The 144179-nt window shown below is 37.1% G+C and overlaps 1 protein-coding gene and 2 long non-coding RNA genes across 7 annotated transcripts; 1 reads left to right on the forward strand and 2 right to left on the reverse strand.

The window, feature by feature from the left end:
- Positions 1-32287: 32287 nt before the first annotated feature.
- On the reverse strand, positions 32288-39009 carry LOC147503908 (uncharacterized). Of its 5 annotated transcripts, XR_015192868.1 has the most exons (7): positions 38379-39009; positions 35287-35439; positions 34751-34845; positions 34160-34217; positions 33914-33980; positions 32946-33054; positions 32288-32665 (listed from the first exon to the last, which is right to left on the reverse strand). It is a non-coding gene; the product is annotated as an uncharacterized LOC147503908 (long non-coding RNA). The 5 variants fall into 5 exon arrangements; XR_015192869.1 differs by lacking the exon at positions 34751-34845 and having other exon boundaries at positions 38379-39008; XR_015192866.1 differs by lacking the exon at positions 33914-33980 and having other exon boundaries at positions 34751-34852; positions 38379-39007.
- Positions 39010-65057: 26048 nt separating this feature from the next.
- Positions 65058-66443, reverse strand: LOC147503909 (uncharacterized). The gene is made up of 2 exons (XR_015220295.1): positions 65675-66443; positions 65058-65416 (listed from the first exon to the last, which is right to left on the reverse strand). It is a non-coding gene; the product is annotated as an uncharacterized LOC147503909 (long non-coding RNA).
- Positions 66444-142552: 76109 nt separating this feature from the next.
- Positions 142553-143041, forward strand: LOC147503910 (uncharacterized). Its single transcript, XM_086605006.1, has one exon. It carries the CDS (start codon positions 142553-142555, stop codon positions 143039-143041), a length of 489 nt encoding a protein of 162 aa, XP_086461132.1.
- Positions 143042-144179: the final 1138 nt, after the last annotated feature.

Consider the following 144179-nt stretch of genomic DNA (forward strand, 5'->3'; position numbering starts at 1 on the left):
TAGGCCAAGTTACCAGTTTTGAGGCAGAGTGCATTGCCATTGTATTGGTAGTCGAGAAAGCTGTAGTTTTAACCCCTTAATAACATTACATATAGACCAATTATGTTTATAATAAATAAGAATTAGTACTGTTTACGTACTTTTATGTATTTAAGGTCTTGGAATCAATTATGTGAAGAAATATGTCACTTTTGCAAGAGAAATGAGCAAAGGTTGGTTGCTAAGAGGTACTATGGTTAAAGCCCAAGTTTTAAGGAGAAAAAACCTTTTTAAAGCCCAATAAAAGCTGAAAAGTCAAAGTCAATGCGGGCAGAAATAGAGTATAAAAGTCAATAGAACTTTCGTAGGCCGTATCTTTGGACGTAGACCTCGGAATTGGGCCTATTATATATCAAAACGACCGGCTCGGAAATAGATTTCTAATGGTTTAGGCCTTGATCCAATCAGAATATTAATATTAGACAAAAATGCTGTTGTAGTAATTTCCAACAGAGAAACCCTTTTTAGACGTAAGTAATTAAGTTTTGGGCTTGATTTAGTGGCCCAAAACATAGCTCCAAAGCCCATGCACGAAATTGTAAACCTAGCCCTCCCCTATATAAAGAGAACTAAGGTAAAACTTTAACTCTCTCACCCATTAGTTAATTAGTCTATTGTCTCTTAGTTCTTCTCTTTAGTAAACCTAGTTTATGTTATTTAACCTAGCCACCATTAATAAAATTCAAGTTCATTATATTTTTTAATTATGTTGTCTTATTCTTATTATGTTTTCCATGATAGTTTAATGAATCATAGCTAAACCTCCATTAGAGAGGTTTGATTGAAGCTTTCATGAAGACTTGATGTGTTAGTATAGAATAATTGCTTTTAAGAGTTTCAATCTAGAGGGTAGTTCATTCACCATGAGAATGGGTTTAAACTTCCTCTCATGCTAATTATTAGTTGGTTAGAGATGTCATGAATAATTAGGGATAAAAAGACCTAACTTTATGTTGAACTTTGTATGAAAACATAAAAATTAGGGTCGTAATAAAAATCTATACTAGCATGTTAGGGATAAATCAAAGTGGATATCAAATCTCCGTAATCCCTTCTTCTCATTCACATTTTCGTATTAAATTGCAATAGTATAATTTAGAATATAAACAAGATTAGTTTTCCCATATTAGTATAATTAAAAACATTGCTCCCATTGATATTGTTGAATTGTTTAAGTTAGTGAAATTATTACGTTCTAAGCAATTAGGAGTGGAATGAATCTTTACTCAAGTTATTGCATGATAATCGAGAGTAGAACTTTGATCTAAACCTAGAATAATATAGTTTTCTTATTCCTAGCATAAATCACTATTCGTTAGGATATAGAAACGTGTATTTTAGTATTATAAAATGGCGTCGCTGCCATTTTAATTGTGTTTAGAATAGTTTCCCTTCGTGTTTTTAATTTTACCAATATCCAACTCCACCCACCCGATTGTTTGTGTTCTCACTGTGTTTATTTTTTTCAGAAAAACAGAAAATTGCTCCTGGAAGTCTACTGGAAATTTTTCAGAATTGTACTCGGAGTGCGCCCGCACCCTATTTACTCTGTTTCAGAGCACGCCCTTTCTTTCTAGTATTCTAATTTCGAGTTTTAATTCTAAATTGTAGGCCCAGCCCATTAAGAAACTGTGCGAAGGCCTGTTTCTAAATAAAATCACAGAGTGTGATCGCGCCTTATGGCCTTATATTTGAGCGCGCCCACCCCCTACTGAAGAAAGCCCGATTCACAGGTTAGTTACAGACTCTCTTTCCATTCAAGTTATTTTTTATTCAGTGTTCCAAACCTCTTCTGTACACTGAGATTGCGTATAAAAGACGCTATTCATACGCATAGCAAGGAGGCATTCAGGTACTCCTTCTTTCACCCCTTGTCTATTCTATCAGAGGAGTTTTAATTCTAGTATATCAGGGTTGTTTGATTGTGGTTAGAGTTTCTTTCATATTCGACTTAGCCTTGCATGAGATTAAGGTCTGGTAAGAGAAAACCATCTAACGTTATCTATCGTAAACGTCAACGCACATGCCTATCTAGAATATCACACACTATATCTACATCAATGGCTAAAGAAGCAGAGACTCCTCTCTCTGATTTTTACAAAGCCCTAAATGATAGCCTTAAGTCTTGCATTGTTTTTGCAGACCCAGTGGGGGATTTTCGAATTCCCCCAAATATTTTTAATTTGTTACCCGTTTTTCATGGTTTAGACCACGAAAAGCCTTATCAGCATATGTGTAGGATAGAACAACTTCTCAATACATTCCATCATCCTAGCGTAGGGTCTAATCAAATTAAACTGAGGGTGCTTCCTTTCACCTTAGCCGATAAGGTGGCGTCTTGGTTAACTGCCCAAACGCTTAATTCTGTGGACTCATGGGCCAAACTCGTTCAATTGTTTATGGAATTGTTTTACCCACCGCTGAAGATAGATGAAATGATTCAAAAGATTCATTTCTTCCGCCAGAACCCTTATGAATCTTTTTCAGAAGCCTGGAACCGGTATACTGATCTTCTTATAGAGTGTCCACATCATAACCTTGCGAAAGACACGCTTGTTCATGCCTTATTCAAAGGGCTTTCACATCATCATAAGGAGGTTCTTAATATAATGAATGAGGGTAGTTTCCTTAGTAAAGGAGCCTCAGAGGCTTATAGGTTTCTAGAAGATCAATCTAAACGTAATAATAACTGAAGAGGGGGTAACGACATCCCCCGCTCCGCTAATTTTTCTTCCACAGCCAAGGCTGCCAGTATGTTTGAGGTTAAATCTGATCTCGAGCTTAGAACTCTAATAGAATCTCTCACAAAAAAGGTAGAAGCCATTTCTGTTCAACATAAGCTTACTCCTGTCATGAACGTTAACTCTATTCCATGTAATTTCTGTTTGAGTCTTGAGCATCCTGACTCCTATTGGCCTCTCGTCTATGAACAACCATCTGCACAGCCAGATAATGTTTGCTCCATAAATAGCCAACCTAACACACCTTGGAGACAACACCCCAACTTCGGTTGGAGAAATAATAAACAGTTACACCTCCGGCCAGCAAACAATTACAACCAGGCTCCACCAAGACAAGGACAAGGACCAGGTAATTATAATAATTATAATAATAATAGAGGTATTGTCTCGATTAATAACAACTATCACAACAAACCCATTAATAACCAACGTGAGATAGTTCCTGTCACACTACCTGTGGCCACTACACCTTCACAACCGGATTGTTTTGATGCTTACATGCAAGCTCAACAATAGATTCTATAATCCATTCTATAATCCATACAACCATTAACCCAAGATAAAGCCCAACCAAAAGGTGTGTTTCCAGGTCAAGCTATACCTAATCCTAAAATGGCAAACACAGCCTTTGAAGTAACCGGTAATACTAGTAACACAAATTTAAACGTAGGTGAGTTAAATGCCATCACCACTCTCCGTTTTGGCAGAGTGGTTGATAACACCGTAACTATGCCCATTGATACACCACTAGTGGTCATTGAAAATGAAAATTTACTAGATACCAAAATAGAAACTAAAGATCCTACCCCTGTAGAGATACCACTTAAACCACAACCCAAAAAAAAAACAGCCAAGGTTAAAATTCCTATTGAGAGAAACCACCGTTTCTCCAGAGACTAGCCTTGTTAAATAAGGATACAAATTTTGATGAGATTAGGGAAGTTTTTAAAAATCTATCGATAAACCTACCTTTTCTTGAAGCTATTAAAAAATTACCCCAACATGCTAAGTTTCTAAAAGAGTTGTGCACTACTAGGCGGAAAACAAACATGCCAAAAGATGCCTTTTTAACTGAACAATTTCCCACTCTATCTGAACATAATGGAATCGTTAAGTACAAGGACCATGGTCGTCCAACTGTACAATGAACCTTAGGGGATACCCACACGGCAACTACTCTATTAGACTTGGGGGTGAGTGTTAACTTACTCCCTTATTATCTATATAAACAAATAGGTTTACAAGAGATGCAACCAACTATAATTACTTTGCAATTGGCTGACCGTTCTATTAAGTATCATAAGGGTGTTGTACCAAACGTGCTGGTTAAAGTTCAAGATTTTTACTATCCAGCCGACTTCGTTATCCTCAACACAGAAGTCGCTAACGACTCTGTTCCTATCATCTTAGGGCGTCCTTTCTTGGCAACCGCCAACGTGCTCATTAACTGCCACGACGGTTCAATGTCCATGTCCTTTGGACACTTTTCTGTTGAGGTGAATGTTTTTAAAATGATGCAATAGTTACCTGATACGACTATCGATGGAGAAATTAGCATGATCGAGAGCTTAGCTCAAGATTATTTAAACAACATGTTTCCTGATAATCAGATGCACCAATTCCTTTCCTTTGGAAATTTCGACTTTGACGATGACTCCCTAGACGTAGATGAAATCGAGGAAGATTTCCTTCGACTCTTTTGCAACTCTTTTTTGCCACCTTGCGAGTCCCCCCTTATCCACATCCATTCACCCACGTCACATCCTAATGTCACTCATTCACCTTCCATCAATGTTCCCCGCCCTCCACCCTTTCAAAGGAACCTTGAGTTTGCACTTGACCCTCTTACTTCTCCTGTGCTTCATGATTTTCAAAACCCTCTTAGTAAAAAAATACTACCCAAGGAGAAGCCACCCGACCCTTTCATTTTTAGATGTGTGATTATATCAACCCACGCCACCAATGAGTTTTGTGCTAAACCCACATTCTCATTTTTTCCATTTCTTTCTTCTAAAACTTATCCATATCCCACATATCTTCCACAACCATCCATTTTTTCACGATCATTTACTTGGCCACCCTTTCGTTGGAGAAAAAGAAGAAATTGCATGCTAGGTTAGGTTCTAGATCTATCTGTATTCATTCTCATTCTGCTACGCCACGTCATAGGAAATTTTGGTGCCTAATTCTATTTGGGTTTGCCATTCGTGTTAATTATTTATGGATAGACCCACAACTCTTTAGATTGTTGATATATGGTAAACTACAAGTTAATACATGTTTTAGATAAAGTCTCGAGTATCTGACTATAAAAGACTCATTTTATTCTTCGGTGTACTCCACTATAATCTTCTGTTATGGGAGTGCACCATTAAGGTAATCGGACCCTCTCTTTTGAGTGTGTGGCTGTAAGTACCAGATCCTAAGTCCAAACCCAACGTAATTCACGTTTTCCACTCTTGCAGGTTTTCTTGTTTTTGAGTCGTGTTTCTCTATGGAGTGAATTACGTCCTTATTGCTTTATTTTTTTTTCCGTTATATTAAACCTTATTCATAAAAAGTAAAAAAATATTTAAATCTGATAAACATTAGTCTAGTAAGTCTCGGGAATCTGACTTTAAAAGACCCACATTTTAAAACAAATTTTCTAAATCATGTTTTCAAAAACTTGTTTGGGGGTGGGGTGTTTGGTCTTTCCATTCTTGATCACTCAACTTACTATTCTTATTCCTTCCTCCTCTCGTGGCTAGTTCCTTTGTAGTATTATTTTTAAGAATATTTTCCTATTTTAGTAGAATTTTTATTCCTAGTTGTGTAGTTAAGTAGTTAATCTTGAATTATATAAGTTGGTTGTTGTTTGAATTTCAAGTTGGTTTTATTTTTTGTCCAAGCATGCTATCTATTTTTCATGAATCTCACCTTTCCGACTTGTTTGGGGGTGACATTATTTGTTTAGCATTGTATTTTATCATATCCACATGTTTTTGAATTAATATTGCAATGTTTAAGGAATATAGTTTATATATGAGCATGCTGGTAATGTGGTGTAGCTAGAATTAGCTACTGTTGTTTGGTGCAACTTCAAAGGTTAAAGGCATTGAGATTGCTATTTGATAGGCTGTTTAAAACCATATAGAATTACTGCTGTGAGCCTGCTCTCAGCAGTTTCTATTTTGGTTTTAGCAACCCTTTTCTTATTCCATCTCTTTCATTATCAATTTGGGAACCTTGGGGACCCTTGTTTAAGAAACTAGTCCTCTATAAATACATGGCACGCCATATACTTCCCACTGCACCTCTCATATTCATACCACAGGTCTTGCTCCAAGCACGCACACCCTTATTTTGCACTAATACAGAGCGCGCCCGCGCCCAAATTCTAGTATCGCAGATTTTCCTTTTGTGAGAAGATAGCGCGCCCGCCCTCTGACATAAGCCATTCTGAGCGAGCCCTTGCCCGTACTTCAACATACCTCCAGTTCTTTTTTTTTTCTGGGGTTTTCTGCAGTCACTTCCAGGAGTTGATTCGTGTGTTTGTTAGCTATGAAATCTCCTCAAATCATACTAGAGCAGTCCTTTAAAGAATTGCTATAGAGTGACACCTATGGGTATTGGTTCTGTAACTTGATTATACAGTCATGATGACAGCCTCTAATGGTAAGTGTTGATGAAACTTATTCTCCTGCACTTACTGCTTATTTCTATGATAATTGTAGGTTATTTTATCAACCAGATGGGGAACAAGTGTTCTCTATCACCATTGATGATGTAATAATAGATTTAAGCAAGTTTTTGTTGGCCTTTGCTATTGGACTTTCTATGACTGCTGCCCAAAACTCATGGGGCTATATGGCTGATAATATGTATATCTACAACTATGAGTATTTGCATGAGACCTATAGGGTGGGGATTTTTTGTATAGAGGACCAAGGGCAATATAACGTAGCCCTTAGTAGCTTATCCCTTAACATGGGTATTATTATGTTCTTTATCATGTTGAATATCTTAGGGGAATGACATTTTTCTTTTGCGAATAATGCCACTTGTGACGTCTTCCTTGCTTTAGCTGACGGACGTATGCTCTATGATCTTCCCCAGACCTTAGTGTCTAGTTTAGCACAAGCACATAGTATGAATCATAACTACCTTCTTATGTCTATTTTGGTTTGCCGCATAATGCTATTTTTCTTTCCTGAGTTTTGTACCCGTTTAACGGATTGGATTGGGGTTGACATTGTGAGACCCATCAATTGCATTATATGCTCTTTCTGTGCGATGATTTGGTCGGGGTGGAGGCTACAACCTAATTGGGTTGCACCTTACACCCCATCCGACCAAGTGGCACTTAACAGGTTAGCAAAGGTAGATGATAAATGGTGTGAGGCCTGACAAATTATCATGGCTTGGCAAGACGCAAAGGAACCTCACTTCTTTATAAAAGGGGAGGACAACGCTTAGTGCTGGATATGAGGTAAGATTTACTTTCTGTTCGTGTCTGCTTATGTCCCAAGCAATGTAATTTTTGTTATTCCCATAACGAGTGGAACTCATATAGAGTTGCGTCTGTTTTTCTTTATCTATATTAGTATTTTCTAAATTTGTTTTGCAGGTGTTCTAAAATTTTCACGCATTTCCATGGTATTTTATATCCTTCTTATTTCTATACTTTGAGGACAAAGAATGTTTTTGTTTGGGGGTGGCATAGAAACACGCGTAATTTAAGGCACCTATTAGGATATATATATATATATATATATATATATATATATATATATATTATATGTATAATATGCACTTGTTTTCTAGTAAAAATATTAAAAATATATAAATATAAAGTATTTATACTATGTACTTAGGAATATTGGTATTGTTTCTTTTTCTGTAATGATAGTAGTCTACAAGTTTCGCGTTAGCTCTTAAATTAGAATAATTTTTAGAAACTTAGGTTAATATGTAGGTAATATTCCTTGCATCTTTCCATAAATATATTGCATGAGCATCTATGTTTGTATTGACAGTAAGTTTCTGAAATCTAGGCTAAAGTACTTATTCTACAAATTCTGTGAGAATATAGCCTAAAAGCCTTATATGAGTGAAATATCTGAGTAATGACACAAGGGAGAAGTAAATTTCGAATAGATAAATCACACGTCCACTTGCATGATCACTATACCATATCCTAAGCGAGAATTTAGGCCCTTTTTGGATCGATATAACCAGAAATTCAAACCTATATGAAATTATTTTCCGCTAGTCGCCCCTTTGAGCCTTTCTTTAGCCTTTTCATAAACTATAAATTCTTTACCCTTTTACAAAAACAAAATAAGTCTACCAATTTTTGAATGAGTCTGAGAATAGAGATGAAATGAAGAAAAGAAAGGAGAAAGACTTGTAGAAAACCAAGAATTTGTTAGTTTCTTCAAATAAGAAAAGAAAAGAAAAGAAAAAATATATAAAAGAAAAAGTTAGAACTCAAAAAAAAAAAAAAAAATAGAATCGAAAGAATCAAAAGCCAAAAGAAAAAAAAAAAAAAAATGGCTAAGGATGGAAACAAAGTGTAGAAGCAAAATAAGAACAAGGTTTTCTCTAGTTATATATTTTGAAGATCTTATTATCTCTGATTTGTCCTTTTGAATATCCATTTCCTTCCTTCTTAAAACCATCACCTAATCCCCGTAACGACTAATAAATACCTCTAGCTCAATTAGGAATAGGTTAGTGTGATAGTAAGTGGCAGATGTGTTTGATTGACTTCGCCTTCCTTGTACGTCATTGGGATTGTGAGGAAAAGTGTGCCCACTGCACACTAGAGTGAACGAAACTTGAGTGGAAAAATCAAAGTGTTTTTGTCTTGACATATTTGTGAGGATCTACTTAAGGGCGCTATTCCAAAGTTTCATAAATGGACATGTTATTGCATTTCATTGCATAGTTCATTATATATATGTTTATCCGTTAATGATTGATTATTATGCACGTATTAGCTTAGGTTTCGAATTGATTATTTTGTATTTATTGCTAGTGAGATGTATATATAGATATCTGAGAATAAATAAGGAAACAATAATTTTATTTCTTAGTCGTTGTAGTATAAATGAAGTTTGTGAGTATCTTCTCTATAAAACTCTCACGAGGCTATAACTCGTTAAAATTTTAAAGCAAACCATAACAGGTGATATTAGGCAACTTTTGTGTCAGCTCTTTATTGAACCTAATCCAGTCAGACTATGGCTTCAGTTATGTGAGTTGGGGGATTTACTATGCAAGACATGGAATGTCCTAATCTGGGCGAATAGCTCGGTGATATAGGCGACCCTTAGTAACACATAACTGATCCTCAAACCGCCCTTAGAAGAATGGAGATTGTGTACTTCTAAGGGTTGGTCTATGTGGAATCCATTGCCCATTTTGAAAAATCACTTAACTATTGATGTATCGAGAATCATCTATTATAAGCGCGGTGAAAATAACAATTTTATTAAAGAAAGAAAGAAACATTTGTTTTTGGCTTTTTGGTTTTTATGTTCCTAATTACTATGACAGAAAAATACAAACTATAAAATTACGAAGAAAAATCACTATGACGAAAGTGATCCTCTCAATAGAAGATGCTTGAAATTAAGTGATTCTAATTGCGAACCATCCCATGGTTTGGCCTCCCTGGATCTTCCATCTCTTGTTTTGCAAGTAGGCAAATCTGGTGAAGAGGACTAGCTTTATTTCTAGATAATCTAGCCTCTCCTCTCCTACTCTCTAGTTAGCCCTAGTCAAATCCATTCCAACCAGAGAGAAAGACGAAGCTTAAAACAATTAGAAATCACCCATAGAAGGAAAAGAATTTCGAAATCAAGGGCTCCATTTGCTAACCATCCCACAGTATGACATGCCTACGGAAAATGAGACATGCTAAACAACCATGAGAGGCAACCGTAAGACACCTTCACTCAATCCCCATCGCCCTCTGCTTTGTTTCACATCTCTTCTTTATAGAGGAAAGACTGCTCAGCGTCAAAGGTGAAGATTGGAAGAAAAATGCTTATGTAAAACAGAAAATGTAAAAACATAAAGCAGGTAAATGAAAATAATAACAGGAATTGTAAATGACAAGAATTGGAAAGCTATTCTAAAAAGAAGTGTAAAATAAAGAAAAGAAAAATTGTATACTTGCTCCATACGGGTATACTACTTAAATGACGAGTAAAAGTGTAAACATGGAATGCGCAAGATATACTGTTGACTCAAGGCTCCAGCACTTACAACCACACCCTCCAAGTGGAGAGGTCCGGTTACCTTAAGGATGCACTCCCAAGGAATGCATCGAGAAAACACGATGTGTCTTTTATAGTCAAGACTATATGTGGTTCATTTAAAGTCAGATTCCCCAAGACTATATGCATATGATGGATGATATGTTATTAGCTATATACTAATAATCTAAACAGTTAGGGATATTTATAGAAAAACATGTAAAAGCATACACCCCCAAACAGAATGAAATGATGCATTTCGATTGTAAGATGCAGACTGATAAGAGAAAGTTTATGCAACCCATCATGAAACTTATACAATAACCCATCATATTTGAATTGTCCAAAAGAGTGTGAGGTTGGTAGTGGATGTTCTTCAGGAAGCTAAGATGATGTGGAATAGGACATACTACGCTTTTGAACCACTTGAATGATGGGTTCATCATCGCATGCCTTCAAGAACTCCAAGAACTCTTCATCTAGCTTGTGTGAATCTAAAAAATCGGGGTCAATGTCGGCATCTTTAAGAAAATCATCGATTTTGTCCATTGTTAAGTCTACAACGACCAAGCTAGATTGGGATCCACATAACACCATAGATTTTGTCTCCTCTTTTTCTGGCACTTCAATCAAAGTGGGGTTCTCATCAACTGGAATGATAGGCTCATGAGTATGTATGTTGGGCAAAGTCTCTTTATTGGGAAGGTTGAAAAAATTATGAAAGATCTCAAAGGCAATTGGCTTAAGTGCAAATTTGAGGTTTCTTTAAAATGGTTTCATGGTGCAATCCTCAGAAATTGGTGGATTTTTTATTAATGGAGTTTGGATTTCAAGAGGTGTTAAATTGGGATGGTGATGGTTGGGTGTTGGTTCTTCACATGATCTCGAGGACTCAGAGAATTCTTCATCTAGTTTTGGCGTTTCCACAAGATTGTGGTTCATATCTGCAATAGTAAGGATGTCATAAATTTGTTCCATCGATAAGTCTTTAACGGCCAAACTAAATTGAAATCCACTTTCCACCATAGATTTTACTTCCTCTTTTCCAAGCACTTCATTTTCTTTGTCCTCTCTGCCTAGATCTTTAGAAATTTTATCAATGCCATTTTCCAAATGTGTCGAGTCCAATACATGCTCTTGAGTTTCTTCTGCCAGAGTTTTCTCATTTATGGGTGGTGATGTATTAAGGCATGTGAGAAAAACTATGACTTCGGGCATATAATCATCGTCATAAGATTTGGAATTCTCCCGATAGTCAGGTGGTGATTTATGAGAATTTGATTGTTCAGAAGTTTCAGGATGGGCTTTAGCAATTGGCATTGTTTTAGTAACACCTTGTTTCTCTTGTTGGATGGGTTCTGGACTGGGTGGAAGGATATTAGTCTCAGATGTGGACTATTTTGAATTAGATTGGAGAAAACATAAGGTAGTTGCTATTTGTTGAGTTAGTATTGTTTGCTTGGCCATTTCTTGGTAGAGTTGGTCTGTGATGGACAGTGGAGTGGAATATGAATTTGATATGGATGGTAATGTGAATGGTAATGGGTCTTGGGTGAAACCACACTCTGACTGACCATATAGATATATGAATGGTGGGTGCCTATTTGTGGTGGAACTCCATGAATTGTTGGCATGACTAGAAAACTCTTGAGTGTATGGGGTACTAGGGAAGTTTGAAAATTGAGGTTTGTAATCATAAGGATTTCCCATTGTAGACTCGAATTCGGAATATGATGGACAATGGGATAACCAGTGATAAGGACTACCATAAAAAGAACAAGGTTTTGGGTTTGCATTGTAATTCCATGATAGTTGTGATGCATGTTGATAAGACATGAATGCTTAATCAATGATGATGCACAAACAGTAGAAATTCATTTTTTTGGATTTTTGAAAACTTTGCTTTGGTGTATAAATTATTATGCCCTGTTCAAAGGAACAATTGGGCACGAGACTAGGATTGCTCTACTACTCGTCTCAAAAGAGTAGCAGTCACTTCACCAAGTGGTGTGCTACCAAGAATCTCAATCACGATGAATCTGGGGGAGGGGAATGAGGAAGGTAGTTGGTCCATCGGAATCTGGTAACTGATTACTCTAAATTCTCATGGCTAAATTTTTGTCCTTTTATGGAGGGGCGTGACTACTTTGGGCTCTAGTTGATTGATTTTAATTCATTTTTTTGGTCTAGGGCTTTCAAGAATCAAGCAACATCCAATTTACCTACATTGGGTAATGACTTCCCAATGGTTGTTATGGCTCAGGTTCAGCCTTATTCGCTAATGTAAATTGCAGTGCGGAAAGTAAATTTCAAACAATCACATAAGCATGCTTGAACACATAAGTATCTTCTTACTTGGGCTTCGAAGAGGTTTAGAATTTACCTCTCAAGCTGTGCTTACACTCTGCTTGAGGAGAAGACGACGTCGGTTAGCGCTTGATCTGGGAATCAGGCCCAACATTTCGAACCTTACCCTGTTTTAAGTTACAAATAAAGGCCCACTTAAAAAGCCCACAAGTTTGGTTTTTAACAATTTATACAACTTTTCCTTCAAGGGCTCAAACTTAAAGCTAAACTAAGATTATACTAATATAATTAACTAATTTTAAATTAATTTCCTAGATTAACTAGAGTCAATTGGACTTAGAGTGTTGATTACCAAGTTGATTCAAAGTGTGTGAGCTATGATCCACAACTTGCCTCACACACTTGAACTTTCCAAGGCAATTAAAACTCTAATATCTTGATAAGTATTAGACTTAAGCCAAGTTTAACTCCTGTTCATCAAAAGAAATCAATCAAAAACCAAGTTTTTTTTTTTTTTTTTTTTTTTTTTTTTTTTTTTTTTTTTTTTTTTTTTCCGTTTTTCTTTTTATCACTAACTATTACAAACAAGTTCCACTATTTTCTCCTACTCTATTACAAAATCCGTGCTAGGAGTACAACTGTGTGGGACCTCAAAAAAATTGCACACTTGTGTTGAGGTGACCTAGTGGTCGCGCTCACGCTGCCCATGCGGTCGCTCGCCAACGCCGGTGGATGGCTATTGTCTTTTGCCTATTGGATTAGCTCATCTCCACCTTTGTTGTCCCACAACCAGATTTGCAAAAAAAAGTATCTCAGTATAGAAAAACAATAAAAATAAAATTACGAAAAATAAAAAATAAAATTGAAATGGAGAGGTGAAACACTCTCTTCTTTGATTCTCAACCAATCACTCTCACTTCTTCAATCCATGACGGCGGTGCCATTTGAAGCTTTAATATTGTAGTGTGCATACTTCAAAAGAGTTTAGAAGTTGAGGTTAATCCTAAATTGTTTAAAGTTTGAGTGAGGGAGATAGAAGAAGAAAGGTAGACTCTTGAATATTAGAATGGTTATAAGCTAATTAACTTGAAAGCTTTGATTATGGATTAAAATGACTTGAAAACATGAAAGGAAGATTGGTTAAAACATTGAAATGAAACAAGTTAAGCAAACAAGAACAAGATGAAGATTGAAACAAAGAACAAGTAACAAGTTGATTGAAATAAAGGAAATAAAATAACAAGGTGATTGAAATAAAGGAAATGAAATAACAAGAAATTAAAAACATAAATTGAAAAACAAGAAAAGAAAATAAACAAACCAAATAGTTTGGATCCTAAGACAATGGATGAGTTCTCTCTTCTTTTCTTTTTGTTTATATACCCCTACTTTTGCCATTTATAGATTTGCCCTCATCCATTCTAAACTAGACACCTCACCCCTTTCACTTTTGGTTTTGCTTTATGGGTGCCTTCTTGACCAAGATAGATTTAGGGATAAGTATTCATAATTTGAGATAAGGGCATCCATCTTTGGTCTTCTGATTTCAGTCCTTTGACTATTAACTTTGACCGGTTGACTTTGACTTTTCAACACTTTTCCACAGCAGCTACTGATCTTCATAATTAAGGGTCCTTTTGGTGTTAAGATGCAGCTTTTTATGATAAGTGGTCTGAAATACTCCTTAACCTGAAAAAGGTAGTAAAAGCTATGAGTTGTCTTTTCGTTAAGCATAAGAGGGACTATAATGCAGCAATACACGGGTAATAAAACGCACATTTGGGAGCTGATCACTTATCACTGAGGAAGTCCCTTCCTCTTGGTCTCGTTCTAACCATAAAAATTTATTCTCTGATAAGCTCCCAAATGTGTGTTTTATTACCCTTACATTACTACATTTCGGCCCTTCTTACACATAATGAAAAGATAACTTATAGCTTTTATTTCCTTTTTCAGGTTACAAAGCATTTCAGACCACTTATCATAAAAGATGTATCTTAGCGCCAAAAGGAGCGTTATTAATGCTTATTATGAAGACTTAAAGTTGCTATGAAAAAGTCAAAGTCAAAGGTCAAAGGTCAAGGATTCAACACTAGAGAACTGAAAGTCATATCTTTAACTCAGAAGACTAGAGATGGATGACCTTGATACAAAAGAAGACTTGCTCAAAACCTAGCTTGATCAAGAAGATATGAAAAAGCGAAAGAAAAAGCAAAAAGAAAAAGCATAAAGCAACATGGTGAGGTCTCTTGATTGTTGAGTGAGAGGGCAAATCAGTCTTTTGTAAAAATAGGGGTATTAGAACGTAAAAGTATGAGGAAAGAATGCACCTAGACTTATTCTAGTGTCATGTATGTTGGAGTAGAGTAAGATTTATCTTTCAAGACAATTATATTCAAGTTTTGTTTTTACTTTTTGTTCTTCAATTCAATCTTTTTTTGTTTTCATGTTTATGTTTCAATCTTCAATCAAAGTTGTTTATTTTCATGTTTATGTTCTAATCTTCACTCAAAGTTTTCTTTTCATCAATCAAGTTGTTTCATTTAAGTTTGTTCATTCAATACAAAGTTTGAGTCATTAAAAACAAGTCCTAAAGCTAAGAATATTACATTTTCTCCTTCACAACTCCCATCAATCCATCTTCCAAACAATCTATGGTGAACCCCATCAATCTTTGATTTACTTACTGACAAACCGTAAAACAATAGTTTTACCTACTCTTAACTAGTTATGCTATGAATAAGTAAAACTAAAGCTATTTACTAATATAATCAAAGTTATCAACTCTCGATTATCAAGCAATATGTAGAGTAGAGAATTCGTTCCACTCTTGGTTCCTTAGACGTAAGTTTCACTAGTTTAATCTATTCTAACAAAACTGATGAGAGTAATGGATTGTAATTATACTAAAATGGCAATTGAATACTAAGATGTGAATATGGAAAATGAATTAGGGGAATTTGATTCCATTTAGATGAATTCCTAATATGCTAGTGTAGATTATTGCAATCCTAACCAATAAAGATTAAGTAATTGATCCCTAATTATTCATGACAATCTCTACCAACTAATAATTAGCATGTGAGGAAGTTCAACCAATTCTCATGGTGAATCAACTAACCTACTAGAGTGAAACTCTTAAATGCAATAATTCTAACTAACACATCAACTCTTCATTAAAGCTTCATCAAAACCCTCTAATTGAGGTTTAGCTTGAAGTCATTAGACTATCATTAATATAGAAATAAGAATAAGACATAATAAATAACAATAACTTAGATTTTATTAATCTAATGGAAGAGAGTTTAAGAATAGAAACTATATTAAAAACTAAATATTGAATAATCAACTAGCTTAAAACTAATGAAAGAGTTATATGAATTAAATCCTAGGTTTAAATCTAAGTACATGAATTAATAACTAAGTTCCTAGGTTAGTGTAAGAGTTTGGCCTTAGAAATCATTATATAGGAGAGGGCTAGGTTTACAATTTCATGCATGGGCTTTGGAGCCATGCTTTAGGCCATCAAATAAAGCCCAAAACCTAATTACATATGTCTAAAAAGGGATTCTCTACTAGAAATTACTGCAATAACCTTTTAATCCATGTTTGCTCTTCTGATTAGGTCAAGGCCTAGACCATTAGAAAGTTCTTTCCGAGCTGGTCGTTTTGACATATAATAGACCCAATTCTGAGGTCTGAGTCCAAAGATACGGCCTGCGGAAGTTCTGTTGACTTTTATGTTCTATTCTGCCCGCGTTGACTTTGACTTTTCAGCTTTGAAAATGCTTTTTCTCCTTGAATCTTGGCCTTTAATCATAAAACCCTTTCTCCTTTATCTCACAAAAGTGACATATTTCTTCACATATTTGACTCAAATACCTGAAATATATAAAAACACGTAAATAGTACTAACTCTTATTTATTATACACATAATTGGTTTAAATGTAATATTATTAAGGGGTTAAAACTACAGTTTTGGATTCTTATCACTTACCAATATACAACTACTTCAAATGGCGCCACCGCTATGGATTGAAAGAACATAGATTCTTGGTTGAGCTCTAAAAAGGGAAACACCATTCTATCACTTTCATTTTTTGGTCTTTAAATTTTTCGTCAATTTATTTCATTATTTTTCAATACTGATCTATTTTATTTCAAATCCAGGTTCGAGATTCAACTACTGGAGAGGAGCTAAAGCTACTACAGGAAGCTGACGCTACTTCGCCGAAACTGGTGGGGTGACCACCTGTCCGCTAGCGCTCGACCGCCTAGGCACCTCCAAGCACTCCACTGCCGTTTTTTCATAGTTCAATCCAATTTGTTTTGTTGTTGTAACTACAGATCTAGATTTTGTAATATAATAGTATAAATTAGTAGACTTTGTTGTAATAGAAAATTAAAAAATAAAAGCGAAAAATATTAGTTTAAGGTAGTTATCTAGATTAGCATGAGTTGAGCACTTGGTTGAAGTTTTGCAATTTACCAAGGATTAGAGTTTTCATTGCCTTGGGAAGCTCAAGTGTACGAGGCGAGTCGTGAACCATACGCTCGCACACTTTGAATCAACTTGGTAATCAACACTCTAATTACGATAAACTCTAGTTAATCTAGTAGTCTTAGTATTACTATTATTTTACTCTTATGTTTTGGGCCCTTGAGGGCAAAGTTGTTTAATTATTAAAAACCCGGATTATGGGCTTTTTTCTTAAGTAGACCGATTTTGTAACCTAAATCAGGGAACACTAAAACGGTTAGGTCTGATTCTTAGATCACGTGCCAACCAATGTCGCCTTCTCCTCAAGTAACGTGTAAGCACGGTTTGAGAGGTAATTTCTAAACGTCCTCGTAGCCCATGTAAGAGGATGCCTTGTGTGTTCAAGCATGCTTATGTGATTGTTTGAATTTTAATTTCCGCACTGCAATTTCAATTCACGCATAAGGCTGAACCCGATCCACATAACAACTATTGGGAAGTCATTCCCCAATGTAGATAAATCAAACATTGCTTGATTCTGGAAGCACTAGACCAAACAATCAAATTAAAATCAATCAACTAGAGCTTAAAGTAGTTACGCTCCTCCAGAAAAAAACAAAAATATAGCCATGAAGATTTAGAGTAATCAGTTACCAGATTCTGGTGGACCAACTATCTTCTTCACTCCCTTTCCCCAGATTCATCGTGAGTGAGATTCTTGGTAGCACACCACTTGGTGAAGTGATTGCTTACTCTTCTGAGCCGTGTAGTAGATCCATCCTAGTTTCGCGCTCAATTGTTCGTTTGAACAGGGCATAGTAATTTATAGACCAAGCAATTTTTTTCAAATATCCAAAAAAATGAATTTCTACCATTTGTGCATCATCATTAATTGAGCATTTATGTCTTATCAATATGCATCACAACCGTCATGGAATTACAATGCAAACCCAGAAACTTGTTCTTTTTGCGGTAGTCTTTATCACTAGTTATCTCATTGTCCATCATATACCGAATTCGAGTCTACTACGGGAAATCCTTACGAACTTCAATTTTCAATTCATGGAGTGTTCTAATCATGTCGACAATTCATGGAGTTCCACCTGGTTAGTCAGAGTACGGTTTCACCCAAAACCCATTACCATTCATCTCACCATCCATATCAAACTCATATCCCACTCCACCATCTATCACAGACCAACTTTACCAGGAAATGCCCAAGAAAAAAATACTAACTCAGCAAATAGCAACTACCTTATGTTTTCTCTAATCAGATTCAAATGATGCCACATCTGAGACTAATAATCTTCCCACCAGTCCAGAACCCAACCTGAAATAAGAAACAAGGTGTTACTATAACAAAGCCAATTGCTAAAGCCCATCCTGTTACTCATGACCAATCAAATCCCCATTAACCTCTACCTAACTATAGTGAGAATTCCAGCTATTATGACGATTACTATATGCCCGAAGTCACAATTTCTCTCACATGCCTTAATGCATCATCACCCATAAATGAGAAAATTATGGTAGAAGAAACTCAAGAGCATGTATTGGACTCAACCCATTTAGACAATGACATTGAGAAAATTTATGAAGATCTAGGCAGAGCGGACAAAGAAAATGAAGTGTTTGGAAAAGATAATTGGATTTTAATTTAGTTTGGCCGTTAAAGACTTATTGATGGAATAAATTTGTGACATCCTTACTATTGCAGATATGAACCACAATCTTGTGGAAACGCCGCCAAAACTAGATGAAGAATTCTCTGAATCCTCGAGATCATGTGAAGAACCACCACCCAACCATCACCATCCCAAATTAACACACCTTGAAATCCGACCTCCATTCATAAAAAATCCACCAATTTATGAGGACGGCACCACTAAACCATTTCTAAGAAACCTCAAATTTGCACTTAAGCCGATTTCCTTTGAGATCATTCATAATTTTCTCAACCATCCCAGTAACGAGACTTTGCCCAATATACAAATGCAAGAGTCCATCAATTCAGTAGTTGGGAAACCTGATATATGTCCTATTCCACATCATTTGAGCCTCATGATGGACATCTACTACCAACCTCTCACTCTTTTGGACAATTCAACCATGACGGGTTATTGTAGAAATTCTATGATAGGTTACATAAGCCTTCTCATATCAAGTATTCTCTTATCATTCTGCATCTTACATTCCAAATGCATCATTTCATTTTGTTTAGGGGTAAATGCTTTAATATGTTTTTCTATAAATATCTCCAACTGTTTAGATTATTAGTATATAGTTAACAGCATATCATCCATCTGATGCATAGTCGTGGGGAATCTGATTTAAAACGACCCCGCACATATAGTATAGAATATCTAACTATAAAAGATTCATATTATGTTTTCCCGAAGCATTCCATGGGAGTGCATCCTTAAGATAACCGGACCCTCCTATTGGAGTATGTGGTTGTAAGTGTCGAAACTTTTGTCCACGTATATATTGCAATTTCGTTATAAAACATTTTTTACTCGTCGTTTGAGTAAGTGTGATCCTATGGAGCGAGTATACAATTTTCTTTTTCTTTCTTTTTCAAAATAGTTGTTTTTTTCCATTCTCATTATGAAAGATTCTAGATACATCAATAGTTATGTGATTTTTCCAAAAAAAAATGGGCAATGAATTCCACCTAGACCAACCCTTAGAAGTACGCAATCTCCATTATTCTAAGGGCGGTTTGAGGATCAGTTATGTGTTACTAAGGGTTGCCCATATCACCATACACTTTTTGTCCCAGCTTAAACCACATAGATACCAATTGTCCCTTGCTCAACAACATATCATCACTTCAACCAGAAGAAGTCTGTGCTTTAAATATACCAAAGGTACCATGGAGGCAACACCCAAATTTCACATGGAGTAATAATCCACAAACACAAACCACCTCCAAGATTCACTAACCATGTCAAACTACCAAATACATTCAGACAAGGATAATGTACTTATAACAATCAGAACATGACATTGGTTCTATCCCAGTTTAACCAGAACTACCAGTGAACACTTGGTTGAAGTTCTAAACTTACCAAGAGATTAGAGTTTTCATTGCCTTGGGAAGTTCAAGTGTGCTAGGCGAGTCATGAATCATATGCTCGCACACTTTGAATCAACTTGTTAATCAACACTCTAACTAAGTTTAGCTCTAGTTAATATATTTAAACTAGTTAATTTAATAGATTAGTTTTAGTATTAGTTTACTTTTATGTTTTGGGCCCTTGAAGGCAAAGTTGTTTAATTATCAAAAACCCGGATTGTAGGCTTTTTAAGTGGACCTTATTTGTAACCTAAAACAGGGAATGCTCGAACGGTTGGACCTGATTCTCAGATCAAGCGCCAACCAACGTCGCCTTCTCCTCAAGCAGCGTGTAAGCACAGCTTGAGAGGTAAATTATAAACCTCCTCGAAGCCCATGTAAGAGGATACCTTGTGTGTTCAATCCACTACAAGAAACAGGGTCTTTAGTGACAAAAGTTTTAGCAACGATAGTATATAGTAGCCAATGGTCACTTTTGGCGACGTTTTTAATCGTTGCCCATACTATTATAACTTGCTTTTGAAAAATATTTTTTCCGACGTTTTTAGCGTGGCAAAAAGTTGTAATCATTATTTGTAGAACAAACATAGAATTTTGGCGATGAAGTGAGCGACGTAAATTAATTTTTCTATTTAGCTACGTTTTTAGCGTTGGTGATTGTTTTTTTATACTGACGTTTTTTCGAACCATTGCTACTAATGGGATTTCAACCACATCATAATATACATCGCTAATCCACTTTATAATTCAGTTTATATTAGGGACAAAATAATCATCATAAAATATCTAATTAGTTTAGTGACAAAATTTTCTTATTTATGGCGCTATATTTTTCGGTCGAGCCCGCTATATTTTTAGCTATTGTCGTCCCCATTGTTTTAAGAAAACACAAAGAAAAAATTAAATAGGAAACTATAAGTCTCCAAAATAGAAAAGAACCAAATTTAAAACCTGTCTTTCCTCCCCTTCTCCCACACTTCATCTTTCTCAATACTGAATCGCGACAACCAATCGAATCAATACACTAACCTTTGGCTTGAGGTGGCTAAAGGTGAGGCTATTTCAATCCCAACTACCAGAACCCCTACCTTAATATTGGTTATCTGATAAAGCATTGCTTCACAGGTTCTTACATAAAGATAGGAGCTCTCAGATCAGTCTTGCGCTAACAAAAGGTGAAGCACTGAAATTAAGGTACGCCCTCTCTATCTATCTCTCCCTCTCTCTGAAATTAAACAAAGGTGAAGCCTTGTGTGAAATTTTAAGCTTGATTTCTATTTCTATTGTGTGGATAAATCTTAAGACTCCCCCAAAAGTGGAAACCTTGTGTTGGTCGGATCTATTTTTTATTTGTTAAGTAATTTAGTTGATTTATTCTTGAACTTGTGGAGTTTCATGTTCGTTTTATGTTAGGTTGTTAGATATGACTAGTTTGGCTTTTTCTTTATGTTTGACATTATCACTTATTCACTTAAAACTAATGCATATCTTTGTATGGTTGTATTGGTTAATAATGTTTGTTATTACATTAGTTTATGATTGCATAAGTTTGTTAACCGTTTTATGGTTGAAAAAGTTTATACTAATGTAGAAGAAAACCCCTTTATTAGGAACATCGTCCACCACAAGAAAAAGGAAAAATATGGTGGGACGTCTCAGGACGTGGCCAATGATACAAACAGAGTTATTTCCATAATGATACAAGTGAATATCCAGTAGCTACTACTGTGGATGCTGTGAGTGATGTTGAATAGATCCCATTGGATAGAGCCAGTGGTCCTGTTAAGGTTGATGCAATGGCCATTGGAGGAGATCAACAGGATCTTGACTTGGGTAATACGGAATCAAGTTCCTTGAGTTTGAAGTATATTGATGCAACAGGAGTTGCTTCTTCGGCGGAGGTTCTTTAAGGAAACACCTCAATTGCTAAATGTAGTAAATAGTCGATTTTAAAGGAATTTTTAGCAGACGAATGTTTGACATATGAGGGTGAGATACATGAAATGGCTGAGACATCTTGCATTATTCCTTCTGTTGGTTCAAATTCAATTACAAAAGTTGTACAATAGGGGAGACCTTTCACCCATACCTTGCCAAACCCCACACAGAAGCAAGTCAGTAGAGTGAAGTCTTTGAATACGGCCCCTGCAGCTTTGGGAGCATAAGGAGTGCTTCGAAATTGGTTGGAGGGAAACATCTCGCTAATGGTAAGCAAAAGCCATTGTTCTCTCGTGGGTTTATTGACAAGGGCTCCAGATGTAGATCACCAAATAAGAATGGTACCCTGGTAAAATCTGGTGAAGATGGTGTGTCTTGCAGGGTGAGCACTGACTGCAATGGATTTACTAAACCTGTTGTTTCTCATAACATTAATGTGGTCCATGAACTTGACGAAAATTTTGGTATTAACTTTAAACCTAATTCTATTAGATTTATGGAGAATCACTATACCATAAAGGCCATTTTGTAACAGGGCAAAATTTTCATTTGTAACGAAAATATCTGTTACTACCTTTCTAAACGGACATAACTGTTACGTTCTTTAGTATCCGATAGTATATTTCAATTTATTTTTCCAATTATTATCAAAATATTATTTTAATGTTTGGTAACAATTACATCCATTAGGGAACATATAAAAAAACATTTAACACAAACACCAAAAGGGTATATATGGAACTAACAGAAAAGATTATAACTAAATAAACAGGTTATCCCCGATGATCTCCCATGACTCGTCTCTCTCAAGTCTTCAAGCCTCCATCAAACATCCCATGACTTGTTAGTTTTATTAATTGTGTGTTCAAAATCAAATACAATAAGTAAAATGGCCGATTCAGCATCACATTTAGAGAAGATGGGTAGAGAGCTCAAATGCCCAATCTGGCAATAACCACTCCTCTGTCAATCCCTCGCCGATGAAGATGGAAAATAACTAGGTATATACGCTTTCTTTCTCTCACTCTCTTATCTGTTTTGTCTCTCCTTCTACCCAAACCCTAACTGGCGAATATATTAATTTTTTTTTGTTTTATTTGTGCATTGTTCAAATTAGGCTTATTTTGTTCCTCTTGCTGATGAATTAGGGGAAATTAATCTGTGTTGGAACTATAAGATTGGACTCAAAATTCACGCTCCCAATTGGGATACTTCATTTGTTTGGCTAATTGAAAGAATTTGGTATCAATTAAATAATTTCAGTGCTAAGATTCAATTTTCCTTACAAACTGCTTGTGTATCTGTTTGATTTTGTTTGTTGTGGTTTCACTTTGTTTTTCAAATCAACCGCTACATAAGAACCTCTATGATTTTTATCCATTGCTTGGGTTCTCTCCCTATAATTTTCTCTCTCTTCCGTAGACAAACACAGGCATGTTAGAATTATATGGATGTAGATGAAGCCCAACAGCCACATAAACACATGAATAAGTTACACAAGGTTGTTGTTTGTGTTTGGCAATGGCCCTTTGGTACTGCCAATGTTGTCTCTTGCCTCACTGAATTTTTCCACCCCTACTGCTACCGCCGCTGCTGCTGCTGGACATTAGAATGAGAGCTGTGAAATATTAGACATTCTTATTTGAAGTGGAAATGTGATTTTGGCTTATATATTCGTGGTCTCTAGAGTCTATGCTTTCCTTAGTGCCTTGCTAAGGAGGTATATAACTTCATACTGCAGACTCCTCTGGCCTTGTACCTTTGTGCCTTCATATTAATGAAATTCTTGTTTTGTACATAGTTCAGTTCCTAGATTTATCTCAATGAATACTAGCTAGTAGAGGTCTAATGGATAAATTATTTGGATACAATTTAAACTTAACATAATTGTTAATAGTTCACCGGATTTTAATTTTGACGTGATGAAACTATTATATTTTTTGTTTCCATTTTTTTTTTGTGGTCTAATAGATAATATCTTTGTATGAAGATAATCTTACGTCAAAATGGATCGGTTTGGTATTAGTTTTTGTGAAAAAATGGCAGTTTGGAATTGCAAGAGGCACTAGAGAAATCTAAATGCTATTTATTATCATTTTGTTTTTTGTGAAGATGGCTCATTTGCAAGCTACTTGAGGGATGTTTAGAAATGTTTTTGTTTAAGTTAATACTTTTCTTAAGATGAGTTCAGAAATAAAAATTATGAAAGGGGATGATGCAACTCTCTTTTGTTTCTAATGGAGTGAATTAACTCACTTTTCTTTATTGAAAATTTGTTAGTTAAGATAATTGATGTTCTGGTTGTGTGTTTATTTGTTGAATAGAGAGCGGGCGGGGGAGGGGGGGGGGGGGTGGTGAATAATTGTACAAATGGTGCACAATCGGCAACGATATTAGTGATCAAAATAGTCTTTTGCGACACATGTTGTGTGGGAATATGATCACAACTAACCAATAGCTACGATCAAAAAGTCACTTATAACACTAATTTTTTTTTTAATTCGTTTTATCTTTTTCGACGTTAGAAACGTCACTAAAAACACACAAAATTCAAATATTTTAGATCTTTAATGATGATAACAACGTCGTTTATATAACCAATGTTTCAAATTACTGATATCTCTAGTGACAATAAAAACGTCGCTAATAAGATCTTTATTTTTTTTATTTTTTGGACTTATAGCGATGATTAAAATATCGCTAATAATGCTAAAATTTTCAAAATTTTCAAACTTTTATTAACATTAAAAACATTGCTAGTAATGCTTTATTACCGGTGATTTTTAAAATGTCGCTAAAATTTCATCTTTTGCGACGTTACTGCATTAAGAATACCAAAATGAGTTAGCGACGAAATTAGAGAAATAGCGACAGTAATAAATGTCGGTAAATATCTGCTATTTGGTGATGTTAAAATAGCGTGGCTGCATATCATTGCCGACTATAGCATTAGCAACGTTGACTCGACACTCTAAAAAGCGTCACCAAGTTGTATTAGCAACGTTTCTGCGATTTTCAGCGACAATTTTTTTTGTCGCCAAAGACCCTATTTCTTGTAGTGATATATCTTGGATATTCTTAGTAAAATATTTTTTACTTGTCCTTTGAGTAAGTGTGAACCTATGGAGCGAGTATATAATTATTATTTTCTTTATTTTATACTTCTTTTTAAAAAAACAGTTGTTTTCTCTGTTCTATTAATGCAAGATTCTCAATAGTCATGTGATTTTTCAAAACGGGCAATGGATTCTACACAGACCAACCCCTAGAATAACGCAATCTAGGGGTAGTTTGAGATCAGTTTTGCTTACTAAGGATCGCCTATATCACCAAGCTATTCACCTGGGTTAGGACATTCTATGTCTTGCGTAGTAAATCCCCCAACTCGCGTAGCTGAAGCTCTGTCTGTCTAGATTGGGTTCACCCTAGAACCGACACGAAAGTTGCCTGAGATTTCCTGTTATAGTTAGTTTTATAGAAAAAGTATTAGCGACTAGAATCACAGCTTTTGAGTACGAGTATCTTAAAACATCTCTCCATAGTTTTCAAAACTATAGGATATAAAAATGAAAATTATATGCCCCGAAGTAACCAAAATGATATCGGAATCACGTATAATTTTATCTTCTTGTCAATACCTCTATATGGTAAGAGATATATTCGCTTGAGGAAAAAAAAAGAGAGGCGCCTCTAAACGAGAATTAAACAAATAGAGTAACCCAAAATAATATTATTCTCTGTTTAATTCTATCTTTTGCCTCGACCTCTCTATTTGTTTCGAGAATCTGACGTTAAAAGACTCAAATTTCTACAAATTTTCAAAAAAAAAATCCCTTTCTTCTAAATATCTTTTCCCTTATTCTCAAAATCTTTCTCATTCCCAACCTCACTTTCAAAAAGTGTCAAAAATGTCTTCTGTTACGAACAAAAACCATCCACCTAGCAAGACTAGATGGATAAGTTTAAATGATTGTATGCAAGAACTTTCTAGAGAACTGCAGCTGAAGATATAGACACACATACAAAAAATAATTCCTAGTTTAAGTAAGAGTTCATATGCACGTAAGAGATGAGCTATGAGAGAAGGCTGGTGCTCGAACAGTCAAACACCAACTTGCCCCGGTTGATAAATTTAAAATACGCTTCTACTCCTACTTATAGCTAATTATGCTAGGAAGAAGTAAACGATAATTTAGATTCTTTTATTTCAAATTTCTATTATCAATTATCATGCAATAAAACTAGAGTAAGAATTCGTTCCACTCCTAGTTGCTTAGAAAATAACTAATTCACTTAATGATTAACAAATAATACGAGAGTAATTATTCTAAATATAACTAATATGGTGAAAACTATGATTTAATGTATTCTAAATTGAATTATGACAGTTAAATAATAAGATGTGAATATGAAGAAGGAATTAGGGAGATTTGAAATCAGCTTCGATTAATCCCTAACATGCTAGTATAGATTTGTTGCAACCCTAATTTTTATGTTTTCACACAAGGTTCAATATAAAGGTTATGTATTTTTATCCCTAATTATTCATGGCATCTCTAACCAACTAATAATTAGCATGAGAGGAAGTTGAAACCCATTCTCATGGTGAATGAACTACCCTCTTGACTTGAAGCTCTTAAATATAACTATTTTATACTAACACATCAAGTCTTCATCAAAGCTTCAATCAAACCCCTCTAATGGAGGTTTAGTTATGGATCATTAGACTATCATTGAATAAATAGTAAGAAGAAGAAGACATAATTAAAATACTACTTGATTAAAAATAACTTAAATTGTATTAATGGTGGCTAGGCTAATATAACATAAACTAGGTTTAGACTAAAGAGAAGAGGTAATTAAGAGCTAAGATATAAAAGAGAGTTAATATTAAACCCTAATTAAACTAAACTAAGTGGGAGAGAGAGAGAGAGTTAGAGTTTTTCCTTAGTCCTCTTTATATAGGAGAGGTCTAGGTTTACAATTTTGTACATGGGCTTCAGAGCTATGTCTTGGGCCACTAAATTAAGCCCAAAACCTAATTACTTAAGTCCAAAAAGGGTTTCTCTGCTGGAAATTACTGCAACAGTCTTTTTATCCACATTTACTCCTCTGATTGGATCAAAGCCTAGACCATTAGAGAGCTATTTCTGAGCCAGTCATTTTGACATATAAAAGGCCCAATTCCAAGGTCTGAGTCCAAAGATACGACTTACAGAAGTTCTATTGAATTTTATGCTCTATTTATGCCCGCGTTACCTTTGACTTTTCAACTTTGATTGGGCTTTAAAAAGCCTTTTTCTCCTTGAAACTTGGGCGTTAACCATATAATTTCTTAGAAACCAACTTTTGCTCTTTTCTCTTGCAAAAGTGACATATTTCTTCACATAGTTTACTCAAAGACCTTAAATAACAAAAGTACATAAACAATATTAACTCTTATTTATGATAGACATAATTGTTCTAAATATAATATTATTAAGGGGTTAAAACTACAGTTGTGGGCTCTTATCACCGGTCTTTAATCTCATAGTGAAAATTCAGTTTTCAAGGTTTTCATGTGCCAGCCACCTATGCACCGAGCACAGCTAAAGAGAGTAATCCAACCATCTGGTTGGGATTGACTCAAGTTTTGAAAAACTTCAAAGTCTTGGGAATCTGACTTAAAATGACCCACCTTTTTAAAATTTTAGTCAAACGTATTCAAAACCCAAAAAAATTAATTAAAATTTTTTCCTTCTTTTGCATGTTTGTATATATTTCTTTACAGTTCCTTTTCATTTCTTTTCCTTGTCTTTTTTTTATCCACCATTGGATGTGATTTTACCCTATATCTTTGCGTAGCATTTTCGATGCTGATTGTTTTGGTACCTCACGGGTCAAGATCAGACGAGTAACAAAGCACGGATCGGCTCTTGAAGTTGGCAAGACACTGAGGACAAGATCAGAATTACCTGATTTCATTTAGGCTTGGGCCAAAAATTCATTTCACTGAAAAGGCACGTGCAAGGCACGCGCTATCAAACTTATTTACCCCAGGCCCAACCGTCCATCTTCTTCCTCAAACATTCCAAACCCTAGCCGCCCTAAGTTAACTTGCGACCGCCCGTTCACCTATACACACCACCATTCCAATTTTTTACAACCTGCTCCATATTCAACCACCCTTCCAGCTAAAAACCCTAATTTAATCTATCTCTACTTCAAATAGCGCGAGTTCGAAAAATTGTGCCAGAGCAAAATTTTCAAAACCTCTTCAATTCCGATCTATTTGAAGTGCACTTCAAGGTTGAGATTAGAAGAAAAGGATGGGAACCATTGGTTTTGTTAGAAGGTGCGAGTTATTCTCCCTCTCTTATTCATTTTATAACCATATGCTTAGAGGGGAGGATGACTGCATCACGGTTGTCAAGGATGGTCGCACGCTTGAGCTCACTAAGGAGGTGGTGAGTGGGGTTCTGGGGATTCCTCTGAAGGCTTATGATCAGATAAAACAGTCCCCAGACAACAAGACCATCAATGTGATGATGGCAGAAATGCTTCTCAAGGGGTGAAAAACCCCAAGTCACACTACACATTTCAGAGTTCGCTGCGAAGGAATCAGTTGGCAGTATCTCAATGGACTACTTCGCTGAAGGTGCCACTCGACAGTTCACTCAGCCCATGGATGGAATTCACTTTATCCATGGAGGGCAGAGGATTCTACACCAGCACATCCACTAGCTCAAACAAATACAGGGAGTCATTATAGCAGCACATCATACCCTCATAGAGGAGCAGCAGACTTTCCAGCAGGAGCAGCGCCGTTTCCAGCACAGTGTCAGGAGAACACTGTAGAGCATTAGAGATGTGCTCCTGCATAGTGATAGACACGCTAGGACCCAACAACATCAAGGAAAAGGATCTTCTCAACGTCGTGACGAGTTACGCATGTATTCTGACTAGGCAACTCCCTAGTGTCCATATAGATAGTTTATAGTTATGTTTTATCTATAGTTTGATGTTTATTTTCTTTCCGCATTTATGTATAATTATAACTAGTAGTATAATTTTAATATCGTTTGCTTGTTTTAGTTGTTTTTCTTGTGGAATTTGGTATATGAGTAGAAAGTAATACAAATACATCATGCCAAAAAATTTCATTTTTCTTTACTGCATTTCATATGTTTTCAAAAATACAAAAACCCAAAAAAAATCATAGTAGAATAATTATCCTTAGTACAATAAACCATGTATTTCTCATTCTATATCGAACAATCCACGCCCAAACGTATTTGGGGGAGGCATATTTTCATCAAGAAGAACAAAATAAAGGTGTATCGCCATTTTTTCTCATGTTTCTATGGTAATCTCTTTCCTTATCTATTCATACTTTGAGAATAAAGCATAGTTCTATTTGGGGGGTGGTATAGTAACATTTTGCAAAAACTAGACATTTTTCTATAGTTGATATAATCGTATATTTCTTTCTTTCCAAAAAAAGTTTCGAAAAAACCAAAAATATTTTTTTTCTTAGTATTAAAAAGTATTGTTACCTTTTCTAGGATGAATAAAAAGTTTTGAAGTCTCATTATAGCAATAGAGTAAGGAGTTGTTTTTTGAACTTAGACTAATATACGTACAATAGTTTTTGCATCTTTTCATGAATGACATGCATAAGCATTTTGTTGTATATAGCAGTGAGTTTCCGAGACCAAGGTTAGAACAATAATTAAGTTCTATATCCTGTGAGAGTCTAGCCAAAAGCCTCATCTGAATGATTATTGAGTAATGACACAAAGGATGTCTGGATAGAAAGACCACACATCTACTTGCTTGATCACCAAGCCATATCCTAGGAGAAAATTTAGGCCCTTTTTGGATCAATACAACCAAATAAACGTTAAAAACCCAAAAAAATAGTTTTCCTCTAGGTACCCCTTTTGAGCCTTCACCATTTTCTAAAAAGCCTTTTTATTCTTCGCTTTAAATTTCTGACCCGATGCAACACCCAATAAAAAGGTTACCCAGTTGACGAGTTGAGAATTGGATGGATATCAGAAAAAGAGAATAGTAGACCTTGTACAAAAACATATCCGTTAGTTACTTCGAAAAGAAAAGAAAAGAAATACCCATAAAAAACCAAAACTAAAAAAAAAAATCAAAGGAGTTAAAAATTGAATCTCCCAAAAGTTCAAAATAAAAAAGGAGAAGATATCATTAACAAAAGCAAAGTTAGAACTCCAAAAATTCAAAATCATATGAAGTCACAAAGCCAAAGGGCTAATGAATCACAATTCGGAAGCAAAGAACAAAATGAGGTTCTTCTCTAGTTACAATTATCTTGAAGACCTAATTGCTCAACTTATCAGATGATTGTTTTTCCATTCCTTTTGCTTTCTAAACCATCACCCTAGCCCCGTAACTCATAATAAAATACCTCTAGCTCAATTAGGAATAGGATGGTGTGATAGTAAGTGGCAAGCATGATTAATCGACCCCGGTTTCTTTCGGCATCATTTGAGTATGTGAGGAATATAAGTGTCTGCTGCACTTGAGAGAACGAAACTCGAGTGAATCTATCAGAGAGTTGTGATTGCAAAACACCACTGTGAGAACTGATAAGAGCCCAAAACTGTAGTTTTAACCCCTTAATAACATTACATATAGACCAATTATTTTTATAATAAATAAGAGTTAGTACTGTTTACGTACTTTTGTGTATTTCAGGTCTTGAAATCAATTATGTGAAGAAATATGTCACTTTTGTAAGAGAAAGGAGCAAAGGTTGGTTGCTAAGAAGTTATATGGTTAAAGCCCAAGTTTCAAGGAGAAAAAACATTTTTAAAGCCCAGTCAAAGCTGAAAAGTCAAAGTCAATGCGGGAAGAAATAGCTCATAAAAGTCTCATAAAAGTTAATAGAACTTCCACAGGCTGTATCTTTGGACCCAGACCTCAGAATTGGGCCTATTATATGTCAAATCGACTGTATCGGAAAGAGCTTTCTAATGGCGCAAACCTTGATCCAATCAGAGGAGAAAAAGTGGATGAAAAGGCTGTTGCAGTAATTTCTAGTAGAGAATCCCTTTTTGGACTTAAGTAATTAGGTTTTGGGCTTGATTTAGTGGCCCAAAACATAGCTCCAAAGCCCATGCATGAAATTGTAAACCTAGCCCTCTCCTATATAAAGAGGACTAAGGTAAAACTCTAACTTTAACCCTTATTAGTTTAATTTTAATTAGCCCTCCTCTCCTACCTCTTGTCTCTTAGTTTTTTTCTTTAGTAAACCTAGTTTATATCTTCTTCTTTCTATTATTTATTCTATGATAGTCCCATGATTCATAGCTAAACCTCCATTAGAGGGGTTTAATTGAAGCTTTGATGAAGACTTGTTGTGTTAGTATATAATCATTATATTTAAGAGTTTCAATTCTAGAGGGTAGTTCATTCACCATGAGAAAGTGCCTAAACTTCCTCTCATGCTAATTATTAGTTGGTTAGAGATGACATGAATAATTAGGGATAAAAAGACCAAACCTTTATGTTGAACCTTGTGTGAAAACATAAAGATTAAGGTTGCAATAAAACTATTCTAGCATGTTAGGGATTAATCAAGGCGGATATCAAATCTCCCTAATTCCTTCTTTATATTTACATCTTAGTATTAAATTGTCATAGTAGTTTAATTTAGAATATCATTAATATTAGTTCTCACCATATTGGTTCTATTAGAATTACTAGCCATGCAGCCCGACCTGTGGTCGGGCCTGCTATTCTTAAACCCATTATGTGTAGGCATGTTAATTTTTAGGCTTTTAATTTTGGTTGATGTGCTTAAGCCCATTTGTATAATATATATATAGTTCCTAGCGTTAGCTTTTGCCGAAATAGTAACATTATGAAGTTACAAATATAATTAACTGAAGATTATAAGTTTGATTCCTTTCAAATTAATCCCAAACTTGTTAACATAACAATGGAGAAAAATGAATGTTATTGAAGAACAATTTTAAGAGTAAGAAAGTTCTCACATGTTATTTAACAATGTTAGCAAACCATTGTATTCAAAGTTTCTCAGTGAACGGAAATTACATAAGTTATAACTTTTAAGACGTCGACATCACTAAGAACTTAACATGGTCTTATATTGATCAATGATCTTTTATTTTCTTATTATTTATTCATAGCTAGCCAAAGGACCTCACCTAATGATTGTGTGATGCAATCCCATCCATGAAACAAAAGATAAGGTAAGGGGTGTGATATTTGCAACTTGGTGAAAGAGGAGATATTTGTTGTTGAAGAGTAGTTGCAAACTTCTAACTTGCCTTGAAAAGAACATAAAGTTAAAAGAAGACTAAAAAGCTTGAAGAAGTAAAGAGAAGATGATCATTGGAAACACAAAAATGAACTGTCATTTCCATTGAACATATCAGTAGATAAGTAGATACACGAAAATATCAATAGACACAAAAATACGACAAAATTATGCACGTTCAACTTTATATTTCTCTTTCACATTTCACATAGAGAGCAATACATTTACATAACTAAATGATCTCATTAATAGTCCTAAACTCTCACATACTCCAAAAACTCGTTCAAGTGTGTTACTTTTTTTTTTTTTTTTTGCTTTTTCATACAAAAAAACTATCTGCATAGTCTAATCACTCTCTATGGTATACCACATAATATAATTGTTTTATGCGGTGATCCTTCATTGTTTGGTACTTGTACAATCATAAATAGTTGGAATTCGTTGTGCACCATGAACATATCTGTTGTGCACCTTGAAAGTGGCCATGTGATTAACCACTGATCTTTGCATCCCTAGGGTTTGTTCTACCACTCGCCCTGCAATGCCAAAAGAAGGTCAATATACCACACCAATTCAAAAGTCTATACAAAAAATCTAAGCTATGTGCTTATATATATAACAAACATGCATTTTGTGTACATGTCGGTTTTGTATTTGTGCCAAATTATGTTGTCACCAATATGTCTAGCGTAAACCTTGAATGAAATATCTAATATATCGCAAAATGCAAATAAATATATTTAGTGGTAGTTCTAACTGCATATATTATATAGATTACAACCATAATATTTGTTAAGCAGGGTACGTTGGACTCACTTTACTTGTCGTTCACTCGTAATGGTCTTGTTTCAAATCACCGTACAACTTTTCTAGAGCCTCTAAGTGAGTGTCTTTGGTTCTTCAATTTTTTAAGCTTCTATTTCTACTGAAATTATTGATAAAAACAATATTAGAAATTTTAAATGCAAGAATAAACAGATTATCACATTTGTCACTGTTATATATACTGACCGTATCATAAGAACAAAGTGCCTGATCAAAACTAATGGAACCATTCTATAAGACAACTCCTCAAATAGTCAAATTCACAATTAAAACCATCTTATCACATAAAAAAAATAGCCATTAATATGACTAAAGAATAGGAAAAAAAAATCAAACTTTCATAGAAAGCAAAAATCTATATTATTAATTATTAGGAGGGACAACCAAAAGCTACCGCAACGTCTAAGAGCTCCTAAAAATGCTAAGCATTCAACTGCCCGTTACTGACTTGCAAACATCTTACATAGTAAATTGAAGACATATAATATAATACTATTTTGATGAGGAATAGAAGTTACATTAACAAATGAAAATAGAATTCCATACGCATTTCAATTTAAGATTTTGAGGTCTAATGTAATTTTATTTAAATAAAAAGTAAAACTAAGATTCTTCCTGCCATTCCATAAGTTTATAATGCGTGCGAAACATAACATTTTCATGACAATAACCGACAAAGGTATGGAAGTATTTCAAACAACAGCAATTAACATCAACTATGATATGTATAATAGAAAATTCAATTTAATCTTTGGTTTAAATGATTAATATAGAGTCTAAGCTACGGAAATACCCATCAAAGAACCATTTCTACAGTTTTGGAATATAGAACCATGGCGGTCTCAAATAGAGCTTCAACAAAGAACACTATCGATATTTAAATTATGGAAGACATAAATTAGGTAGGCGAGAAACTTATAATAACTACTCAATTTGTGGTTTAAGGAAATAGAATGTACAATGTCAAAATGGGTAAATAAGGTATCACACTTGTAGACACGTTTCCCTCCCATCCTTGAGCAAAACCTGATTGTGTGCAACAGAAAACTGTTGATGAAAATTCGGTAGAAAAACTACACCTGTACTGTAGCCAAGGTTCGCTTATTATTAGAAAATCAAAATTTCATTTGGAAGAGGTTAAGAAATAAATTTATAAAAATCAGAAAACAAAATAATTTAATATTGGATGAAATATTGATAGTTACCTCTCAAGCTGCATGTCATACAATCACTGCTTCCAAACTTTATTACTTGGATATACCACTGTTAACAAAAAAATAAAAATCAAAAATCAAAGATGGCATAACATATATGAAGCTTGCATAAAATTCCCTTTCCAACTCTTTAAATTTGCTTCAATTCCAGAGTTGCATAGTAGCAGCAATTGTATTAGAAGAAGTGAAAAGTAATGAATGCAAGATGTTTTATGGCATAGAAATGCCTAGGAGCATGTATAGTCTAAACTGTAATAAAGTGCCCCAAGGCTAAAATTTATTGATCTTAAACAGGTGAATACCAAAAGTTAGAAAAGGTAAGTACATGATAATTAGTGATCCTATATTTTTTAGCCATTTGGTTTTCATGATGCAAGGTATATCTCCTTATCTTGCTACCCAATGTTTGCACTGTTGCCGTGGAGAAATGATCCAGGGTATCTCAAGGCAGGTGCAAATAAATACCTACAATAAGTCTATGGTCTGTTCCGGAAGAGCTTGAGAAGTTAAATCCTAAGAAATTTTGTCATCCACTCTGTTGTCTCCTATTCCATCTCTTAATTATAATATTGTTATAAACACCTTAATATACATATGTTTAGCACTTTGAGAGCACTATTGCTCGGTAACATTGCCCATTGAACTTCCACCTCATGTCTTGAATTCCCTCCAGTGTCCTAATTTCTCCATCAAAAAATAAGAATGATAACACAAAACAAACGTTTTTAGAAAGAATATATTAGAAACAAAAGGAGAATTTAAACATACTTCATCATCAATTTAAAAAACAATTAAATGACAAAAAAAAAAGGTCAAAAAGTATGCTCTTTCTAGCCCAAATTCAATACATCTCAATAAGCATTTCTTCAAATAGAAAAAGGACACCAAAACAGAGTCAGGTCATTACCAGAAGCAAAACAAAGATGAACCTCACAATAACATGCATGTTTTTGAAATAGATACAAAAAATAAATAACTAAAAATCATAAATAACTAACCAAGAGAAGAGAAAAAAAAAAAATGATAACACAATAATTCAAATAACAAATATTGACCTTGCCTCTTTTCATCACATACCTTAATTCGATTTATATCTTGAGCATTTTTTCATCACATACCTTAATTTGATTTAGATCTTGAGCCTTTTTCCTGCGTTTGGTTGTATATATGGTCCCCAAGACCCCAATAAATAATTCTCGCTAACCGCGTCTTGGGGATGAGATAGTCACTTATCATTGATCGATGTAAAAAACGTTGCAGGGGCTTGAAGGCTGTATTGAAAAGAAACGATAGAGTTAGATGGAACTTTCAACTTTTTGAGAAGAAGAAGTCTACAATAATAACAATGAAGTTGCTGCTTCGAACAATTCTGATTAAATAAATAACCAATTAAAGCTATAAACAAAAGATATAAGTACAAAGCTGCTGAAATGTATATCTGCATCCATTGTGCCATATTGTTCTATTTCTTTCATTGAAGCTTGAAGATCGATTGGCTTTGCATTAGACAGGAGCCAATTTTGCATGCATATGAGGGCTTCAACCATGTTAGGTCGCAAGGAACTGTGAAATGGATAAAGTATACGACCTGTTGTGCTAAAAGCAAACTTTGATGCAACCGAAGTCACAGGAATGGCCAGTACATGCCGCGCCAGGAGAGAGAGGAATGGATACTCGGTGGCATTATTCTTCCACCAACCCAAGATTCAAAAGTTTTATGTCCACTTTCTTCTTCAAGAGGATATGTCAAATACTTCTCAACCTCTGACACACTCCCCAACCTTTGCTGCTTCTGGATATACCTTCTCCATTCAGTAGCAAAGTCGTTGACCTCATCATCAAAGACAATTTCTTCACTCTCATTCTGTGATGCCATACTTGAGTTATTCCCAGCATACCACTCATGCAAACACTGTAATCTAGTCTTCACTTTCCTTACAATCGGATCGATCTTCGAGGCTTCATATAAATCCATCAAACTAAACCTCACATATTCCAACTTGAACCTAGGATCGAGAACAACCGCAACTAACAATAACGGGTTGATCTTATTTTCGAGGCTCCAATGCATGTCAAACTTTTCAACCATCCTCAAACCCATTTCACATAAATAGATTTCCTCAGAGTCGCATAATTGTTTCAAACTACTCCTCACTATGATAAGCTCATAAAACAAAATATCGGAAGTGACATAGTTAGACCCAAATATGTTGTTTATTGATTCTAAATAATCTTGGAGAAACTAAACAAACATTCTAATTATGTCCCAATCACTCTTTTCCAGAGGGTCACTATAAGACTTTTTGCTTGGATTACTTTCTTTACTACTATCGAATGGCTTTTAAGTAGATATTAAACATTGCTCACCCACCAGGGGTCCTATCACCTTAAGGACTGTAATCAAATCACCATGGACCTTAGATATCTATTTCACACAGCTAATCCGCTTCAATGCTTTCACTATGGATCATACACAATTTCAAGGCCTTTATAGATTTATATGCAGTTTACACACAACTCACCTGCATTAAACCCCACTCCAAAAGGTCTAGAAAACCTCTATCATTAGCTCTTTAATACATAGTTAATAGTGTGCATTAGTCTTATTCAATAACTGTCTGTAATAAGCTAACATGGACCTATATCATGCTTCAACAATAGGGTATACAATTTATGAATCATCATGTGAAAAACAAATTAAAGCCTTTATCAAGTATCTTAGGTGATGCAACCCTTTGTTTCCCTTTGTAGCCCGAATGACTCAGGGTGTATTGGACTGTACAGGAAAATTTTGTGGATATATCTCACTTTTCAGTGAGGAATGTATATGAGATTGGAATTTCCTTTTGCACTTACTTCAACCTGTGTGAATTCTCCCATGAAATCTCACCCACAAATGTTCTTGAGGGTAGAAATATCTATTAGATGGGTCTTCTATCTAGAGAAGTCATGATAGTTTCCTTCTGCAATCAGTGACCCTCGGTTTGTCTTTGTCAATAAAGTTTCTCTTTGTATTATCTCCATTTTTGTCGCCAAATACAACAGCACACTTAGAGTGCTCTATCCGTCAGGCTAAACTTGTGTCCTAATATTTTGTGGTGTTACAGGAGCTGAATGGTGTAGTGTTCTGGACCCTTGCTTGTGCAGTTGTCATTGACAACAGTAATTTTCACACCTTCTTGCATACCTTCCGTCAGGCTACAGGATGGCAAAACGAACTTGTTCTTTCTATAGTTCATGAACCCATTCTGGAGCCTAACCTGTTTGTTTCAACAGTTATAGTTTGTGGGTAAGATGTCATTATCTTATGAGAATGTTGATTAATAAGAATAGTGTAACTTTTGATTATGTTTTAGTAGAGATTCCAGGAAAGATACCTAGTATAAGTATATAACACATGCAACTGAATTATGTAAATGCGTGCGCCTGAACTTATATATACCCAAACAACTAAACTCTCAATTGTAGTATCGTATTTTCAAGTCAAATAAACCACAAAGTTGTTATTCAATAACATATGGTCTTTATAAAGGTCTGTTACGGTTTAAATATTTATAATCCAATAACTTGCAAGCCGAAGTCATTTCGACTGGTTGTTTCCATAGTTGTGAGTTACTTCTGTTCTGATGTTTCTTCCCTCTGATGGTTAGCGGTCTAAGAGAAAAGGTTTCGCAGACAAATAGGATTTTATCTGGTTTGGCCCAACGCTTTCCTTTTGTTCTCTCTCTTTTTGGGAGAGACTGTCCAGAATCTAAAGAGCCTCTACCAGATCATTTAATAGATACTTGGATAAACTGCAGTCGCCATCAGGTCACAAGTATGTTCAAAGTCCTGCTTTCAGGTTTTCTGTTTAATTCCTCCCCCCCTTTTTTTCCAGATTACCTAATGTTTTGGTCACATTTGATACTATATTTTCATTGTAGGTATACTGAACACAAAAGAACCAAGTTTGAGATTTCAAGTGCTAGTGACAATTTACTTCCTGATGATTATAATCAAATTTCTCAAGGTATATACTATAATATAGTCAATGTTGCATCTGTATTATTAGGTTGTGTTTGTGGCATCCCCGTGCTCTATTCACAGAGAGACAAAATATAAGTAAACCCTAATTAAGAATGTTGGGCAATACAAATTCTTAAAAACAACAACAACAGCGACAACAACATTATCAATTGTGACGACATAATAATTATTGAATTATGTATACCTTCCTAGAAGAGCAGTAGATAAAGGTTGGCATGGTCTTCGTCTCTTGCGTAGAAAACAGTGGTGAACAAAACTTATGCAACCGGTTACAGGGACTAAACTTCTGCAACGCCTTTCATCCACCGTCAAACAACCAACGAGAGTGAATAATGGTCAAGCAGTTATTATATAAGGAAATAAGCAACCGAGTAAAAACTTTAACATGAACCACGTAGCGTGAAAAGTCTAAACCGCATGAATAAGCTTAATCCATTGATTGCCCCACACTCAAATACAAATACAACACCGAAAACTGTAGTCCTTTGGCAAGCATGAATCAAGCCCAACACCCAAGGCCATCACAATTTAAGGACAACAGACGCAATCATCATCAATTCAGTGAGGATGAAGAGAGAAGATGTACTTTTGCATTCATCCTTTTTATTGTGTTTATTGGGTTTTGTATTTCTAACGGCGAATAGGAAAATCATGAGTGTGTTTACTTTTTCATTTTAGACACAATTGAAAAGACCAAAATGTTCTTTTATAAATTACTATACACACCAATAATATGGTTAACTTGGTAATCAACTAACTAATTATTTGTTAAGTGAGGACTTTTTTGAAAATTTTGATGACGTGGCTCACTATGAGCATCCTGGGAGAATGGATATTAATGTAGGTAGGATTACTCTCATCATATTGTTGAATTGTTTAAATTAGTGAAATTGTTACGTTCTAAGCAACTAGGAGTGGAACAAATTCTTACTCAAGTTATTGCATAATAATCGAGAGTAGAACTTTGATATAAACCTAGAATAACATCATTTTACTTATTCCTAGCATAATTAGTTAAGAGTAGGTAAAAGTCTTATTTTAAGCTTATCAAGAACCCACCTTAAGGACGCTCTCCAAAATTCTAAAAAATGACTCTGCTTTTGCATTTCATTGCTCATGTTTTGCACATTTATCTTTATATGATTAAATTACTGTACATATGTTATTCTAAGTTCAAAGGAGCTTGTCCTTATTCCCCGCTAATGAGATGTATAGACTTCTGAGAATAAATAAGGAAACAAGACCATTTGTACTAGATAGAAGAAGTTTGTGAGTATCTTCACTGGAAAACTCTCACGAGGCTTAAAGCTCGCCCACTAGGGAATTCCTAGTGGTTTAAGGCATTGTTGTATATGGTCAATGCAATCACACTCCTTGAAACGAGATTAGTATAATTAATAAATCACTCATTTGTGATCTTAGTTTTTTTTCTCTCGTCCTTGCTTGAGGACAAGCAAGATGCTATTTGGGGGTGGTGATCAGCTCCCAAATGTGCATTTTATTACCCTTATATTACTGCATTACAACCCTTCTTACGCATAATGAAAAGACAACTCATAGTTTTTATTGCCTTTTTTAGGTTACAGAGCAATTCATACCATTTATCATAAAAGCTACGTCTTAGCACCAAAAAGAGTCTTATTTACGCTTATTATGAAAACTCGAAGCTGCTATAAAAAAGTCAAAATTAAAGGTCAAAGGTCAATGTCAAAGGTCAAAGGTCAAAGGTCAAGGACTCATAACCAAAGAGCTGAAAGTTAAGTCCTTAATTAAGAAGACCAGAGATAGATGTCCTTAACACAAAAGATGGTTTTCTCTAAAACCTATCTTGATCAAGAAGAAATAAAAAAGAAAGAGGAAAAAGGTAAAAAGCATAAAACAAATGGTGAGGTGTCTCAAATGTAATGGGAGAGGGCAAATCAGTATTTTGTAAAAGTAAGGTTATAAGAACTAAAAGTTAGGGAGAGAGAATGCACCTAGACTTATTCTAGTGTCATGTAGGATTTAATTTCTAGTCTTTTTTTCATTCAAGTCAATTACTTTTTGTTCTTCATTTTCAATCTTGTTATTTACCTTTTGTTATTCAATCAATCAATCATTCTTCTTTGTTGTTCTTTCTTGCAATCAATCTTTCCATTTCTTTCAATGTTTGTGTTTCCAATCTTTCATTCAACAAGTCTTTCCAATGTTCTTCATATAACTAGTTAACTAAACAAGTCCTAATAGAAGTCTACTTTCATTCCTTCTAAAACTCCCAATCATTCTAACTCCAAACAATTTATGGTGATCCACATTCAAAACAACTTTGAAATACTAACCACTAGTACAACTTCAATACGTGCGACATGTTCACTCGCCAAGTGAATATGGAGCACTCCATGGGCGAATTTCAAAACGAGATGTGTGCTAGGCAAAATGAATTCCAGCGCATGATCATGGCAAACCAGCACCAGTTTCAGGGTCAGGTGCTGCAATTTCAGGGTCAAGTGCTGCAATCTTTAGAGGATCTCCAAGATCAGGCAACCAGTTTGGGATCTCGTCGTGCTCATCATTGTCGTAACCCGGGCTTATCTTCCGCTAGCCCTGAAGATTCATAGTAGCAATTTTAGTACTTCTAGTTTAATAATGACTTCTGTCATTTGTTTTCCTTAAGTAATTGCATTTTATTTTTCTATTAATGTATGTCGTGTGTCTATTAATTTCTCAAAAATTTGTATCTTAAGACGAATGAAATGATAAATTATTGACGTTATAAGATTATTGTCTTCATTATATATATATATATATATATATATATATATATATCGGTTTGGCTATACTGCCACTCTAATCTCACACTTCTCCTCAGCCGTCCGATCTCGCCTCAAGATCTGATGATCTAATTCACTGATAAAACCGATATTTCAAAATTTCGTGTTATTTCAAAATTAAAAAAAAAACGAAAATCACCAAAAACGCGAAATTTTGTTCTTTCTCTCTCTCTCTCTCGACTTCTTCTTCTCCAAACCGTACCAAGCTTCTGGATTAAGGTATTTTTTCCACTTTTAATTCGTTTGATTTGTTGTTTAATTAGCTTGGATTCGTTTGAAATAAACCTAGTAAACTTTATTCTTGGATGTTGTTTACATTGTTGTTTAAAACGCGAAATTGGCTTCTCTCTCTCTCTTATAGTTTGTTTATATTGTAACGTCTCTTGGATTTGATTTGCCTTGATAACTACAAGTTTCTGTATTTGAAGAAAACATTAGACAATCGCCTGTATGAACTTTATTCAAATTGGGTAACCTTTATTCAAATTGGGTACATTTAATAATTTTGCAAATTTCCTTGAAGGGTTTGAATGGTATTTAATTAGCTTTAATGGTATTTTCGTTGCCGTATTCTTCATGCCGTATTCTTCATGCTTTAATGGTATTTAATTAGCTTTAATGGTATTTTTGTTGAAGTTTGAATGGTATTTAATTAGCTTGAACTCTATCGTATTCTTCATGCCGTATTCTGTCAGAGTTCGGTGAACTAGCATATTCGGTGAACTATGTTAGATTTTAAATTTTGTCAGAGTTCGGTGAAGTAGCATATTCGGTGAACTCTATCAGAGTTTTGAACTCTGTCAGAGTTCGGTGAACTCTGTCAGAGTTTTGACTAGCATATTCGGTGAACTCTGTTAGAGTTTTGAACTAGCAATTCAGTGAACTCTGTCAGAGTTTTGAACTCTATCAGAGTTCGGTGAACTAGCATATTCAGTGAACTCCGTCAGAGTTTTAAATTTTGTCAAAGTTTTAAATTCTGTCAGAGTTCGGTGAAGTAGCATATTCAGTGAACTCTGTACGAGTTTTGAACTCTGTCAGAGTTCAGTGAACTAGCATATTTGGTGAACTCTGTCAGAATTAATTGGGATTTTCTTCTATTTAACTTTTGTTTGTTCATTTGTTTTTTAATGTTATTGTTTTAGGGGTCCATAGTTATTACATATTCAGGTGATTTTACATTTGCATATTTTGATATTTTTTAATTTTTTCCTTATACAGTGAAATTCGATCTATAAATGAGGTGCCCTTATTGTGGAAGTTCAGTTCTTAATAGAGTCTCGAACACCCAAATGAATCCTGGACGATCTTTTTGTGTGTTGTGAAAAAAATGACAAACGTTTGCCTAAGGATAAGAAATGTAGGTATTTTAAGTGGGCGGATGAAGAAAATAATTGTGGAAGCTCGTTGTCGTTGAATATAACTGAGAGTCGAGCTACAACATTTTCTCCAACTGATAGTCGAGCTTCTATTTGCACAAGGAGGATAACGACTGATTCGGAAATTCACTCAATCGGAATGTTAATATTTAAGTTGTTGTTAATCTATCTTCTCTTAGTGGTTTTGTGTATTATCAAGTGGCTGGTTAAGGTGTTATTGGCTTAAGTTGCTTTGGATGTCGTGTGGCGTTATCGATGATGAGTTATCCTAAGTTGCTTTGGATGTAGCTTCTGCTTTGAATGATGTTGCTATGGAGGTAACCATCAGTTAGACTCGGGGCTTTGGAACTGTATTTTCGGAAAATTCAAGTGTATTTAGTTAGTAGTTTGAATTTAGTATGTATAAATCTTGGAAGGATTTGGTATGTGTATTTGAACTCTGTCAGAGAATTTGGCATGTGTATGTGAATTTAGTATGTGTATTTGGTTAGTAGTTTGAATTTATTATGTGTAATCTTCGTCAGAGCTTCTTTCACAGGATTACAGTTATGTGCAAAAATTTACAGTTATGTTTCGTAGGAAGGTCTTCTTGCATTGGTACATTGGCGAAGGAATGAATGAGATGGAATTTACTGAGGCTGAATGTAACATGAATGATCTTGTCTCAGAGTATCAACAATATCAAGATGCGATTGTTGAAGAAGAAGTAGATTATGAAGACGATGTGGAAGAAAACTAAACTGGGTGAACATGAAAAAATTGTGCTCAAATTCCAATTGTGCTTGATTATAAATAAGGTTGATGAGCTGAAGTTTTTCATGTATTTGTCTTGTGGTTGTACTTATTTATACTTAGGAGCATGAAATAGAAATTTCATATATTATGAATTTCATGTATCAACTGTGCCTTTCAGAATAAAACTATAAGTGGCTTATTTAGTTATTTTCACTCTTTTGGCTTGTCTTCAGGTATTTGTGAGCAACTCGATTTTCTGGGCAAAGTTGTGAGGCAAAAGGAATCAAAGAGTGTATAAATTGGTTCTAGCTATTGCTATCCCACCTTGAATCCTACCCTCGCTATTAATTACACTCCCTTCCACAAGACTTGGCATCCCCTAGGAATAAATCGTTCAACATGATGAGAGAAAACAAAGTTCTCTTAACTATTTTAACTAACAAAATGCAAATAACAATCACAGCTAAGTCAAATATTTTGCAAAATGGAAGAAACCGAAAAACTAATCGACCTTGGGGGTAGCTTATATTCTCCTGATAAAGAAGTAGTTGAAAGGGAAGTGTAATGAAATTTGCATTTTCTTATGTCGACAAAAATAGAAAATCGAGATTTGCTACAAAGTCACCTGGGATTGCTGCAAAAACAGAAAATCTCTACAAACTTTGTAGCAAGAAGACCTTAGTACACATCTCTTGAGCAAATTCCCTCCAAGATTGATGTTGAAAAAGTTTCGAAGAACAATATATTCAAGTTGGGGACATCCATCGAGGACAACTTGTAAGCCACTGTCTGTCAGTGTGCATTCAACAAGACGAAGAAAACGCAACTGAGGCAGGAATTCTGCAATAACAAATGCCTCTTCGTCACAATTTCGGCAAGAATGACCCAACTCTTCAAAAAGTGGAAGTCTTCTATCAGAACATTGCTCAAGTCTTCTGTTAGAACATTGCTCCTGCAACAAACAATCAAGCAACTTAAAATGATTTGGCAAAAATGTGGCAACTTAAAACGATTTGGCAGAAAGCATTAATCTTCTTCTTAATAAGCATTGCTCCTGTCAGAACATGTCATGAGGTAATCAAAAAACATTAACTAACCTTCCAACATTTGGCAGAAATGTGGCAACTTAAAATATCACTAGCCAAAAAAGAAGATATGCCCCCATTCAAAGATTACTGGTAAACCGGTGATTAGCAAAGCACTCATGTCACAGATCAAACAAGTGACAGACCAACAGTGATTGGGTTTAAGCTCCCTAGAGTGAGAACTGGCTATGCTTCTGGGTGAGCCATCTAAATACAAAGTAAATCAATCCCATCTAATGACTAAAAGAATGCATAACAACTTTTAGGCTCAATGTCCAAAAGAGTGCACTTAAAGAAGACTTATAGAATAATTAAATTAGGAGATGGAATGTGTCATATGTATAAAAAAAATTAAAACAAACTTAGAATTCATAATACGAGATTATATGAATAAAAAGATGAAAATATACTCAAAAACACTTAAGCAAGGAAGAACCTGATCTGAAATATAAGAAACTGGACATCACTAACATAAGTGCTTGTTTCCTATCTAGAGCCTAGAAGGCAACATTAGATACTATCCAATGGACATAATGATGCAATAGAACACAACCCTCGACACAGATAAAATATTCGACGCGCAGATAAAATATCATTAGAACTAGTTTTGAATAAAGCTATACTTACATTTCACAAATTACGTATTATTTTTCTCCGGACAATTTCTCGAGTCATGGTTAGCAATCTATCCACATCTGTGACACTTTCTTCCTGAATTGTTTACGGCTATCTCATTGTTTAGGGCTATCTCTCTGGAGGATTTCCATCTATCCGCTTTCTTCTTCCCCCTCCCTTTTGTTTGAGAAATGATGGGATTCAAAATCAATATATAGCTGAAATAAAGACCAAATTAAAATAAATATTTATATCAAATTAAACACTAAATTTATATCAAATTAAACATTCAAATAAAAAAAACCTGTGATGTATTAACTAAAGGTATCAAAGGCTCTGCAACTGGAGGCTCTTCATCATCTGCGTCTCCTTCGTAGGAAGTTTCATTAAACTTTGAAATTCCAATAGCCATTTCACCAATATTTTCAATAAAATATGAATAACCCTCAAAAGTATGCAACGCATCGTAAGCCACTTGAGAAGCAACCTTGATAGAATGAGCCACTCTCAAAGGTTCATTTGAGACATTCCCGACCACAAATCCAGTACCAAACTCCGCTCTATAAGTGTTAGCCTTTTGCATCCACCGCGTCAATCTAAAATGACTTGGAATCTCTTCAATCTCGTAACGCATAAAAACCTTTAAGATATGACCACAAAGCAACCCCATAAACTGAAAGTACTTGCATTCGCAGTCTCCCTCTAAGGTTCCTCTATCGAAACTCACTCTCCAAACAGACTTCTTCATCGGGTCTCTCCATTTCACCATGTGTTCCATACATGTCAATCTGTTCCCCATCAATTTTGTACTCCATCTTTGCCTTTTCTAGTTGCTCCTTAAATTTATTGAATATTGAGATCGTATAGACCTTTGCGGCATGCATAAGGAGGAAAGCATTGTTAGGCACAATCCGTGAACTATGCTCGGTGCGGTAATTAGAATCTCTTTCTTTCCTAGGAAGCAAAGCCAAAGACTTCTCATTACCATGTACAAACTGCATAAGCATAGTCGTCGAATTGACAAACTGGTCATAATGAGCATTCATCGATTCACTTCGACCAGTCGTGTGCATACCAGCAAAAAAGGTATCACTGAGATAACAAGGAACCCATTTCTCCCGCATTGAATATATCTCTGTCAACCAAGGATTTTCAGACAACTCATACTTTTCAATGATTATACACCATCTTCTCTCAAAATCAACAATCTTATACGAAAAAGAAATAGTGTTCTTCAACTCAGTTACCAATGTCTCAAATTTGGTAAATGACATCTTCTCTTGGAATTTATGCATAATATACCAAAGATAGTAACGATGACGAGTATTAGGGAACATTTTGGCAATGGCTGCAGTCATCGCTCTATCCTGGTCAGTGATGATTGCAGTTGGCGCACGACCACCCATGGCTGCAAGCCAGGCCTTAAATAGCCATATGAATGTATCTTCTGTCTCATCAAGCAACAATGCGCAACCAAACTGAATCGACTGATAATGATGGTTGACTCCAGTAAAAGGGGCAAAAGGCATGGAATATGCATTGGTACGATATGTGGTATCAAAAGACACAACATCCCCAAAATAGTCATACTGACATCGAGACCTCCCATGAACCCAGATAAAGTTCACCGCAGTCCCATTTTCATCTAAATCAATAGCGTAGTAGAACCGGGGATCCTCGGCACTCTTCTGCATAAAATATTTCAGCACGGTAGTTGCATCACCTTCTTTAGGCATCTTTCTGGTCAAACCATAATGATGGTTCTAACAATCTTTCTGTGTAAACCCAACTTCCTCTCCATGGAAAACATATGCCACTTTCCCAACAGGTAAACTGTTATCACTAAATATCTCGGTCAAGCACTTCGCTGCTTCAGGCATATGTTTGTTAGTTTTAATGCAAATTCTCTTCGATGGGGTCACCAAACTGTGACTATGGTCATTCTGAGCAACGCTGACCTCATATATATCTTCATGCATTCTTTTCTTAATACGAATTCTAGCTTGGCAACCACACCGGATAGTTGATGTATTTCTTGATCGGACTTCATCTCTCTTGGTAACCCCTTCACGTGAGCAAACCAGTAAACAACCACTAATCAAATCCACCTGATTTTGTTGCTTGGAAGTCGTCCGAACACGAGTCTCAAATCCCTCTTGTTGACCATACTCTTTCTAGTAAGTCTTTGCTTCGTCAACACTTGTAAAAGTCATTCCTATATAAGGAGCAGCTAATGTTTGCGTGCATTAAACAGGGGCTTTAGTAGACGAAGACCCAACTACGTCTTCTTCGATATTGATTGATGTCTCTGTCTCCCTTTCTATAAATTGAAAACATTAAAAATATAAATAACTTAAACAGACAAAAATCCCAATGTACATAAACAGTGTAGATAACTTAAACATCAAAACTCTGACAGAGTTCACCGAATATGCTACTTCACCGAACTCTGACAGAATTTAAAACTCTGACAGAGTTCACCGAACTCTGACAGAATACGGCATGAAGAATACGACAGAGTTCAAGCTAATTAAATACCATTCAAACTTCAATGAAAATACCATTAAAGCTAATTAAATACCATTAAAGCATGAAGAATACGGCATGAAGATTACGACAACGAAAATACCATTAAAGCTAATTAAATACCATTCAAACCCTTCAAGGAAATTTGCAAAATTATTACATGTACCCAATTTGAATAAAAGTTACCCAATTTAAATAAATTCACTACACAGAAGGTTACCCAATTTGAATAAAGTTCATACACGCGATTGTCTAATGTTTTCTTCAAATAAAGAAACTTGTAGTTATCAAGGCAAATCAAATCCAAGAGACGTTACAATATAAACAAACTATAAGAGAGAGAGAGAAGCCAATTTCGCATTTTAAACAACAATATAAACAACATCCAAGAAAAAAGTTTACTAGGTTTATTTCAAACGAATCCAAGCTAATTAAACAACAAATCAAACGAATTAAAAGTGGAAAAATACCTTAATCCAGAAGCTTGGTATGGTTTGGAGAAAAAGAAGCGAGAGAGAGAGAGAGAGAACAAAATTTCGCATTTTTGGTGATTTTCCTTTTTTTTTATTTTGAAATAACGCAAAATTTTGAAATATCGGTTTTATCAGTGAATTAGATCATCAGATCTTGAGGCGAGATCGGACGGCTGAGGAGAAGTGTGAGATTAGAGTGGCAGTATCGGTATATATATATATATATATATATATACGGTTTGGCTAGGGAGACATGAATTTCTCAAACAACATCCAAACAACAAAATTTCGGCAGGGGGATTACCAAAAAAATCTAACGCCGAAATCTAAACACAGAAATTTCAAAATATAATCTAACGAAGGGTTTGGGTTTTATCTACCCCCCTCTTTCTCTCTCCATTTCAAACCCAAATTCGTAATATTAGTTCTCACTTGGTCATGTTCAATACACACAAAGTGTACTAGTATAATCATGTAGTCAAGATAGATTAATACCAAATTTTACTACAACCGTACCAATGGTTTGTCCAAATCCATCTAGGTTGTGAATATTTATTTATACTTTATAAGGTACTAATGATATGATCTTCTGTGTGTCACCACACACCATATCATCTACAACATAAAGTATTAGACGCATGCATATAACTAATAACATATATAATATGCATAACATTTGCCCATATAATTCTCATTCAAAATACAAAGAATTAGACTTAATACAAAAATAATGCTTTTAGTATATAAACCTATCAGAAACATGCCTTCATGAAAATTCTTTAAAAAATATTTGCTCGGCTCTGATACCTTTTGGTGGACTCATTTAAATTTGAAGTGAGGGAGAATGGAGAAGGTTGAGTGAAATGAAGAGGGCTAATGATTTCAACCTTATAATTATTCACGGATCGGGGATAGAATGAGTGGTTAGATCCGAATTAATGTCTTTGACAAGACACAATTGAAACATGTGTTATTGTCACAACACATTTATGTGTCAGTACGTAGCGAGTAAGGGTATTCAAGGTGGGTCTTTGAACGTCAAATTCCTAAGACGATTAATGAGGTGTTCAAAAATATTTGACAATATGGAGGAAGGTTTCACAGGGCAGTTAGACCAACACGTATTGTCTACCTTGAGTTATAAAATAGGGCATTTAAAGTCAGGTCCCTAAAACTGTGAGCGAGGCTTGCAAAGAGATTGAACATACGAAGGAAGGTTTCACTGGGCAGTTAGACCTACACGTAAATTCTGAATTGATGTAGCAATCCTCAATAATGGAAGCTGGTTAGAGCTTATAGAGTGGCGTGCGCGACCTTGGTTAGGCATACCTAAGTAGTGTGCGCGAGTTTATGTAAACAAAATCAGATCCATTTGTTATGCTTTTGTGAGATTTTGATTTTTTATGGGTTTTATGATTTTTTTTTCTGTTTATAATAAGATAAAAATAAAAATAATATACACAAATATAACATAGGGAATTTCTCCATTTAATAGGTAAATCGTACAAATGTGTGAGAACTATTTAACACACCACGCTAATGTACAAAAACATTAAAGAATAGGAAAGATTTACGTTACATAGATCTAGATATTTTGTAGAATTAGATGTATAACCAATAGTATGACAACAATAAAATCCGTTAGCATGAATACCTTGAATTCATCGTCACACTGCTACTTTTCAAATTTTCCAATTTGATCCATCATGTTGAAGAAGATGAGATTTGCTAAAGATTAATTTGTGGAGAGTGAGAGAATAGAATGAGTGAAGTATGGTGAGGAGGGTCGAACTTTATAGTGAGAAACATGACCGTTTGGGGGGAAGCGTGCTGGATAGAGCCGTTGGGCCTGTTCGTTGGGCATAGTGGTGGATCAGTTCGTTGGGCATAGTTGTGGATCAATTCGTTGGACCTAATCATTAGGCCATTGTTTAATGAAACAATTTTTTTTTTTAACTGCTATATATATATATTGGTTTGGCTAAAGAGACATGAATTTCTCATACAGCATCCGAACAGCAAAATTTCGGCCGTTGGATTACCAAAAGATATAAAACGCCCAGATCTAAACACCGAAATTTCGAAATATAATCTTACGAAGGGCTTGGGTTTTATCTACCCCTGTTTCTCTCTCCATTTCAAACCCAAATTCGTAAGATTAGTTCTCTCTCCATTCGCTCTTTCCATTCCATCTCCAAAATCAAAGCAAGCAACCAACTATTTAGTTCGATTTCTAGGACCCAAATTGTTCGATTTAGGGAGAAAGGTAATATTGTTCCCATTTTTTAATTCCAATTCAGTCCCAGATGGTGATGATAATGAAGTTAGTTTAGCTTCATTTGTTGAAGATTTAAATCCAGAAAAAGAAAATTGTGTTATTGGAGTTGAGAAGAATAGTAACAACAAGCCCGAGGAAGTAGAAGACAAAACACGCAAGTCTTTCTCCAAGGTGTATTCTGGGGGCGGTGGTGAAAGTTTGAGGAATAATAATAAGGCTAGGGAGTTGGGAAAAGAAGGGAAGGGGAAGAGTAAGACGCATTGGGTATGTTCGCATTGTGGAGAGTCTTTTGGACAGTGGTGGGGAGATTGTAGGCATTGTGGTGCAACTGGTACACTTAAGGTGTTTACGGAATCTGATGATTTTACAAGTTGATGGGGTTTGGTTCGGAAAAGGGGTTTGGTTCGTGGTTTCATCAGAATCATGGAGAAATGCTACCTCAGAGGTTGACAGATGTTAATAAGGGGATAAATATGACGTGGAGAATCCCATTGTAAGTTTTTCATGTTAGATAATAATCTGTGCTTGTTTTTTATTCTTTGGTAATAACAAACCTAGGCACATGTAGCATAATTTTTTCTTTGGAATGTTGTAATCAACTGAACTAGTTGAACTAATTTTTTGAGGTCTGAAGATGTTTGCTTCTATTATATATTAATATCAAATTAAACATTAAACCTATATCAAATTAAACATTAAAATCAATTAACCTGTGAGGTATCAATCGAAGGCTCTTCAACTGGAGGCTCTTCATTATCTGCGACTCCTTTGGAAGTTTTATTCAACTTTGAAACTCCAATAGCCATTTCACCCATCTTTTCTATAAAATATGAATAAGCCTGAACAATAGCAACAGCAGGTGTCGCTGAAGCAGTTTTCCTCTGGTTAGAAGTAGCTTGCCTCCGAGGTGTGGTTTGCAAAACTGTTGCAAGCTTTATGATTTGAGTTACTAGTGCTTGGACCACTTCTGGAGATTGGCTAGTAGCAACTGGCCTTGTACAAGTTTCAAAAATTCATTTGGCCTAGAGAAATGAAATGATTTTTTTTTCAATTGTAAATGAAATCTGCAATAGTATTAATAGAAGGACGTCTGTGTCTGAGAATTTACTTGTAAAGAATTTGGGTGGTATAAGTGCACATCTTGAATCCCTTGCAGATTTGTCGCCTAAAGCAAACAAGTTTTATTCATCTTGAGTCCCAGGTGATGGTGGTTCAAATCCACCAGGATCCTTAATCTTTTTTATGTGTGTGCTGGTTCAATGTGTTGGTGTTGCTGGTGTGAGTGTGGAAGGCATGCGAGGAGACAAACGTGATAGTGCATGTGGAGTAGTGGACTGCTGTGGTGATGACTGGTGATGACTAATATATATAGGTGAATCATTTGGAGATCAGATGAACAGAGTGTGTTGAAGACCTTAAACCAAGATTGTTGCTCATTAATGACCAACTCAGAACAATTTGAAAGACGGCCTAAAAGCTGGTAAACATGAGCAAAGGCCACCTTGTTGTGTTTAGGAGTTCTGGGCAGGAACCGTGGAAGTGGAAGCAGGCGTTTGGGACTTGGGAGAGAGAGCACTACGAAAAGGCATTGCAAGCATTCAAAATGAGGAAAAAGTGCTCAGAGTTGGTGGAAAGCAGTATGAAAATAATTAGGATAAAACCCAGAAGGATACTGGTAGCCCTTTCTCATCATCTTACAATGGCGGGGCTAACTCAACTTTCCAGAAATCAAAGTTCCGTGAACCAAACCCTTTTCTTATGAAAACAATTCGTGTGTGTAAGGGAGTGATATTCTCCTTCAGGAATATCAAGCACGTGCTCAGCATGGGGGAAATACCACACCGATCTCTGATACACCTCACCAACCTATGTCACCAGCTCGCATCAACACGCTACGAGATCACTCCATAACAGTTTGTATCATCATACAGACCGATCTACATCGTGATTCATCTTATCTTCTAGACACAATCATGAAGGAATCTACACGTGGGCAAATCACTGCCGCCAGCTACTGACCACTGCCGCAAGCTACTAAGCCAGGTTACTAATCCCCATCATTACAGCAGACCTATAAACACAGTTCTCACACGTCTCCACAATCTTGACCCTACATCTGTGTTATCCTTTACACGTGTTGGGTGAGGATACACTTGGATCACCTATAAATACTCTCCATATGAACTACGCCAGACCTGATTCTTCTCTCCCCCCAGAATCTAGAGAAGATACATAGGGAGTTCGCTCCTCGACGAACTCGGTCTCAACCATAATCTAATCAGTTCTCCCCCTCCCTGTGTATGTAAAGGAAGCACCAAAACACACCTTTACATTGGCGCCGTCGGTGGTCTCGATTTCTTGTGAAACCACCTAACAAATCCAAACTCCAGAAACCAAAAGTCTCAAGCCCACGAAGTTTGGCAAGCCTCAAAGCCCAAATCCAGAGTTTAGCTGGTCAGCTAGGAATGATGAACGAACAAATCACCCTGCTCAGGCAGGAGAACGTTCAACTTCGCACGCAAGTCGACACTCAAACTCCACCTCCTCTCCTAGCATAGGACGACATCAACGAAGTTAATCAATAGATTAACAAGTTGTCACAACGGATTAACCAGAGTGCTGTCAAGAAAGACGCCACCCAGATCATCCAAAAAATGCTCAAAACATACCGCACGTACGTCTCCATTTACTGCCGAAGTACTAAGCAAAGCTTCTCCTCCAGATTTCATACAACCACGTTTTCCGATGTATGATGGCAGCGCAAGTCCTGGCCAGCACGTAGCCCACTACATTCAAAGTCTGGCACTCTACATCACACTCAAGTATGACCACCTTCAATGTCGTCTGTTTCCCGCCAGTCTCAAAGATGGTGCACTCGATTGGTTCTTTTCACTTGAGTCTGACTCAATAAAGACCTTCGAGCAACTCACCGACTTGTTCGCTAGTCAGTACATCCACAACTGATGTAAAAAAGCTGATCTCGATTCGCTGTTCCAACTCTCACTGGGCAAAGATGAAACCATTTGGGAGTTTCTAGGCCGATTCAAAGCAGAACTACTATGCATGGAAGCTGGCCTGAAAGAATCATTTACAATTTGCCACCTTGGCATTCTACAACGCCTGTCACGTGTGCAACACGACACTCGCCAGATCGTTGATGAAGGAACGCCCCGACATGCTATCTGAGCTATACGCTCGCGTGGACAAGTACATTAAGCTACAAGAAGGACTGAGGTGCCAGGGCCTACTAGAAGAAGAAGTCGCAGCAATTTCTAATGATCCTTTAGCTTCAAAAAAGCGACCCCTACAACAGCCGCAACAGCAAGAGCAGAAATCAGGAAACCGAATGAACAATGATCGTGAGTTCGCAGCCCTCACACGATCTCCTAGTTACGTACTGGAAAAGATCAAGCGAGCTGCATCTACCGACCTGATGTACGGCAACTAGCAGATCGACCTGACAAGCCTTACTGCGCCTTTCACAGAACAAAATGTCATGAAACCGATGCATGCTGGGGGCTAAAACATTATCTTCAAGATCTCATCAAAGATGGACACATCAAGCAGTACACCAACATACCTGACGGTGACCTGTGCCATAAATTGATGGCTCGCAGGCTACGCAGCCGAACTCTACCCTGCCTTGATCGCCACAACGATCAGACTCGATCTCGCAGCAGAGGACAACCCATAGACCGTTCTCGCCACGAGTGCCGCCTGCAGTCATCCGATCGCAACAATGAAAGAACTATTCATATGATCACTTTCCCTGACGACTCGGTCAGCTCGTCCAGAGAGAAAAGAAGGCGCGTGGGTGCCCTTCAAGAAGTTTACCATTTCTCCTCACAAGTAGCACCGGCCCCCCGAAGTTCAGGTCGCACCACCGGAGACATCACCTTCACCGCAGCCGACCTTAGCAAAGTTTGTCTCCCGCATAACGACACGCTTGTAGTCCACGTCAAAATCAGCGAATGGACAGTTAAGCGTGTTTTGATCGACCCTAGTAGCTCCTGTGACATTTTGTTCTACCACACTGTACAGGAGATGAATTTCCCTAAATCAGTCTTCATAGATCCAATTGCTCCTCTGTACGGGTTCAATGGCTCCAGAGCCGACCCCATCGGTGATATTATACTCCCAATATCAGTGGGATCACGAGAGGACAAAGTCAGCTTCAATACGTGTTTCAGCGTCTTAGATATCAAGTAGTCTTACAACACCATCCTAGGAAGGTGTTGGATTCATCCAATGCAAGCCGTACCGTTAACACTGCATCAAGTCCTTTGCTTTCCAGGCCCTAGGGGCATGATGGAGCTTCGAAGCAACCAACTCGAGGCTTATCATTGTAATCAAATCCTCTCAGCAAGTAAAACAGTTGAGTCCCCTATCATCATAAGAAACGAGCCCACCAGCTACACCATGGCCAAAGACTTGGGCGCTAATGTTAGAGGCAACGTACAAACTCAGGGTGCTGGGGGCTCCAGCAAGAAGGTATATCCATCTATCCAGATCCCGAAGGTCGCTAAAGCAGTTATCGATTCAATTGCGGGACCCGGAGGTCGCTTCCCTCGCAGTCATCCTTCCACTGTTCGGACCCGGAGAGGTAAGCCCTTACATATCACATTCAACCAATACAGCTTCAGACAAGTACTCTAGCCTTTGTTGTTATGACCATAGAAGTCATCTCCGACCCTATTGTCGTACCCACAGAAGGCACTCCAGTTCCTGCAATAACTCCCATTACTCATCAGACTGACAAAGCAATTACAGAAAGCAATCCCCCACAGGACGTTCACCCACCACATGCCACAGTCCCAGCCGAATAAAGGCAAAAAGTGAACATAGGAACAGACGATGATCCTAAGTTCGTCTATGTAGGGCTAACCTCGACCCCACACTCAAAGCCCAGCTTGTAAACTTTTTATCCATGAATAAGGATGTTTTCGCTTGGTCGTATATTGATGTGTCGGGTATAGATCCTAGCGTTGCATGCCATAGATTAAATGTTAATCCTAATGCTCGACCAGTTCGACAGCGACCTATGAGACTATCATTACGGTTTCCGAAAGCAATCAATGACGAGGTCGACAAGCTCAAGCAAGTCGGTTTCATCCGAAAGATCGACTACCCCGATTGGATCGCTAACATAGTGGCAGTTCCAAAGAAGAATGGCACGGTTCGCCTTTGTGTTGACTTTACCAATGTCAACCAGAAAACACCTAAAGATAGCTTTCCCCTACCTAGAATCGACCGACTGGTGGACCAGACCTGTGGCCACGAGCTCTTCTCCTTCATGGATGCATACAATGGGTACAACCAGATACCACTTGCGGAGGATGATCAAGAGAAAATGTCCTTTATTACAGAGCAGAGCATTTATTGCTACAACGTCCTCCCGTTCGGTGTCAAGAACCCTGGAGCGACATATCAACGACTGGTAACTGACATGTTCCAGGACATGTTAAGGGATACCATGGAAGTCTATATTGATGACATGGTTGTCAAGAGCAACAAAGCAGGTGACCATCTCACTCACCTTGAACAAGCGTTCTCCAGGTTACGCCATACTCGAATGAAGCTCAATCCTGAGAAATGCCTTTATGGAGCATCCTCTTGGAATTTTCTGGACTATCAAGTCTCACAGCGTGGAATCAAAGCTAACCCAGACCAAATCAGGGCGTTCTTGGATATGCCCAATCCGCAAACAAAGAAGCAGATATAGAAGTTGTCAGGCATGGTCGCTGCACTCAACCGGTTCATATCCAGAGCTTCAGACAAGTGCTGACCATTTCTACAACTTCTCAAAAAAGGCGAGCAGTTCTCATGGAACGATCAATGTCACCAAGCATTCTCCACCCTCAAAGAGTATCTCACAACACCTCTTGTCCTAGCTAAACCAACAGATGACGAAACGCTGGGGCTTTATCTCGCAGTCTCAGACTTTGCTATCAGTTCGGTTCTCTTCAAAGAGGATAACAACTCCGAGAAACCTATCTACTTCACAAGTAAGACGCTAACCCCAACCGAAAAGAACTACTCTTACATCAAAAGAGCAGTACTCGCATTATTATACTCTGCAAGAAAGTTTCGGCCTTATTTCCAAGTACACCCAATCAAAGTACTCACCGACCTCCCATTGAAGAAGATCCTTCATAAAGCGAACAAGACAACTCGTAAGGCTGTATGGACCGAAGAACTCGGGGAATATCACATCGAGTTCCTCCCACGCACCTCGCAGAAAAGACAAGTCGTGGTAGACTTCCTTGCCGACTTCTTTGTCGACGACCTACATTGGGAACCAGAGGCGGACATCTTACCCTCAAAGCAAAACCACAAAACTGTCTGGTCTCTCTTTGTGGATGGCTCTAGCAACCCCGGAGGGAGTGGAATATGAGTTGTCTTAATGTCGCCAGATGGAGTAATGGTGGAGAAATCCGTTCGCATCGACTTCGCGACCTCTAACAATGAAGCGGAGTACGAGACATTAATCATGGGGCTCAGAATGGCGCTACAGCTCGGTGTACAAGATTTGCAGGTCTTTAGTGACTCGTAACTGGTCGTTTGCCAGATTGCTAAAGTGTACACTACCCATGAAGGTAACCTTTCTAAATACCTTCAAGTTGTTAATCAGTTACTCCTTTCTTCCAAGAGAGCCACCATACACCACTTTTTGCGTGATGAGAACCATCACGTAGACAGTTTAGCTTACTTGGCTACTCAAACACCAAACTGTGCCCCGAGACAACTATTGATTGAGGTAGTTGACCGACCTACATACGAAAAGGACTATGTTTTAGAAATAAGCGACCTATGCCCACTCTCTGAGACTCAGATGAGGCAGACGTGGATGCAGCCCATCATAGAGTACATTCATCACAGTACACTCCCAGCAGAATGTGCCAAAGCCAGACAGATCCCATATATGGCTCGCCGTTATTTCGCAAATCCACTGGCGGACCTCTTTTGAGGTGTATAAGCCCAGAACAAGGTCAGTTAATTTTTGCAGAAATTCATGAAAGAAAGTGTGGCAACCATGCTGGAGGGCGCTCTTTGGCCCATAAAACGATCTCCCAAGGATACTTTTGGCCCCGCATGTAGATCGACGCCAAAACATATGTCCTAAAGTGCGTCAAATGCCAAACCTTTGGCCACAACATCATCCAACTAGCTCGCGAGCTGATTAGCATTGCGAGCCCTTGGCCATTTCACATGTGGGGCATGGACATCATGGGACCATTCATCCCACAGAAAAGCACAGGTTTCCGCTTCGTCTTAGCTACAATCGATTACTTCACTGAGTGGGTTGAAGCAATTCCGTTAGCACATGTCAAAGAGTCACATGTCAGAAACTTCATCTGGACTCACATTATCACAATATTTGGTTTGCCGCACACCCTAGTGATGGACAATGGTTCCCAGTTCAAGGGAAAAATAGTCAAAGAATTTCTAGCCAAATGGAAGATAGTTCATGCATTCTCCACTCCCCAGTACGCTCAGAGCAATGGCCAGGCAGGCCAGTAACAAAGCAATCTTAGAAAACTTGAAGAAAAAAATTGAAAAGAATAAGAGCCAATGGCCAAACCAGCTAGAGAATATTCTGTGGGCTCATTGCACCACAGCTCGCTCCAGCACTGGCGAGTCACCATTCTCCTTATGCTATGGCACCGAAGCCATTATTTCAACCGAGCTGACAGTCACCACGATTCTCTCAGAACTCGTCGAATCCGGACGCAACGACTCCGTCCTGGCTCGTGAGGTCGATTTGCTGGAGGAACACAACGACCTGGCAGCTATCAAAGTGGCATCGTATCAACAGATTCTAAAGAGGTCCTACAACAAATGAGTACATCCTCGATCCTTTCAACTCGGTGATCTAGTTCTAAAAAAGACTCAGGATGACTCCAAACTAGCAGCAACATGGGAAGGACCGTACATAGTAGACCGAGTTGTTGGCAACGGGGCTTACTAGATCAAGATGCAAGAAGGGAAACCACTACCACGCCCCTGGAACACTTATTTGTTAAAGATATTTTATCAATAAAGATTCAGTCTTGTACACAGTCATGTTTTTTAATCCTTGTCAATTCAGATAGTTTAATTATATTTGTATTGTCCACCACTCTGTTTAATTCCATCTACGACAAAACTGCACTTGCACTAACTGCACCACCAATCAAAGCACTTCCAAAGACTCCCATGCGCCCCAACGATCTCGATTGAAAAGACGCGTCTTGAGGCTAATAAATACGCTCCCCATGAGCAGAACGCTCTCAGGAGCTTATAGGCTCATAGCCTCTCCAAGTCTCGCTAAGTTGAGGACCTATACTTCTAGGATCAACTCCGTGAGAACGCTTTCAGTGAGCAGTACACCTTCAGAGGCTAAATACACTCCCTGCGAGCAAAACGCTCTCAGGAGCTTACAGGCTCATAGCCTCTCCAAGTCTCGCTAAGTTGAGGACCTATACTTCTAGGATCAACTCCGTGAGAATGCTCTCAGTGAGCAGTACGCCTTTAGAGGCTAAATAGGCTCCCCGCGAGCAGAACGCTCTCAAGAGCTTACAGGCTCATAACCTCTCCAAGTCTCGCTAAGTTGAGGACCTATACTTCTAGGATCAACTCCGTGAGAATGCTCTCAATGAGCAGTATGCCTTCAGAGGCTAAATACGCTCTCCGGAGCTTACAGGCTTATAGCCTCTCCAAGTCTCGCTAAGTTGGGGACCTATACTTCTAGGATCAACTTCGTGAGAACGCTCTCAGTGAGCAGTACGCCTTCAGAGGCTAAATACACTCTCCGGAGCTAACAGGCTTCATGGCCTCCCTAATTCTCACTAGTCAAGGACCTATACTTCTAGGTTCAGCTCAGTAAGATCGCTCTCTTGAGCAATACTTAACAAGCATAGCGCTTTCTTAAACTAAATCTCAGGCTGATCCATAGCCACTATATACAACAAGCATCATAAACAAAACACTAGCTACAAGAAATCAAGCATAAGCAAAAGCATGCATTCCATACATATTCGTCAAAAGAACTGCCGGCCCAAAGCCCAAAAGATAGTTCGCGCATTCACTGATATGCTGGGTTTACCCAGGAAATCCAGATCGGTAGTTCTTACAAGTGTTAAAAAATATCGAGCTACCACTTATATGGAAACCAGCTCGTCAAGTATCTGAACCAAAAGGCGAACTACTCAGGCAAGCCTGAGAAACCAGCTCTATTGTTAACTCTCTTCCAGAGAGGCAAAATTACAACACATGTAAACAAAACAATCATTTTCAACGCTTACAGAGAGAAGTTCAGAAAATCAGCGTCCTGCATCCGCAACAACATGCTTATCCCTTGGCGCGGCACTGGTAGAGGGGAGATGACTCGCATCACGAGCAACAACAAGGGCAGCGGTGTCTTCAGCTTCCTGGTCATGCTTTTCCAGTAGCTCCACGTACAACTCCGCCAACACAGAGTGATCTTCACAAGTTTGATCATACTCCTTTTGCGCCTTACGAGCCACCATTTGACACTGCTTGGCATACTCGATCCGCGGACGCCACCGCTTTGTGAGGGTCCATCATTGAGTTCACCAGTACAATCTTCTCTTTCAGTGTCTCATGATACTTGTTCCTTAGGGATGTCAGCTTCTTCTTATCGACTTCCCAAGCAACACCCATCCTAGCCAGCTCAGCCTCGCCACCATTGCTACTACCAGGAGGCCGAACAGTACGTTTTAACCTATCATACCCTGCTAAAAACTTCACGAAGGATGTTAATGTTTAACCGTCCTCATTCAAGCCACAATAAACGATACAAATAGAACACTTACCAAACAACAAGCCGCGTCGGTGGTCTTTAGGGTCATCTCCAAACTTTCACTCTCCAGCTCGGCTTTATCACCATCGAGCACTATCCCTTCTAGGAAGCAGCTCGCTATAGAGGCCAAGTGGAAGCTACAATCGGAACGCTTCACCGTGCACTTCTTCCCCGTACGACCATCGTAGTAGAAGTCGCTCCCCACATCACCACGATGCAGGGATGAGCTGCCAGACGCAACATGGCGATCTTGCTCCAGATCGTCGCCCCCTCTGCGACTCGGAGACCTGAACACGACCCCCCCAAGTCACCCACCTCCCGCCACCTTCGCACGCTTACCTTTCCTAGCATCAGAATCATCAGCTTTCCGCTTACCGTGGTTCCCAAAAGAGTGAGGTCGGAATGCCATCTCTTCCATCACGAGGGGAGAAGTTTCCCTCACCCCCTCACTACCACCAACACTCTTGGCACTACGTCTAGCCATTTTCAAATCTACAAACACATTCAAGCATCAACGAGCCACTACACAAACAAAGTTTACTAGGACAAACAACGAACCAAGCAACACAAACATGTACCTGAGATGATCAGTAGAGGAAAGGAAGCCAACACCATCTAAGAGAGCAGAGTAACTTGAGGAAAGAGACGAGCAAATACTCTTCAGATTCTCGAAACAGTTCTATTTATGCCCAAGAAACGTCTCTTCCGAAGGCAAGTCATAATGGCATCGAGGCGCCAAACAGCAGGCCACCTGGTAGCCATCATTTCATATCTCCCGACTGCTCATATTCATACACGTGCCAAGCACGCACTGTAGCTCAAGTGACTACAACTTATAGAACACTCCAAGCGTCCTCAAGATAAATGCAATCTACAACATTTAAATCAAATAACAAGCAAGACAGATCAACAAATGCACAGGTCAAGTAACCTACATCACTCTCACAACCAATCGCAACAACTGTCACACGTTCACACAATGCAATCAGACATATATTACGCAAAGATAATTGAACAAAGTTAGCAGCACGCTTCCCATACACGCAAATGAGCGAACTGACGACTACAGTTCAGCCTCAGTTCACCGACTAACCGAGCTACTGAGTCTACTCAAGAAATCCAGCCCAGTTAGCCTTCAGTCATCACTACTTGAACCCCCCAATACATTCAAGGAAGCCAAATAGTTCATTGTTGTCCCAAACATAAAGAAAGACGAACTGCCCAGGTTACCCCAGGGGAAACTAGCTCTATTGTTTCAGGCCAAAGGCCACATACAGACACAGATTTATACGACCATCTTTAAACAACATGGTTAAAGCTTTCACTGAAAAGAACATCTAAAACTTGCGACAAGCCCGGGTCACCAGAGGTCGCCATACAATTGCATTCGCCCGCGATGTCGTTATCCGTGTCGTATGCGAATCGAGGTTGTTCAATCACCGCGATCAATAGGCGAAGGAAGCCACAACTTCGAGAAGCGATTACTTTCGATCTTCGGCGACTCACCCCCATGACCGCCCAGAGCCCCGCTTTCCTTCTCCTCTTGCAGATCATAATATTTCTTCTCCAGCTCCTCTATTTTAGCACGGATAGTAAGATAGGCGTCCTTCGCCTGCAGTGCGGTAGTTTTACACCTTTCAGCATAAGCATTCGCGGTCGCTACCTTCTTCTTCAGGTCGTCCACTTCATGCCTCATCCCGACCGACTCATTGACAGCTGACGTCTTCTCCAACGACAGCGTTGTCAGTTCCATCTTCACAAAGAGCATCCAGCTCTTTCTTTTCTGACTGCGCCATTGCTCGAAGAGTCGAGAGCTTGTCCCTCAGCGACTTGACATCTGTTTTTTCCATTTCGATCCGGCGGGCGGCCGTCTTCAATTTCTAATACCCAAAGAATCAGGTTGCGGATAACTCGCCTGATTATATCACCTTAGCATCAAACAATAACATAAAGCACAATAAAGCAGACAGTTCATAGCACAAGAGCTACTCACCATGCACATTGCCTTATCCATCCCCCTCAGATTTGACTCCAGCTCCTTCGAATCCAGGTCTTTCCTATCACCGTCCAGCGTCATTCCCTCTAGCAAACAAGCAGCAATGGGTGCGGATTTGTAACTACAGTCCGACCTATTCACATAGCGCTTTTTGCCAGACACCTCATCCACATACATCAGATTATGCTCCAGCTAGTCTTTCCCACCACTGGAGGGCCCTTTATCAGTCTCTTTCATACCAGCCTTCCCCTTCATCTTTCCGGAAGTATCTCTAGCAACCCTGGTCGGTGCGACCTCCGTGGTCTCCTCACCCAGAACGCTGAAGTCGGGCATCGGCCTCGCCCTCGAGCTACGAGCCACCCTCCCCCCGGTTCGCCCTTCACCACCCCCCAGCGCGGTCTTAGTTACCCTCGCGACCTTGGAAGGTCGAGACTCCAGATCGTTACCCTTCCTCGTCGGCAAGCGAGGCTCAGGGATTTCAAAGAGAATGTCATCCAAATAAAATGGAGCGTCCTCTTGACCTTCTTCCTAACCGGACCGGGCGTATTTTAGCACTCGGGCCGGGTCGCTTCACCCCATCATGACCTTTGGTTCTTATCTACCCTCATCACCAAATCACTCTTACGTTTATCCATCACAGACTTTCTCGATGCTTTCCCACTCACCTTACCCCGCGTCCTGTTCTTTTGCACTTCCCTCTTCTCTCTAATCGCGGGTCCTCCCCGTTCTTTAAAGAAATGCGCAACTTTTGAAAGTTTCGTTTGTTTCTCAGCTCGAGTCAACCTAGCGAACTTCTCAATCACCTTTCGGCTAGTCTGCCTTTCTAGAGCGAAATCTGCACAGACAACGAAATAGTAATATCAGTACAAGATCAACCAATGCAAGATCAAGATTATCAGATAGTGTATTGGTACCCACCAGTAAAGTCGCATATTTTATTTTCCACACTGAACCCACTCGCACAGTAGTTTCCAACAAGCAGCAACGGTCTTTTATCCCAAGACTCGTTACTTACACCATCCAGAACGCTCAACAACTTAGCTCGGGTTTGCAAGCTAAAGTTAAGCGACCGAGATCGCTTTAATGAGAAATGCTCAATAATATCAGCGACCTCTATCTAGTATTCACCGCTGGCGTTCAACAGGTCAAACACCTTGAACAACCGCCACGTGTTACCCACAAACTGAACAGGCGCTTTGCCACAGCGGTTCAAGAACTCACAAACTAGCTTCGAGAATGGTATCGTCATGTACGCCCTCAGCTGCCCCTCACAGATTATAACCCCATAGTTCGGTGGGGTGTACCTATCACTATAGACCAGAGCGTTCTGATCAGGCTCATGGATCTCCAGACCGCTTACGGTTATCCCATATTTTTCCCTTAGATAGGGGAACGCCCTCAAAGCGTGTCTGTCTATAGCCCTAGGTGGCTGCCCGCTAAAAGACGACCTCTCACAGCGACCTGAAGTGCTAGCTTCAGCAACCACAGATCGAGCCTCATCTTCCCCACTTCTAGCCTCCTCAACTGCCTCATCTTCATCACCACCACCTCACCCCTACTAATACATCGACTCTTCCTTCTCGTCCTTAGTCTCATCCCAACCAAGAGAAAATTTGCGAACTTCATTAGATCGCATATTGTCTGAGTCATACATTTTTTCTCTTGTCTCTCACATTTTTAGCCACAAACAGCTAAACAAACGACCTAACAACTTAATATCTAATAGCAAGAGCGTAACAAGGAGCAGAAGATCAACAATGGTAGAAAACTAACCTGAACAAACTGAGTGTAGGGAGGTTTTCTGTAGAAGCGAAGCAACAAAATGGTGTTTCAGAGAGCCAGCATAGTTTTTGTATAAGCGCCCCTCCAGTTCCCAAGGCGTTATGACGGCACCCTAGCCCTAGCTGCACACGGCTTCCAACAAGCTGTCTTGTCTTTTCAAATCCCGAAAAATGGGGCGACACGCGTTTTTCTCAGAATCGCTTCTCGATCCGCCACGTGTTGTCCACGCGTGTCGGATGTTTCTCCCATCATATCACGGATAGTGCGGAGCGATCCCGCGGTTCATTTTGGTATTTCCAATTCCACCAAATTAAGCTCTGCCGCCATGCTCCACTGGCGCTTAATAGTTTTCTCGGTGGCTCACTTCAATGAGCGTAGCGACCCTCTTGAAAGGGGTGTAAAGGGAGTGATATTCTCCTTCAGGAATATCAAGCACGTGCTCAGTATAGTGGAAATATCACACCGATCTCTACACCTCGCCAACCTATGTCACCAGCTCGCATCAACACGCTACGAGATCGCTCCATAACAGTTCGTATCATCATACAGACTGATCTACAGCATGATTCATCTTATCTTCTAGAAGCAATCATGAGGGAATCTACACGTGCGCAAATCATTGCCGCCAGCTACTGACCACTGCCGCAAGCTACTATGCCAGGCTACTAATCCTCATCATTACAGCAGACCTATAAACACAGTTCTCACACGCCTCCACAATCTTGACCCTACATCTGTGTTATCTTTTACACGTGTTGGGTGATGATACACTTGGATCACCTATAAATACTCTCCATATGACTTACGCCAGACCTGATTCTTCTCTCCCTCCAGAATCTAGAGAAGATACGTAGGCAGTTCGCTCCTCGACGAACTCGGTCTCAACCATAATCTAATTCGTTCTCCCCGTCCCTGTGTATGTAAAGAAAGCACCAAAACACACCTTTACAGTCTGCAATCACCAATTGAACTACAATGTTCAAATTTATTTTTAGTTGTCTAAATTTTTGTTTTCGTACTCATTCTTTTTCTTCAGGTCAGCAAAACTCCTGTTGAACTTTCCACCAAATGAAGCATTGCAAGTTTCTACATCATTCATAAATAAATGATAAATTTACAACATCTGGTAAACCCAAAATCAAGACAATATGCAAGTCTTTTGACGTACAGTACTAATATGGGTCTTCAATCTTTTCTATAAAACTTTGACAAAGTCTGCAATGTCCTTTCAGTCTCCTTTCTATTAGTTGAATTGTTAAAGGATACAACGGTGGACAACAAGCATAATAAAAGAAACAGTTCAGTACATTTGATTCGGTGTACGTGCATTCATATTTGCATATTCCTGATAAATATTAGAGAATAACTAACAAAACTAGATTAAATAACTCAATGTAACTCAATGTATATTGATAAGATATATGAAATAAGTCAAAAATACAGTGTCAGTTCTTGGACAACAAACAATATGACAATTATTGTCGTTGGCGAAGGTTCCTAGCCTTGCCGTTCTGGAATACTGGCACCCTCAGTAAGCAGTTCGATTTGGCACAACACTAGCGAATAAATTACACTTAGAACTTCACTCCTTCATCATCGGCAGAGGTCCCCTTAAAAATTGCAGCCTTCCCCTTGTTTTCCAGTAATTTCAGAGCTCGCAAACAAAGGATGGCAGAAGGTACCTTCCACGCTTTGAAGGCTCAACAAAAGTAGCCTCTTTATCCTCTTCTGAAACCAAAATACACTGCAAGAAAGGTTCAAACACAATGAGTATATGGTTTTCACAATCACATTCATGCATTAATATGAATTTCTTATACATACAGACTTGAAATATGTATGCATCGTTCCCATTTAAAAATCCTTATGGTAATACTATAATGCAACTAGTTCAGTTGATTACAACATTCCAAATAAAAAATTATGTTGAATGCGTCTAGGTTTGTTATTACCAAAGAATAAAAAAACAAGCACATATTATTATCTAACATGAAAAACTTACAATGGGATTCTCGACGTCATCTGATTTATCCCCTTATTAACATCTGTCAACCTCTGAGGTAGCATTTCTCCATGATTCTGATAAACCACGACCCAGCCCCCTTTTTCGAACCAAACCCCGTCAACTTACTTGTAAAATCATTAGCTTCCGTAAACACCTTAAGTGTACCAGTTGCACCACAATGCCTACAACCTCCCCACCACTGTCCAAAAGACTCTCCACAATGCGAACATACCCAATGCGTCTTACTCTTCCCCTTCTTCTTCTTTTCCCAACTCCCCAGCCTTATTATTATTCCTCAAACTTTCACCGCCGCCCCCAGAATACGCCTTGGAGCAAGACTTGCGTGTTTTATCTTCTACTTTCTCGGGCTTGTTGTTACTCTTCTTCTCAACTCCACTAACACAATTTTCTTTTTCAGGTTTTAAATCTTCAACAAATGAAGCTAAACTAACTTCATTATCATCACCATCTGGGACTGAATTGGAATTAAAAAATGGGAACAATATTACCTTTCTCCCTAAATCGAACAATTTGGGTCCTAGAAATCGAACTAAATAGTTGGTTGCTTGCTTTGATTTTGGAGATGGAATGGAAAGAGCGAATGGAGAGAGAACTAATCTTACGAATTTGAGTTTGGAATGGAGAGAGAAAGAGGGGTAGATAAAACCCAAGCCATTCGTAAGATTATATTTCGAAATTTCGGTGTTTAGATCTGGGCGTTTTATTTCTTTTGGTAATCCAACGGCCGAAATTTTGCTGTTCGGATACTGTATGAGAAATTCATGTCTCTTTAGCCAAACCAATATATATATAGCAGTTAAAAAAAAAATTGTTTCATTAAACAATGGCCTAATGATTAGGTCCAACGAATTGATCCACAACTGTGCCCAACGAACTGATCCACCACTATGCCCAACGAACAGGCCCAACAGCTCTATCCAGCACGCTTCCCCCCAAACGGTCATGTTTCTCACTATAAAGTTCCACCCTCCTCACCATAGAAGTATATATTTTCATTCTATTCTCTCGGATCGGATTTTAGAATTATATCCTCCATCCAAATTAATCTTTCGGAAAAGCCCATGAAAATCTCATCTTCTTCAACATAATGGATCAAATTGGAAAATTTAAACAAAATGATTAGGTCCAGTAATTGATCCACAACCGTGCTTGCCCAACTCTAATGAATTCAAGGTATTCATGCTAACGGTCGGATTTTATTGTTGTCATACTATTGGTTATATATCTAATTCTACAAAATATCTAGATCTATATAAATTCTACAAAATAAATCTATTTCCTATTCTTTAATGTTTTGTACATTAGCGTGGTGTGTTAAATAATTCTCACACATTTGTACGATTTACCTATTAAATGGAGAAATTCCCTATGTTATATTTGTGTATATTATTTTTATTTTTATCTTATTATAAACAGAAAAAAAATCATAAAACCCATAAAAAATCAAAATCTCACAAAAGCATAACAAATGGATCTGATTTTGTTCACATAAACTCGCATAACCAAGGTCGCGCACGCCACTCTATAAGCTCTAACCAACTTCCATTATTGAGGATTGCTACATCAATTCAGAATTTACGTGTAGGTCTAACTGCCCAGTGAAACCTTCCTTCGTATGTTCTATCTCTTTGCAAGCCTCGCTCACAGTTTTAGGGACCTGACTTTAAATGCCCTATTTAATAACTCAAGGTAGACAATACGTGTTGGTCTAACTGCCCTGTGAAACCTTCCTCCGTATTGTCTAATATTTTTGAACACCTCATTAATCGTCTTAGGAATTTGACGTTCAAAGACCCACCTTGAATACCCTTACTCGCTACGTACTGACACATAAATGTGTTGTGACAATAACACATGTTTCAATTGTGTCTTGTCAGCACATTAATTCCGGATCTAACCACTCATTCTATCTTGATCCGTGAATAATTATAAGGTTGAAATCATTAGCCCTCTTCATTTCACTCAACCTTCTCCATTCTCCCCTCACTTCAAATTTAAATGAGTCCACCAAAAGGTATCGTAGCCGAGCAAATATTTTTTAAAGAATTTTCATGAAGGCATGTTTCTGATAGGTTTATATACTAAAAGCATTATTTTTGTATTAACTCTAATTCTTTGTATTTTGAATGAGAATTATATGGGCAAATGTTATGCATATTATATATGTTATTAGTTATATGCATGCGTCTAATACTTTATGTTGTAGATGATATGGTGTGTGGTGACACACAGAAGATCATATCATTAGTACCTTATAAAGTATAAGTAAATATTCACAACCTAGATGGATTTGGACAAACCATTGGTACGGTTGTAGTATAATTTGGTATTAGTCTATCTTGACTACATGATTACACTAGTACACTTTGTGTGTATTGAACAGGACCAAGTGAGGTTGTTTCTCTTTATACTGACTATATAAGAGAACAAACACCTCTGTTATTATGGATGTTTGTCCTCTTAATTTGGATATAGTAACGGGCACTTACGTGCATTGTACATTGCTTTAAATCATCAATGAGTGAGATTCATTTGTGAATCAACAAACTCGATGGATTGGGTAATAACATTGTATGTAAGGTGTGCTGTTGATTATAGAAGGAATCTGTGAACCGCAGGAAGTCGAGCTGATGATGTCCCCTTGAGGAGCTCATAAGGATTGTCATGTAAACCCTGTAGGTAGATTTAATTAGACATGACAATGAAGTTGAGTGGTGCTACTCAAGGACATAAGAAGTTGATTAATGTAGTTGTCAGTAACATGACTTAATCAATGGGCATTCGATATCTTAAACACGGGGATATCAACAAACATATAATATGGAGCCCATAAACGTAACATGTAATTTGCAACAATGGCCTTTAGTGGAATAAGCCATTTGTTGACGGACTTAGGCCGTGTGTTCTAGGCGAACATGGGAAGCCCAAGCCCGTCAGGAGACCTAACCCTGATTTCTCCTCATGGTCCCTGTTGTAGCCTATAAATAGAAACCCTCCTCTCTTGGCTGAACTACTCAAGGTTTTCTCAAGAAAGGTTAGTTCCAAAATCGGTTCTGACCTTGTGAGTGAAAGAGGCAAAGAGGGAAAGAAGGGGCTGGTAGATCGTTGCCCACGCAACGTCCATTCTAAGAATAGGAATACAACAGAAGATCAAGAGGTTGCTGATTCGTAGAGCTTGGATTCTTAGAGAAATCACAGCTGATCAAAGGTATGATTCTAAACAAAATCTTGAGAACTTTTATTCCGCTGCGCATGGTTTTGACGGTTTGTAAACTGCGACCATAACGGTTCCTACAGTTTCATCCATATTTCGACACTAAAATTATACGGTGAGGATGGTTGCCTCTTTTACATAATTCTAAAGCAGTTTATTCCAAGGAATTGGTTATGAAGTTCTACAAGCATAGCAAGGTCGAAAGCGGTAGATTCTTCTTCCATGCCAATGAACAATAGTTTGAATTGATTCTAGAAATCATCTCCAAGATTGTTCAAATTCTAATGACGTACCCTGAGTTGCATCTTCAGATACCAATATTTGACTCTGTCAAGCAACTAATGCTTGCAACTCTCTCGTGGCGAACTAGGCCAAAGGAACCACATTGTTCTCCAGCAATCTTTGCAACAAAATCAACGAGCTGTGCTCCATTGGTTAGCAAACAATGTGGTTGGAAGTTCAAAAACATATGAAATTAACAAACCTCTCCTCCACTTACTCTCGGTGATGCAAAATCAAAGAGAAGATTTTTGCATAATCCAATTTCTCTAGAACTCGATTGTTAGAGCAATGCCAACATCAGCCCATTTACTAACAATAGTGACGCAAATCATGTTGCAATGGGGTTTTCAAATTGTTCACCAAACAATTCCCCTTAAAATAGCAGGCCTTATTACACTCAATGCAGAGTGCGTTCCAAGTTTTTTGACCCCAGATGCTCAAATGAACTTAGCTGACGACCAAGACACCCAAGAACAAGTCCCCTCCTCTGAAAATTTCTTTGATGAGGATGTGATCAGTCCCCAAATGTGCATTTTATTACCTTTATAATACTTCAATTATGTCATTCTTATGCTTAATGAATAGACAACTTATAGCTTTTGCTACCTTTTGCAGGATATAGGCCATTTATGACATACATTACTAAAACGTGCATTTTAATGCAAAAAAAATTGTTATTAACGCTGCTTAGGAAGATTCCAGTTTAGGAGCAAAAGTGCCAAAAAGTCAAAGTCAACTCTCAAGGACTCAAGACTAAAAGCTGAAGACCCAAGGACTTAAAGCCAAATCAAGAATTCAATTATATGGGCTAAAGTCAAAAGCCCACAAAGCTTAATCTTATCCTCAAGGCTGTTTCTAGAAGAAAAGGTAAATATATAATTGGTGTCCTATATAAAGCAAAGTATAAGGAGAAAGAACCTTACCCTATAATTAATCTTTGGTCATTAGGAGTAGATAATATGTTTTAAATTAATAGTGTAATTTGTTATTTACTTATTTTCCATTTTTATGTTCTTGAAGTTTTAGTTGTTAAATCAAGTTCTTATTATCTTCAATACAAGTTTTTAACCTTGTCTTCAATACAAAGTTTTCATTACTTTTCTAATATTTGGTTCAACCCCAAAAACACTAGTCATACTCATTTGACAAGTTCAAATGAGTAAAACTTTGTGAGCAAGATATCCATCAAAACCATTTCCATATATGTTTTTCTATCAATCAATAGTTTATTTAAAACTTTAACCCATTCTATATAAAGAACTAGTGTTTCCACTATTAGAACATCAAGAACAAGAGTAAAGAAAGACTAGAAAGTTTAGAAAGAGATTTTTCAACCATCAAACCATTCCTCCAAACAAAGTATTTAATATGAACAAAAAAACCCTACACTCACCACTTTCTCATTATTCAAATGGCGCTGCCGTCATGGATCCAAATGTAAAGAGGAAGATGGAGAAAAAAATCACTCTTTGAACTCTTCTTTTCAATCTTATTTTCAAATTTTTCAAGTTTTTTTTTTTCTTTTCTTTCATTACTGATGGTTCTTTTTTGTGTATTTCCAGTAAACTTCTGAGCCCGAGCACGAGATGGTTCACCGAAGACTACTGGAGAAAAACGAGCGAAAACGGAGCAATTCAACATGCGCCGCGCTTGCTACCAACACGCCCGCGTGCGTCCCACATCGCACCTTGTTTTTTTCCAACGGAGATTTTGTTGGCTCAGAATCTTCATATGTAAGTTACCTTTAATTCCCCCTAGTCTTTTTAATTCAATTGTGAGTAGATAAAAAATAAATAGATTTGCAAAGTTTTGAGTTTCCAAAATAAAAAATTCAATTAAAAAAGGAATTGAAAATTGAAATTTTTTTATTAATTAAAATGAATTAGTAATCCATCAGTAAAGTTAAACATTAAAATTAGTTTAGTAACATGTTTAGGTTAATTGACCATTAGTGAATAGTTAATTAGCTAAATGTAGTTAATTTTCGTGTTTACCGCTTTCATAGTTTTAAGCCCACGAAGGCAACTTGTTCTAGGCCCACGAAGGCAACCAATTGTATCTTATTAACTTTGCCATATTTCAACCCGACTTGTGGGTCTTAGATAGATTAAACTTGTAACTGTAAGGAAACGCTCGAATAGTGGGTTAACACGCAAGACACCAAACATTTTTTCAACCCCACCACATCGCCTTCACCCCAGGGGTCGTGTACACACACCTTGGGTGGTAATTTCTAAATCTCCTCGCTACAAAGTGTAAAAGGATACTTGTGTGTTACTAAGAATGCTTGGATGATTATGTGATTTACGTTTCAGTATCATCTTTACATTAACGTTAAGGCTAAACCTGAGCCCTAATAAAGAACAAAAAGTGGGATTAAGCCCTACTTTAGAACGGACGTTGTGTGAACTATTTGTCACATAAACCAAACTAAAAAGATAAAATCAATCAAGCAGAGCCAGCCTAGTCATGTCCATCATGACAAACATCTAGCACGAACAAAGAGAGTAGTGAACTACCAGATTCCAGTGAACCAACCACCTCCCTCACTCCCCTCCATCAGAAATACCGTGGGTGAGATTCTTGGTGGCACACCATCTGGTGAAGTTGCAATATTCTCCCTTTGACATGTGTAGTTCCCAAAACCCAGTTTCGCATCCACTGTTAAGTTCAAATAGGGCATAGTTTCTAATCAATAGACATTGCATGCAAACTTTTCAAAAACTTCAAAGCTACAAACGAATTTCACTGTTTGAGCATCCAATACATTTGTGTGTGCATATAAGTAGATTCTAAATAGCCTCGCAATCGTGCATGAGACTACGCTCAGGCTATACAAAGTTTAGCGTGTTTAAAACTTACCTACGTAGGAGAGCACGTCGATCTAGACATACTCTTATTTCTCATGCCTCAACATCTAAAATGGTTGATGAAGTAGTTCAAGCTGAAGAGCCTCTCTCTAGTTTTTACACACCGTACAAGATGGCCCTCCATCTTGTATACGACTAACACAGCTCACTAGCAATTTCCGCATCCCACTTAACATGTTCAATCTCTTACCCGTCTTTCACGATTTCGAACACGAGTTACCATACGAACATATACGCCGGATTCATGAGGTATGCAGTACATTCAATCATCCAGGCATTTCTGATGTTCAGGTTAAATTAAGAGTGTTTCCCTTCGCTCTAGCTGGCAAAAGCCACATAAGGCATCTATCTCAGAAGCCCGATTCTTTCGATACATGGGAAGAGCTAATGTTCTCCTTCATGAAAAAGTACTTTCCACCGAAGAAAACAAAGGAGATAGTAAGCAAGATACATTTCTTCAGACAGAGTCTGAGTGAGACATTCTCCAAAGCATGCGATAGATTCTCTGACCTGCTCCATTCAAGTCCTCACCATAAACTAGAAAAATCCACTCTTGTCCAATGTTTTTTCAAAGCTCTTCTCCAAGAACACAAAGTCACACTGAATATCATGAGTAATGGAAACTTTTTAGATAAAGGTGCTACAGAAGCTTTAACATATCTTGAAGACCAAGCAGAAAAGAGTACTCATTGGGGTGACACAAACAATTCCAGAACATCCCAGGCCAGTACTTCAAAAGTCAATGGTATTTTTGAGGTAAAATCCGATCCAGAGATTAAAACACTAATTGAAACCCTCGCAAGAAAGATAGATGCCCTTGCAACCAAACAAAAAACCATACTCCCCAACCAGTCATGAACATCAATATAACATCATGGACTTTCTGTCTCGATCTAAATCACGTATCTACCCATTGTCTCTTGCTCAACAACATAGCATCACTTCAACCAGAAGAAGTTTGTGCTTTCAATGTACCAAATGCACCATGGAGGCAACACTCAAATTTTCAATGAAATACTAATCAACAAACCCAACCATCTCCAGGGTTCACAAATCATGTAAAACCACAAAACAGATTCAATCAATTTAGACAAGGACATGGTACCTACAACAATCAGAATAGAGCGATGGTTCCATCAAACATTAACCAGAACTACCAAAATCCACCAATCAGCAACCAAAGAGACCTAGTTACAATTTTTCAACAACCAATCCACCAATCATCTGGTTGGGATTGACTCGAGTCTTGGGGATCTGACAAAAAACGACCCACATTTTTACAGTAATTCAAAATATAATCCAAAAAAATTAATTAATCTTTAATTTCACGTTTGTATATTCTTTCCACCATCTGTTCCCTTTCCTCTCATAACATTATTTTTTATTCATTCCACTATTCGTACACTTTGTTTTCAAGTTAGCATACTTTATTCTTTTTATAGCTCATTCGTGTATACAACTTATATCATCTTCACCCTTCAAGGCGTTCATCTATCATCTTGTGTGTCATATAACCTTGGACCAAAGCATGTGATATATTGTTGGATAAATTTTTTTGCACTGATCGTTTAGACAATTCGTTTGTCTGAATCATAACGGTAACGAAGCGGGGATTTGCATTTTACGAGTTACGAGAAGGAACATGACCTTTCCAAATTTCATACAGGCTTGGGCCATAAATTTCAAACCCTAAAAACCTAACAATTGACAGTCATACACGGGTTTAAATTCCAACCGAGCGATCGCCCGATGCACCGTCTCTTTCACACAAAACCCTGGCTCACAAAAATCAACCCGACACGGGCCCATGCCTCCTTCTTCACCAAATTCAAAACTTTTCCTATTGCTTCTAGCAACCCTTCACCCCACCTCATATCCACTTTCAATTTTACAAAAAACATCCACTCATGGCTGCCAATCGAAAGATTATATCCGAAATAGATTTTTGAAATCTATTTGATTCTAGGGATTTTGATGTTTTTTTCAAGGGACAGATCCTTAGAAGAGGTTGGAGGCCATTCTTGCTAGAACCTACTTCTCACTACTCCCCTTCTCTTGTTCAAGCTTTCTATCGCGGCTTAGCTCGCGATAATGAAGGTTTGGTTACAGTTTCGTTTGGGGGAGGCTCACATGAGTTGACGAGACAGTTAGTTGGTTCAGTTTTGGGTATCAAAATACGACACGAAGTCCTTGAAAGTCAACAACTATATGGCACAGTGTTTGATTTGATGCATGCGACTGTGTTAGAGGGCGAGTACGTCAATGGTTCAACCTGCACGAGAAAGACTTCTTTGAGGAAGACCTAGCTAGCAATGGCAACTTGGATTGTGCACAACCTATTAGGGATGACGAAAATTTTGGATATAGGTAAGTCGATCCATCACATTCTTTGGATCATACAGACCCATAATAATGGGTTCTGTATTAGGTATTTCCTATGGGACCATCTTGATAGGGTTATATAGTAAAAGCATTACTTTTGTATTAATTTGATTTTTTTTTATATTTTGAATGAGAATCATATGGGCAAATGTTATGCATATTATATATGTTATTAGTTATATGCATATGTCTAATACTTTATGTTGTAGATGATATGGTGTGTGGTGACAAACAGAAGATCATATCATCAGTACCTTATAAAGTATAAGTAAACGTTCACAACCTAAATGGATTTGGACAAACCATTGGTACGGTTGTAATATAATATGGTATTAGTCTATCTTGACTACAGGATTATACTAGTACACTTTGTGTGTATTGGACAGGACTAAGTGAGGGTGTTTCTTTTTATATTGACTATATAAGAGAACAAACACCTCTGTTATTATGGATGCTTGTCCTCTTAATCCGGATATAATAATGGGCACTTACGTGCATTGTACATTGCTTTAAATCATTAACGACTGGGATTCATTTGTGAATCAACAAACTCGATGGATTGGGTAATGACATTATATGTAAGGTGTGTTGTTGATTATATAAGGAATCCGTGACCCGCAGGAAGTCGGGTTGATGATGTCCCCTTGAGGTGCTCAAAAGGATTGTCATGTAAACCCTGCAGGTGGATTTAATCCGACATGACAATGAGGTTGAGTGGTAATACTCAAGGATATAAGAAGTTGATTAATGTAGTTGTCAGTAACTTGACTTAATCAATGGGCATTCGATATCTTAAACACAGGGAGATCAACAAGCATATATTATGGAGCCCACAAACGTAGCACATAATTTGTGATTAGGGTGGTAGTGCAACAATGGCTTTTAGTGGAATAAGCCATTTGTTGACGGACTTGGGCCTTGTGTTCTGGATGAACATGGAAAGCCCAAGCCCGTCAGGAGGCCCAACCCTAATTTCTCCTCATGGTCCCTGTTGTAGCCTATAAATTGAAACCTCTTTCTCTGGCCATTTTTTTAACCAAGTTTTTTATCAAGAAAAGTAGATCTAAAATCGGTTCCAAATTCTGTGAGTGAGAGAGGCCAAGAGAGAAAGAAGAGGTTGGTAGATCGTTGCCCACACAACGTCCATTCTATTGATAGGAAAACAACAGAAGATCAAGAGGTTGATTCGGATTCGTAGATCTTGGATTCTTAGAGTTATCTTAGCCGATCTAAAGGTATGATTTCTATTCAAAACTGTGAGAACCCCTTATTCCGCTGCGCGTGGGTTTTCGCGGTTCGTAAACATTCGGTGCAACCATAACGGTTCCTACAATTGGTATCGAAGCATATAGATTTGTTGGTAGATGTATAACTGTTCTAACATGGTTTTGCAGGTATCTAGACCAACTGTTATGGTCAGAATGATTTATGGAAAGAAATGGATCGATTTTGATTTTATGAAAAGTGATCATTTTTACAGTTTTTGTTTATTGGTAGATGTAATTTAAATCACGGTATGTATCATGTTGTTGCTTTTTATCCATGATGTAATCATATGTAAATATCAAAAGATCAAAAGATCAAGAATTGGATTGGTCGAAATCCGGATCTGAGTATTTTATACTGGAGCGTGGGTTGAGCGTTGGTCGCGCTGATACGCCTGGAGCATGAGCATGCCATGAGCCTTATACAGGCAAAAACAGAGCGTGGGTCGCGCCCTTCACAACAGAAAGAGAATTTTTTTTTCTCTACAAGGTGAAAACTGTTTGCTGTCCGGGGGTCTATGCGGTGATTTCATGAGGTTTCCAGTGAAGGAAACATGCCACAATTTCTAAAAAAATAAAATAAAATAAAATAAAAAATTGGGGCGCTGCCTCAAACCCCACCGGACTTTGCGAAGGAAACTAAAAGAGTTCGGCGAACAGTATGGAGCAATGAATATGGGCCAGAATAGTTGGAAATTTATTTTCCATTTTATTGTTCATATTTAGTTATTCTATATGCATGTTTTTATTTGTGGATGTTTGCACTAAAAACTAATCCCACATGAATAATAGATAACATGAACATAGGCCTGACCAGTAAACAGAAAGAACCTCAGTTCTAAATAACTAAGTGGGAGCGGGAATTTGTTTCGTATAAATCCCACGGTCTCCATTACTAGTTTGTTGGTAATGTAATTATACTTGCGCGTCGGTTTTAGTACCTTCCTCCATATCGGATGAGTCTAATTACGGATCACCAGAACAAACTTCTAAAGGATAACTATATGAAATTATTAAATGAATGAATTCACTTCTCCATCTGGAGGGATTCATTACAAATAATGGACTTAGTGTTGAGTAATGGTATACACTTAGATGCAAGTAATAGTATCCTCCCCATCGGAGTCACTACTATTATTTGTAGGACCAAAGTAAGGTCACCATTTTAGTTTTACTTGTCTAGATGGCATATATCCACTCTAACGAGTGGTGTGCTAGTAAGTTGACGAGAAGTAGAAGTAATAGGAAAAACCTCTCTACACAAATGTAGATATGGTAAACGTCCACACTATCGTGGCTTACTACTTCTTGGTGTGTAGGGTGCTAACGGGTTAATTAATTAATTTTAAAGTTAACTCCAAAAGTATTTCCACGAATGTAGAATGGTAAACGTCCACACTATCGTGGCTTACTACTTCTCGGTGTGCAGGGTGCTGACGGGTTGATTAATTAATTAATTTTTGTTATTAACTCAAGAAGTTTTTTCCCTACATAATAGTTATTTTATGTGATTCTCAGGTTTTCAAAATGGTTACTTTCAACCCACTAGCAACTATTCTTAAGGAAAACAAACTTCTTGGCCCTAATTACATAGACTGGAAACGCAACTTGGATATCGTGTTGACTGCTAAAGAGTACAAATTTGTACTCAATGGGAATGCCCACCTAAGCCTGATGATATTGCTGGAGAAAAGGAGAAAGTAGCATATAAGAAATGGAACAAGGCAGATGAGATGTCGCGGTGTTACATTCTGGCATCTATGTCAGGTGTTTTGCAACATCAACATCAGGCCATGACCACAGCTTATGATATGATGCTCAATCTCAAGGAACTCTTCGGACACCAGAATAGGGCTGCTAGGCAAACTGCCATGAAAAACTTGATGACCACAACTATGACTGAAGGGACTCCTGTAAAGGGTCATATACTCAAGATGATGGCTTATCTGAATGAGTTGGAGATCCTTGGAGCTGATATCGATGCAGAAATGTAGGTCGATATCATTCTCATGACACTACCTGAAAGATTTGAATCGTTCCGCCTTAACTACAACATGAACAAAAGGTTGTATTCTTTGGGGGAACTTATGACAGAACTTCAGTCAGCTGAGAGTCTCTTTAAGCAGATTTATGTTCAGGTTTATGCTACTAAGAAGGTTTCTACTTCTACGCCTAATGGCGGTAAGAAGAAGAATAATGTTCAGAAGCATAGGAATATGGCAAAGAAGGGCATGGGACCTCAAGGAGCTGTGAAAAAGCCTAAGGGTAAGTGCTATAAGTGCAAGCAGCTAGGACACTGGAAGCCAAATTATCCTCTTCTTAACCAAGAGAATAATGGAGGTATGTCTCACGAACTAGTCATTTAACATGCTTAGCGGTGTTATCTACCAGTACCTGGTGTGTAGATACAGAAGCCACTAACCATGTCTGCATTTCATTGCAGAGTTTCCAGGAAACCAGAAAACTTAGTGCTGGAGAGATTACCATATCTTTGGGGGATGCTACGTAGTAGTAGCTGTTGCAGTGGGAGATGTTTGTTTATCTTTTGGTATAAATAAGACTATGGTGTTAAAGAATTGTCTTTATGTGCCTAATTTTAGAAAGAACTTGATTTCAGTTTCTATGTTAATTAAGGATGGATATTCTGTTTGTTTTAAATGATAGGATCGTCATTAAGAAAAATAAACATTTTATCTGTTCTGGTGCATTAGAAGGCAATTTATACATCATTAAACTTATTCCACCCACAGTGTATTAATTTTTACCCCGAGTAGTATTATTCTAGAAGTATTGAGAGGAGAGACATTAAACTACTTCAGTACCAATTGTACAAGAATAGGAACCACAACGTGTCACCAATGACGTACAAGAACAAAAGGTGCTTCGTCATAGTGGGAGGGTTGTTAGACAACCTGATAGGTGGATTGGTTTAGGAATGTCTTTAGACATAACCACTGATAACCAAGATCCTGATCGCTAGACCTATAATGAAGCACTCCAAGATAGATATGTAATATCTTGGCAAAAGGCAATGAATTCTGAAATGGAATCTATGGATTCAAATCAGATCTGGAAGCTTGTAGAGCCACCCAATGGTGTCAAACCCATTGGATGCAAGTGGGTCTATAAAATAGATGTCAAGACAGCTTTCCTTAATAGAAGTCTTAAGGAAACAATCTATATGGAGCAACCAGGAGGATTCATTGAAAAAGGTTAAGAGCATCTTGTTTTGTACAAGAAATTTGATGGAAACGTAGTGGTATTCCTTGTGCTTTATGTAGATGACATCTTACTTATTGGAAATAATGTGAAAGTGTTGTCAGACATAAGGGTATGGTTATCAAAGCAATTTGATATGAAGGACTTGGGAGAAGCGGGTCACATCCTTGGGATCAAAATTATAAGAGATCACAAGAAAAAGATGTTGTGCTTATCTCAGGCTACCTATATTGATACTGTGTTGACTCGTTTTAACATGCAAAACTCTAAGAAAGGTTTCTTGCCTTTCAGGCATGGAGTTCTTTTATCAAAGGATATGTGTCCCAAGATACCAAAAGAGATAGAGGACATGAAAGTGATTCCTTATGCTTCAGCTGTAGGAAGCTTAATGTACGCCATGCTATGCACGAGGCTAGACATCTGCTTTGCCGTAGGCATGGCTAGCAGATATCAGAAGAACCCAAGACAAGGGCACTGGACTATAGTAAAACATATTCTGAAGTACCTGAAAAGGACTAAGGATTATATGTTAGTATACCATGCAGATAGTTTGTTTCCTTTAGGGTATACAGATTCTAATTTTCAGTCAGATATGGACAAGAGTAAGTCTACCTCAGGTTGTGTGTTTACCTTGTGAGGTAGAGCCATAGTATGGAAGAGTGTTAAGCAGAAATGCGTGTCTGACTCCACAATGGAAGCTGAATATATGGCAGCCACTGAGGCAGCCAAAGAATCAGTTTGGCTCTGGCACTTCTTGTAAGCAAGTAAACACATTGAGCGCAAATACCACCTAATAAGAGGAGATGTTACTATTACCAATAAAGCATCAGAAGATAACCTAGCTGACCCCTTGACAGGCATGTTAAGGGGATGGGAATCAGATGCTTGGCAGCATAGCTTTTAAGTATAAGTGGGAGATTTGTTAGTAGTATACTAAAAAACAATGCTTTGAGTATAAGTGGGAGATTGATAGGGTTATATACTAAAAGCATTATTTTTGTATTAACTCTAATTATTTATATTTTGAATGAGAATCATAAGGGCAAATGTTATGCACATTATATATGTTATTAGTTATATGCATGTGTTTAATACTTTATGTTGTAGATGATATAGTGTGTGGTGACACACAGAAGATCATATCATCAATACCTTATAAAGTATAAGTAAACATTCACAACCTAAATGGATTTGGACAAACCATTGGTACAGTTGTAGTATAATCTGGTATTAGTCTATATTGACTACAGGATTACACTAGTACACTTTGTGTGTATTGGACAGGACCAAGTGAGGTTGTTTCTCTTTATACTGACTATATAAGAGAACAAACACCTCTGTTATTATGGATGCTTGTCCTCTTAATCCGTATATAATAACGGGCACTTACGTGCATTGTACATTGCTTTAAATCATCAATGAGTGAGATTCATTTGTGAATCAACAAATTCGATGGATTGGGTAATGACATTGTATGTAAGGTGTGTTGTTGATTATAGAAGGAATCCGTGACCCATAAGAAGTCGGGTTGATGATGTCCCCTTGAGGAGCTCATAAGGATTGTCATGTAAACCCTGTAGGTGGATTTAATCCGACATGACCATGAGGTTAAGTGGTACTACTCAAGGATATAAGAAGTTGATTAATGTAGTTCTCAGTAACTTGACTTAATCAACATGCATTTAATATCTTAAACACGGGGAGATCAACAAGCATATAATATGGAGCCCATAAACGTGACACATAATTTGGGATTAGGGCGGTTATGTAACAATGGCCTTTAGTGGAATAAGCCATTTGTTGACGGACTTGGGCCTTGTGTTCTGGGTGAACATGGGAAGCCCAATCCCGTCAGGAGGCATAACCCTAATTTCTCCTCATGGTCCCTGTTGTAGTCTATAATTAGAAACCTCTTTCTCTGGTCGTTTTTTTAACCAAGTTTTTGCTCAAGAAAAGTAGATCTAAAATCGGTTCCAAATTCTGTAAGTGAGAGAGGCCAAGAGAGAAAGAAGAGGGTGGTAGATCGTTGCCCACACAACGTCCATTCCATTGATAGGAATACAACAGAAGATCAAGAGGTTGATTCGGATTCGTAGATCTTGGATTCTCAGAGTTATCTTAGCCGATCTAAAGGTATGATTTCTATCCAAAACAGTGAGTACCCTTTATTCCGCTGCGTATGGGTTTTTGCGGTTCGTAAACATTCGGTGAAACCATAACGGTTCCTACACATCTTTCTCAGTTTAGACGGAGTACTGCTCCCCTTCCTACCCTTGTAACTATGCTCATGCTTAGTTGAGGAGCAGGAGTTCTGAGTGACTTTGTGGCAGTAAAGTCTGCCATATTCACTCCTGTCTAATTTCACTGCGTTCAGCACGACTAATCCCCAAAGGCTGTAGAAGAGATCAAGCACGGTCTCAACGATGATGACGTTCCACGTCCACCTCCAGTAGACTATTTTGCTCCAGGAGCTCTGTCTCAGTTCACGTGTCCCATGGATGCTTTGCTAATCATGCATGAGGGTCAGCGTCAACTACATCAGTAGTTGAGTACAATTCAGCAAGAGCAGCGTGACTTTCAGGCCAACACTCTTCAAATGCTTTAGGAGATGCAAGATGAGATTGTTCCACAGGCTCCTACGCTTGAGAGAGCTCGACGAGAGAGAAGACACAGAAGTAGCTTCAGTTCATCTCGACGTCGTTAGTTACCCCGCGTGTATTCTGACTAAGCAACTCCCTAGTGTTTGCATAATTATATGTAACTTGTTTTAGTTTTAGTACATGTCTTTACTTTCTGCACTTCTAGTTTTTATTAGTATTATCTATTATGTATGCTTGTATTTTGTGGAATGTATAAGGATTTGTGGTATATGAGCAGAAGGACATACTGATAAGAGTCCAAAACTATAGTTTAAACCCTTTAATATTATTTATATTTAGCCAATTATATTATTAATAAGATAGGTTTATCATTAATTACGTGTTTTTGAGTATTGCAGGCTTCAGAATTGAATAGATGTCAATTCGTTACTAATTAGGCGCTAAAAGGAGCTAAAGTGATTGCTAAGGAAGTTTCATGAGGAAAGCCCAAGTTTAATGGAGAAAAAGCCCTTAAAAAGCCCAAGTCAACACTGTTAAGTGAAAGTCAAACCGGATTAGAGAGCTGAAGAAAAGTCAACAGAACTTCAAAAGGCCATATCTTTGGACTCAAGCCTCAAATTTGGGCCCATTTTATATCAAAATGACCGGCTTAGAAAGTTCTTTCCAACGGTTTAGGCCTCGACTCGATCAGAGTAGTATAATTTAGAGAAAACCTGAGCTATAGTAACACAACCAGAATTGGAAGTCATGGATTCAACCAATTGGGTTATGGACTTGATTTATGGGTTCATAACCTAACCTAAAAAGCCATGCACAATTTTGTATCATTATATAAGACAATAAAAATCTTAAACTCTCTTTCTCCCTTCCATTAGTTAGAATAAATTAGGGTTCTCTCTCTTTCTCTCTTTTTTAGTTTTAGTTTATGAGTTTAATTTGTAGCCACTATTAATTCAATTCAAGTTATCTTTAATAAAGTAGTTATTCATTATGCTTTCTTCTTTCTATTATTATATCCATGATAGTCCCATGATTCATAGCTAAACTCCCATTAGAGGGAGTTTGAATGAACCTTTGAGAGGACTTGATTTATTAGTATAGATTTGTTGTTAGGGTTTAAGTTTAGGTTTCTCTTAACTTAGAGATAAGAAGAGTTTAACCTAAACTAGAGAATAGTGAGTTTGCCATGAGAATGGGAACAAGCTTTCTCTCATGCTAATTAGCTGATGACTAGAGATAGTATAAAGTAATTAAGGATCATTAAATATTTAGTCTTATATTTTAACCTTGGGTGAGAATATCTAGACTAGGGTTTTCTATACAAATATATACTAGCATGTTAAGAAATTAAAATGTGGATTTCAATTTCTCTCTAGCTTTCTCCATATTTGATTCATCCATATTTAATTACTTTTGTTAATATTAGTATAAGATTAATTGATAGTATTATTGTCACAGCCCGAATTTCTAAACAATTAAAAAAATGAATATTTAAAATATAAATATCTCAAACATCACTTGGTTCAATTGTCTAAAAACCCAGGCTATGACGGGGTGGATACAACACATGTCAAAACCTAAAACCCACATCATAAACAATCTTAACCACAAATATAATCTCCAAAAATTCTCTTTATTACTTTATGCAAGTCTATCTTCCATAAAAAATCATTAATATAACATTCTAAGAATAACAGGTCCTCAACATCGTATTCTCATGTCATATGAAAAGAAAACTACGTTATTACATATATTCCAATAAGAATCAGACCTAAAAGAAAACTAACGGACTGCTCGGGCAAGAATCCCAAATCAAACGCCGGTTCCATCGCTTTCCACTGTGTTCCCAAGAACACACCCACGCTAAAACAAAACAAAGCAAACATGGGTCAAAAAAATGGAATTTCTTTGGTATGAGTAGACTAACCACATAAAACCATTATCATACTTTAATTATTCAAACAATCACTTTATATTATCCCATAACTTAATCATTCACAGCTTGGAAGATGTGTAGTTTAGTCATTTTAACCGCATAATTTTTCCCAAGCAAGACTTCCATTATATAACTCATTATAATAACTCGTTTTAATATCTAAACTATTGAATTAAAACTTACCGATATCCACTGCTGTATAAGGGTAGGACCGCGTCCCTGCACAAAATGTTATTAAGTCCTACCCTCCTGCAAAAGAAAGTTATAACTTCTATATAACATATGTAGATATTATATTAGGTATTCAAAAGTAAACCCAACCACTCGCATAATCAAAGAATACAACTAACCCGCAAGGCGAATACCTTAGTTCCTCTCTAGGGCAGTCCAAATAATCTGGTCATTCATGGCACATTCAATGAATACCCTGGGTCATTCCTACCACATTCAAGGAATACCCAATCCTACATTCCCGTACACTCAAGGAATACAACTAACCCGCAAGGCGAATACCTTAGTTCCTCTTTAGGGCAGTCCAAACAATCTGGTCATTCATGGCACATTCAATGAATACCAGGGTCATTCATGGCACATTTAATGAATACCCATATATAACGCTAACGGGCCATTTATGGCACATTCAATAAATGCCCACCTAACATATGACATCAACAGTCATAAAACTCAATTCCACAACTTGAGGCGTGGAGAGTTCTAAAAGGTTGCGGTAAATTATTTACGCATTATTGCACTTTATTACATATATTATTTCAGAGAACGAAGGAATATCTTGATTTATGTATTTTTGGTTACGCGTTATTAATATACCGATGTCTAAGTGTCATAGCGTTGTATAACATAAAAACTGAAATATCACATAGTAGTTAATACACATACTCACGTATGTTTAAAGGTCTTAGCCTAAAGTCAAGTATGTTAATAGCCCTAGACCTATCTTAATAACCCAAATCATAATCCGAGTTAAAATGTCAAATTAGGTCAACTGGTCAAAGTCAACTCTGGTCAAAGTCAACCCTGGTCAAAGTCAAAGTCAACCATCATGGTCGAAGTCAAACTGTCGTTTCCATGTTCAACAGGTTCGGGGTCATAGCCATGGTTCATGACTAAGGCCAAATGTGCATGGCTCGTGGGCTCATGGTTAAGGCCATGGTTCGGACCCAACTGGCCAAGCCTATGACGTAACCAAAAGTTCAAATTATGTTAGCCGGATCCAACAAAAAAAAACCAAACTATACACTCGCCCAACAATAGATTTAGCCCAACTAGAAATATCTAGAGGGAACAGATCCACTTAAAACAATAATGGCCCAGCCCACAAAATAGGAGAAAACCAGCCCATAATTACAAAAATTAGAACTGGCCCATAACAAGTTAACGCTAATAGGAAAAAGGGCCCAAACAAAATTAAAACCAAAAATCGGGCCCAACCAAACAAAAATAGAACTGGCCCATCCTAGCTAATGTTTTGGCCCAACCGACAGGGCCCAAGCCCAAAATCGGTTTCTTGTTCATCTTATTCCCCAATTCTCTCTTCCACCGACCACCAAATCGGTAGGCCACCCACTCCTCACTTCATCAACTCGTTTTTGCTCCCCATAAAACCCAAACAACATTAATGAAAGCTTAAAAACCCCAAATTATTAAATCCAAACCTCACCCAAAACTAGATCTAGAAATTTTATGCTGGCGCCATTAATGGCTTCTCCAAGCTTTAACGGTTTGCCGACCCCCTAACCACACCACAGACTCCAATCCCTAACCCAACGTCCATCATACATCAACAACCAATACAAAACAACAAATAAAACAACCATAGTTTAAACCAACCCAAACAAGACCGGCGACTCCATTAACAGTTCTTCAAAGCTTCGACAGCCGCCCCTCACGACACCCACAAATTCAAACCAACACTATACTATACCAACAAATTCGATTCCAACATCATCTAACAAATACACAAATTAACAGTTCAAAAAAAATCAAAATCTACACAACCACAGTATCACAGTATCAAAAATATTAAGGAAGTGACGGTGTTTGGGGCTCGCGCCTCCATGATATAGTATGGAGGTGACAGTATCGCACTAAAGAGTTTCAACAGCAGTCCAAAAATCACGCACCGAATAGAATGAACAAATAAACATAAAACTTATATATTTTGATAATAAATCTGTAGATTTGAAATTGATAAAAAAAAAACCATCGTTATAGTAGTCCGTGAGAGATAAAATCTACTCACCTGTAGCGCTCTCCGATTATCAGCCAGCTATAAGGAAAAACCTTCCTTTCCTTCCTTCAGTAAAACTCCCATTTTTTTTTCTAAAACCTTCGCTGTGTTTTTTTCCCAAAAACTCTACGTGAGAAAACTCCCCGAAAAACAAGGACAACCCTTATCCATTTACCTACGGGCTTTTATCCGTCCGTAACTGCTGGATATTCTATATCTGTTTTATCTATTATCTATTTTCATTATTATCTTTATTATTATTATTATTAGGAAAACAAAGAATAAAAACATGGGGTGTTATAATTATCTCATAGTATAAATTCACATCCATAATTATTGTTCTCACCATTGTTTCTTTGTGTTTGATTAATTGGATTCTATTTAGTCTTAGTAGTTTAGGAGTGAAACGAATCCTGACTCTTTATATATTACTTCATTATATATGATAGTAGGAAATAAATAAATTGATACCATAAGGATAAAGTTGGAGTAATCTAGTTGAGTTTTGACGAGTTATCAAATGGCGCCGCTGCCATCTTAAACTCATTCAGGACAAGAATTCAATTGGTTGAATCCAAGGGACAATCCCCCATTCTCAACCCACCCACCCTTTTAATTTTTCTTTCTTATTTCTTGTTTGTTCGGTATTGTTCACTGTTTTAAGCACAGGGGCGCACACCCTCCATTTTGCCTTGTTCAGAGCGCGCCCGTCCTCCCTTGTGTCTGCGGATTCATAGTGAAGAACATTGCAGAAAAGATATTAGTAAATTTCGAAACATTCTGAAATTTTACAGGCATAATACTTAAGGTGTTGTTGATTTACCGAAATATTTTCAGATTTTTCCAAGTTATTTTACCTAGCGAACTAATACCATCTTTACATCGCTGCATTTCAGCTTTTAAACTGTAAGTTTCGAGAAAAACTGACTAGTAAAGTTACTTAAGTATTTCCAAAAATTCTAAGATTTTTACAGGAGTATCTATCATAAGTTAGGAGTTTTCAGTAAAAATTTGAAGTGTTTTTTATTTTGTTTGACCACCTAACTAGTGGATTGTTTCTAGTGTGTTTCTAAAGTTTTGCAAAACTTAATTTCTAGAACAACAACCAATAAGGAGAGTTTGTAGAACTCCAATTGCTCTAAATATTTTACAGAAATATGCATGATCTATCAGGATTCTCGATTATAATTTTGGAAATTTTTGGCTCTATTTTGATTGGTTAACCATTCGGTTGTTTGTGTTGTGTTCGAAAACTATTTCACAAACTTTGCATGGCAGTAGAAGGATTTTCATAACTCCGATTGATCTGAAATTTTACATGTGATTTACTGGATGTCTTAGAAAACTACTCTAAAAATTTCAAATTTTTTTGGAGCGCACGCCCATGCCCTATTAACCCTATCATTTGAGCGCGCCCGCCCTCAAAATACTATTTATCAAGTTAGGTAAGAGGGCGCCCGCGCCCTTCTACGCCTACTTCTGAAGCGCGCCCGCACTCTAAACACTGGACATCGAGTCAAGTAAGAGCGCACACGCCCCCTTATTAGCCTGATTCCAAGCGTGCCCGCGCCCCTTTCTGAGGTAGCCCGATTTTTACAAGTTAGTTTCCAACTTTCTTCGTTTTAGTTATTCGGTGTTTCCAACTTCTTAAATACACTGAGATTGCGTATACAAGAAGCTATTCATATGCGTAGCAAGGAGGCATTCAAGTACTCCTTCTTCCACCCTTCGTTTCTTCTGTCAGAGGAGTTTTAATTCTAGTATAATCAGGTTTGTTTTTTGTAAATGCAATACCACACGCCTATCTAGAATTTCACACACTACACCTGCATCAATGGCTAAAGAACCAAAGACTCCTCTCTCTAATTTTTATAAAGCACTAAACGATGGCCCTAAGTCGTGCATCGTTCTTGCAGACCTAGTGGGGGATTTTTGAATTCACCCGAATATATTTAACTTGTTACCGGTTTTCCATGGTTTAGACCACGAGAAGCCTTATCAACATATGCGTACGATAGAACAAGTTCTCACTACATTCCATCATCTTAGCATAAGTCTGGATCAAGTTAAACTTAGGGTATTTCCATTCACCCTAGCCGACAAGGCGGCTTCTTGGTTAATTGCCCAAATGCCAAACTCTGTGGACTCATGGGATAATCTTGTTCAATTGTTCATGGAACAGTTTTACCCACCCCTGAAGATAGATGAAATGCTTCAAAAGATTCATTTTTTCCGCAAGAATCCTCAAGAATCCTTTTCAAAGGCCTGGAATTGTTTCACTGATCTTCTCATTGAATGCTTGCATCATAATCTTGCAAAAGACACGCTTGTTCATGCCTTCTTCAAAGGGCTTTTACATCGTTGTTTCGACCCCCACCTACGTGGCGAACGTCCATTGGTAGGAATCTCCACTTTATTCGTTTAATCGATAGGGCTAAAGCCAAATTCGCAATACCATGAATCGATGTACAGGCCCATTAACTCATGTGTCTAAGGCTGAACCTTAGCCACATGACTTGCCACTAATGTACGTTAATTTATGTCCAGATTCGTTTCTTATCAAAAGAGATAATTATCAGTTGAGAGTTATATTCTATCACAATGACTCAAGCTACAAGAATACTTGAGCTACAAGAATTCTCTACTCTACCTATATAAATACCAAACTATTTTTCATTCAGAACTACGTTCTTGAGACTTGATCCCATTGATAATTTGGGTACGTAGGCAACCGCAAGGTACAGTCTCATCATTCCCCCGATCACCATCATTTTTCGAATTACTTTTCTATGTTCTTCGTCTCTTTTATCAACACTTAATGTTTTGATCATATCTGGTCGAAACAATCGTCATAAGGAGGTTCTAGATATCATGACTGGGGGTAGTTTTCTTAGTAAAGGAGCCTTGGAGGCTTATAAATTCTTAGATGATCAATCTAAGAGGAACAACAATTGGGGAGGTAACAACTTTTCCCGCTCCACTCCTTCTTTTGAGGTTAAACATGATCCTGAGCTTAAAACTCTTATCGATGCCCTCACTAAAAAGGTAGATGCTTTCTCTGTTTAACAACAACCCACTCCAGTCATGAACATTAACTCTACTCGTTGTAATGTTTGTTTTAGTCTTAAGCATTCCAACTTCTATTATCCTCTTGTCTATGCATAACCACCACCACAACCATCAAACTTCAACCAGTTAACTCCTTATCAAGGACAAGGAAACTTAGGTGACCAGAATAGAGGTACAACCTTACTAAATACCACCATAGAAATTGATGATCCTACACCTGTAGAGGTTCCAATATGGACACCTAGATGGAAAATGACCAAAGATAAAGCAAAAACTAATAATACTTTTGAACCTTATGCTACATATGTAGGAACCGTTATGGTCGCATCAAATGACTATGAATCGCGAAACACCATGCGTAGCGGAATAAAGGTGTTCACGGATTTCGTTTAGAAATTCATACCTTTAGATCGGCTGTGATATCTCTGAGAATTCAAGATCTACAAAATCAGCAACCGCTTGATCTTCTGTTGTATTCCTATCCTTAGAATGGACGTTGTGTGGGCAACGATCTTCCAGCCTCTTCTTTCTCTCTTGGCCTCTCTCACTCACAAAGTTAGAACCAATTTTTGATCTATCTTTCCTTGAGCAAAACCTGAGTTTTTCTTGTGTAAAAAATGGTCAGAGAAAGAGGTTTCTAATTATAGGCTACAACAGGGACCATGAAGAGAAATTAGGGTTGGGCCTCTTGACGGGCTTGGGCTTCCCATGTTGGCCCAGAACACACGGCCCAAGTCCGTTAACAAATGGCTTATTCCACTAAAGGCCATTGTTGCACTACCGCCCTAATCCCAAATTACGTGTTACGTTTATGGGCTCCATATTATATGTTTGTTGATCTCCCCATGTTTAAGATATCGAATGCCCATTGATTAAGTCAAGTTATTGACAACTACATTAATCAACTTCTTATGTCCTTGAGTGGTACCACTCAACCTCATTATCTTCTCAGATTAAATCCACCTACAGGGTTTACATGACAATCCGTATGAACTCCTCAAGGGGACATCATCAACCCGACTTCCTACGGGTCACGGATTCCTTCTATAATCAACAGCACACCTTACATACAATGTCATTACCCAATCCATCGAGTTTATTGATTCACAAATGAATCTCACTCATTGATGATTTAAAGCAATGTACAATGCATGTAAGTGCCCATTATTATATCCGGATTAAGAGGACAAGCATCCATAATAACAGAGGTGTTTGTTCTCTTATATAGTCAATATAAAGAGAAACAACCTCACTTGGTCCTGTTCAATACACAGAAAGTATACTAGTGTAATCATGTATTCAAGATAGACTAATATCAGATTATAGTACAACCGTACCAATGGTTTGTCCAAATCTATCTAGGTTGTGAACGTTTACTTATACTTTATAAGGTATTGATGATATGATCTTTTATGTGTCACCACACACCATATCATCTACAACATAAAGTATTAGACACATACATATAACTAATAACATATATAATATGCATAACATTTACTCATATGATTCTCATTCAAAATATAAAGAATTAGTGTTAATACAAAAGTAATGCTTTTAGTATATAACCCTATCAGGTAGATGTGTTTGATCGACCTTGGCTTCCTCGGATTGTCATTGAGATGGTGAGAAAATGTGTGCCCATTACACACTGGAGTTAGCAAACTTGAGTGGAAAAATCATAGTGTTATGTATTTTAACACATTCCTTGTGAGTACCTACTTAGGCACGCTATCCAAAAGTTTCAGAAACGGACCTGCCATTGCATTTCATATCATAGTTCATTGTATAGTTGTTTATCTTAAAGATGATTTGATTATTATGCATGTATTAATTTAAGTGTTAGAATGATCATCCTTGTTTAAATACTAGTGAGATGTATAGATGCTAAGATAAAATTAGGGGACAATTACTTTTATTTCTTAGTCGTTGTAGTATAAATGAAGTTTGTGAGTACCTCCTCTAGAAAACTCTCATGAGGCTATAACTCGCCACTAGGGAATTCTTAGTGGTTTAAGGCCTTATTGCATATGGTCAATGCAGTCGCACTCAGTAAAACAAGACTAGTTAAAAATACATTTTTAGCCACTTATTTTAATTCACATATTTACTTGAGGACAAGCAAAATGCTGTTTGGGGGTGGTTTGATAAGAGCTCAGAACTGTAGTTTAAACCCTTTAATAATATTTATATTTAGCCAATTATGTTATTAATAATATAGGTTTATCACTAATTATGTGCTTTTGAGTATTGCAGGCTTCAGAGTTGAATAAATGCCAATTAATTACTAATTAGGCGCTAAAAGGAGCTAAAGTGATTGCTAAGGAAGTTCTAGGAAGAAAGCCCAAGTTTAATGGACAAAAAGCCCCTAAAAAGCCCAAGTCAATACTGTTAAGTGAAAGTCAAACCGGATTAGAGAGCTGAAGAAAAGTCAACAGAACTTCAAAAGGCCATATCTTTGGACTCATGCCTCGAATTTGGGCCCATTTTATATCAAAATGACCGGCTCAGAAAGTTCTTTCCAATGGTCTAGGCCTCGACTAGAGCAGAGTAGTATAAGTCAGAGAAAACCCGAGCTATTGTAACACGACCAGAATTGGAAGTCTTAGATTCAACCAATTGGGTTATGGACTTGATTTATGGGTTCATAATCTAACCTAAAAAGCCATGCACAATTTTGTATCATTATATAAGAGAATAAAAATCTTAAACTCTCTCTCTCCCTTCCATTAGTTAGAATAAATTAGGGTTCTCTCTCTTTCTCTCCTTTTTAGTTTTAGTTTATGAGTTTAGTTTGTAGCCAGCATTAATTCAATTCAAGTTATCTTTAATAAAGTAGTTATTCATTATGTTTTCTTCTTTCTATTATTATGTCCATGATAGTCCCATGATTCATAGCTAAACTCCTATTAGAGAGAGTTTGAATGAAGCTTTGAGAGGACTAGATTTGTTAGTATAGATTTGTTGTTAGGGTTTAAGTTTAAGTTTTTCTTGACTTAGAGATAAGAAGAATTTAATCTAAACTAGATAATAGCGAGTTTGCTATGAGAATGGGAACAAACTTTCTCTCCTGCTAATTAGTTTATGACTAGAGATAGTATAAAGTAATTAGGGATCATTAAAAGTCTAGTCTTTATATTTTAACCTTGGGTGAGAATATCTAGACTAGGGTTTTCTATACAAATCTATACTAGCATGTTAAGAAATTAAAAAGTGGATTTCAATCTCTTTTTAGCTTTCTTCATATTTGATTCATCTATATTTAATTACTTTATTAATATTAGTATAAAATTAATTGATAGTATTATCTCGTAGTACAAATTCACATCCATAATTATTGCTCTGACCATTGTTTCTTTGTGTTTGATTAATTGGATTCTATTTAGTCTTGGTAGTTTAGGAGTGGAACGAATCTTGACTCATTATATATTACTTCATTATATGTGAGAGTAGGAAATAAATAAATTGATACCGTAAGAATAAAGTTAAAGTAATCTAGTTGAGTTTTTACGGGTTATCACATACAAATACATCATACCCAAATTTTCTTATTTTCTACACTATGCATGTTTTTACAAATAAATTCAAAAAAGCCAAAAATTTCATATTAGAATAATTACATTTTTACCTTTTAGTTAACCCATGTACATCTTGTTCGATATCTATCAAAGCACGCTTCAAACTTGTTTGGGGGTGATATAATTACATTTTCTGCCATTTTTGCTCATGTTCCTATGGTAATCTCCTTCCTTTTCTTCGTACTTTGAGGACAAAACATATTTCTGTTTGGGGGTGGTATAGTAACATTTTGGAAATACTAGGCATTTATTATGTAGCAATTCTTATATTAGATATATTAGTATATTTCTATATTTCTTTATTTCAAAAAATATTTCGAAAAGACCAAAAATATTTTTCTGTTTAGTACTAAAAGTCTTGTTTTCCTTTTTCTATGATGAACAAACAGTTTTGAAGTCTCATTTTAGCAATAGAGTAAGGATTCGTTCTTCGAACTTAGACTAATATACATGCAATAGTTTATGCATCTTTTCATGAATGGCATGCATCTGCATTTGATTGTATAGTGTCCGAGACCAAGGTTAGAACAATTAAGTTTCATATCCTATGAAAATCTAGCCAAAAGCCTCATCTGAATGATTATTCAGTGATGACACAAAGGATGTCCGGATAGAAATATAACACGTCCACTTGCTTGATCACCGTGTCATATCCTAGGAGAGAATTTAGGCCATTTTCGGATTGATATAGCCAAATAAATGTTGAAAACCCAAAAAGGTAGTTTTTCCTCTAGTTACCCCCCTTGAGCCTTAACCAATTTCTAAAAACATTTTTATTTCTTTGCCATCAATCCCTGAACCATTACTACACATAATAAAAAACATACCCAGCTGACGAGTTGAGAATTGGATGAACAGTAAAAAGAGAAGAGAAGGACTTGTATAAAAATAGAATAGTTAGAAGCTTCGAAAATAAAAGAAAGAAAAGATTCAAAAATCAAAATCTCCCAAAAGTTCAAAATAAAAAAGAGTCGATTTCAATAGAAACAAAAGCAAAGTTAGAATTCCCAAAAATCAAAATTATATGGAGTCACAAAGCCAAAGGGCTAAGGAATGAATCACAAATTCGGAAGCAAAAGAACAAAACAAGGTTCTTCTCTAGTTACAAAGATCCTAAATACCCAATTTCTCAACTTATCAGAGTTTGTTTTCCCTTCCTTTTTTATTTCTAAACCACTACCTTAGCCCCATAATTCCTAATAAAACACCTCTAGCTCAACTAGGAATAGAATGGTGTGATAATAAGTGGATATTGTGATCAATCGACCCTAATTTCTTTGGACGTCATTCATGTATGTGAGGAACATAAGTGCCCTCTGCACTTGAGAAAATGAAACTTGAGTGAATATATTAGAGAGTTGTGAGTGTAACACACCCCTGTGAAACCCACCTTAAGGACGTTTTCCAAAAGTTTCCAAAAGTCAACTCTCAAGGACTCAGGACTAAAAACTGAAGACCCAAGGACTCAAAGCTAAAAGCTATGGACTCAAGGACCTAAGGCCAAATCAAGAATTCAATTATATGGGCTAAATTCAAAAGCCCACAAAGCTTAATCTTATATTCAAGGTTGTTTCTAGGAGAAAGGGTAAATATGTAATTGGTGTCTTATATAAACCAAAGCATGAGGAGAAAGAACGTTACCCTATAATTAATCTTTGGTCATTAGGAGTAGATAATATGTTTTAAATTAATAGTGTAATTTGTTATTTACTTGTTTTCTATTTTTATGTTCTTGAAGTTTTAGTTGTTAAATGAAGTTCTTATTATCTTCAATACAAGTTTTCAACCTTGTCTTCAATACAAACTTTTCATTACTCTTCTAATCTTTGATTCAACCCCAAAAACACTAGTCATGCTCATTTGACAAGTTCAAATGAGTATAACATTGTGAGCAAGGTATCCATCAAAACCATTTCCATATATGTTTTTCTATCAATCAATAGTTTATTTATGACTTCAACCCATTCTAGATAAAGAACAAGTGTTTCCACCATTAGAACATCAAGAACAAGAGTAAAGAAAGACTAGAAAGTTTAGAAAGAGATTTTTCAACCATCAAACCATTCCTTCAAACAAAGGATTTAAGATGAACAACAAAACCCTACACTCACCACTTTCTCATTATTCAGGATCCCTGCACAATATTTTTAATCCGATAGCAGGACTTCAATTTATTCCCAACGGCATGCGGGAACTACATGCATGTCAGGAAGGCATCATCACAAATCTTTTGAACTTCCAGGAGCGTCAATCGATGCATGGCGTTCAACAGGAGGAAATCTTGGAAAACCACTCACAGAACTTGGAAAATCATGCTCTCCTACTGGAGAACCAAACCATGATATCCGCAAATCAAGGGGAACTTCAACAACAGCTTGCCTAGCATATTGCTGAACTCAACAATCTTGTTCACGATCTGTTTCCACCTAATAATCATCATCTTCGCCCATGATCATTTTCCTCGTTTAAAATAATTAGGCTTTAGTTTTTTCTTAGGAATGTTTATCTCTTAGTCAAACTCTTTTGCCTTTTTGTGTTTTCTCTTGTGAAGTAGTAGTTAAAGTTAGTGTGCCCATTAGGTTGTAATAATTCTCGTTGTTATTAATAAACCGTCATTTCAAGACAAATTTGAAACTTTTGTTTTAAATTTGTTTGCATGAGGGTTTTATCTTCTTCCATACTCTCTCATCCATCTCGACATACTTTCTTGGATTCTTCTCTTTGTTCCACTTTATCATCTGGCGTGGAGAACATATTTGATTCCCTTGCAGTGGAACCTTCTCAATGTTTCACGAAATGTGACTTTCTTTTTGGACTTCTCATCACGCTAATTGATAGGCTGTTAGGATTCCCTGTTATAAGTCATGCCTCTCTCTACTCTATCAAGGATCATCTTCATTAAGTATGGCAACTCCAAAAATCATCCCTGAGCAATCATTCTAGGATATGATGGACTCCCCTGCTTATGGCCTTCACTTCCATAACTATATCACCGATATCGGGTGGTCTTCCCTAGTTCTTCAACCTAACCAAACTTATTCTCCAAGTTTGGCTGCATAATTTTATGCCAATATAAAGGACACACAAGCATTCAACCATTTGGTGGCACACAAGCATTCAAACATTTGGTGGCACGCAACATATCTTCTATGAGCCAACGATTACCCTAACTTTGGATATTCCTTATCATGAGCCTACGACAACATGGTCATACATCAACCATAACTCATACAAAGCTCAATGAAGCCCGACTAAAGCCAGGGGACTAAAACAGGGACAGTTCTAGGTCAGAATAGGATCAACGTGCCAAAAAACATCAAACTTCCTAAGCCTATATCTTCTAAACCTGGACTACAAATCTGGCAAGCGAACCATCAGAACGATCAGTGTGACAAGCTCAATCTCAAGCCAGATTTTACAGAAATTAACTTACAGACCTGCCACTAGACAGAGCATATAGGCCTACTATATGGACCCACAGAATTTGGTGATCAAGCTCACATGTCAAGCTTCCTTTCAAGCCAAGCACTTTGGCACAAAAATCTTGATAGGTGGCACAAATTAATTAGGACTCACAAAGTCTTGATTAATTGGATGGTGACAGTTGAAATTAATGTGCCAAAAGTCTTGTTTGAAGAAAAATCAATTTAAAGCATTAAATGAAATGAATGTTATTCACGTGGGTGGAGAAGAAATTAAGCAATCTCTTTTGCTTAAAAGGGAGAGGCTTAAGAAAAAGAAAACTTCTCTCTAGTTTAGTTTTTGGTTTTAACTTTACACTTTGTAGTTTTTTTCCTTTATTCCATAGTTAGTTTCATTTTCTTCGTAGTTTCCATTTTTAGTTTGTAAGCTAAAATTAAATGCTAGCCTTGATACAAAGCATTTTAATAAAAAAAAATTCTTGTAAAATTAGGATTTCTCTATCTTATTTCATTTCTTATTTCATCTCTTCATTCGTAAAATTAGAAACATGAGCTAAAACCCTCCCTGGTGGAGGATTAATGACGCTCTTGTGAAGATCAAACTCCAGTTTAGGAGTCCTGGATCATGGCTTAGGACTTAGGTTGTATTTAGCATCATGTCACAAAATGACAGTGATCGTCCAAAAGTGGAGCCTGGACCTCGAGAGAAACTCGCGTGCGTGACCCAAGTGACACTGGGGCTAGTCGCGCATGAGTCTCTTGTGAATCCAGATTCCAAAATTTGAGCGGCTGGTATAAAATAGAACCAAGAGTTGAATAGATATTTCAGAGATGAATATTAGTTCAATCCCTTATGCTAATAAGAAGGGCTTAGAGATAAGTTCGTGTTGTTAAGGATCGACGTCTCAATGTGTTTTTGGTTTGTCTATGAACCCAAATTAGGTTAGAGACAGCATGAATTAGGCTTCTTAAGTATGGGAATGATTTAACATGAGTCAAATGAACTCTCCACTTTTCTTTTTCTATATCTTTTCCGTGTTAAGAAAATCAGCTTTTGTAAGTTGTTGTAACTTGAATTCTAGGTAACACCGTAGTGTAATTTGCATAATCACTGAAAAAATCCTTCTCACAAGTTCCCTAGGTAGTAATTCTAGTGAAGTAAAGTACAACAAGTGTTCTAGACTTTAGGCGTGGAACGATTCCCTTACTTGAAAGTATTCCAACGTGCACGTGAGTTAGGTAATTTATTGATTCATGTCTGAGCTGTGTATGATCAAAACTTTGTGCACACGAAAGAAGTGAACAGTGCCTACAACGTTGTGACAAAGCCATATGTATGCTAGTTGTTAGTTCTTCTATAGTGGCGGGGTCTTTGTCTATCCTAGTTTGTTCAACTCTGCATGCGGGCCAAGACGTTCATGATAATATTTAAGTCCTCTTAGTACAGGTGTCTCATCCCCCTCGCACATCGGAATCTGAGTATACTCCTGTAGCATCTCCCTCGTCAATCTCAGCAATGCTATATCGAACCTCAGGACAAGCTCACTTGTTTTTGGGTTAAAGCAATCTATTGCGTTAAAGAACTGTCGCACTAAACCCTCATCATATGATTCGCTCTCATCGTAAAGAAATACATCCCAAATCAAAGTAAAGATTGCATTCCCAAAATGGGTTGAGAAACCCTCTCTTTCAAACAAATCATTGAAACGCAGCTCTAGGTGTATCTCTCGTGGGTTTGCCATGGTGTTCAAGCAACACAAATGAACGACGGAAACATAAACTAAGAAAGATAAATATATATATATATATATATATATATATATAGCACTATCTGGATCAATGCATCTGGACACACGACACAATTGCAATACAAATCAATGCATCCCAGATGCACAAATCAATACAAATTTTGATTTGGTGGGTTCGAAAAGGTTTTTATATGAAAATGGTGATGGTTTTATTTTATAAAAATGGTGATGGCGGGGAGGTTGTGGGTGTAGTGTGAATGATATAAGTCAAAATGGAATTGATTGGTGGTGTAAAAATTGAAAAACCAAAAAATTTGGGTGGATGTGTCTAGATGCATGGGTCTATACAAATTGATGCATCCCATACGCACAGTCGATAATATTTTTGAAAAAAAAGGTGGGGTGATTTCTCAACTGTTTCTAGTACAGTCAAATCAAAGGTGTTGGTAATGTGGTGATGGTGGTGTGAGCAAAATATGTGAAAATGGTGTTAGGTGGTGGTGTGTGGAGATGGTGGTGGAGGATCTAGGTTAGGGTTTAATGGTGGTTTTTGTTTTAGGGTTTATTGGGCCAAAAGTATGAACTGTTTCGGTCGAAACCCATATATCCGATTTTTTTTAGTGAATAAGAAATTCTTTATAAAAACATGGCCTTTATTATGATCAAGCAAAAAGAAACAACAAACTAATAGAAATAAACAACGAAAACAGAAATCCTAAACTAGACACTAGTACGAAAATGGAGATCCTAAACTTGACACTAGTACGAAAATGAAAATCCTAATCTACGGCCATGGAAAAACTCTTCTCTTGATATATGTCCTACTTCTCTTGCTAGAAGTTACTTCTTGGTCATCCTCCTCCTCTTCATCATTCTCATTTGGATCATAAGTTGATAGATACTAGACTTCAACTATCTCACTTGATTCTTCTTCGATATATCTTTCCTTAACAAGCTCAATAGTCCCGTTGTTGGTCAAGATGGAATAATACTCATCCATGAAATCCCCCCTATTTCTTTTCCCCCATTATGTTTGCACATAAGTCTTGAAGTACTCTGTATTAGGTGGTGTTACATTAACGGGTATCATAGCATGTCCATCCGCTATAAACAACTTATTGACTATCATACTTGCTAATAAAGGTAAAAAATATGTGTCCTCTTCCCCCAACTTTGGCGAAGCGATGGTTTCCCAAAGGATGGTTCCCATGTCAATGTCATCTTCTTCATGTTAAAGTTTAAAAAGAATCTCGCAAAAGTCCTCATGTATCGTCAAAGGCATAGGCACGAAAAAGACGTTGTTAGCTAGCTATACAACTATAACAACTTGGTTCTTTTGCATGCTTCTAACTAAAATACCTATATCGTATCCCATCTTCAAATTGTTTCCAAGTAAAATAATATATTCGAGCATAGTCATTTTCTCTTTCTTTCTTCCATCTTCAACATCTCTTAATGAAAGAATCGATCTAATCATACTAGCTAGGAGTAAGTTTGAATACCTTGCTTTGAGTTCTCACGTAGATGGTCTTTGTCTCCAAGTCAATGTCTTGCTTCCTAAATTAAAACAATTATAGAACTTAATCACGAAAGTGAGAATAAATTCTCCTCCAACTCATAGAAGCTTGCTCCACTCCTTCTTTCAAATTCCTTCATTAAAAACTCCGCGAATGATGGTTTGGAAAAAATGGTGCGAAATTAAAGAAGTTTCACAACCATTATTTTGGACATGATACATGTTTGCTAAATTGGGTTCTCCCTCTCACAATATGGATTGAATTATAAAGAGTGAAATATCATGTATATATAGACAGCAGTTCATGTGTCTGGATGCATGCAATTCAGTGGTTTCCCAAACAGTTTTAGAAATACATCCTTTTGGGTTGTCTTCTAATTTTTGACCAAACCAAATAGCAATGTGATAAAAGGTAAAACGCTAGTTTTACCAACGAATAAGTGATGAAACACAAATGTAAATAAAACTAGAACTAATCCGTGCTTAATATCAAAGTTTTCTACTCTCGTTATCAATGCAATATTTGGAGTAGAGAATTCGTTCCACTCCTAGTTCTTTAGAATTCAAGTTAACTACGATAATCAGTCTATCAAAATCAATGATAGTAACGATGGAAATTATACTACGATGGTAATTCAACTAATCAAGATACGATAATTCAAACTACGGATATACTAAATTGACAATATGAGGAGGAATTAGGTGGATTTGATTCCACCTTAATTCGACTTAATCAACTAGTGAGGAATTGTCGTAATCCGAATTGCAATGCTTTCACATAACAATTGGGTCTTTCTAATCCCTAATTGTTCATGGTAATCTCTACCAACTAACAACTAGCATGTGAAGCAATCAAACCCATTCTCATGGTGAACTAATTGCTTTCTAGAATAGAATAGATTATTACAAACAATTCTACGCTAACAACAATCAAGTTTCATCAAGGCTTCCTCAAACCCCTTTAATGGAGGTTTTAGCCTTGAATCATTATACTATCATTTCTATAACAAGAACAATCAAAAGAAGTCATTATTGATTAACTACTTAACTTTATTAATCTAATTTAACAATAGTCTAAGATTCAAAATGGATTAAAATTGAATTTAAAACTAATTTAGAACTCAGATTATGAATACTAATTATCAATTTAAAACAACTAAATCTATGAATGAATAATTGAATTCGAAATTAAATATTGAAATATAAACTAAGTATTTTATTCTAAAATTCAAAACTTTTTCTAACAACTAATAAAATTGACAACTAGCTAGATTAATCTATAAAAACTAATTTAATGAATTAAAACTAAGTATTTTGATCATTCACTCCTTCAAAAACTAACTAAAAACTAATTGACTAAGTAAAAAACAAGATAGCTTAAGAGCTAAGTCTTTGTCTCTCATATGGAGGAGACAAGATCCACAAATTCGTGCATGGGATGAGGAACCATGTTTTGGGCCGAAAAATTGAGACCGAAACCTCATTACTTCAGTCCACGAAGGAGTTTTCAGTTGGAAATGACTTTAGCAGCCTTTTCGTCCACTTATGCTCCTCTGATTGGGTTAATACTTAGACAATTAGAAAGCTCTTTCCGAGACGGTCGTTTTGACATAAGGTAGGCCCAATTCCAAGGTCTGGGTCCAAAGATATGGCCTTCGAAAGTTCTGCTAACTTTTATGCGCTGTTTCTGCCCGCATTGACTTTGACTTTTCAGCTTTGACCGGACTTTAAAAAAGCTTTTTCTTCTTGAATCTTGGCCTTTGATCATAGAATTTCTTAGCAACTAACCTTTGCTCCATTATCTTGCAAAAGGGGCGCATTTCTGTACATATTCGACTCCAATGCCTGAAATACATAAGAACATGGTAATAGTACTAACTCTTACTTATTAATCACATAATTGGTCTAAAAGTAATATTGTTAAGGGGTTAAAACTACAATTTTGGGCTCTTATCAAACCACCCCCAAACAGCATTTTGCTTGTCCTCAAGAAAATATGAGAAATTAGAATAAATGACCAAAAATGGAGTTCTAACTAATCTCGTTTCGCCAAGTGCGATTATATTGACCATATATAACAAGGCCTTAAACCACTAAGAATTCCCTAGTGGACGAGTTATAGCCTCATGAGAGTTTTCCAGTGAAGATACTCACAAACTTCATCTATACTACAATGACTAAGAAATAAAACTATTGTTTCCTTATTTATGTCTCAATTATCTATACATCTCACTAGCAATGAATAAAAAATAATTAAGTTGAAACCTAAGCTAATATATGCATAATAATCAATCATCTATGAATAAACATAAATACAATGAGTAATACTATGAAATGTACTAACAGGTCCATTTATGAAACTTTGGAATAGCGTCCTTAAGTAGGTCCTCACATAAAAGTCAAGACAAAAACACTCTAATTTTTCCGCTCAAGTTTCACTACTCCAGTGTGCAGTGGGCACACTTTACCTTACAAACTCAATGACACACAAGGAAGTTGAAGTCGATCAAACACATCTGCCACTTACTATCACACTAACCTATTTCTAATTGAGCTAGAGGTCTTTATTAGGTATTGCGGGGATTAAGTGATGGTTTAAGAATGAAGGAAATGGATATTAAAAAATAACCAGTATAAGATAATAGAATCTTCATATTCTGTGACTAGAGGAAACCTTGTTCTTTTGCTTCTACACTTTGTTTCCATCCTTAGCCTTTTTATTTTGGCTTTATGACTCCTTTTATTCTATTTTTGAAGTTTTTATTTTGTTTCTATTTTTATTTTTCTTTTATTTTCTTTTCTTTGGATGGAAACTTCTTTCTTTTTTCTTTTCGAAAGCAACTAACTAATTTTTGTTTACACAGGTTTTTCTCTTCTTTTTTCTTCACTCATCCTATTCTCAGACTCGTTCTAAAATGGGTAGGTTGATTTTTTATTTTGTTTTGTTTTTGTAAAAGGGTAAAGGAATTGTGGTTTATGAAAGGCTAAAGAAAGGCTCAGAGGGGCGACTAGCGGAAAATAATTCTTAGGTTTGAATTTTTGGCTATATCGATCCAAAGAGGGCCTAAATTCTCGCTTAGGATATGGTATATTGATCAAGCAAGTGGACGTGTGATTTCTCTATCCGGAATTTACTTCTCCCTTGTGTCATTTCTGAAATATTTCACTCATATAAGGCTTTAGGCTATATTCTCACAGGATTTGTAGAATAAGTACTCTAGCCTAGATTTCAGAAACTTACTGCCAAACAATCATAGATACTCATGTAATATATTTATAGAAAGATGCAAAGATTATTACCTACATATTAACCTAAGTTTCTAAAAACTATTCTAATGCAAAAGCTAATGTGAGACTTCTAGATTATTAAAAGCATAGAGAAAGAAAACAATACCAATATTTCTAAGTGTATATCATAACTTTTTTTTTTATTATTTTTTTAATTTTTAATTTTTTTTTGAATTTTTGAACTTTTTACTAGAAAACAAGTGCATATTATACATATCTATATCTTAATAGGTGCTTTAATTTATGCGTGTTTCTATGCCAGCCCAAACAAAAACATGTTTTGTCCTCAAAGTAAAGAATGAAGGAGGATAGGAGTTACCATTGAAACGCGTGAAAATTTAGAGCATCTGAAGAACAAAGTTAAAACACACTAATATAGATAAAGAAAAACATACGCAACTCTATATGAGTTCCACCCGTTATAGGGATAACAAGAATCAAATTGCTTGGGACATAAGCAGATACTAAAAAAAAAAAAAAAAAAAAACTTACCTTATCTCCAGCATTTAAGCGTCATCACTCTCCTCTTCATAGGACCAAGGTTCTTTTGCGTCCTGCCACGCTATGATAATTTGCCAAGCCCTTCACCGTGTATCATCAACCCGTGCTAACCTGTCAAGTGTTACTCGGTCTGATGGGGTGTAAGGAGCAACCAAATGAGGTTGCACCTGCCATCCCGGCCAAGTCATAACTCGATATGAATGAACCACGCAATTGGTGGGTCTTATCATTTCAACCCTTCCCCAATCTATGAACTGGATACAAAATTTAGGTAACAAACCGTGCATGATGCAACAAACCAAAACAGGCATAAGAAGATACTTATGCCTCATGCTATGGGCTCTCTTTAGACTAGCCACTAAAACTCTGGGAATGTCATATAGGCGACGTCCCTCAACTAAAGTAAGGAAAACGTCACTAGCGATACTATTTGCAGAAGTAAACTGTCACTCCCCTAAAATATTCATCAGGATGAATAACATGGTTGTGCCTACATTCAGGGACAGGCTACCAAGGGCTATGTTATATCGCCCTTGGTCTATTACACGAAACACCCCTCCCCCATAATACTCATGGAAATACGCATAGTCATAGAGGTATGCATTATCAGTCATATATCCCCACGTGTTTGTAGGATTAGGCAAAGGCAATCCCAAAACCAACGCTACCAAATTCTTACTGAATTCCATTGTCGTGTCATTAACTACGACGGAGAATTTTTGTTCTCCATTAGGTTGACAAAAGAAATTAACATTATTGTAGAAATATGCAGTAAGCTGAGGTGAATACGAGTCGTCATCACTTACCAGTAGATGCTGCCATCCTAACTGCAAGATCCTGTCGCAAAACCAACCTCCATAGGTCTCGCTTCCCAACAAGTCTTCAAAAGACTTCTCAGGTATGACTATAAGAGATGTCATCACAATAACTACTCTCTAGAAGTGCTGCAAACAACCTTGGAACACTCACAAAAAATCGGAAAATTATAATGCCTGTGAAGGTCAGGGCGCGGGGTGCACTCCGAAATGGCCTTTGAAGGGCGCGGGTCGCGTTCCTTGTGTAACTCGAGTTCCAGGCGTGTCAGCGCTAGGCGCGCTCAGAAGTAGCCTATATAGGGCGAGGGGGGGGCGCTCCATGTGCTCTGAGCAGGATGAAGTGAAAAACAAAAGGAAAATTTTAGAGGTTCAAGGTGAGAGATGCAAGTGAGATGTGTGGGTTGTGAGTGTAGAATGAATCAAGTATATATAGGGTTTTAGTTTCTAAAATGAATTAACAAGTTGCCCAAAATTTTTAAGGCAATTGCTGGAAACAAAATATTTCCAAAACCTAAAATGGAAACAACCCAGATTCATTATTCCAAAACAAACCTAATATCTTTTAGATTGAATTTAGAATAACAACTTCCTAACTCATTGAAATTTCATCCTACCACAATATGTAATCCTAGCCATACCAATATTGGCAACATTCTCAACCACCTCATTGCAAAATTACTTCTAAAATGGTGGATCAGATAAAAGCAATGCTAAAAATAATAATACCACCCCCAAACAATTCGGGAATGTGGGATTTACTCAAAAAATCATCGCATGCTTAGACAAAACCCAATTTAAATTAAAATAACAATTAACTACATAATTCAAATTTAACTACTGAATTTAACAACTTAACATCCAATCTACTAAAAACAATAAAAACATCAAAACAACAAATTTCCTAAACTACTAGCCACGAGATGAAGATGGGCCCGAGCCATCCGTCCTTCGGCAATGATGCTCATGCCTCACAAACTCCTCTGAGGAAGAACCCCCGATGGGTGGCATGCACTGTAGAACTCCTACTCAGAACCGGCGTTGTGCCTCCATAAATGCCTTCATCCCTACCCAACGCTCATCCTCACACTGGAAAATAGTCTCCATGTTAGCCTGGAGATCCGTGTGACCATCGTTGAGCAATTCAAAATTCATCTGAAGGTTCTTTTGGTTATTTTGGATTCTAACCTACCTAGTCCGTAGGTTTTCACAAATATTATTAAGGGAACGCAAGCCACGATGCATCACTAACATGAGTTCTACATCAGAAACACACCTCTCCAAGGCATTGGCATCAAAACATGCCGTATCCTCCTCCTCATCATCCGAATCAACTACCCTATCCTCCGGCAACCTCCAAGTCTTCTGGATACACTCCATATAAATAGTTGCATTTGAATGCAACTTTAACATAATACGATCAGATTTTGTAATAGTCCCAAAAGACAACATGATCTTAGTGACCAATACAGGGAAGGGTGCAATACTCTTTCCAACTCCTCTAATCATATTTAATATAAAATCGAGGATGCAGAATTTATACATCTTCTCCTACAATATCCAGAGAAAGTGCAGACAGTTCAACCCGATGTCACTGACTTTCTCTTTTCCTATGACGTTCTTACCAATCCACTAAGCTACAGCCAGCTGGTTGGTTCGCAGAGATGACTGTCGGACACAATGTAATTTTAGATTGTACTGTCCCTCCAAGACAGTGTCTCTCATCACTGCAGGAACTCCAGCATACTGGGATTCCTGCAAGGTGGCTTCGAGATGGGGTTATGACGTAATGCCTAAAATATCAGCCAACAAATCTCTAGAAACTTCTCTCCTCGCCCCAGTCACCTTCACAAAAAATTTCTGACCTTCCAACTCCCTCTTCTTATAAAATTGCGACACCAAATCGGAGTGGTAGAAGTCATTCTCCGAATACCACAACCTATTCCAATCCCTCCTAATCATCTCATCACTAAAAAACAACGTAAAGTGGTCGACAGTAAAAGCCTGTTCCGGCAAAAGTCTTCGTTTTTTAGCCATTGAAGTTTGGAGTCGATTTGTGGGCTTGAGTGCAATGTAGGGAATGAGTTTGAATCAAACTCACTCAAAAATTTGGAGTGGGCGCGGTAGTGTTTGAATTTTTTTTTTTTTTTTTTTTATTTTTGGTGGTTAAACTGTTGATAATGGTGGTGGAGATGATGTGGAGAAGATTTGGAGTGGGGGAAACCTTTTTGGCGTGGTGGTATTTGGATTTCTCCTTTTTTTTTTGGTTAGGGTTTAACTGTTGATAATGGCGAGAATTGGAAAAGATGAACTCGCGATCTATTTTTGGGTTCAAGACGTTACACGTACCACGCACGGGCGTGCGATATTTGGGCCCACGCCCAATTCGATTTTACACAATTCTGTTTTTATGCGCGCAAACTAAAACTGAAATTCTTGATTCGTTACCGGTCCGATTTTTGCGAATGAGTTAGGAAAACAATCAGCAGAGGATTTCCAATCCAATGATCCATAAAACACTCTATTCTAATAGTGGTTGACATATAAATAGGTGTAAAATGCCTCAAAGTGCGTGAATGACGTAAGTTTTGCGAACAAATGAAATCTAAATTTATAGATAATATCAACCCAAATCAAAATATGATTAAACGGCATAAGCAACAAAAATGGAAAGTTGAACAATCAAGGATGAAAAGACCAACACCCCACCCCCAAACAAATTTTATAAAACAGAGTTTAGAAAATTTGTTTTACGTGGGTCTTTTAAAGTCAGATTCCCGAGACTTCCTAGATATATATATATATATATATATATATATATATATATATATATATATATATATATATATATTTTTTTTTTTTATGAATACGGATTAATATAAGGAAAACGAGAAAGCAATAAAGACATAATTCACACCATAGAGGGACATGACTCAAAAACCGAAAAAACATGCAATAGTGGAAAACGTGAATTATGTTAAACGTGGTCTTAGGATCCGGTACTTACAGCCACGTACTCTAATAGGAGGGCCCGGTTTCTTGATTGGCGCACTCACCAATATATGGAAGTGAAAGGAAGTACACCAAACAACAAAGGTCAGTCCTCATAGATAGGGTCCTGTAAAAGGACTTCCTCCACATCAGGGGACATTAACTCGTGAAAATGTTTTAACCGTTGGCCATTGACTTGAAAGGTACTGTTGTCCTAGGAATTTACCAAGGTGATTGCCTCTTAAGGGGTGACTTCAGTAACCAGAAAAGGACCAGACCAACGGGTTTTTAATTTCCTGGGAAAAATATGCAGACGGGAGTTTTAAAGCAAGACCTTTTGACCAACCATAGATTCTTTGTGCAAGATTTGCTTATCATGAACACGTTTCATGTTAGCTTTATAATCCTTTGCGAGATCATAAGAATCGCTACGGATTTCTTCAAGCTCATTCAATTGCAACTTGCGCTTGACACCCGCCTCATCAAAATTGAAGTTAAGGTTTTTTATAACCCACATAGCACGGTGCTCCAATTCAACGGGCAAATGACAAGGTTTCCCAAATACAAGTCTGAAGGGAGACATACCTATAGGAGTTTTAAAAGCAGTCTTATACACCCATAAGGCATCAGTTAGATGCTTAGACCAATCTTTCCTATCAGGATTTACAGTTGTTTCTCAGATTTTCTTGATTTCCCTATTAGAAACTTCTACTTGGCCGCTACTTTGTGGATGATAAGGAGTTGCCATCTTATGTGTAACTCCATACTTTTTAACTAGAGACGCAATAACTCTGTTGCAAAAATGTGTTCCCTCATCACTAATGATGGCTTTATGAATGCCAAATCGACAGAAAATATATTCCTTAACAAAAAACACCACTGTCTTATGGTCATTGCTACGGCAAGCCATGGCCTCTATCCATTTAAACACGTAGTCCACGGCAACTAGAATATATATAAAACTGTGGGACACAGGAAAATGACCCATGAAATCAATGCCCCATACATCAAAAATTTCTACCACCATGATTGGATTTAATGGCATCATATTACGCTTAGTGATTCGCCCAAGTTGTTGGCAAAGAACACACGTCTTGCAATGCACTTTGACATCTTTAAAAAGGGTAGGCCAATAAAATCCACATTGAAGAATTTTAGCAGTTGTTTTCATACCACTAAAATGGCCACCACACTCTTTGTCATGGCAGAACGATAGAACCTCATTATATTCCCATTGGGGAATACAACGACGAATAATCTAATCCGTACAATACTTAAAAAGGTAGGGCTTATCCCAATAGTATAGCTTAACTCTGGCCAAGAACTTCTTACATTCATTTTTTAACCAAACATCAGGAAAAATATCAATCACTAAATAATTCACAATGTCAGCATACCATGGTGCAAAAACAAATAGCATACAGATGCTCATCAGGAAAGGAGTCAGGTATGGACTCAGAATCACTATCATCGTCATTTGTTAGTCTAGATAAATGGTCGGCAACTACATTTTTGACTCCTCTTTTGTCCTTTATATCTAATGTGAACTCTTGCAGGAGAAGAATCTATTGGATTAATCTCTGCTTAGCATCCTTCTTTGCGAGAAGGTACCTAAGGGCTGCATGGTCCGTGTAAACTAAAGTCTTAGTACCAACCAAATAAGGACAAAACTTATCCAAAGCAAAAATGACAGCTAAAAATTCTTTTTCCATAGTTGTATAATTCCTTTGAGCATCGTTTAAAGTTTTTCTAGCATAATAAATGATAGTGGACTTATTATCTAGTTTCTGACCTAACACAGCACCAACGACATAATCACTAGCATCACACATGAGCTCGAAAGGTTTAGACCAATTGGGAGGCTGTATAATGGGTGCAGATGTTAAGGCGGCTTTTAAAGTTTCAAAAGCCTGTTTACAGTTAAAATTAAAATCAAAGATGATATTCTTTAAAAGCAAATTAGTCAAAGGTCTAGCTATTTTTGAAAAATCTTTGATGAAACGCCTATAAAACCCTGCATGGCCTAGAAAGGCTCTAATATCAAGGACAGTCCGTGGTATAGGTAGATACACTATCTTATCTAGTTTGGCCTTATCTACTTCGATGCCATCACTAAACACAATGTGACATAGCACTATTCCCTTTTTCACCATGAAATGACATTTTTCCCAATTTAAAACTAGACTCTTCTCTTCACACCGTGTCAAAATCTTAGACAGGTTAGACAGGTAGTCAGTGAAAGACTCTCCATAGATAGGAAAATCATCCATGAAAACTTCCATGAAGCGTTCTACCATGTAACTAAATATATGAAGCATACACCACTGGAAGGTACCAGGAGCATTACAAAGGCCAAAAGGCATTCATTTATAGTCATACGTTCCAAAAGGACATGTGAAGGTAGTTTTTTCTTGATCATCAATATCAATAATAATTTGAAAATAGCCAAAGTAGCCATCTAAAAAACAAAGCATGACCAGCTAGGCGTTCGAGCATCTGAGCTATAAATGGTAAAGGAAAATGATCCTTTCGTGTCATGGCATTTAAACGTCTGTAATCAATACAGATCCTCCATTTCATAGGACCATACATGGAAACATATTCACCCTTAGCATTATGTATCATGGTAATCCCTGATTTCTTAGGAACTACATGAATGGGACTTACCTATTCGCTACCGGAGATTGGGTATATGTTACCCACATCGAGTAAACGTAAGACTTCTTCCCTGACCACCTCTTTCATGGCAGGGTTCAAGCGACGCTGAGGTTCGTGAGAAGTCTTTGCATTATCCTCCAAATGGATACGATGAGTGCAAACATTAGGGTCAATCCCCTTAATGTCGTCTAGGCACCAACCAATCGCTGAATGATGTTCCCTAATTACCCTAATCAACTGTGCCCCTTCATCCACAGACAACAAAGAAGATATAATTACCGGATGACTACCATCCGGATCAAGTTGAATATACTTCAACTCAGAAGGAAGAGGTTTAAGCACCGGGGTGGTGGGAGTGTCGATAAAGGCTTCTGGTGGTTCCTCATCTTGAGTAGTGAAGACTTGTTTAGGTAGCAGGTCTTCAAACTCAGTAGATGGAGCAACAGAAGGGTCTATGGTAGGTGTAGACTCGAAGAGGACATTGATTTCCTCTGCGTAGGAGTCATCCTCAAAATTTGAACTTCTAAAGGAAAGGAATTTATGCATCTTGTTTTCTAGAAATGTGTTATTAAAATAGTCTTGAGCTAAGTTCTCGATCATGCTAACCTCCCCATCTACAAACGAATCTGGTAACTATTTCATCATTTTAAAAACATTGACCTCAACAAAAAGATGGCCAAAAGACATGGACATCGAACCATTGCGGCAATTTATAAGCGCGTTGGCAGTTGCCAAGATGGGACGCCCTAAGATGATCGGAACAGAGTCGTTAGCGACTTCTGCATCGAGGATAACAAAATCAGCAGGATAGTAGAAATCCTGAACCTTAACAAGCACGTTTTCAACCACACCCTTAGGATACTTAATAGACCGATCCGCTAATTGCAACATCATTTTTGTAGGTTGCATCTCCTGTAGACCTATTTGTTTATATAAATAATATGGGAGTAAGTTAACACTTGCCCCCAAGTCTAATAACGCGGTCGTCATGTGGGAATTTCCTGAGGTGCATTGTACAGTAGGATGACCAAGGTCCTTGTACTTAATGATTCCATTATGTTCAGATAAGGTTGGAAACTGTGCAGTTAAAAAGGCATTTTTAGGAATATTTATCTTACGCTTAGTAGTGCACAACTCTTTGAGAAACTTAGTATGGTGAGGTAACTTTTTAATCGCTTCAAGAAAGGGAAGGTTTATTGTTAGATTTTTGAAAACTTCTCTAATCTCATCGAAATTCGTATCCTTGGTTAACATGGCTAACCTCTAGGGAAACGGTGGTTTCTCTCTATATTTAGCATATGGATCAACATGATGTCTAACCTTGGCTTTTTGTTTTTTAGGTTGTGGTTTAACTGGTACCTTTACAGGGGTAGGATCTTCAGTTTCTATTTTGGTATCTAGTTCAATATCTGGTGTAGGGACGATTGGTAGGGTAACTACAGGCATAGTTACAGCATTATCAACCACTCTACCAGAACGGAGAGTGGTGATGGCCTTTAGCTCACCTATGTTTCCATTTTCATTACTAGTATTACCAATTACTTCAAAGGCTGTGTTTGTTGTTTTAGGATTAGGTATCGCTTGACCTGGAAACACACCTTTGGGTTGTACTTTCTCTTGGGCTAATTGCTGTAAGGGAAGTTGGATGGACTGTAACATCTGTCATTGGGTTTGCATAAAGGTGTCGAAATGATCTGGTTGTGGAGGAGTGTTTGTTACAGGTTGTGTGACAGGAACTATGTCACGTTGATTATTAACAGATTGGTTTTTATAGTTATGATTAACCAGAACGATACCTTTATTAGCATTATAATTATTATTGTTATAATTATTATAATTCCCTTGTCCTTGTCATGGTAGAGCTTGGTTGTAATTGTTTGCTGGCCTAACATTTTGATTATTATACCTTGGAGGTGTAACTTGTTGATTATTTCTCCAACTGAAGTTGGGATGTTGTCTCCAAGGGGCGTTGGGGATAGGATAGCTATTAATGGAGCAAACATTATCTATTTGTGATGTTTGCTGCTCGTAGGTGAGAGGACAATAGGAGTTGGGATGCTCAGGACTCAAACAGAAATTACATGGATTAGAGTTGACATTCATAATGGGGACAAGCTTTTGTTGAACAGAAATAGCTTCTATGGTACCTTTCTAGTGAGAGATTTGATTAAAGTTTTAAGCTCAGGATCGGGTTTAATCTCAAACATACCGGCAGCCTTAACTGTTGAAGAAGAACTAGTGGAGCGGGGGATATCGTCACTACCCCCCCCCCATTTATTATTACGCTTTGTTTGATCCTCTAAAAACTTACACTACAAGAAAAAAGGTTTTATATCACTGTTAAAAACAGTGACAAAAAGTCTTTTGTCATTGTTTTTTTTTTCCCAAAACCGTGATGGAGTGAGAGTCATTTATTTTTTTCCCAAAACCGACACAAATATTTGTTCTAGACTAACCTCTCTCAGCCATTAAAAACGGTAACAATTGCTCAAAAACCGTCACAAAAAAATTTATTTTTGTGACAGTTCTGGCAAAACCGTGATAAATGTTATAATTTTTTTCAAAAAAAAAAAAAAACTGTATATATTTGAAAACAGACATTTCACATTGAATTGGACTTGCAACAAATATACACTTGAAATATAATCCATTAAAATTCAAATAGCATTCATAAATGCTAACTCCATTAAACCTTCCAATAGCAAAAATAAACATAAGACATACTTAGGTAATAAATAAATAAGTACTTAATAATATACAAATGAATGGATTAGGAAAGAATTGTGACTAAGTCACATTCACGTCAAATACTTGTGATTAGTCTTCATCATAGTTCGAAAGACATTCTTAGAGGCACCAACAAACTAAGAGCTTCGACATCTATCCGAGGTAGAAGTCTTCTTGCTGGCCAGAAAGTTTCTTGATCTACAAAAGTTAAAACTATAAGAAATAAAAAATAAAAACTAATGAACTAAAAGATTAAAACAAGGCTTGGGCAACTACCACACTATAATACTAGGTCATCTTCATTGAATACCTAGCAACCATTGTTGATCCCACCAAATATTAAAAATACTAAAGATAAAGTGAATGACAAAAAAATCATTTACCTGACTTTAATGATTATTCAAGTAAAGAGAACTGCAAAACAAATAAAATCCATATAACAATTGCTTCTAATCTTTATTGAATAAGAAAATAGGGTTGTACAAAGTAAGATAACAACATATGTAAAAGTTGGACAAGAGGGAATCCTTAATTAACCATAGAACAAAGATAAAACCTCGCCAAGGACCAAACACGGTGTGCAACAATAGCCCACAGTGTACCATCACAACTACTATCTACAAAAGGTGTTTCTAGAAGTCACATTCCAGTTTAAATTAGATACAAGATTGAGCACTTTCTCGTGAGCGGCGGAGTTTTTGAATTATCTACACAGTCTTTACCCAAATCTGAAGTTAATCAAGAGATGTTGTAACTTTTGTTAACATTTCTAAAAAAATAGTGTTTGATTAACTTTTGATTGCTATTTATGTGTTGTGGCAAACACAAATATATTTTGGGGAGGGAGGATAGAGCCACTCCTTTATTTACAGTCCTATAGAGTGACTCCACTCCACAAATAAGCTTATTCGATGGTTAAATTTCGGTCCGCAGTTCTCCGACTCTTTTGAAAAGGTTAGAAATATTCAAATGGGCTGATTATTGTTGAATGATCTTCATGGTAAGGAGATCATCTCAACCGAAAATCATCCCCTCATTCAAGTTATAGGAGAGGCTATATCCCTCCCCATATACTATAGAAACATTTTTATTTTATGTTGCGGCATCCACTTTAATCCTCAACTCTCCTCTACTAAAATATTAGTCGCTTCCTAGGGACACTAATTTAACTGCATAGATACCCCGTCAGAAGATGTTTCTAGAAGTCACATCCCTGTTCAAGTCAGATACAAGGATGAGCTCTTAGTCATGAGTGCGAGTTCCTGAATCAACTCCAAAGCTGAGGAGTATGGTAACAGTCAAAAATATTTCTAGTATTACTAGATATTGTGTTTTTTTAACATATATATATTTTGGTTTTTTTAATGTTCCCCATTTGAAAGGTACAGCCAAGACAACTATGTACCCTTTGTATATTTGTTTTACAAGGCAAAAGGTATTTTAGTGTTGATTAATGTAAGAAGGAATCTGTCAATTGAATCTAGCTCTTACCTTCATTCAGATGTCGTTGAAGCCAAACATTCTGAGGGAATTGCCTTGCCCGAGCCTCGAGGTGCATTGTCGAGAAAAGCGGGATGTTGTTCGACTCACAAGACAGATTCAAGAACCTTCAGCGTGGCATTGTAATTCTATCCTTTTCTCATTATGTATTTCTTTGATATGTGACCATAAAAGTATATATTCAATAATTAATTTTCTATACTTGCTTTCTTAACCCGACCCTCTGGAGGAGGAATGGGTGGCAAGTCAAACAGAGAATGCCTCGACGAGGAAAAGAGATCGACCGAAAGGTTCACATAACAAAAATTCTAGCTCTCACCTTTAGTCAAATGTTGTCAAAGTTGAACATCCTGCGGGTATTGGCTTTCCTAAGCCTCTGGTGCACTGTCAGAAAAAATAGGATGTTACTCAACCCACACGACAGGTTCCAGAACCTTTGCATAGCATTGTAATTCTATTTTTTACCGTGTTCAATGTTTCTTTGATATGTGATCACCAATTATATTAATTAATTAATTAGCTGTCTTATGCTTTACTTGCTTTGCAAACTGATCTACATGATGGGGTGGCTAGTCAAACAGAGAGTGTTTCAACAAGGAAAAGAGGTCGACCAAAAGGTTCACTTAAAAAAGAATTGGGGGAAAAGTGGTGAATTATTGAATGGATGATATTATTTTCCTTATCAGGAATTGTTTTTTTTTGCGAAAATGGACATCACATGTTTAACTCTGTAGGTAATATTGGAGGAATGCCTGAAGCTGAGGATTCCTTAGATGTTGTGCAAATGAAGCTAAGATAGCCAGCATGTAATAGTTTGATTAAATGCATGTCTTAAAAGTTAAGACAATTACAATATGCACTACTTTCTAATGCTCATATGTCAGGATTAGCACCAAATATGTTCATTAGCCATGTCATAAGTCCACTAGAGAGTACAAAAAAAGGCAAACATAAACTAGCACTAACAGAAATAGAGAAGAGTGCAAAAAAATTGCCAGTCCTTGGAAGCTTCATACTGAATCATGAGATCATCAGGCATCTCGCATTTGCAATACCTTCAAATCAAATAAAAAAGAACATAAACCACAATCCAGTAAAAGCACAAACACCAAAATCTATTCATAGCACAAGAATTCTAAACTCACACTGCAACTCGATCAGGAGTAAATCATGACTGGTCTATAGGATTTAGCCCTCTTTGATAATTTAACTAACTTATTTTTAAACAGTCAACATAATATCCATATATCTAAGAATTTAAAGAAATTAGCCCAACGGTGTTTTCCATTCCGATCTCTACTGTCTAGAATTCAAAATCAAAACTTAAGTCATAACTTATTAAGAATTCAACAAAGTGAACACAGGCGCAACATAATGATCCCATCACAGCATCTATCTCCTTCCACTCCTTCAAAGGTCTTGCACACTCAAACCACGGTGGGATAGGATCGCTTGACTTATCAACCTTTCGAATCAAACACACAAAGTGTGTACAGATACTTGGAGCAACGAACCTTAAACTTGACGACATCCTTGCTCTTCTTTATCTTAACAGAACGAGCATCCTTCCTTCTTGAAGTGAGAAGGAAATCCTTAATCTCATGAATTTGCTTGGCATTTCTCTCGTTGATCTAATCCGGTCCATTCCTTATCTCCAGGCTTGCAGAATGCTAACCTACTAAATTGACCATAGACCGGCATAGCAACAAAATCACGATTTGATGATGGGTTTGCTGACAAAGCAACCCTTTCTAGGTAATGGATGCCGAAAATCTCATCTTCCTCAGCTTCAAGTGTTTTCAAAGAAGGAAGATGGATCTCATTATCCATAGACAAGAATGGGTTAAAAAGACAAACATCATAATTCTGAGAAACTGTTACCAACCATCCATATGTAGAACCAGCGCAAAATCTGTTGTGAGAGTGAGAGAGAGAGTCGTGGGAGATCGAGCATTTTTTTTTGGTAGAGGCACGTACTTGGAAGTGTTTTTGGAGGTGTTGGAAGGATGGGGAGACCGAGCCCTAGGTTTCTAACTACTTTTACTTAGTGGGCTCTTACAATTTTTTTTGGTAACTTGGGCTCTTGCAGTTGGGGGAGCAAAAAATACCTGGGTATTTAGGACTGTCACATAAAGTCTGGGAATATGTAATTGTTTTTGAAGACCAGTCACAAATTATACTCCACAACCTAGAAAAAACCATTTGTCACACTTCTGGATATGACAGTCACAAATAGTTCTCCACACATATACACCTTCTTTAGAAAAAAAAAAACCATTTGTGACTGTTTCAAAAACGCACGTCACAAAAAACTTCTTAAAATAGTCACAAAAACCATTTTCTGCCATTTGTGACCGTTTCGAACAGAACAGTCACAAATAACATTTTAAAATAGTCACAAAAAGCCATTTTTTTACTAGTGTTATAAGCCTCTGAGGCTCCTTTACTGAGAAAACTATCCCCATTCATTATATCTATGACCTTTTTATGGGGGTGTAAAAGTCCCTTGAAAAAGGCACGAACTAACGTGTCTTTCGCAAGGTTATGATGTGGACACTCTATAAGCAGGTCAGTGAAACGATTCCAAGCCTTTGAAAAGGATTCATGAGAATTCTGTCAAAAGAAATGAATCTTGGAAAGCATTTCATCTGTCTTCAGTGGTGGGTAAAAATGTTCCATAAATAGTTGAACAAGTTTGGCCTATAAGTCCACAAAATTAGGCGCTTGGGCAGTTAACCAAGATGCCACCTTGCCGGCTAGGGTGAAAGAAAACACCCTCAATTTAATTTGTTCCGCACCAACCGTAGGATGATGGAATGTTGTAAGGACTTGTTCAGTCCTATGCATATGCTGATAAGGTTTTTCATGGTCTATCCCATGAAAAACGGGTAACAAATTAAATATATTTGGGGGGATTCGGAAATCCCCCACTGGGTCTGCAAGAACTATGCAAGATTTTGGGCTATCGTTCAAGGCTTTGTAAAAGTCAGAGAGAGGAGACTCTCTTTCTTCAACCATTATTTCAGGTGTAGTGTGTGGTATACTAGATAAGGTTGTGTGTTGACGTTCATGATAGATTACGTTAATCATTTTTTCTCTACCTGACCTTAATCTCATGCAAGGCTAAGTTCAATATTGAAGAAATACGACAATAGTCAAAACAACCCTGATATGCTAGTATAAATCCTCTAACAGGAGATGCGAGGAGTGGAAGAAAGAAGTACATGAATGCCTCCTTGCTTCGCTTATGAATAGCATCTTGTATACGCGAGCTCAGTGTATTTTTCAAGTTAGAAACACTGAATAACTTTAAGAAATGGAAGTTTGTACTAACCGGTGAAAATCGGGCTGTTTAGAAGAGGGCGTGGGTCGCGCTCACAAGTAGCCTAGATAGGGCGCAGGTCGCGCTCTTTGTGTAACTTGAGTTCCAGGCGTGTCAGCGCAGGGGGCGCTCTAACTTTGCCTCGGATGGGCGCATGTTGCGCTCCTTGTGTAACTCGAGTTCCACGTGTGTCAGCATAGGGGGCACTCGAACTTTGCCTGAGATGGGCTCAGGGTGCGCTCAGGCTTTTTCTTGGATTTTTTTTTTTAGTTTCTGAACCAAACAATCACTGTTAGAACCAAACAAGGGTGGGTGGGTTAATGGGACTTTGGGAAGACTAACAATACGAACGAAAACAAATCTAAATAGAACTAAGACGGCAGCGATGCCATTTGATAAAAGGTAAAATGCTAGTTTTACCTACGAATAAGTGATGAAACTCAAATGTAACTAAAACTAGAACTAATCCATGCTTAATATCAAAGTTTTCTACTCTCGTTATCAATGCAATATTTGGAGTAGAGAATTCATTCCACTCCTAGTTCTTTAAAATTCAAGTTAACTACAATAATCAGTCTATCAAAATCAATGAGAGTAACGATGGAAATTATACTACGATGGTAATTTAACTAATCAAGATATGATAATTAAAACTACGGAAATACTAAATTGACAATATGAGGAGGAATTAGGGGGATTTGATTCCACCTTAATTCGACTTAATCAACTAGTGAGGAATTGTCGTAATCCGAATTGCAATGCCTTCACATAGCAATTGGGTCTTTCTAATCCCTAATTGTTCATGGTAATCTCTACCAACTAACAACTAGCATGTGAAGCAATCAAACTCATTCTCATGGTGAACTAATTGCTTTCTAGAATGGAATAGATTATTACAAATAATTATATGCTAACAACAATCAAGTTTCATCAAGGCTTCCTCAAACCCCTCTAATGGAGGTTTTAGCCTTGAATTATTATACTATCATATCTAAAATAAGAACAATCAAAACAAGTCATTATTGAATAACTACTTAACTTTATTAATCTAATTTAACAATAGTCTAAGATTCAAAATGGATTAAAACTGAATTTAAAACTAATTTAGAACTCAGATTATGAATAATAATTATCAATTTAAAACAACTAAATCTATGAATGAATAATTGAATTCGAAATTAAATATTGAAATATAAACTAAGTATTTTATTCTAAAATTCAAAACTTGTTCTAACAACTAATAAAATTGACAACTAACTAGATTCATCTATAAAAACTAATTTAATGAATTACAACTAAGTATTTTGATCATTCACTCCTTAAAAAACTAACTAAAAACTAATTGACTAAGTAAAAAACAAGATAGCTTAAGAGCTAATTCTTTGTCTCTCATAAAGAGGAGACAAGATCCACAAATTCGTGCATGGGCTGAGGAGCCATGTTTTGGGCCAGAAAATCGAGACCAAAACCTCATGACTTCAGTCCACGAAGGAGTTTTCAGTTAGAAATGACTTCAACATCCTTTTCGTCTACTTCTGCTTCTTTGATTGTGTCAAGGCTTGAACCATTAGAAAGCTCTTTCCGAGCCGGTCATTTTAACGTAAGGTAGGCCCAATTCCAAGGTCTGAGTCCAAAATACATGACCCGCCATTGGAGTTCTATCGACTTTTTGTCTTGTTTGTTTACGCCGCATTGACTTTGACTTTTCAGCTTTGACCGGGCTTTAAAAAGGCTTTTTCTCCTTGAATCTTGACATTTGATCATAGAACTTCTTAGCAACCAACCTTTGCTCCATTATCTCGCAAAAGGGGCACATTTCTACACATATTCGACTCCAATGCCTGAAATACATAAGAACGCGATAAGAGTACTAACTCTTACTTATTAATCACATAATTGGTCTAAAATTAATATTGTTAAGGGGTTAAAACTACAGTTTTGGGCTCTTATCACAATGTGCTTCTAAAAATGAATCTAGATGATTTATAGAGAGTTTTTAGATTTTAGAAACCTATAAAAATAGAAAATAAACAAAAAGAAAATTTCCTAACCGAATTTTACACAAACCCTAGTTTGGAAAGACAAAAATAACTTTTTTGCAAAAATACTCGGATTTTGATGAAATTTTTATTCAAGACTAGAGAGACTATTTCAAAACTATTGGCTAAGGTAGAATTTTGAAATTCATTTTGAAAACTATCCGCTCATAAAGCATGATTTCCAAATCAAAATTTCAGAATATTTCAAAATTTTGACACGAGGTGACGAAATTTTTAAAATAGATGAGATATGAAATGAATTGATTGGAATTACAAAAGTGAAAGTTTTTCAAAAGAATGATTAGAATTTGGGTTGTTTTACGTCAGATCCCCAAGACATAAAAATGAGTCCTTTAAAGTTAGATCCTCGAGACTTTTGAGTCCTTTATAGTCAAATCCTGAAGACTAGCTATTCCGATCCACTAGGTTTCACTTTGTAGGAATTCATCCAATCTCTCTCAGTAGGTGATTGAGAAAAGTAAACCTTATACCGACAATGGTCTCTTAACGACTGTAATCTAGGACAAGTTTCAAAATGACAATTCTTATAGCAACCTAGCTTACGCACTCTCCTCTTACGCATGAAAGAACTTTTTCCCAACCTTACACAAGCGATATAATCAATAATTACACATTACTCATTAAGGCAATTCACGATATAACTACGAATCATACAAACACAAAAATAATAAAAAAAAATAATAAATAAAAAATAAAAAATAAAAACCTTCGATTTCTTTGAATACAAATTCTAACAACCAATTAACAAGTGTTGGCCAATCCACTCTAATCTGTGGAATATTTTAACTTTTACTTGATTGTTGATATTTTATCCTCCAATTACACTTTAGTTCTTTTTAAGTGTTCTTCAATTGGATGTTCAACACCTTTTGGTTTAAAATCAGTCACAGTTTGTATTTTTATTTAATGATTAATAAACCAGTAATTACTGATTTAGATTTAGGGGTATCGTAACGATGTCTACCACTTTCATCTGCGACTGTTGTTACGTGATGATTAATCCTACCTAGCTCCACCCACTCTATGGAACTTGAGAGATTATGATGACGGGATAAGAATATTTTTACCTACCAGGCCAACTCTTAAGCTAAGTTTGAAATCCCATCTTCTATTATCTCCTTTGTTTTGAGTCGAAGACATCAATGTGAAGTAGTAATTTCAAATGAGGCTAAGGGTTGGGGAAGGGTTGATGCATGATTAGAATTCAAGCGAGTGCTTTTGTTGTCCTAACATATTTAAAACAAGCAGGAGCAACTTTGTAATGTAGCTCGGAATTACTTCATACTCTGCTTTATTCTTCACTACCGTTGGGAATTGATGAAAAACTAAAACTTTGGGGATTGACTAGGAGGGCTGTCGTATTGGCCTGCTCGCGATGCCCAAGGTTGTTTTCCAAGTGATGGTCGATCATCATGGTGGAGTAAGTATTCTCTATATTTTTTTTGTCTATGCTAGATAAAGTGCAACAAACAGTGAATCCACTTGCCAATTTACAATTCTTGCATTGAGTGCTTACGGGTAAGGTTCAATTTTGATTTTAGAGTATTACACAATTCTCTACTTTGGGTAGTCAAATATTATTCACTTTCTTTGATCATTTGCTCTTTTCTTTTTCTTTTTTTCTTTTTAGGTTTGCGTTGTACCAAGAACACCAACATGGATGAGTACTCTTGATTTTGCTTTACCATAATGCACACCATTAAGGTAACTTTTTAACCTCTAGTGCTTGATTGATGATTTACACTCAATTTAGAATGTTAGTTATTAAGTTATGTATGCACATTTACTTGCTTCTACTGTAACTATAGAAAGTTAAGCTCAAATTTTGTCAATCTACTTAGCTTTGTCACTTGCTTATAAACTTATTCACTCTACATCAACTTTATAAAGTATTTAATCAAATCGTTCGTTCGGAAACTTAGTAATTCTTCTTGAACTATTTTCACCGCTTTAGAATGAACCATTACTTAAATATGTCGCTGAAAAAGCCAAATGTCATGTTTTACTACAATTACTTGAAATGTGTTTGGATAATATCATTTTTCGATTAGGCATGCATGTTTTCGATTATTACTAGAGTCAAACCCGAAACTCCCGAAGAATGGTCAGTGACCCAATGACTGAAGAATCAATTACAATTTCATATGTACTCATCTTCAGTTACTAAATAAATTATTGTTTGTATAAGCTTGGGTAGAAGGCTACGAAAAAGTGCCTTTCAGTATAAAACATGGCTATGGAATTTGGCTTGGAAGGTGATTCAAACAATGACAATCACTAGGCTACTGCATCAATGAGTCACTTAAAGAGGTCACTATTGAAACCTCATAAAAGGAAGGTGACCAAAGAGATTCAGGAAAGAACGTACAAGGTAAAGGCAGTGTTGGTATTGTTCCGTATTACAAGCTACTAACCTTTGTAGGCACGAAACATTTTCTGCTCATGATCATTGGCACAATTACATCTGGGCATTGGAACATGCATGACTATTATGTCCATTTTACATGTGTAATGGTTTTCTTCTCTTACAGGAAAAATCACAGTTAATGTAAAAGTAAAAAGAACAAGAGGTAGAGATGCTACAAGTAGCATTATTTCTAGTTTCGTCAGTAGCTTAATACACCACGTCCCTTTATGGTATAAACTATGGTATAAAAAGTATGGTAAACGGAACCTACTCATTATATATATGCAGTGTGCATTTGAATTACATATGAATGAATATCATGAATTGCGATAATTTACTAAAGAACGACCAAAAAGAATTGCAATAGTCAGATAAAAAGTGTCACAGCTTTACATATTTTGTAAATTAAGATATGGTCTATGTTGAGTTGGAAGAAGGACATGACAATTGTGATACTTTTGAGTTTTCACATTATCATATTTGGGCATGACATTTAGATATACATGTTGCAATACTTCTTTCAGGCATTACTCTTATACTGCAGTTTGTGTTTCTTGATTTCTTCCCCATTGAAATGCAGGTCAAACTTAAAAGTCAAGTACATCAGAAATTCAGAACTTCATTTGAGGGAGATAATAAATGGTTGTGGGTGGTGCGCCTTGAAAAGTGTTATGCGCTTTGATTGTGCTTTTCTTTATAGAATGATGTCTCCTGGGCTCTTGGCAGTATATTATAGATTTCTTAAGATTGTTTGTTTGTCACGAATAAATTTGTTAGCTATATAAAGTGTATTGTCAGCACAATGTATGTATCCAGTGTGCAACTTATTTTAAATCAATTTCAGTTTGCTTCATCTCAATTCTTATGTATATTCTCTCCACCTCCAGTATGACACCTTGCCACATAGTAGGATTCATTTGATGAAGTTTTCAATTTTCTTTGTGCTTTGTATAATTATATGTATGGATTTTATGACTTCTAGAAGTGATTTGATGAGTTCTTCTTCAGCGCCTCTATCAGTTAACGGACCTCTATATGATATAACTGGCAATACAAAACTATATGATATAACTGGCAATACAAACTGTAACAAAATCAGCGTCATCTTATACCCACATTTTGTTGTATTACTAGTATTTGCCCATGTCGTACATCATAGATACGCACGCCTTCGGCTCCCCCAATGTGCATCCGCCCCTACATACAGCACAAATATGTGCGCCTTTGGCGCATCATCCCCTCCCCCTCCCCTATTTTTAAATGATCCCATACTCATGTTTCCAGAGCCAAACAACCCATAAAAGTTCATCCCAAAAATAGTCCATGCCTATTTTGTGTGTGGTGCGTGAGGTGAGAAAAACTTTTAAACTCACCCTAAAAAGCTTATTAACTCACCCCATAAAAACATTTTAGTGGCTATAGTTAGGGGGTGGCACGACCACGTATCACCTTATGAGGTGGAATTTGTCAACCCACTCCACCCTTCTTTGTTATATAAAATAATAATAGATATAGAATTGTCAAGATTTTTTTGGTAAAACAACCAACTCTCTGACAAAATTGAACACCCAAAAGTAGTTTTTGCCACATTAATTAAAACAATCCCCGCCATAGGCGGGGCAAAATGTAGTTATAAGCAATACATCTAATTGCTGGAAATGCACTACATCTGTCATTTGTGCAATTGACCTTTGTGTTATAGCACCAAAGTTTTACAACCAAAAGCCTCATGACCACTGTAGTGATCAAGTGTCTTATTCTAAGATCAGCTGTGAATTGAATAGGTTTGGATTGAATTGATAATCAGAAAGAAATGAAACTCAAGCTTTTGTATTCATCATTAATGGCGGTTACAAAGTCTCTCTCTCTCTGTGTGGTTTTACAAGTATTTATGTAATGAATCGAATGTCCCTTCTTTCTCTTGGTCATCGCTTTTTATAGTCCTCCTGCTATAATGATGCCCAATCATATCCTGAGGTTTGTCCATTCTCATTCTTTCTCCTTCCTTTTCCTGCTTGTTCCTGTGACACATAAACTTATGCGCAAGATACCGGCCATCATGTCGATATTTTGAGTTAGTTATGATATTCAGACTGGAATATTGGGTTGATGATATTTTCTCACCACATCGCCCCCTCTCGAAACTTTCAAATTTCGATCTCGAAAATTTGAATGTTCCGAGAAAAAACTGGGAAAAACCAAAAACTCAATCTGAAATACTCAAATTCAAAATTCAAATTATCAAGCAGTTACTGTTGGAACAGAAAAGTCACATCAAAATAACAAATATAAAAACTCACCTTCACTTTCTCTCTCTTCACTTATTCACAAAAAAGCTCAAAACTTTCAAACCCAACCACCATTAACAAACCTGAAAAGCCTTAATTTGGAATTACTCGATGTCCTCTTCATCAGATTTTCCTATAAACTTGACAGGTGATAACCGTAAAAATAATAGAATCCTAAATATTAATGCTACAAGAACACTAATACGTAATCCTACTGTTCTTACGTTTAAATCAATTATTCTTACTCTCAAAACATAATCATGCAATATAATGAGTAAGGAATTCGTTCCACTCTTAATTCTCAAGACTTAAACAAATTCAATTGATCCAACACAAGGAACAATGGTGAGAGTGATGTGTTTGGTGTGAAATTTCTATACTACCATTCTCAACACAAGAACAATAATAACAATAAGACATAATTAAATTAAACTGAATTTAAAACTAAGATTGTGAATAAAGATAATTAACTTTATTGATCTAATAAAAAATAACAATGATATTCAATGATTTAAATAACTAAGCTAAAACAAAGGATGAAACTAATTAATGGAATGAATGTAAAAACTAGATCTAGATCTAAAAACTAATCAAGATCTATCTTTTTCTAACCCTAAACTCCATTAACATTAGCTTCCTAACCTAACTCCCCTCTGGCTGCCATTAACACTGAGTCAAGCTTTTGTTTTTATACATCCAGATCCAAAAATCGTGCATGGGCTTGGAGCCATGTTTTGGGCCAGAGAATCAGGCCCAAAACCCAATTTCTTTAGTCCAAAAAGGCCTCTTCAGCTGCAGTTCGCTTCAACAGACTTTTCGTCCACTTCTGCTCCTCTGATTGGGTCAAGGCGTGGACCATTGCAAAGCTCTTTCCGAGCCGGTCGTTTTGACATAAGGTAGGCCTCAATCCGAGGTCTGAGTCCAAAGATATGGCATTCGGAAGTTCTGCTGACTTTTGCTCCTTTATCTCGCTAAAGTGGCACATTTTACGCACATAATGGACTTTGAAGCCTGAAATGCATAAAAACACGTAATCAGTATTAACTCTTACTTATTATTCACATAATTGGTCTAACAGTATGATTATTAAGGGGTTAAAACTACAGTTTTGGGCTCTTATCAAACCACCCCAAAAACAAACATTTTTTGCTTGTCCTCAAGCAAAGATGAGAAATTAGAATAAGTGACCAAAAATGGAGTTCTATCTACTCGTTTTTGAGTGCGATTGCATTGACCATATGCAACAAGGCCTTAAACCACTAGGAATTCCCTAGTGGACGAGTTATAGCCTCGTGAGAGTTTTCTAGTGAAGGTACTCACAAACTTCATCTATACTACAACGACTAAGAAATAAAACTATTGTTTCCTTATTCATGCTCAACTATCTATACATCTCTCTAGCAATTACATAAGAATAACCCAGTCAGAACCCTAAGCTAATATATGCATAATAATCAATCATCTAAAATAAACATATAACAATGAGTAATACTATGAAATGTAATAGCAGGTCCGCTTTTAAAACTTCGGAATAACGCGTCCTTAAGTAGGTCCTCACATAAATGTCAAGACAAAACCACTCTAATTTTTCCACTCAGTTTTTAGCTACTCCAGTGTGCGGTGGGCACACTTTACCTTACAATCTCAATGACAACAAGGAAGCCGGGTCGATCAAACACATCCGCGCCACTTACTATCACACTAACCTATTCCTAATTGAGCTAGAGGTCTTTATTAGGTGTTGCGGGGATTAGGAGATGGTTTAAGAAGGAAGGAAATGGATATTCTAGAGGACAAGTCTGAGATAATAGAGTCTTCATATTATGTAACTAGAGAAAACCTTGTTATTTACTTTTGCTTCTACACTTTGTTTCCATCCTTAGCCATATTTTTCTTTTCTTTGGCCTTTGACTCCCTTTTATTCTATTTTTTTGGAGTTTTTATTTATTTCTATTTTTTTTTTTTTTTTTTCTTTTTTTTTTTTTTTTTTTCTTTTCTTTTTTTTTTCTTTTCTCTTTGGATGGAAACTTCTTTTCTTTATTTTCTGAAGCAACTAACTAATTTTTGTTTACATGTGTTTTTTCTCTTCTTCTTTCTTCCTCATTCTATTCTCAGACTTATTCTAAATTGGGTAGGTTGATTTTTTATTTTGTTTTGTTTTTGTAACAGGGTAAAGGAATTGTGGTTTATGGAAGGCTAAAGAAAGGCTCAGAGGGGCGACTAGCGGAAAATAATTCATAGGTTTGAATTTCTGGCTATATCGATCCAAAGAGGGCCTAAATTCTCGCTTAGGATATGGTTTAGTGATCAAGCAAGTGGACGTGTGATTTCTCTATCCGGATTTTACTTCTCCCTTGTGTCATTTCTCAAATGTTTCATTTCATATAAGGCTTTAGGCTATATTCTCACAGGATTTGTAGAATAAGTACTCTATCCTAGATTTTAAACTTATCGCTAACAATCATAGATACTCATGTAATAAATTTATAGATAGATGCAAAGATTATTAACTACATATTAACCTAAGTTTCTAACAATTATTCCGATGCAAATGCCTACATTGAGACTTCTAGATCGTTAAGAGCATGGAGAAAAAAAAACAATACCAATATTCCTAAGTGTATAGCATACTTTTTATTTATATTTTTGAGTTTTTGAAATTTTAACTAGAAAACAAGTGCATATTATACATATCTATATCCTATCAGATGCCTTAATTACACGTGTTTCTATGCCCCCAAACAAAAGCATGCTTTGTCCTCAAAGCATTTAAATAAAGAGGGTAGGAAAAAAATACCATTGAAGCGTGAAATTCGGGAACATCCGCAAACCAAGGTTAAAACATACAAATATAGTAATATAAAAACCGACGCGAACTCTATAAGAGTTCCACCCATTATGGGGTTAACAGAATTAAATTGCTTGGGACATAAGCGGACACTAACTTAACTAAAACTTACCTCGCACCCCAAAGATTTACTTGTAATCCTCCTCTTCTATATGAGGTTCTTTCGCAAGATCCCCGCCATGCCATAACAACTTGCCACGCCGTAAGATGCCGCCATCCTAATCGCACGATCATTTCTTTTGAACGATGCTCCATAGGTATCGGTTCCCATCAAGTCTTCAAATGACTGTTCGGGAATCACTATAGGAGGTGTCATCTCAAAACTCCTCTCAAAAACAAGCCGCGAAAACTGGAAGAAACCTCAGAAAAATTTGAATTTCCCCGTGCTTACGGGGGAGGATGCGGCGCTGCCAGATAGAGCGCGAAGTCGCTCTTTGGTTTTTGAATTACAGAGTTTGAGCTGGTCGCGCTCTACTTGAAGCGTGGTGGGCGCTTCGGTGATTTTTTCGATTTCCGGTGTTTGGCTGGTCGCGCTTACTTGAAAGCGTGGCGCGCTCTAGTGAATTTTCGATTCTGATGTAATAGAGGCGGTCGCTCTGCTTGGCTGGGCGTAGTAGCTCTAGGTCCATAGATGAGGGCTGGTCGCTTCGGCTTTTGTAGCGCTGGCGGCTTCTAACTAAATTTTCCAAAAATGTGAAGGGCGCAGGCGCGCTCTGATGGGCTGAAACTGGAGTTTAGATGAAAAAGAAAGTAAAACTTGGAGTGGATGGTGCGGGATGATGGTGGAATGTATTGTGGTTTGTTAGTGTAGAAAGAAGGGAGTTTAAATAGGTTCTGGGTTTCCAAAACGAATCGGCAAGTTGCCAAATTGTTTTAAGGCAATTTCCGGAAATAGAAAACTGCCAAACCCGAAAACGGAAACTAACCATAGTTTTGATTTCCTAACAACCCTGGTATCTTTCATATTGGATTTAGACTAGTAACTTCTAAACTCTCTTAGATTTCATCCTACCACCACATCTAATCATAGGTATGCCAATTACGACAATATTCTCAACCTTCACTCCAAAACAAACTCTAAAATGGAGGATCTTCTACAAATCATGATATAATAAATAATACCACCCCCAAACAATTCGGGAAGGTGGGATTAACACTAAAATCCATGCACAATTTGAAAAGAACCACATTATATTAAAATTGAAATTCAAACAACATTTAACTACCAAATTCAAAGTTAACTACGGAATTTAACAACGTAACATCCTATCTATAAAAATAATAAAAAACAACATCAAAACGACAAACAAGAAGAAATCTAACTACTCTTCAAGGGAGTGAGGTGGGGGTAAGAATATGAATTTGAGTGATCAAGAATGGAAAAACCAAACACCCATTCCCCCAAACAAATTTTTGAAAAAACGGGTTTGTAAAAATTTGTTTTAAAACGATAAGGTCTTTTTAAAGTCGATTCCCTAGACTTAAAGTGATATATATGTATTTACATGTAGTTTCCCATATATCAATAATCTAAAAAATTGTGGATCTTTCCACAAATAATTAACATGGAATGCACCATCAAACGTAATTAAGCACCAAGATTTCCTATGATGTAGCTTAGTGGAATGAGAGTAAAGCCTTATAGATCTAAAACCTAATCGAGCAGCAGTTTCTTCTTTGTCCTCCCACGAAGGGAATGCCAAGTAAATGAACATGAGAAAATTGATGGTTGTGGAAGATACGTGGGATGTGGATAATTTTGAGAAGGGAAAAATGGAAAAAATGAAAAAAGTGTCCGTGGCTTGTCTTTGGGTGTTACTTCTTCACTAGTTGGTTTTAGATAGTTATGAAGCATAGGAGAAACACCAAGGTCAAGTACAAACTCAATGGTTCTTTGAAAAGGTAGAGGCGAGGAACATTCGTGATGGAAGGTGAATGAGTGACATGAGGATGTGAGGTGGGTGAATGGTGTTCAACTAGTGTTCTTAGGTCTATATCATCGGAGGCTTTGAGATATGCAAGACATTCCTCAATAGGTGGGTAAGAAGAATCACTTTGGGATAGAGGGCTTAAAAATTCTTCTTCCGTCATGGCGTCAAGAGATGAATGGATGTCAATAGGAGAGAACTCAAGGAGTCGAAGGAAATCTTCCTCGATGTTATCTACGTCTAGGAAGTAGAAATTGTGATCCTTGTCTTCTTCCATAAGAGGGTATCTACTAGTGTGGGGACTAAAGTGTCACCGCGACTAATGTGAGGTACAAAACTCTCAATGGACTTCACTTCTCCTTCTATATAGGCAAACCTAGTTGTCCCTGTTTTTTGTCTAAACATGTTAACTTCTACGTAAAGATTTCCAAAAGAAAGAGTCATTGAGCCATCCCGACAATTGATTTGGGCATTGGCGGTTGCCAAGAAAGGACGCCCTAAGATGATGGGAATGGAATCATGAGCAACTTCGTGTCAAGAATAACAAAGTAAATTTGGATAGTAAAAATCCTGAACTTTAACGAGAATATTTTCAACTACACCCTTGGGATACTTAATAGAACGATCGGCTAACTGCAAAGTCATTTTGGTTGGTTGAAGTTTTGTTAGACCTAGTTGTTTATATAAATAAAAAGGGAGTAAGTTAACACGCCCGTGTCTAATAAAGCGGTTGTTATGAAGGTATCACCTAAGGTGCATTGTCTGATAGGATCGACTCAGTGGTCCTTGTACTTAACAATTCCGTTATGTTCAGGATAAAGAGGGATATTGTTCAATTAAGAATGCTTCGTGGGGTATGTTGGTTTTCCTCTTCTTGGTGCACAACTCTTTTAGAAACTTAGCGTGTCCAGGTAGACTTTTTATAGCTTCTAGAAAAGGTAGGTTTATAGTCAAATTTTTAAACACTTCCCTAATCTCATCAAAATTCTCGTCATTTTTAAACACAACTAGTCTTTGGGGATATGGTGCTTTATCGCTATTTTTAACAGAAGGGATAAAAGTATTATTAGGCTTTGCTTTATCTCTATCCGTTTTCCATCTAGGTATCCATATTGGAACCTCTACGGTGTAGGGTCTTCACTTTCTATTATTGGATCTTGTAATGCTTTCCCCTTTTGGTTGTGGTTTAACCGGTACTTCTACGGTTGTAGGGTCTTAGAGTTTCTATTATAGTATGTGGTATGGTATCATTTTTAGTTTGTGGGTAATCTTTAGGCATAATCACTTGGTTATCAACTACTCATACGAACGAAGGGTAGTGATCACTTTGTAGAGTCCCCTTGGTTTATATTACCATTACATGAATACTTTTTATTTTCGGCGGTGTTTGTTGACTTAGGATTAGGCATTGCTTGACTTGGAAACACGCCCGGTTTGGTTATTATTTTGGTTAGAAGACATGTCAATAACCTTTTGGCACAAAAGACGCATCATTTGCATCGTTTGTTTAATCATATTAGAGTTTTGATCATGCTGATCTTTCATTAAGTTGGAGTTTTGTTGCATAATTTGATTTTGTTTCTCCAACAAGGTCACTACTACTTTGTCTGTAGATGGTTGTATTGGAATTAAAGCTTGTTGAGCGTTCATGTCTTGATGTTGATAGTTACGGGTTATGGGTACTAAACCTCTATTCTGGTCCTCTAAGTTCCCTTGTCCTTGATGTTGAGTTAACTGGTTGAAGTGTGGTGGTTGTGGTGGTGGTTGTGCATAGACAAGAGGACAATAGAAGTCGGAATGCTCAAGACTACAATAGACATTACAACGAGTAGAGTTAATGTTCATGACTGGAGTGGGTTGTTGTTGAACAGAGATGGCATCTACCTTTTTAGTGAGGGCATCGATAAGAGTTTTAAGCTCGGGATCATGTTTAACCTCACGAGAAGAAGGAGAGGAGCGGGAGGAATCGTTTCCTCCCCAATTGTTGTTCTTCTTAGATTGATCTTCTAAGAATTTATAAGCCTCCAAGGCTCCTTTACTAAGAAAACTACCCCGCACATGATATCTAGAACCTCCTTATGATAATGTGAAAGCCCCTTGAAGAAAGCACGAACAAAGCGTGTCTTTCGCAAGATTATGATGCGGGCATTCAATGAGAAGATCGCTGAAACGATTCCGTGCCTCCTCGAAAAGGATTCATGAGGATTCCGGGTGAAGAAATGAATCTTGTGAAGCATTTCATCTGTCTTGATGGTGGGTAAAATTGTTCCATGAACAATTGAACAAGTTGAGCCCATGAGTCCCGAGTTTGGCGTTTGGGCAGTTAACCAAGACGCCGCTTTGTTTAGGGTGAAAGGAAACACCCTAAGTTTAACTTGATCCGGACTTACGCTAGGATGATGGAATGTAGTGAGAACTTGATCTATCCTACGACGATAATGTGCTGGTAAGGCTTCTCGTGGTCTAAACCATGAAAACCGGTAACAAGTTAAATATATTAGGGGGATTCAAAATCCCCACTAGGTTTGCAAGAACGATGCGACTTAGGGCCATCGTTTAGGGCTTTATAAAAATCAGAGAGAGGAGTCTCTTGTTCTTTAGCCATTGATGCAAGTGTAGTGTGTGAAATTCTAGATAGGCGTGTTGTATTTATTTCTATGAAAAACAAGCCTGATTATACTAGAATTAAAACTCCTCTAACAGAAGAGGCGAGGAGTGGAAGAAGGAGTACCTGAATGCCTCCTTGCTACGCGTTTGAATAGCGTCTTGTATACGCGATTTAAGTGTATTTAACAAGTTAGAAACACTTAATAACTTTAAGGAATAAAAATATGCATTTACCTATGAAAATTGGGCTGTTCGGATGAATTTTCCGGGTTGGGCGCGGGTAGGGCGCGGGTTGGGCGCGGGCGCGCTCAAGATAAGTTGAAATTACAGTGAATAAGGGCGGGTCGCGCTCAACATGGGCGCGGGCGCGCTCCAGGGTTTTCAAGTTTTAGGCCTTTTATCGTACTCCAAAAAATCTGAAATTTTTACAGTAATTTGCTAAGACATCTATCAAGTAGCCTGTAAAATTTCAGATCGATCGGAGCAGTGAAAGTCCCTCTACAGCCCTCCAAAGTTTGCAAAACCGTTTTCGGACACAATACAAACAACCGAATGGTTAACCCATCAAAACAAATCCAAAAATTTCCAAATTTTTACTGGAGACTCCTGACAGATTCTAGTTGTTCCTGTAAAAAATTTAGAGCAATTGGATGTCTACAACCTCTCCTTATTGGATGGTGTTCCAGATATTAAGTGTTTGCAACACTGCAGAAACACACTGGAAACACTCTACTATTTAGGAGGTCAAAACAAATAAAAAACTCATCAAATTTTTACTACAAACTCCTGGATTAGGATAGATACTCCTGTAAAAATTATAGAATTTTTAGAACTCCCTAAGTAACCTTACGCGTCTGTTTTTCAAGAACATACGGTGTGAAAACTGAAATGCAGCACTGTAAAGATCGTATTTTTTTCACAAGGTAAAACAACTTTGAAAAATCTGAAAATATTCCAGTAAATCAACAACACATTAAATATTATGAATGAATATTTTCAGAATTTTTGAAAATTTAGAAATACCTTCACCGCAGTGTTTTTCTCTGTGAATCCGCAGCCCCTATACCTGAAACAGTGAACAGTTCCGAAAATTCAAGAAATAAGAATGAAAAATTAAAAGGGTGGGTGGGTAGAGAATGGGGGATTGCCCCTTGGATTCAAGCAATTGAATTCTTGTCATGAACGAGATTAAGATGGCAGCGGCGCCATTTGATAACCGTAAAAATAATAGAATCCTAAATATTAATGCTACAAGAACACTAATACGTAATCCCATCGTTTTACTTACGTTTAAATCAATTATTCTTACTCTCAAAACATAATCATGCAATATAATGAGTAAGGAATTCGTTCCACTCTTAATTCTCAAGACTTAAACAAATTCAATTGATCCAACACAAGGAACAATGGTGAGAGTGATGTGTTTGGTGTGAAATTTCTATACTACCATTCTCAACACAAGAACAATAATAACAATAAGACATAATTAAATTAAACTGAATTTAAAACTAAGATTGTGAATAAAGATAATTAACTTTATTGATCTAATAAAAATAACAATGATATTCAATGATTTAAATAACTAAGCTAAAACAAAGGATGAAACTAATTAATGGAATGAATGTAAAAACTAGATCTAGATCTAAAAACTAATCAAGATCTATCTTTTTCTAACCCTAAACTCCATTAACATTAGCTTCCTAACCTAACTCCCCTCTGGCTGCCATTAACACTAAGTCAAGCTTTTGTTTTTATACATCCAGATCCAAAAATCGTGCATGGGCTTGGAGCCATGTTTTGGGCCAGAGAATCAGGCCCAAAACCCAATTTCTTTAGTCCAAAAAGGCCTCTTCAGCTGCAGTTCGCTTCAACAGACTTTTCGTCCACTTCTGCTCCTCTGATTGGGTCAAGGTATGGACCATTGCAAAGCTCTTTCCGAGCCGGTCGTTTTGACATAAGGTAGGCCTCAATCCGAGGTCTGAGTCCAAAGATATGGCATTCGAAGTTCTCACGACTTTTGCTCCTTTATCTCGCTAAAGTGGCACATTTCTGCACATAATGGACTTTGAAGCCTGAAATGCATAAAAACACGTAATCAGTATTAACTCTTACTTATTATTCACATAATTGGTCTAACAGTATGATTATTAAGGGGTTAAAACTACAGTTTTGGGCTCTTATCAACAGGTTAGTTAGAATAAAACTTTAATATGCTTATTTGCTATCATAATCGCTTTTCCTTTTATCTGTTTATCCTTAATATTGCGTATGTTCCTCTTTTTAAATTAAGAGGGTTAGGGTTAGGGTTTGAACTTCAACATTTTATCTGTACAACCACTATACTAACTAGATTTTTGAAATATATATTTTGATCTGTTTCAGTATGGCTAGGAGAAAAACTTGTGTTAATTTTAGGCGAACAATCTAGAAACGATCTTGGCTTCGACGTCAACAACGTATGCTTTTGAGACACACATTATCACCTTGAAACCCGTCATTGTCACCTCACTTCCCAAAAAGACCCAACTTAACATTAGTTAGAGTTGCATAACAGATACCCGATACTATCACTCTTCAACACTATGTTGGATGTAGGAAAGGTACCAAATGCCAAAGTGGTGATGCCTAGTTAATCATCATCAGTGTTGGGCAACTAGCTGCTGGTTTGCGACTCCCTTTGACTGACCTCGATCGAGAGGTACTGAACGATTTGACCATCTCTCTTGGCTAAGGCATGGGCAATTTTTGGAGATATATGTACATTTGTAACTACTATAATGCGCATGTTGTACCTAATATGTGAATATCCTAAAAAATTCGGCTTATCGATATTCAGACCCACTATACCTTTATCGAACGCACTAAAAAAACAAAATGGTTTATCTAAGCCTAATGGTTATTTTTATCCCAAGAAACGAAGTAACCGACAGGGTATCATACGGGTGAATCGAGATACTGACTTTAGATGGACACTCTATCCTCTCATTATATCTGGTCAATGGGAGTCATCTGCTTCTGTCGTTGTTCCCTCCTTGGTACACTGTGTTTTTAATCTTAGAGGTAAGTTGAAAACAAAAATTTTGACACTCCATCTCGGACCTTTTATATGATTGGCCTACCCTTGTGCCCTTGTTTCAATACTAAAACCTGCTATATAGAGAGGTCGTGGAGAATCTACTAGAGTAATGGAGCTTCTGAAAGGCACTGATGAAGAAATACTTGCTAGAACTGGTGCTGATCAATATGGAAATCCAGCCTCGAATGTCGACTTACAAGATGTCGACAATTATGTTGCTCATTTATATACCTTAAAGAGTAATGTGCTTAGAGGTCAAGATCCTTCACCTCCCCAAACTGTTGTACCTTCCCAAGCTACTCCATGTTCATTACAGCCTTGTTCTTATGAAAAATGATTTAGAAAAACTTTTTATTCTTCGGAATTGCCTGATAATACTCCTCGATGTTATTTTGATTATATGATTAATGGTTTTAATATGACTGAAGTTTTTTTTCCCAAAATCAAACAAGAAGTTCGAGACTTCTATAATTATCTACTTTTGCAAGATGTGTTTGATCACCACTACTTATTGTGCACAGATATGGCATCTCGCATTCCTCGTGGTCAAGACAAATCCACCGACAAGTTTCTGAACTCGAAAAAATCAACAGGTGGTAGTTCCTCCCAAGCTCCAATTCCTTGCAAAGAAAAACATGTCGATACTGGCCTTCATCAAAAGAAAAGAAAATAACCTTGTACCACAGAAGTGTTACCAACTACGAAGGTATCTAAGACTGTGAAAACTACCACCACTACTGCACCTGCCTCTGTGCCCTCGAAATCTTCAGCTGTTCCAGCCACTATTCAACCCACTGCTCAATTTATTGTTCATGGTCCTTTTTCTTCATCTAAAGTTTTTGTGGCGGATTTTATCTTTCGCATCAAGAAAAGGGTTCTAAAATCTTCTTTCCTATTTTCTAATCCTCCGACACTTAAACTCGGAGAAGCTCTAGTTATGAAAACAATTCTTTCTCGAGATTGTTCAGTGATGGTTGAAATTCCCATTACTGAACGATTTCACATTTTGTGTTCTTCACTCGAAAAAGTAAGTATATACCTTTGGCCTTACTCTTATAATAGTTTGTCCATTATTTATAATGTATCCATCTGCTGTATTCTTGATTTCAGGCTAAAGTTGCTGCGGTCAGTCAGTTTGAGAATGATATGACTTCCCTCCACCTTCTTAAGGAAGATAATGAAAAATTGAAAAAATACAAAGAACAAATTCAATACTCTTTTGAAGAAGAAAAGAAAAACCATGCTCTCACCATCACCAAACTTAATGCTTCCGAAACCGCTCGACAAACTGTGAATGCCAATCTGAAGACATTTATTGACGAGAATACCGTATCAACTAATGGACTGAGGCGCTCTTATGCCAAGATGGAAGCGAAACTCGAACAAGAAAGAATTCATTTTGAGAAAGAAAAAACTGAACTCGTGGCCAAAATAGCGAAGGCCGATCTCAAACTGGTTGAAACTGATAACAATATGAATTATTATGTTTCTACTATGAATATTTTCAAACAATACCTTCCTGCAGATGTTATCGATTAGCATAACCTTCATTCTGATGATGAGAATGATATTCCTTCCGAAGCTGCCCTTAATGTTAACCAAGAAGTTATCGAAGCTGATACTGAGGCTACCAAGACTGAGAAAAACACCAATGATGACGATGTGGCCACAATTAAACCCTCAAGACTATGGCTTCCCCAACTCTCATTCTTGACTCATTTTGTCTTTATCCCTCTACTCTAGAGGGAATTGACATGCTGGCTGATGTTGATTTAGCTCTCGAGGCCAGATGTAATGTTCTCAATCAAGCCAACGACTCCACCACTAGCTAAAATTTGTAATATTGATACAATGATCCGTCTATTTTGCCTTATTTTCTTAAACTCCCTTTGAATTATGAAAAAAATCTTCTTGCTTGTTGACGTTTGCTTATATATGTAATATATCTGTTAATAGCTTTTAATACTTAGTAAAAAAAATCTGAAAAGAAAATTAGACTTTTAATGCTACTCCAATTAAAATAGTATCGATTGATACTTATTTAGAAGATTAATTTTGGTTAGTTGCTTCAAAAAATGGGGACAGTCTTTGGGGCGACCAGTTGCGACATAACTTAAGCTGTCGCAATGATCCAGTGTCCTCTGTATTACTTAGTTTAGCAAATTTTATTAGGTTTAGATATCTTATCCTAATCTATCTGTTTTTTCCTTTCCTTTATTGGTAAAATCCTCCACTGTTAACAGTGTGATTTCATAAGGGAAAGTGAACAATTGATCCTTCTCTCCGGTTGCAGCACGTCATGTCTTCTTCTTCACTACCTTTTGGTTTCGGTGCTGGAAGAAACCAACCTTTCTTCTCTCCAGTGGCTATGGCCAACGCCTTGAACGTTGTACCTCCTCCAAAGGAAGTGCCTTCCATAGCAACACGAAAAGTTTCCTACGCTGACAAAACGAAGGAAAAGCTTAAGAGAACAATGGACCTCTCTAAGCTCCCCACCCCCTCTTTGAAAGGGGAAACACCTTCTATCAAAATTCCACTTTCTTCAGTTTAAAAAGGTATGGACTTTTACAAGTATGCTCTGGTTGGGTGAATTGATCTTAAGGACTTGAAAATGGAAGTAGTTAGGCAAATTGTTGCTGATCAGTAGGGAATGAAAGTGAATGTCTCACCCCTCGCTAGGGGATACCTTCTCTTTCGGTTTGAAATTGAAGAAGAATTTCTCAAAGTTCAATATGGGGGACCTTGGTTCATCAAACAACAGCTTGATCATTTTAAAAAATGGTCGCCGAATTTCAGTGTTGAAAAACACAAGCATTCTTCAGCTCTTGTATAGGTTCATTTCCCTGGCCTTAGTATGGAGTACTTGGAAGTGGATATACTAATGGTGATGGGTAGAACTCTGGGTTCCCCTATTCAGGTGGACAAGAATTCTATTGAGCGAGATATGGGATATTATGCTAGCATCCAGGTGGATATAGATTTGGCAAAAAAAACTCCTGACCAAATCCTTGTTGAAGTGGAGAAGCAAAACATTGAATTATGGCAAGAAGTTTAGGTGGGCAAGCTCCCAAAGTTTCGTAACAACTATAAGATAGTTGGGCACCTAATTACCAACTGTAGACACCTACACAGGGAGCAAGAAAAAAATGCTTGAGATATTTTACACAAAGCTAGCAAAATAGCGTCTGACAAAGCAACTGATTATAAGACTATGTCAAAAAGGCAGAAGAAGAGATGGAGACAACAGAGTAAAGAGGTTGTGATTACGGGAGTAAATGTAGCCTCAAGAAGTTGTGATATTTGTGCTAGTGCGAGTACAACTAATCCTACCCAAAAGCCATCGGCGGTGGTGATCCATGTCCCTACGGAAGGTGGAGTATCTGCGCCAACAGAAACCCCTGTAGTAGTGGTTAACAATGAGCAAACTACAGTGGAAAATCCTATCCCAACTGTAGCAGTGGAGAATGATGTCCATCTTATGAGCAAGTGACCATTGGATCTGAACTGGTGCTATTCCAGGACCAACAAAGTAATGTGCCACACACAAGCATTTTTGTAGGAATCCCTGCTGAACAACTGAGTACCTATAACTCTTTTGAGATCCTAACAAATGATGACTCGGACCAGATCCAGATAACATCAGAAGCTCTTGTGGTGAGGCAATGATGGGCAGACCTTGTAGAGGATAATGCCACCACCATGCTGACTGATGTGCCAAAGAAAAATGTGCAAAGAAAGAAAGTTGAAGTGCATCCCCCGGATCCTACTTCACATCCTTCTACCAGGTCACAAAGCCAAGTTGCTCAACCCCTTATCCAATGAAGAATATTTATTGGACTATAAGAGGTGCTAGGAAAGATAAAGGTATTGATCGACTTAAAGAGCTCCTTCAGTCTCATAATCCTGATTTAGTATGCCTTGCTGAACCTCTTATTAGACCTTAGCTAGACTTCCTTGATAGGGTTATATACTAAAAGTATTACTTTTGTATTAACTCTAATTCTTTATATTTTGAATAATAATCATATGGGCAAATGTTATGCATATTATATATGTTATTAGTTATATGCATGTGTCTAATACTTTATGTTATAGATGATATGGTGTGAACACACAGAAGATCATATCATCAGTACCTTATAAAGTATAAGTAATCGTTCACAACCTAGATGGATTTGGACAAACCATTGGTACGGTTGTAGTATAATCTAGTATTAGTCTATCTTGACTATAGGATTAAACTAGTACACTTTATTTGTATTGAATAGGACCAAGTGAGGTTGTTTCTCCTTATACTGACTATATAAGAGAACAAACGGCTCTGTTATTATGGATGCTTGTCCTCCTAATCCGGATATAATAACGGACACTTACGTGCATTGTACATTACTTTAAATCATCAATGAGTGAGATTCATTGGTGAATCAACAAACTTGATGGATTGGATAATGACATTGTATGTAAGGTGTGATGTTGATTATAGAAGGAATCATTGTCCCAACAGAAGTCGGGTTGATGATGTCCCTTTGAGGATCTCAAAAAGATTGTCATGTAAACCCTGCAGGTGGATTTATTCCGACATGACAATGTGGTTGAGTGGTACTATTCAAGGACATAAGAAGTTGATTAATGTAGTTGTCAGTAACTTGACTTAATAAACGGACATTCGATATCTTAAACATGAGGAGATCAACGAGCATATAATATGGAGCCCATAAACGCTGACACATAATTTGGGATTAGGGCGGTAGTGCAACAATGGCCTTTAGTGGAATAAGCCATTTGTTGACGGACTTGGGCCATGTGTTCGGGGCGAACATGGGAAGCCCAAGCCCGTCAGGAGGCCCAACCCTAATTTCTCTTCATGGTCCCTGTTGTAGCCTATAAATAGAATACTCTTTCTCTCTGGCCAAAATTCATTATTCATTTCTTCTAAAAAAAGGAGGCAAGAAAAGTAGATCTGAATTAGTTTCTGATCTTGAGAGAAAGAAGGGGATTGGTAGATCGTTGTCCACACAACGTCCAATCTATTCTAAAGGAATACAACAGACGATCAAGAGGTTGATTTCGGATTTCATAAAGCTTGGATTCTCAGAGTTATCTAAACCGATTCTCAAAGGTATGTTTTCCAATCACAAATCGTGAGAACCCATTGATTCCACTGCGCATGGTTCTCGCGGTTTATAGAAATTTTGCATTCTGAATAACGGTTCCTACATCGATATCTTAAACACAGGGAGAACAACAAGCATATAATATGGAGCCCATACATGTAATTTGGGATTAGGGCGGTAGTGCAACAGTGGTCTTTAATGGAATAAGCCATTTGTTGACGGACTTGGGCCGTGTGTTCTGGGCAAACATGGGAAGCCCAAGCCCGTCAGGAGGCCCAACCCTAATTTCTCCTCATGGTCCCTGTTGTAGCCTATAAATAGAAACCCTTCTCTCCTGGCTGAATTCACTATTCATTGTTTGAAAAATAGAGGCAAGGAAAGAGAGAAAGAAAAGGTTGGTAGATCGTTGCCCACACAACGTCCATTCTAAAGATAGGAATACAACATAATATCAAAAGGTTGTTGATTTCATAGAGCTTGGAATCTCATAGATAAGAAGTTGATCTTCAAGGTATAATTTCTATCCAAAACCGTGAGATTCCCTTATTCCGCTGCGCGTGGGTTTTCGTTGTTCGTAGATCATTCATTGCAACCATAACTGTTCCTACATCCCTGTCTATAAAAGGTATTAGCAATAAATATCATGGTGTTTGCTTACACAATGACAATCATGCCCGAATTAGGAACATTTGGGTTTTTTACAAAGCTAAGCTAAGTGTTACCCTCATCAGTTCCTCAAATCAACAAATTATTGTTTTAGGAGAGGATGTTTTTGTAAATTTTGTCCATGCCAATTGTTCTCTGGTGCACAGACGTAGGCTTTGGGACCAGCTCACACTGATGAATAATGGCAGTCCATGGCTCTTAGCAGGAGACTTCAACGTTGTTCTTAGATATGAGGAAAGAAAAGGCACCAATCTTCCTAACAGAGCAGCAATGCAAGAGTTTTAACTTTTTTGTTAATGCATGTAATCTTATTGAATCGAATTTCAAAGGGTTAAAGTTTTCTTGGTGTAATAACAGAAGGAGACCGCTTAGAGTCTTATCGAAACTGGATAGAGTCTTCTTTAATGATGTTTGGAACCTGGAATTTTTTGGTTGGAAGTACTTAGTGGGGGCTAGACAAGCCTCGGGCCACTCCCCTCTCGTGGGGAGCTCTCCTAGCATCCCCAAGCCAACTAATGCGCCTTTTAGATTTCTCAAAGTCTGGCTCACGCACCCTTCTTTCATGGAACTAGTCACCCACAGCTGGAACCAAGGTGTTGAAGGAGGCCCTCTACAGAGAGCAATGAGGAAGCTTCAGAGATTGAAAAAAGATATCAAAAAATGGAACTTCGAAGTTTTTGGGAATGTTGATATTACCATTAGAAAGGCACATGAGGCTTTAATAAGTGCTCAGTTATCGGCAGAAGACACTAATAATGAATCACTCATTTCTCAAGTGATTCATAAGGAAGTAGAACTAGACATTGCAAGGGATAACAAAGTAAATGCACTGAAACAGAAAAGCCGAATCAAAACAGATGAGGATGGGAACAAAAATTCTGAATACTTCCACAACATATATAGGCTTCGACAGGGAGCATCTTTGATCACCGAACTTCAAACAGAGGTGGGGACTCTTATGACTGATCAGGATCAAATTAAATAACACATTGTCCAATTCTACAAAGACAAATTCAAAGCAGCCCCCATCCTCCATGATGATCAACTTATGGGTCTAATCCCTAGACTCATAACTCAGGAGGACAACTATAGCCTCTCAAAAACTCCAGATTATATGGAAATTGAACAAACTGTCTTTAGCATGAATGCTAATAGCTCCCATGGTCTCAACGGCTTCTAAGGGCACTTCTATATCAATTGATGGAGTATTATTAAGATTGACATTTGCATGGCAATTCAATCTTTCTTCATCAGCAAGATCCTCCCTAGCGGCCTTAACTCCAATTTTATCACTCTCATTCCAAAAGAGAAAAGTGTTCGCAAACTCAGTCAGTACCGACCCATCTACATGGGTAACTTTCTCTTCAAGATCATCACCAAACTTATGCAAAGGAGGTTGAATGTGATTGCTGATAAAATTATAACAAAGGAGCAAGTGGGTTTTGTTCCGGGAAGATCCTCCCAATCTAGTATTGCCTTGGCTTCTGAACTAATGAATGAGCTTGAACTCAAAAGATATGGAGGTAATATTGCTATGAAGATTGATATTTCTAAAGCCTATGATACCATGTCATGGGAATTCCTTTTTAAAGTCCTAACTGCTTTGGGCTTCTCACAAGGATGGATGCAGTGCCTTCACTCTATTTTTTACTCGGCACAAATCTCCATTATGGTAAATGGAGGACCGGTTGGTTTCTTTCATATGGAGAGAGGTTTGAAACAGGGTGACCCTCTTTCCCCTCTCCTTTTTGCAATTGTTGAAGACGTTCTGAGTAGAAGATTAACTGATCTCACAGTAAAGAAAATGCTTAAGCCTGTGGTATCTCCGAGAGGATGTCCTACTCCTAGCCACTTGCTTTTTGCTGACAATATTATAATTTTCACAAATGGCCATATTAGAGGTATCCGTCATCTCAATTCTCTTCTTGAAAGATATCAAGAGTCCTCTGGCCAATTCATGAATAAAGCGAGATGCAAGATTTTCTTTGGTGATTCCTCTCATCTCAGAAAGGTCAGAACTATGCAAGAACTTTATATCTCTGAAGGCCTTTTACCAGAAAAATACCTTGGGTGGTGGGTAATGGTGAAAAGATTGATTTGTGGAGGGACAATTGGCTCCAACCATCATCCATCAAATCGTTTTTAAACCTTAGCTCCCATAACCTAAAGGGATGCACTACCAAGGTGAGTTATTTGTTGAATAATAATGATTAAGTCATTCCGATGCCTCTCTCGTCTATCTTCTGTTCTACTGGTCTAAACATGACGGTTCTTCGAGACATCTCACAACCTCTCGATTACTTGGTATGGTGCCCTGATCTTAAAGGATCCTTCTCTTGCAAATCAGCCCATGAAACCATTAGAAAGCATGGAACCACTATTGCTTGGAACAAGCTTGTGTGGAACTCCCATATACATCCAAGAGTGGCTGCTACAGCCTAGAAAATCCTTAAGGGGTGTACGGCCACAGATGAAGTCATTCAAAAGAAAGGTGTTTATCTAGTTTCTATATGCCGGTTATATGGAAAGCATTGTAAAACTTTAAAACACATCATGTGGGAATGCAAATTCTCTCAAAGTATATGGAAGTGGACTGCAACTAAGTTTGAAGTCTATTAGACCCTTCGATCCTTCCCACATGCGTCTAAATTTACCAAGCTTTGGAGTTCCAAACTTAAACACTTGTGGAATGCAGCTCTCTTGGGTGTCCTGATGGTTCTTTGGAAAAACAGAAACCAGATAAACTTTGAAGGAAAGAAGCAAAATCTCATCGAATGTAAGCACTCGATCCAGTATCACATCTTCACAACCTCTCATCTGTCCCAAGCAAGCAACAACTCTTCTTACATAGATATTGCTACTATGAGAGCATGGAACTTAATAAACAGGCCGAGAGATGCGCCCACGAGGAAACAATGTACATGGGTGCCACCAGAACCACCTGTTATGAAGCTAAATACCGATGGTGCTGCTTTTGGAAATCCAGGCCCATCTGGTATTGGTGTTACTTTCAGAGATTCTGAATGTGTTTTTAAGCTGTGTTTATGCAAAAATATTGGGATTAGATCTAACTTTAGGGCTGAATGTCTGGCTACCATTGAAGATATAGAGCTTGCTATTAGTAGGAGATGGTTCCGGTTATGGATTGAATCTGATTCTGAACTGGCAATCAAAGCTTACATTAGTGGGAGATTACCATAAGACTTGCAGCCGAGATGGAGGAATCGCTGTACCAAAATTCAGTCTATTTTGTTCACTTCAATTTTTGATAAACGTAAAATTAATAGTTTTACTAATGAATAAAGCGATGAAACTCTAAACGCAAGTAAAACTAAAACTGAACTATACTCGTGATTATCAAAGATTTCTACTCTCGATACTATTGAAGTAGAGTTGGAATAGAAGATTCGTTCCACTCCTAGTTCTTTAGCATTCAAGTTTCCTACGACTATCAATCCTACCAAAGTCAATGAGAGAATTACGAATTATACTACGAAATGCTACGGAATACTAAGGTTTGAATCTAGAATAAAAATTAGGGGGGAATTGAATCCACCTTGAATCCAACTTAAGAAACTAGCATAGATTGTTGTAATCCAATTCTTACGTTCTTACGGTAAGAATTGGTCGTTCTAATCCCTAATTATACATGGCATCTCTACTAATTCATCACTAGCACGTGAGGATATCCACCCATTCTCATGGCGAATCAACGACCTTCTAGAGTGGAATAGACTCTTACAACGATTCTATACTTACACAATCAAGTTTTCATCAAGGCTTCATCAAACCCCTCTAATGGAGGTTTAGCCTTGATTCATCAAACTATCATTTCCATATGAAATTGAATACGACATAATATAAAGATTCTAGCTTTATTAATTTTAACTAAACAATAATTGAAATCTAAATTAACAACTAAGAAATCATTCAATAACAAGAATCGAAATTAATCTAAACAATCATTAAATAACAAAGATCGAATTTAACAAGAACTAACTATTTTTTTTATCTAATGAATGATACTCAATGATTCAAATAACTAATCTGAAACAAGGAATGAAGCTAATTAATGGAATGGAAACTAATTAATTAACTAATTCCAAAAACTCAAAAACTAGATCTAGAAGCTATTCTCTAATGGCTACTCTAATGGCTTTTCTAACCTAAGCTAATTGATACTTAAGAGCTAAGCCTTGTGTGTGAAAATGGAGGAGACCAGATCCATATTTTCGTGCATGGGCTGAGGGTCTATGTTTTGGGCCGAAAAATCGAGCCCAAAGCCCAATTTCTTCAGTCCACAGGGACCTTTTCAGCTGGCTTTGACTTCAACAGGTTT

This window comes from Coptis chinensis, chromosome 4 (assembly GCF_015680905.1).
Source record: "Coptis chinensis isolate HL-2020 chromosome 4, ASM1568090v1, whole genome shotgun sequence".
NCBI lineage: Eukaryota > Viridiplantae > Streptophyta > Magnoliopsida > Ranunculales > Ranunculaceae > Coptis > Coptis chinensis.

Coding starts and splice junctions, on each gene's coding strand:
- LOC147503910 (XM_086605006.1), top strand. CDS start 142,553: ATGGTTCTTTGGAAAAACAGAAACCAGATAAACTTTGAAGGAAAGAAG.